Here is a 117,916-nt window from a genome sequence, read left to right on the forward strand (position 1 = left end):
TTAAATGCTGAGATCCCCCATATTGACAAAATGTGAGCGTGAGGCAGATTGACACCCAGATTTGACTTGCAAGGCAGTTAAGAACAATCCTATTAAACAAATGAACAAAGCAGTACAGCTATCTGGATCGACTTGCCAAAATTAGACCTAGCAAATGGGTGTTTATTCAGTGGAAGAGAGTAACACATAAAAGATCTGTGCCTAAAATTTCCCAAAGCAGCTGATGATTTTGTCTAATTCTGATGGGATTCTTAATGTGACACATTTCAGAGAGACTGACTGTCAGGGAACTGACCCCTGGAAAAATCAGGATAACGGCACATGGTCTCGCTCACGTATTTTAAGATTTTCCTATGTAAGTGTTAAATTATGCATACAGTTCAGGGCTACATTAGTGCCAAAACAGAATCTGTCCTAATACATTTATGTATCAAACAGGGCTGCCCAGTAAATAAATGCTGATTTTCAAAGCCAGAGCTTGTAAGGCTTGGACCCAGAGATTGCTATGGGATTTGGCATTTAGGGGGGAACGTCATCTCAGTAGAAGGCAACTGAGGCTCCTAAAAAGTTCCTGATGTTGGGCAAATGGATGCCACATTTCTTGGCAGGATTATTGTAATTTTGTCTGTTCATTGACTGGGGAAGGCAATATCATTTCTTGCCCCTTCTGCCTCCTTGGCTTTGCTGGAGGAGGCTCTTCCGTTCCTGTTTTCTGAATTTCATTGATAAGATCAAACTGGATGTGATTAGCAGGGGAAAGGCACAAGAACCTCAGTCTTGCATGGATAACTGAGCCATGTTTAATCATTATTATGAAAATACAACACATTATACTACAGTGGAGCCATGAAGGTACCAAACATACCCAATGTAGTGCATGTACCAAAAATCTATCGAGGTCAGTATTTCATCTCCAGCAGTGATCTATGGCTGTCACCCAGGGAAGAATAAAAGCATGAGGCAAATACACTTGCCCAGGATATTCTCTGAAATTCCAGCCATTTGTGTCTCAAAGATCCCTAAGGCTGGGGGATGCTGCAGTGTTTCTCAGACTTTGGTGACTTTTTTCCCTTCTATTTCTATCATATTTCCCTGGCGTGATGGCAGAAGGGCGGGACCTAGTGAAATGGTGGAGATGTTGCATGACTTCTTTTTCCGTTGGCCTGACCTTCCCAACCCTTGCTATATCCCTTTACCTGGTACGTTTATGTAGAAGGGAACAATGGCCCAAGGATTTGTGACTCTTCTGGCCACAGATCAGTCTCAAAACTGACCACAGTACTAGTACAGAAATGTTCTGAATTTGGGAAGATGAGAAGAAAGGTGCAATGTGTCTTTAAAAACCTCACTGCCCAGGAAGACCTGGGTCCAGCACATCACCCAATAGTCCAAGAAATTTGATAGATGAGTCTCTGACATTCTTGTCATGTCTCCCCTTCTCTTTTTCACCACTTCCACAGCCTCAAAATGCTGAGAGGCGTGCTGTGAGGTCTGGCTTGTGTAAGGGAGTCTGTCAGAGCTGGGACATGCAGCCCCATGGCCTGCAGCTGGACTAAGTGAGGAGTCTCCATCAAGCATTCATCTAAATGTCTTGCCTCTGCGGCATGCCCTCAGGTTCGGCACTCCTTTGTTTTTAAAGCCACAGTTATTAGTATCAAGAAAGCATGCAAAGAGCTGGGGGATACTTTGTGAGCCCAAAAAAGGGAGGGAGGGAGGGAGAGAGGAGGGGGAAAGAGAGTTTCTGTGCCTTGATGGGATCATGCTTAGAGAAATAGGGAGGGACACATTATTAGAGTCTGGTTTTAAATAAAGAATAAGGGTTTTCTTTTTCAGAGAGAGAACAAAGTCCTGTAGCTGTGAGGGGAAAATGGGCTGGTGCAGGCAGAACAAAGGAGACCCTACAAGGATCCAGCCTTCCCTTTGGTGCTGCAAGGCTTTAAACTACAAGCCAGAGGAGAGTAATGGGGAATGCACCAATGGGGGTTTGAACATCGCTGTTGAATGCACATGATGTCTGTAGATTGTTTGATAGAGAAAATCCCCACAGTTGGCTTAGGGTTTCTAAGAGAGCAGCGAATATGAAATTCTTTTTCTCCAGTAGGTGCTACACAGGAATGACCTGGGGACACATTAGACAGTGATAAGTGACTCTCTCCATCCCCTTTTATCCTGTTTACAATACAGAGGCTTTCCTTGAACAAAACCCTTTTTTTACTCTCCATGCTCCTGGCTGTTGTGTCTAAATGAGCCAATTTGCTGAAGGACTCCTCCTGGAAGGACCTGAAGTCTAACAAGAACAGACGTTTGGTTGCAGTATGTTGTTTCTGGCAAAAATCAATTTCTTCACAAAAGAAAAGAAATTCATTCCTGCATTTCAGTGCTGGCCACTTCATCAAAACTCTTGTGATACTTCTTAAAGCCTGGCCAGGAGGGAAATCGCAGCCTCTATTTTCCTTCAACCTCTCTATTTCCAGAAAGAGTTTGAAAACAGAGTATAATGACTCAGATAAGGGAGAGAAAAGAACAAGGACTGAATGTATTTGTTACTATTGCAGTTAGTGTTTTTTATTGATACGCTGTTTATTCTTAGCCCGATGCAGTTTCTGTGGCTTGAGTTACTATTAGACATCCAGGAGAAAATATTTTTGCTGCATGGCAGGGCGGACAAAGAAGGCTTCATGCACCATCTGAGATGCAAGGGATGGATCCACAGGAACAAGAATCTCTCATTAATTCCAGATGTATAGTTATTTCACTCATTTATCTCATTATGATGCTCAGTGACTTGTTCTCATGTCACTAGACTGTATTCTTCAGGGGCACACCCTCAACTATAGATGAGCAGCAGCAAATAAAAACACTTTGGAGACTGTTCTAGTCTCAAGGTTTCATATTTTGCCCAGTGTCACATAAGAAGTTGTCCGCCTTAAGCTTCCCCACCTCTTAAAATAATTTCTGGTCTTTCTTCCAATGTTCATCACCCTTCAGCATCTTGAATTTTTCCTATTATTTAGGCTTTGCCTATGTGAAGAAAAGTGCAGAAGAGGGCTGAGGTTGCTGAAGACTGCTTACGATTTAAAACACCTTATTTAACTGTATTAGAGCATTTTATTTGGATGGATCCAGTTTACTACATTATTCTGTGTGACAGAGCAGGCTTCTTTCCATGCTACAAGTGGGATAGGTAGCATGAATCCAGCAAAGGGTAGTGTCAGGCCAACATCAGGGATAATTCAAAGCCTAAGGAACATATGTAAAAAGACAACGTTTAAGAGAGGGAAGAAATAGTGGAGAAGGAAAGAGCCAAGTAGACTGCTTGCCTGGTCCTACTAATTTTTAAATGACTGATCTTGCAGTATTAAGTTGAATGCTTTACAGAACAAATGTCTTTCCCAATTTTCCCCAGACAAGCTCAGTATCTTGTTAGCACGAAGTCATGTTTCTTGACAAGAACTATTTTCCATTAAAGTGTACTGACCACAATGAATTATAGTCCTAATTTTGGCTTTTTAATAAATCAGGTTTTTTATTGGTATTTCTAATGTCCTGATGACCTGACTAATTAGCCTATATCGACCCTTCTTTTGATAATCCACCTTCTCTCTGATTCTCCCATAAAGTTAAAAGGTTGCAGGAGCTTAGGTGACTCGGCAGACTACGACCATAAAGCACGTCAGGTTTTGTAGTCCAGCACTTAACAAGAAAGGGTTGTGGCTTCAACCGCAGTTGATTATCTGGTCAAAATAATTAAGAAACTATGTACAGATGAGCTAACTAGAGAGGATAAAAGAAAGCAGTCTTTCATGCAACCCCAGAGCATGGCCTAAACTGCCAGCCCTGTGAAAAACATCAGAGAAACCTGCTGTTACACGATGAATGGGCAATAACCTTATGTACAGTATTTAGTGTATCTCAGTGTGAGAGGGAAAACCAAGATTATTAAGAAAACACTGTTTGCACGATGGATAGTCTGAGCTGACCATGACCACTCGTGAACAAATTTTTGGCATTAGAGTGAGTAGTTTTATGAAAATGAAGACAGAATGGGACAGCTAGGCAAGGTTCAGAGAAGATGGTAATGACACCCAAAGAGCTGGAACAGCTATTGTAGAATGGATGGCTAGACGCAGGAGTCATCTTATTTCCTGCTCATTAGCTGCATCTCCATGGGTGCTAGTCATAGAATCATAGAATAATTAAGGCTGGAAAAGACCTCTGGGATCATCAAGTCCAACTGTCAACCCAACACTACCGTGTCTGCTAAACCATGCCCTGAAGTGCCACTTCTTTTAAATACCCCCAGGTATGTGACCCTTGGATGATCCCCCTCTCCTGGCAGCCTTGAGATGATGATGAGGGGACGTGGAGGCAAACGAGGACTGGCGTGGGGAACACAACCAGGGCACAACTGCCCGCTTCATCTGGTCACCGAGGGAGCCCGGCCAGTGCCAGGCTGGGAGCAGAGCCCCCTTAGCATATTAAGGATATAAGGCTACTAGAGAGTGTCCCGAGGGGGCCACGGAGCTGGGGAAGGGTTTAGAGGGGAAACCGTACGAGGGGCGGCTGAAGCCCCTGGGTTTGTTCAGCTGGAGCAGAGGAGGCCGAGGGCAGCCTCATGGCCTCTGCAGCTCCCTCCCGAGGGCAGGAGAAGGGGCAGGGCTGGTCTCTGCTCTCTGGTGACCAACGCCAGGCCCCGAGGGAACGGCAGGGAGATGTGCCAGGGGAGGGTGAGGCTGGGCATTAGGAGAAGGTCCTTCCCCCCGAGGGTGGTGGGGCCCTGGCACAGGCTCCCCAGGGAGGCATCGCGGCACCAGCCTGGCGATGTTCCAGAAGCACTTGGACACGGCCCTCAGAGACACGGAGTGAATGTGGGGTGTCCTGTGCGGGGACAGGCGCCGGCCGCGATGGCCCGCGCTGGCGACCCCCTCAGCACGCTCCACGGCTGCCAGTCCCTTCCCTCCCGCCCGCGATCCGGCAGCGCCCCCTGGCGGCGCCGCCGCTCGCAGCGCCCAGCGCAGGCGCCTCAACGGGGGGCGGAGGAAATGTCCGCGGCCGGCGGAAGCGGAAGTCGGCGGGGCCGGAAGTGGAAGGTGGCGACGTGTGCGGCGGAGCGGAGCGGGGTCGGGCCGGTCCGGTCCGGGCCGCTGTTATGGAGGGTCTCTACCACCAAACCAACAAGTGCGTGAGGCGGCGGCGGGGTGCGGTAACCGCCGAGCCCGCGGGGCGTCCAGGGTCCGGCCGGGGTGGCGGGGAAGGCCCTTGGGCGGGCGGCCCGCTTGCGGCCCGGCGCGCTCCCGCCGCCCTTCGGGAGCTTTTCTGTCACACAAGTTCTCGCTTCCGCCCGGGTCTCGCCGTGGGGGCTGTGCTTCAGCCGCGGAAGGCGGGAAGGAAAAGCGTGTCCGACCCGGCTGGCCGTGTGTCTGTCCGAGTCCCGGCCTGCTGCGAGCCACGTCGGCCCGAGAGCAAGCGAGGCCTGCTCGCCTCGGGACTTTGAGCACAGGATTGCAGCTATTCACTGCAAACAAGGGATTCTGTTTGAGCAGGTGTATGTACATTTAAGGCACACCAATTTAGTAGTCCCTGTCCAGCGGGCTACTTAGTACAGTGCCCCTCTGCTCGGCCCTGGGGAGGCCCCACCTCGAATGCTGGGCTCAGGTTTGGGCCCCTCGGGACAAGAAGGGCCTGGAGGGGCTGGAGCGTGTCCAGAGAAGGGCAGCGGGGCTGGGGCAGGGTCTGGAGCACAAGTGTGCTGGGGGGTGGCTGAGGGGGCTGGGGGGGTTTAGCCTGGAGAAGAGGGGGCTGAGGGGAGCCCTTCTCGCTCTCTGCAGCTGCCTGAGAGGGGCTGGAGTGAGGGGGGGGCTGGTCTCTGCTCCCAAGTCACCAGTGACAGGATGGGAGGAAACTGCCTCAAGCTGAATCAGGGGAGGTTTAGATTGGAGATCAGAGGAAATTTATTTTCCTGACAGAGTGGTCAGACACTGGCACAGACTGCCCAGAGAGGTGGTTGAGCCACCATCCCTGGGGGTGTTCAAAAACGTGCAGATGTGGCACTTGGGGCCATGGTTTAGGAGACATGGTAGTGTTGGGTTGACAGTTGGACTTGATCCTAGATATCTTTTCCAACTTTAATGATTCTATGACTGTGATTTTATGGCAGCGGGGTTTCATGGTCACTAGCAGACAGCATTTAAACCACCTTGGGAAATGTGTGACTCCTTGATGACGTCAAACATGGTTTCACAGATAGAGCTAATCTGGTGAGATAGAAGTGGTATAAAAATTGCAAAATAAAGCAGAAAAATCTTGCAGATCTGTGTGGTATGGGATAGCTTGTGGGAAACAGCCAAAGGAGGCAGGTAATCCAAATATTTCAACTTTCAGCGGGAATGGGTTTCTTTCTTGAGCTCTGGTGAAGGAGGTGGTATGGTAAGGAAGAGTTTCATTAAATTGTCATGCAGAGTGACCCTGTAGGGAGCTTCTGCTGTTGATCTAGAAATGCATGCCCGTAATAATAACTGTTGTTGATATTAATCTGTTCTTATTCCCATTTCCACGTTGCCTCATTCTGTGATCTCAGGATGGTTCAGGTTGGAAGGGACCTGGAAAGATCATCCAGCCCAACACCCTGCCATGAGCAGGACATCTCTCACCAGATCAGGTTGCCCAAAGCCCTGTCCAACCTGACCCCGAACACACCCAGGGATGGGGCATCCGCAGCTTCACTGTACTTCGTAGTCACTGAGCTGTGTTTATGTTGTAGTTTGTTGTCAGTCTGGGGATACTCTGAATTTTTAAACTCTCTTCTCACCTTTTCCCCAGACGTACTGTGTTTTCTGTCATGGGAAGAGCCCTGGTGAGTGTGAAGTAGTTTTTCTGATCCAGTTGCATGTGATCTGATACAGCTGCTAAACCTGAACTTCTAAACAGGCATTTTAGGAGCAATGCGAGTCTCAAGCTGTCTGAGGCATCCTAGAGAAACTGATTGAAAACAAAACTGTAGAACGAGTATGGGCTGCAAGATACTGGATATTGAATTGGTTCTCTAGTTAATTCCAAGCACTATGGTACTTGTGGCATACTCGGTTATATCTTTAGCAGCACGGTGTCATGATTTGGAAGGAAGCCCTGATAGTTATTTAAAAATCTTATACAATAACTGAAGAGTAAATATTTTATTACTCTGTAAGGTAAGCTGGCTTCAGACATCTGGCTTCATAAACATTTGTGCTGTAGTTATCAAATGGTACATATACCAGAAAAAGAATTACTAACGTGACCAAAATTGTGATCTCTCAAATATTTTTTTGAAAAAGATCCTGGTATCTTTGTAACTTTTTAAGAACGTTTCTTAAAGTCTGAATCCCAGCTGCTGTTGTTCACACCAAGTGTGGCCAAAGGTCTGTCTGTCCCAGTGTACGCTCAGCATTGTCTTACTGCAGATCTCTGGGACAGGCAGTTAAGAAATGGGCAAGCATATGTGATACTTTTGTTGAGTATTGTCCCAATCTACCAGAAATTTGAGGCTTGGGGATTTCTTGAAACAGGAATTTAACAACCCCATCAGTGTTTGCGTGGGTTTTTTTGTTTGTTTGGCACTGCTTGTCCAGCATCAGGAGTTCCTTCTCTTCAGTTTTAAGCTGTCTTTTAATTTCATTTCATGCTTTTATGATTCATATATTGTAAGAGACAGTGAAAGTCATTCTTTATTCACCTTCTTTATGCCCTAAGATATCTCCCTAGGTTATCATCTCCAGGCCAGACTGAACAACTGTTTCTTGTATAAAAGCTGCTCTGTGTTTTTCATAACCTTTATTGTCCTTCTGTGAACCTTTGCCAGTGCTTCTGTTTTCTTTTTGAGAAGGGAGGGAAAAACCCTGTGTTTAGCGTTGAAGATGTGTACTACCCGTTTACACAGTGACATACAGATATGGTGTCTCATCAGCACTCTTCAGGGGCGTGCGTAGGTAGTATTTCACTGCAGACTCTTCTCCCAGTCAGATCTTTCCTCTGCTGTGCTCATCCCATGTGAGTTCCTACTGAGAATCTGAAATCTTGTCTCTATGGCTGTCTTCGAGTAGGTAGATCTTAACGACTTTCAGCATTGCAGGTGTGTGGCACGGGAGAGAGCCCCAGTTCAGGTTATAAATACAAATAGGGAGCTAGAACTGGACTGGAAATCTTTAAAGAAGAGAAAGGCCCTTTCACCATCATTTTTATTTTTAAACTGAAAGCTATTTTGTAGATCCATATTAAGTAAAAGCACAGCTTTCTTTGTACTGAAGAATTGGGTTGGTTTTTTGTGTTCGGTGGTAGGCTGGCTGCACTGAATGCCGTGTAGCTGTTCATATTCTGTTCTAAAAAGTACATTTAAGTAAAAGAAGCTGAAAATTGAGGTATTGAAAAATGATTTGATTTTATAGCTGTTAAATGACTTCTGCTAATTTACTCTGTCTTTCGATAGGCAAGTCCATGAGGTCCAGTCTTACATGGGGCGCCTGGAGACTTCAGACAAAGAGTCAGTGCACTGTAAGTAGTTAACTAGTGAGGAAAGTCCACTCCAGTACTGATTCGATTTTGCTTGTGTTTCTAACCTTGTATGCTTTATCATTGTATTTACAATTGTTACTGGAACAAATTTGGTTCTTCAGGCATTGTGATCAGCTGGTGAGACACATCACCAATTTGGAATTGTCGTGGTTTAGCCCCATCTGGCAGCTAAGCCCTGCCCAGCCGCTCGCTCACCGCCCCCCGGCAGGATGGGGGAGTGAATCGGAAGGGTGAAAGTGAGAAAACTCCTGGGTTGAGAAAAAGACAGTTTTAATAGGTAAAGCAAAACAGTAATAGTAGTAATAATAATAATAACAGTAATATAGAATGAAAAGGAAGAGCAAAAGCTGTGCGCACAAGCAAAACAAGACAAGGAATTCATTCACTCCTTCCCATGGGCAGGCAGGCGTTCAGCCATCTCCAGGAAAGCAGGGCTCCATCACACGTAACCGTGACCATCACTTGGGAAGACAAATGCCATCGCTTCAAACATCTCCTCCCACTTCCTCCTTCTTCTCCCAGCTTTATATACTGAGCATGACGTCATATTGTGTGGAATGTTCCTTTGGTCAGTTTGGATCAGCTGTCCCAGCTGTGCCCCTGCCCCTCTCTTGTGCCCCTGGCAGAGTATGGGAAGCTGAAAAGGTCCTTGACTACTTAGGGACACTTAGCTGCTACTTAACAACAACTAAAACATCAGTGTGCCATCAGCACTATTCTTCTACCAAAGCCAAAACACACTGTACCAGCTACAGTGAAGAAAATTAACTCTATCCCAGCCAAAACAGGAATGCATTTAATGCACAGGAACGCATTAAAATTATTCTACTCTTTGACTTTGATAAGGTGATGTTTTATAGGAAGGACAGAGCGGAAAAGGCAGAGGTACAATTTACTTCAAATCATCTTCCAATAGTAATTCTTTAACTGACAAATAGTGCTTACAGTGGATGCTTCTACAGTGTTGATATGGGAATGCCAGATATTTTTTGGTGCTGTTAGATTTCAGGACTCATTGTCAGGGTATGCTGTGCAGGTCTTCAACATAAACAAGGTAAAACCCCCCACACTGATGCACTCATGGAGGTATAATGCACACTCATGTGGGCCGAACTGCAAATTCAGGACATCACCAGCCTAGTTTGTTAGAAGCTCAAAAGCTGAGAAGTGTCATTGTATACCTGCCCTGTTACTTTGCTGTTCCTTAAGCATCCACTAATTGGCAGTATTCCCCAAAAGATGCTTAGCCCAGTTTCTGGGGAAAATGCCGTGATTTGGTGTGCAGGAATTTGAGCAGGATGATTCTGATAGTTCCTGCTTGCATCAGAGTCAGGACCTGTAATTCCATCTGCTTATGAGAAACAGGTAGAACAGCCAGGTCTGAAATTGCTCTGGTAAATTTGGACTATAACCCCGTGGTAATAAATTTACTGTAATAAGGTACTATGACATACTGTGGCAGGACTTTTTACCCCAGTGCAGAACTGGCAAATGTATTTTGGACCTGTGTTTGAAGCCTTAATTCCTGTATGAGTAATTGCTAATGGGCCTCATAAGAAAGTTCTGAAGTGAAAGCACACTGCACTGGCTGGAGACATTTATGCACATGTTGACTGACTTGTCTTACCCTAAATATATTTGTGAAGCATGGCTTTGCTGTAGAAAGGACTATGATAACTTTTCCTATCAAAAAGTAACGACCTATCTCCTGGTTCCATTTTTTGTGGTGGCTGTACTACTCCTAGCGCAATGCCAGACTTCCTGGGCTGGTGTTCACTAGATGGGATTTTGGACCCCCTTGAAAACTGGCATAGTTTGCCATCTTGCCGCTACTTGAGACCATTCCAAGAGATAGGATTATGCACCATCTTACATGGTCAATAAATTAACATACTGGTTTTGTATATTTTTTAATATATATAAAGATATAGATACGTGTGCTAGACATTAGCGCATATTTCAGAATTTATGGGGAGAAGGATTATCTTTTGGCTGAAGAGCAGGAATAAGATCCAGGAAATGAAACTTTCTGTTGCAGCTTTCCTCTTCCAACTTTGGGCAATAATCCCTTCTTGTTCAGAAAAGCATAAGATGACCACGGTAATAACACTATTGTTTGGACTAGCAAAAGCTGATGTAGTTGTCTGTCTGCTCTCCTGGTTGCTTTTCTGTTAAGTTGAGCTGTACTAAATGGTGGAGAGATGAATTAGGACAATTTGAGTGATTTGTGTCTATGTACGTGGGTTAGTTACTCTTTGATTGTGTGAGATCAAAGGGCAGAGGAAAGGGGCTGTATGTGTGTATGTGCTGTTTGCTTTTCTGGGTTCTGCTGAATGTGATTTTCTGGACAGTCCTGAGATACTGTGGGGTAGTTAGCAGTTGGCTGACAACACTTTTCTGTATACCTCTGTAGTCTGAATGCGAAATAACAACAAATGGTGTCTGTGGGATTTGGTGATTGTCTATATCAGGTCTGACCAGGGCAGCCTGAGACTTCAGGACTGTCCTCGTGGCTGCAGGGACGTGGTGGTGCTTCTGTCCTCTAATAATCAGTCTGTGGCCATGCTCTGTAGGGTGCGTACGCTTCAGCCTGACAGCTCACCTCCTTTAAACACAAGGATGTCTATGATTAGTGTCTTTCACCCTTCTGTGCAATTCTTTAAGTTGTGAAATGCTGGATTGTGACATGGTTAGAAAATGTGGTTGTCAAATAAGGGGGTTGTGGCTTGTACCGAGTTTTGCTGTACAATGACTACAGTAACTGAAAGCATATGACTCTCTTTCCCCAATTTTATCAGTTTCCCTCCTCATTACAGTACGTGAGTTTGTGGTGTGTACTATTGCCCCTCTGCTGTTTCTGCACAGATTATCAGAAGCATTTGCAAGATAGATGATTACAGAGGCAGTTATTTTGTGGCCTTGCTTTCCCACTTGCAAGGGAGGGCTTCAGCCCTCTTTTGGCCATGTCTTTCTGAGCTGTTCAGCCTGCCAATCCCTGTCAGCTCTGAATCCTTCCTGTGATCTGTCCATCTCCCCTGCTATAGGTATGGTTGATGTGTATTAATTCTGTGTTAACAGTTTTCAGAGGTTTAAATTGCTGGTGTTGTAAGAACCGCCTTGGCTATTGGCTTGTGTGAGCAAACCCTGCTGAGGGAACAGGGAGGGGCTGCAGAGGGAATGTGGGAGCTTTAAATCTTGATACATGGAGCTGATAGGGAAAGGGGCTCAGATATCTTGAAAGAGCAGGGGTTTTCCTAGCTCCCTCCTCAGAGCAGGAGGGAAAGGCAATAGTCTTGAATTACTGAGTTAAAGAAGTAGCTTTTCATGAGGTGTATAGTTCTCAGTTATCTGATTTTTTTTCATGCAGTGGGGAGTTGCATCTGTCAAGTTTTAAATACAGGTTTGAATACTTTTGAGCTTTTACCCTCACTCATATTGCAGTTCTTTAATTAAAATCAAATCACTTTTTTATTTCCTTGCAGTAGTAGAAAATGAGATTCAGGCAAGAATAGACAATATATTCAGCAGCTTGGAGCGTCTGGAAATCCTGTCCAGCAAAGAACCTCCCAATAAGCGGCAGAATGCTAAACTGTAAGTTCACCTTCTTGGTATGATAGCGTATTGTGGTCTTTGTAATTATTTTCATGCAATTTATTGAAGCCCTTTGCCTTTTGATTTGAGCGAAACCTTTACAGTTTGCATGCCTTATGTCTGTGCTCTACAGTATCAAAACTGAGGCACAGAGGCAAAATCACTTTCCTGCATTTAACCACGGACTGGTGATGGAGCTGGATTCATGCCTCTGTTCTGAGATGGGCAGAACATGGCACTTCGATACTTAGAAAAATTTCTGCTCTATATGGCATTTGGTTTTAATGGCATTTGTGGAGGTAAGGAGTAAAATTACTTCAGTTGCTGTCATTTCCTCTGGACCATTTTCCTAGCTGTTGGTGACTAAAATAAGGAGGTTTCTAAAGTTAGCACTGGTTTAAGCAGGAGGTTGGACCAGAGGCCTCAAAACTTTCTGTTCTAATTTATTCTGTGACTCTACTATTAATGTTTAGTCCCAAAATGCCTTTGTAGACACAAGGGGTGGACTTCATGTCACCTGTGTTATAGAGGTCACTATCTGAAATAGTCTTTCTTTACAGTCATCAAACATTTAATCAGCGACAGTGGAGTTCTGGACATTATTTGTTTTAGCCCAGTGGAGATGTCTCCTGTATTGCCCACTGACTTTTAAACTCCTTGTAATAAAAACTCACACTTAAGATCATTGTGCTAATTAATGAAACTTGAAAGCTTAACCTTTTATGTGCATGAGGGACATAAAATAGAAACTGTTCAAATCCTACTGTCTTTCCAAATCTGTGTTAGATGAGGAATATAGGTATATAACTCCTGAAGAGACTGGTCATGGGATAGGATGCCCAAAGACAGCACGAGAATTCTGCTTCAAATTCTGTCATTATCCTCCAGTTAAATAATCACCTGTTTAGTAGAAAAAAGAGGCACAGAAGATCTAAGGCTGGAATATAAGCCTAACATGGAATGTCCTTTTTCTTCTAGATAAGTAGAACCCATCGTTCTTTATTATTCGTCACTGTTAATTTGTAATGCTCCATTGTTCATTTAAAAAACAGCAGAAAGGAATGTTATTTTTATCCCTGGGAATGTGTTCCTGTTGTTGATCCTTTCTAGCCGAGTTGACCAGCTGAAGTATGATGTTCAGCATCTGCAGACAGCTCTGAGGAACTTTCAACATCGCCGTTACATCCGGGAGCAGCAGGAGCGACAGCGAGAAGAGCTGCTTGCACGTACATTCACTACTAATGTAAATATTCTTTATTTTAGATCTCTGTGTTCTAGAAGCTGTAGTCTTTTCAGAGAAGTTTCAGGCAAGACATAGGCATGACTCTATCAGATTGCTGCTGTGAGATGTAACCAGAGTAAAGATAGGAAAGAATAACAGTATGTGTTGAAAGAGCACAGCTCTCCTCTGAGAAGTTGGTCTACTGAGAGGCAGTCATAAAAGACTCCAGAAACTGCTGCTCCTATTTTACCCAGTGCAGTTCTACCTGACTTTATACAGCAGTTTCAAAAGGCGAATGAGGTAGGTACCAAAGGATACATTTTACTTGGATTTGTGTCCAGCGTCTTTGTCAAATCCAGATATTTGTAGAATGTCTGGCATTTATATGCCCTGCTGTCAAGTCAATGTCAGCAAGCTTTAATTTGGCCAAATACAAATCTCACAGCTGGGGAAAAAACCCCTTGCTTTTTACCCATAAATTATTCAGAATTTGTTAATGACAAGAATGTGTTTCCACCTGTTCTTGTTCATTTTTAGTTCCTCCACTGGGCAGTCCCTCCAGTGCAAATTCCTAGAGGAATTTTGCGCTGAATACTGTAGGGGTGCGTTCAAATTTAGCTTTTCTGTAACTCAAAAGGTAGTCTTTTGTTTTGTTTTGGGTTTGTGTTGGTTTGGGTTGTTTTGTTTGTTTGTGTTTTGTTTTGTTTTTTCTGTTAAAGGCATAAACCTACCATTCATTTTCTGTGCTGTCATTCACTGTTAGAGCAAGGAAGGATGAATGTGCACAGTCCTGTTTTCTTGAGGTTTGGGGAGTTGGATGCACGTCTCAGAGCCTGACATAAAGATGACGTCTAGCATTTTGCTGGCTATTTCAAAATTATAAGACTTGAAAGGAACACTGACATTTGAAACCTGACTTGTTTTCAAAACACTCTGGTGTCCCTCTGCAAATATGCAGAAATTTTTCTGTAGGAAAGCTTGTCTGAAAATAAAACACGTGTAAGTGGAACAGGTTTGAAGAGCAGTAGCAGGCTTGCAAATGCAAGATAAATGGTGAGTTGTTTTTTCTTATTTAGATGCTGACAGGTGTCTCAAGATGAAATAAAAAGCATGATTATTTTATATTTCTTTTATCTAGTTACAAAAATGTGACTTTTAAAGGACAATATCCCTCGAATTGGAAAATTTCTTTGTCATTTATTGGCCTAACTGTTTACACAGTTTCTATTTATATACTACCCTATTCTATTAAATAGAGATGTCATCTGAGCACATAAGTGTCCTGAAAAAATCACTGTTAGATACGTAACAGCCTTTGAAAGCTGTAGCAGTTCTGAACATTTTGGTTAATTTGAAGATAAATATGGTCTTTATCTTTAAAGCCTTCCCTTGTACCACTCTGGAGAAAACCACTAACAGCAAATGAAAAATATGATGCCATCTAGTCTTCCTATGAGGAGGGTCAAAAAACGACGTCGATATTTCTCTTGGTGCCTTGTGGTGTGTAAAAAACCCCTGCAAGCTCCTCCTATAGGAAATGGAAAACCTGGTGATTTGGAGTTTTAATAAATATCTGAAATAATAGCCATTCAGATGCAAATCCAAGTGCTTCTGCTCTGCAGACTCACGTACGACAAGACGCTTGTTTCAGCCTTGGTGCTTCAGTAACGTTGATCAAAGAGATGCGCATGCTGTTGAGGCTTCTTTGTCCAGTAACCCTGACCCTGCAGCTGCTAACAGCTCTGTCCTTTACCCTCCATTTTTTTACACGAAGCAGAACACCCACCTCGGCATACAGCACCTGACGCTGCGTCATATGTGTCATTCCCAGATTAACTTTTTTTTACAATAATCACCAGAGTCTACTCAGAGCACGTTTGGTGTTACCGCATGCGTGTAACTGGTGGCTGACAGTCAAATGTAGGTTATTAACCATTTTGTGCCCTAAATATGAATTCTGCATTTTAGTAGTTCTTGCCATTCTGAGGACATGGAAGCGGGTAAGCCAGTGTTTCCACACTGACATCTTACCAATACCATGATTCCTCTTCGTAAACAGTGAGAGTGATGAGCTCTTGACTCTTTCAGTGGAATGGTGTCCAGGGAAGATTAAACTGGAAGCCTTTGACGGACAAAAGTGATCATATCCTCTGACCTCTTGTGCAACCCAGGTTACAGAATTTTATCCAGTTATTTCCATTTCAAGACTCATAGTTTCCAGTTGAGCTAATGCATCTTTTCTGGAAAAAAGTTAACTTTTGTTTTTTAGATGAGGCCTTGGGTGTTGAGTGAGTCAGACCTTCAGCGAGCTAGGCTCTGTCTGTTTGCCCTCACTGTCGGAAATTTGCACCATGTTGTAAATAGGAAATTACAGAATGTGATCTCCCAGACGCTGTTTTGCAGGCCTTCTGTCGCTTAACAACGTGCTACTAAATCTTTCAAAAGTCTTTTAGTTGCAATGAGCAAATGACTCCTTGTTAAACACCTTCTGTTAGTTTTGATGCTCTCACTGGTAATACCCTTTCCTACATATATCATAAACTGAGATTTTAAAAAAACTGCCCTTTTGATCTGCTTTTTTAATTCTTTGAGATCTAATTGCAGTTGAACAGCTGATCAACTTTGCCTTTTGGCTTGCTTCCTGTAGCCTTCTCTAAATGACTTTTTTCACTCAAATATTAATGCTGTATTTAATATCCCTATGAAAAAAAAATATGTTTAAAACATAATACTTCAAGTCCTGTCAAGTTTTTTGCCACATTTGTTTCTGCATGTTCTTTTTCTGGATCTAACTGTGTGTGGGCAGTATGAGTGAGCAGGCAAGGTAACCAACACGCTGCATTTCCCCCACAGGACTCTGACACCACCATACCGATCGACGAAACATTACAGTTTAATGAATCCCTCCAGAATGCCCATCGTGGCATGGATGATCTTATTGGCAGTGGGACCAACATCCTTCAGGGGCTGAGGGACCAGAGAGTGACATTAAAGGTGGGGGCATCATTTTTTACCAAAAAGACCCCACGTTTTTCTGCGTTCGTGATGACCAGGCTCAGTAAAATAAATACAGGAGTTTGTTTCAGTATACTGCTTCGAGCTGAGGGTGCTGTGAAAGGCCCGAAGTCCATTTTAACTAAACCTGAAATCTTTACATTTTATCATCTTATTGGGAACACCTTTAAGCTGGGTTGGACTAGATGACCTCTAGCAACCTAAAACTTCCAACCTAAAGCATTCTATGATTCTATAAGCTCTTTTTGTGGCTGGACGGCCTAGCAGTCTTCACCTGCACAGTAGTTAGTATCTGGAATGCTGAATGTTATCTTTTGTTCCATTATGGTTTTTTTCTTTGTTTGTGGGTTTGGTTTGGTGTTTGGTTTTGTTTTTTTTTTTTTTTTTTTGTTCAAGTGAAGAATGGGAAGTAATGGCTAGCCCACAGATAGGTGTTGATTCAGGTGAACATCACTCAGAGCAACCACAGAGCTGGCGTAAAGTCCTTGTGTTTAAGATTAGCAATAAAGATAATACTCTCCCAGGTCTAACGCACCTCAACAATATTCTCTTTCTCTGTTAATTAAAGCTGTTAATGACAGCTTTAATTCTTCATGTCTCTTACGAACAAATATTTGTATTTTATTTTAAAGACAGTTCAGAGTGGTGTTAAATTTGAGCAAATAGCTCAAGGATACAAAACCCTTTTTAATAAGAAGCGTGTGCTGGGGGAAGGCTGTATTTCTGAAAGACGTGGGAAAATACTCTCTATTGTATTAATCTTCTGTTGAGGATAACTATTGTTGTCTGTTTTGTGAAACTGCTTTGTTTTGGAATGTATTTGCTAGAGGATTTAGGCATTTTTAATTGCTCACGTAAATCCCTGTGTTTTGTCAGATGAATTTCACCTCAAGCTCTGTTCGTGGTATAGGCCAGGTTTCACTGGCCACAGGGCCAGTCTAGCCAGGTGGCGTACAGAGAGCTGATGTGTGCACACGTACGGGTCTCGCCCTGACAGTGCGTAGGTGTTTTCCTGGAGCAACTTTTAGTACCCATGGTACCCGATGCCTAGGAGTTACCAGAGCTGGGGGTCTTCACAGGCCAGAGTTGCTAGGTGTTTATTTTAATCCTGATGTATGTTGCAATTTACAAGCCAGGCGCTTCCTATCCCAATCACAGAGGTCCAGGCTAGCTGGTGTTCCCAAAGCACTGGGCAGGACCATGCAGGGTGTAATGGCAGAGGACGTTTGCCCTCTGCGTTTAGCACTGCAAGCTTTGGTGGCTGATCATGTTGGCTTGGGGCATCCAGTCATTAAAGTGTACGAGTGTACCTGTGTTTCACTGAGGGAAGGGAGTTGTGGATTCTGCAAGATGGTAAGTCAGTGATTCAAGGTAATCTCTGATGAGTGACGGAAGCACTCGGTTTCTGGAGGGTTCCTGAGAAGGAAGTGCATGCATCGCAAGTCAGGAGAACACAACCATGGTTCGCCAGTATGGTAAAGGAACACTTGCAGGACCTGCTGCCTCGAAGAGGTTGAGAGGAAATGCTATTTCTGGTTGTACTCAGTAGTCCTGTCTTGTTTCTTTTGCTGGTTAGGTTGCAGTCACGTGCCTGGATTAATCATGATGGGCCTTCTGCAAATATAAGCATGCCTTGCCTCAGCTGCCAGCTTGTGGCAAGCCAAGGATACTTCAGGTCAGAGCTCTAACAGAAAAGTTAAGAGTGTCTCTGCCTACTGCTACTGATAGTTTGTAGTTTTGGGAGTGTCGTGTTTGTATGTTTTCAGGGGGATATTTCTTATTACAGATAAGGAAACCTGTTCATATTCCTTTTCCCCTTAGCTTAGCTTTTGTTACACTATCAAAGACGCTGTTGCATATTTACAAATCTGGCAGAAGCAGCTAGCATAGAGACAGCTTGTCGAGATAAGTGTGTTAATTTGGAAGTATGTTATTCTGTGTAACTTCTTGGGCATTGGATATAAATAAACAGGTACGAACCCAGTACTCCCAAATTGCCACAAGGCTTTAACTGTTCTACTTGTCCTGTTCCACGGAGTGCAAGAACTGATGAGTCTTTGCTCTCCTATTGTTTGCTTTCGTTTTCTGGTTCTCATGTCTGGTTCATTTCTGGTTTCTCTTCTTCAAGCAAGGTTTTCTTTTGTTCTGAAGTAGTGTGAAAAGATTGCTCCGGAGACAGGAAAAGTGCTGAAGTAGTATCCAGGGGTTTAATGGTATTAATTTCATTAATGAAAGGAAGGTTAAAAATGTGGTTATGTTTCATTAGTAGAGATATAACCTGATTTCAGCAAAAGGCCTGAATACCTACATGGCCTTCTACGGAAGGAACTGATTATCTAACTTGGTATTGCAAATCTGTATATTTAATGGGCTGAGAAATTGTTTCTGCATGTATGTCTAATATAGTTGATATAAATTCTGTCCTCAGAGAGCTTTTCTAATCTTAAGTTAGGTTGACATTCAAAACAATTCCCAAATCACTTTTTTATTCTTTTGAGACCAAAGATACAGTGGACTGTGAGAAAAGTCCGTTATACAAAAAGGATGTGGCCGGGCTGGAAGGGGTCCAGCGAAGGGCCACCAGGATGATCAGAGGACTGGGAAGCTGCCATACGAGGATGGGCTGGGAGAGCTGGGTCTGTTCAGCCTTGAGAAAAGGAGGCTCAGAGGGGATCTCATCCCCGTGTACCAGTACTTAAGGTACAAAGTACTTAAGGTACAAAGAAGATGGAGACTCCCTTTTTACAAGGAGTCCCATGGAGAGGACAAGGGGGGATGGACACAAGTTGCTCTTGGGGAGATTCTGATTGGACACGAGAGGGACATTTTTCACACTGAGGACAGTCACCATTGGAATAATCTCCCCAGGGAAGGGGTTGACTCGGCCATGTTGGACACGTTCAAGAGTCGTCTGGACAGGGTGCTGGGCCATCTTGTCTAGGCTGTGCTCTGTTTAGAGTGGTTGGTCTAGATGATCCCTGAGGTCCCTTCCAACCTGGGATTCTGGGATTCTGTGAACAAAAACTAGAGAGTTTTTATTTTAAAGCACAGTAGTAGAGCACTGTGATGGGAATCTGTGCTATTGACGTTGCTCACAGAAGAAATAATTTCAGTCTTAACAGCTTTCTGAAGCAGGGTGTTCTGTGAAGGACTTGGACCCAGAATTCTAGGTCCCTTGTCATCACCATGATGTGACAAGGCTACCCTCTAGCCGTGCCCATCTTTGTGCACACACAGGCACGATGGAGGTTGGTCCTGCCCAGTGTCTCTCTGGCTGTGTGCTGTGAGCTGAGCTCTGGTGCTCAGTGCAGCACCTCTGCCTGCCTGTTGGTGTGCTACCTGTTTGTCTCGCATTTCTAGAAAGGTGCTTCTCACCTTCCTGTACCATTGTGGCTCTGCAGCCACGAGTTCTCTCCCTTCTTCCCAGAGGGGATGACATCCAGCTCTGAACTGCGCCCAGAGTGCATCTACGTGCCTGCATTTCATAGTTTCCTTTGATTATTGCCTGAAATAAAGTAGGAGCATTCCTGCTGCACTGCAGTAGTGACTCCCCCAGGTCATTTCCTGGTACCTCCAGTTCTGCAGCTCACTGCCTGTCTGTTATGTGCTTACTGCTGATGTGGTGCCTGGTGGGCGCCACGTTCTTAATAATATCAACTGCTTTGGCAGTGAAACACAGCTGAGGTGTGGGCCTGGCTGCAGTACAGCTGCTGGCAGTCTTTGTTCAGTGGGGGACAGACTTTTTAGTAGGGCCTGTGGCAACAGGACAAGGGATAATGGTTTAAAAGGAAAAGAGGGTAGATTGAGGTGATATAAGGAAGAAACTTTACACTGAGGGTGGTGAAACCCTGGCCGAGGATGCCCTGAGAGGTGGTTGATGCCCCGGCCCTGGAAACACTCCAGGTCAGGTTAGACGGGGCTCTGAGCAACCTGATCTAGTTGAAGATGTCCCTGCTCATGGCAGGGGGTTGGATGGCCTCTAAGGGTCCCTTCCAACACAACCTATTCTATGATTCAGTGCTTTTCTCCAGAAGGATTTATTGAAATTGCATTAATTACACTTTTGTATGCCCTTTCACTGCACTCAGCCATTAGCCTGACAAGTTTCTGGACTTCCTTTTCCATCTTTTATTGGTATGAACTGTACTGCGCTGCAGGAGGGAAGTTCTGCAAGAAAGGTTGTCTGATCAAGAAGCTTCAAGCTCTTATTAGACTGTGTGTCTGAAGAAGGGCCAGAAAAACTCTTAGTGCCTCCATAGGGAGTGCACTTTTCTCAGCTACTCTTTATGATGTCTCTGTCCGGGCAGACTGTTTTGTATCTTTAACCACATTCCTCTTCATGTGTATGAATGAATTAGTCTCATCATCCCGCTATCCCCAGGGCCCTCTGGCCACCTCCTCTTAAACTGCAGGAGCTGTTGGCTGATAGCAGGTTCTGTCAACCCATCACTTGCCATGATGAAATTCTTGGACTGTGGAATAAGAACTGTTGGACCATGAGGTTAATTGTTTCTTTGCTGTCTTTTTTATTCTTAGGGTACTCACAAGAAGATCCTGGATGTTGCCAACATGTTGGGCTTATCCAATACAGTGATGCGGCTGATTGAGAAGCGAGCCTTTCAAGATAAATACTTCATGATTGGGGGCATGATTTTGACTTGTGTAATTATGTTTCTCGTCGTGCAGTATCTGACATGAGCTACTGAACTGTTGCCAGAGGAGATTGTCTTTTGGAGCGAGACGGACTGTCCTCCAAACTGTACTTTCCTCTGAGTGCTGCTTTGGATGAGCCCCTCCCGTGAACTTCAGAGTTTACAAATCACACTCAGACACGTGTCATGTGGAAAGCACGTAGGGAAACAAATTCCTCTGAGGATGCTCTAGTTGAGAATGGTCCTATAAAAATATCCCTAGCCTTTACTGATCTCACCTTATTGTCTGCAAGTTTAAGAATCTGGATTAATAGGAAGCAGAAGTGAAAATTTTGCCCAGCTGTACTGCAAGGTAGGAGAGTCCTTTTGGGTAGATAGGGATAAGAGGAAGCAAAGGCAGAGCCTAAGATGGAGCGAGCTAGAAGTGACCCCGATCACTGTGTTTTGCAATGAAAATTGCCACCGAGGAGAATTCTGCGTTGTTTGTGGGCACGCTCCTGGGAGTAAGTGTGCAAAGAGGCGGGAAGTGCAGGCTTCCCATCTGCAAACTCACCATTCTGCTTGGAGGAGGAGGATTTGTGGGGAAGGGTCTTAAAGCACGGCTATAACCTCAGCTAACTTTTTTCTTTACGCATACAATATTAACCAGCACAAATCTTCCTGGTTTAGGCTGAAATGCTTCTCATCTTATCTGAGGTATGTTTTGGTACCTTTTTATGCCCCGCTGCTTCCCAGCGGAAGCTGAATGCTGTTCCCCTGCCTGCTTTCAGTCAGGTGCCCATCAGGCCTGTGTCATCTCACTGTGCCGACTCCCAGATCCAGCCTCCGAAAGCTGTAAGCCTGGCGTTTTTAGTGCTAGTGCACACTATGTTTTGGTGAGTTGTATTTATTTTCTGAGGTGGTTGGTTGGGGTTTTGGGCTCTGTGGCTGGTATTTTTCTGAATTGATGAATCAGGCACGTCCTCACTGTGTTCAAATTCAGATTTGTGATTTTTATGTTTTTTTAATTGATTTTTGTTTTATGTGATTTTAATTTGTGATCGTTATGGAGTGGGCTCTCTGCCGTTCTGTACATTTAGAGCAAGAGTGGGATCAGGGCAACAGACTTTTCACTTAAAATCAGTTGTCGTCAGAAGAGTTTTCTGAAGTTACGTGCCTTGGGATGCTGTTATGTGCCTCATCCTTGGGAAGGGTGTTCTTCGCATTGTCCTTTGTACCTGCAAAATTACTGTGAAAGACGTTCTCACACATTCTCATACGTGTCATCTCACTGAGGTGATAGCCACCTTAGACGGATCTCCTTGGCTGTAGATATCTGTCCACATTTAAACATTGACAGTTGTGAAATGCCTCATTGTTTAAATATGGTTCTCCTTTCCCTGTAGACTGTGGGGGCTCTGCTAGAACGGCATCCTGCTGTTTTGGGCATCATCCATTTCAGTCAGCCTTCAGATACATTCCCATTCCGGTTTGTGTACCAGTCCGGAGCATTTCCAGGTGGCTGACGGTGGCACGGAAGTGCCGTATTCAGATGATGTGCCATGATGCTGGAAATGCCTTCATTTATTTCTGTCTGGAATGGTTGTGGGCCTTTTATTTAGTAACAGATTACAAATTCTGCATCCTCTCTTTGCTGCAATGAGCTTTGCTTTTATTATGTAGCCTGTTGCAAACTTGGAGAAATGGTATTAATAACTGTAAAAACAGAATTTCAGTAAATATGGGCAAGTTAAACAGGCCTTAGCCGTGCTTGTTTCAGTTGCATAACTAAAGTACTGGCGGACCCGTGTGCTGCGGCACAGCTTTGGGGCCCAGATGAGAGTACCCAGCCTGATGAGCCGTCACAGGCCAGTCAGCTTCGTACCTGGAACCCAGGGCGGGCGAAGAGCGCGCAGGCGGGGCGCTGGCTGGCTGCGCCGCAGACACAGGAGCGGAGGCCGAGGTGCCGTCGGTGCCTGGGTCATCCTGTGGGACGGTTCGGCAGGAGAGAGCGGGAAAGCCTCAGTGCTTTTTGAATACACGGCGTGCTGCCCCTCGGCGTGCTGCCCCGCGTCGTGCTGCCCCGCGTCGTGCTGCCCCGCGTCGTGCTGCCCCGCGTCGTGCTGCCCCGCGTCGTGCTGCCCCTCGGCGTGGTGCCCCTCGGCGTGCTGCCCCTCGGCGTGCTGCCCCTCGGCGTGCTGCCCCTCGGCGTGCTGCCCCGCGTCGTGCTGCCCCTCGGCGTGCTGCCCCGCGTCGTGCTGCCCCGCGTCGTGCTGCCCCGCGTCGTGCTGCCCCTCGGCGTGCTGCCCCTCGGCGTGCTGCCCCGCGTCGTGCTGCCCCGCGTCGTGCTGCCCCGCGTCGTGCTGCCCCTCGGCGTGCTGCCCCTCGGCGTGGTGCCCCTCGGCGTGCTGCCCCTCGGCGTGCTGCCCCTCGGCGTGCTGCCCCTCGGCGTGCTGCCCCTCGGCGTGCTGCCCCTCGGCGTGCTGCCCCGCGTCGTGCTGCCCCGCGTCGTGCTGCCCCTCGGCGTGCTGCCCCTCGGCGTGCTGCCCCGCGTCGTGCTGCCCCGCGTCGTGCTGCCCCGCGTCGTGCTGCCCCGCGTCGTGCTGCCCCGCGTCGTGCTGCCCCTCGGCGCTCCTCGAGCGATCCGTGCTCTCCGTGCCCCTCGGCGGCTCGGCTTTCCCGAGGAAACGCACTAGCAGGCTGAGTACAGAATCGGATTTCATTTGAGCCTGTGGGACTAGGGAATTGAAAGGAAGAGAGGAAGACTTCCATGACAGATTGTCTGTCTTACTGTGTCTTTCATCTAAATCCTAAATTTAAATTTACCTTAAATTTATTTTAAGTACGAAATCTGATAGATTTAGCGTACTGTGCACTTGCGAGATCATCTTCTGTGAGGTCAGTTGGGATCCCTGGCAAATCTTTTTCTGTTCCAATAAACTGGTCCAATTCCACCTTGATTTTACAACTTCATGGTTTAGTGTTTAAAGGATATAATTTCATGGCGTTGAAAGTTTATATAGGCATGGCCGGATTTGTCTTACGCCAGGGTGGGACTCCAGCCAATATGTTCCCTTTTTTGGCTGATGGTAGGAGCCATAAAATAATTTGAACTGGATTTTTTTTCCTGTTTTTGATACTAGCTTGGCATTTTAATACATGTTCCTCTGTTCATTTATTTTGCCCTTTTAGAGTCTCTTTGTGCAGGCTAATTTCCCTTTTGTAATCACAGAGTTCTTCCTGTTCACCGTGTCTGAAGGTGAGATGTGGGGCTTGAGGGAACCACATCGGTAACTGGAATTGATGACGTGCAGGTCCAGACAAGTCTGTACCACATGTTAAGTCCAAAATGATTTGCAGGAGCGCCTGTGTTATCTCAGACGGTTGGTGTAAGACCCTCAAAGCCCCTGCCGTTACGGTGTGCCACGGGGAGCACAGGTAGGGTGAAGATCCCGGCTAACGTGAAATGAGACAGGGCTGAAACCCTGGTGGCTCCACACGTGTTGCTGCTGCAGCTCTCTGTAAAGCTTCGTTTCTTACGACAGGCCGTATTTCCTTCAGCAGCCCTGTTTTGCTTCTGGACTCCGTGGCACAGCAGGCGTTCCGGCTGTTGGATGAACTGCCCTCTCATGGGAGGACGCTGTGGAAATAAACTTGCCTCTGGAAAAAAAACTTTTTATCAGTATTTTATACATGAAGGGGCAAGGGTGGGACATGCTGTGATTCACGTGATGTGTTATGTGAATAAATATTTTTCAAGCAAAACGAAGTTTTTTTTTTTCCTTCTCTAACATGTAAGGTGCCCAAATACTTAACTAAGCTCAATGACTTCCAGTGTTCTAAATAGTGAGGCAGGTGAGGCAGGAGGCTGGCTTGGCCGAAGAGGGAACCCCTGCCTGAGCTCCGGTGTGACAGGGAAGTTCACAGAAAGTGGAAGCAGGGGTCAGCTGCGCCAGAGGAACGGATGGACGCTACTTAAGGGCGAAAGCCTAGCTCAGCTGGCACTGAACCTAGAGGGGGACAAGGGGGGCTTGTATAAATGCACTGGTAGCAAAAGGAACCAAAGCCACCAGCCGGAGGAAGGGGACCCTGCAGGAGGCATCTGGGTGCCAGTCTTTCCTCCTGCAGTCTCTGCCGCTGCTTGCCCGCACAGGAAGGTGTGTGGAGGCAGATGCCCCACCTGAGGGGCAAAGTGGTGCCAGAGGGGGAGAGCACCGGCTCCTTGGGCTTCCGGGGAGCAAGGGAGTGTGGGGCCAGACGGGAACACAGGGAGGCATAAACCAGGAAAGTGCTGCATACTGAGGGAGAAAGTGTGCAACGAGGAGAAAAGAGATTGGAAACGTAGCGTGAATTTGCTTCCTAGTTCACTGGGGATGGAGGGAGGAGGAGGGTTCTGCAGAGGAGAAGGCACCAGCAAGGAGAGGGTCAGGGATGCTGTGGAGTAGCTCAGTTGGCACCTTTCAGCGGGAGGTGGGTCCCGCTGCACTGTGGGGGTGGAAGGTGTGTGCGCTGGCTCCAGACCAGGCGTTCCCAGTGGTGGCTCACTGGTGAGGCTGGTGGTGACCTGGCAGGCTTGTGTGGCCATGGAAGTGGTGGTGGCTCAGACAGGAGGTGGAAATGGTGGTGGTCTCTGCTGGCTGGGTGGTGGAAGAGGAGTGGGGGACAGCTGGGTGCAGGTGGGAGCTTTGCTGTGGGGAAGACATCCAGGCCCTCGGCGTGCTCTGCCCGCTCCCTTTTTGGCTCTGGAGAGGGCCAGACCTTCCTCTGTCCTGCTAATGATGCCGGTGGTGGGCGCTGGAGTGCTGGTGTCCCGCTCACCTTTCCAGGTTCTCCTGAAGGATGGCAAAGGAAGGACTTGGGGGCAAAACGTGGCTGTTGATAAAGAGATGGTGGATTTAAAATGTGAGCTCAAGGGGCTGGATTAGCTTTCTCTTGCAGTTATGTTTTGTTTTGTAGTAATTGAATTCCCCCACAGCTACAAAACACTTACAAAATCAGAAAATATCCAGCAAAAAGAATGCAAAAAGTTAAAAATACCTCCAGTGATGTAGGTATAAACTAGATACATAGCTCAGATCAGCCTTTGACAGGCTGCTGAGACAAGTCTTCACAGTTTATCTTCTAGGGTGGTCCCCTGGGGTGGCCTGCAATAAGATAAGCAGCCGCTCCAGCCTAGAAATAATACTGTTGCTTCAGCAATGTGCTTTAAGGTGTGACTGTACGTGTAGAAGAAATCTAGGAGGGTGTAAAACAGAGAGGTAAAATTTTTTTGAAACAAACTAAGTGCAGTCAGTATTTTAGCAGTTAAAAGCAGGTGAATTGTTTAACGTATATGCAGATTGCAGGGGAGATGATGACTAAGCCATTATGATTGGATGGGATAGAATTAATTTAGAAGGCAGATAGTACAGATAAATACTGGAGGATGTTTGTACTTGTCTAGTAACCAAAGCTTAATATGTATGCCTATATATGTGTGCTGTTTCCAAATGTTAACCCTATAACACATGGTTAGAGCTGATACTGGTTAAAAATCAACACCTTTAGAGTAAAACAAACCCAGCGTAACACTACCCGTGACTGCAGTAACAATAGTGAATGCCTCAACTGTAGGAGGAAAAATTTGTGTGCTATAACACAAGCCAAAGGTGATGAGATCAAGTTTTCGCCGTCACAGTGCAAATACACCGATGTTGATAGTTGCTCTGCAGAGGGTGCTCCTGCCTCGCTCTGCTTTGTCTTGCCCAGGGCGTTCAGGTGCTGACCTCTCCCCACATGCCGCCCCCGCCGCCCCCCAGCCCAGCTCCAGCTCTCCCTGTGCCCAGCAAGCACCAGCTGCTGCAGGCCTGGGTGGAGTCTTCGCAGCAATCCACCCTCGTCCTCCCCAGGCAATCATTTGGCTCTTGTTCTACCACTCTTGGGTACCTTTTCTGCTTGATTTACAGAAGTGAAAAGCTGAGAGCAAGGTGTGGGGTCAGAGTAAAACAGTGACTGGGTACCAGAGAGGAACAGCATGTGATAGCGATGTTCTGGAAGCGGGCAGTAGAAATGACAACCTGGCTAGGCTTCAGATGATACCGATCAGACTCACAAAGTATAGGGCAGGCATGTTGTCAGACATCAGTTGTGCGAGACATAGTGAAGGAGTGCTGCTGCCCTTGGCTGTCATGGCATCTCCTGAGTAACTCAGATGCTGCTGTGGTGCACCCCCTCCTAAGGGCAGGGAAGGGGGCACAGACAGGCTGGCCAGTGGCAGATGGGAAGAGCCCTGTGGAAATCCTCAAGGGCTTTGTCTGCAGAGCCTGTGTTCCCGCCTGGTTTGGTGACAGGGCTCTGGGGTGAGTGTGCGAGTGCCCGTCTGCCTCTGGGGCCCGAGCGGCAGGGGCAGCTGGGCGCGACAGGCACAGCTGCCCGTGGGTGCCCGCGATCCTGGCGGCTCACGGCAGCATTCACAGGCCAGGGGCATCGCAGCACCAAGGGTGGGATGTGACGCCATGGTCCTTCCCGCGCTGACCTGTGCACTCCAAGGAGGACAAACAGCTGCCGTGAGTCACCCAGACACTGGCAGGGCTGGGAGCTCCGGGTAGGAAGGTCCTTCCTGGACCCGGGACAGGAGGTGAACAGGCTGCTTCAGTCTACTTGCTCTGGAATGTGGATGTCAGACCTGCATAAGAAGACACCTTGCCTGCACAGTTTGGCTAATGGTTCAAGAGAAATAGGCTCAGCTCTGCAGCTGTGTGGGCAGCCCAGGCAGCCACTGCTTTGATTTCCAGCCAACTGCTGAGCAAGCACTTGTAAATGATCTCCAGGCTGAAACTATGCTTTTGGTTTTATGAGTTATAACCTGGACGAAAAGCCAGGAAAGGGGAAATGACTTCTTAAATGTGGTTTGGCTGTAAAATTGAGATCTGGGGCCAGAGCCTGATCTGCCAGGAAAAGGAGACTTTGTGCCGCCTTCAGTAACCCCCAGGTGATCTTTCCTGCTGGAACCTGAAGCTGAGAAGCAGGAGGTGGTTCCCTGGGGAGTTAAAGGAAATAACGCACAAAATCAGTGTCACACAGGCTGAACTGCTGCTGCAAAGTGAGGGGTATAGCTAGAACATAAAGGCTGTAGCCTCTGGAGAGAGACCGTGGACAGCCTCGCCTCCCCCCCCCCCCCCCCCCCCCCCCCAGCTTTTCTCCCCCAGCCATCCTGACCACAGCACAAAGGAGCTGGACGCTGAACTCCAAAGGCAAAACAATACCAGGAGCTTGTTCCCCTTCCAGGATAAGTGTGAAGGTGCACTTTTGCAGCTGGCATTTCCTTGCCCTGCCAGGTAGATCTGTTCCCTTCTCTCTCTCCCACCTCCAGCACTTTGCTTGCAAACACCCCCATAATGAAAAGTCTTCCTCACTCCCTTTCTCTCACCCTCTTCCCTTTTGCACTGGGTAGGAGCCAATATAGTTCAGGACCCTGCATTTATGTGTGATGATTAGGTTACAAGAGTGACTAAGCAGGATTTATCTCACCAGATGCAAAGCTGCTTATTTGCAGTTAGGAGGATCCCTGCCCCCTTTGATGGGGGGGACACCAGACAGTGCTGGTCTCCTGGATATCAGCTGGGAACAAATACAACTACCCCAAATCCCAATTAGCTGAAGACAGCAGTGAGGAAAGGGCAGTCTGAACTGCTGGGGGAGAGGGAGACAGGCAAGTGTGTTTCTCCAGGGCAATGCTACTGGATGCGAACCATGCGTATGGACACACTGCAGCCACGAGTGCATCTCTGTGGGACTGCAGGCACCCTGTGCTCATCTCTAGACCATAGGGAAAGTGGAAGGGAACAGGAGAAAGTGATGCCACTGGCTGTGACCAGGGGATCGCATGGACTTGCAGGGACTTCTAAAGCCAACAGTAAAGGGCCCAGAGCCCTTGGCAGTGCAAACTGCTGAGTGCCAGAAGGGCAGTCTGTAAGAACCGAAGTCATCCATCCAGACTTTGACCCTGAAAATATGTGTGGCTGAAGGCAGAGCACCCCTCTTCCTCCCACAACGCAGGGAAGTGAAAAATAAATGAATCTGTGTGCAGGCCTGGCCTCTGACCCTGCGAGTGGGGAGGAAAGGGACTTACTCCTTCCTTGGTGCTCTGGAATGGTGTGAGGAGAGGGAAGGCTGGAGAAAGGACACTTCTTTCCTGTGCCAGTGGTCTGCAGCTCTGCTGAAGGAAAGCATGTGCTGCATCCCGCAGACGAGATCAGCAGGACAGCGTGGGAAGCGGCAGGAGGCCCTGCTCATGGTACCTCCTGCTCCAGCTGCAGCCAGCAGCCAAGCAGAAAGGGGCTGGGCACCCCAGACCAGGCTGCCGAGGCGTGGGGGAGGGCCTGACTCAGCAAGGGCCCCCACTGGGGGAAGTGCAGGGAGCCAGCTGCGCTGACCAGATCACAGCCCACAGGGAACACGGAGCCCACAAGCGGCAAGCGACCTGGTTCACCACCAGTCCCTGTAGGCCTGAGCACCTCGTTGTGCTCCAGCCCCACTGGTGCCCAGCAAGAGCATGGGGGCTGCAGTGCAGGCTCAGCCCTTCAGTCTTTGCAGAACCATATGGTGAGCCACAGGGACAGGGCAAAGCACTAGAAATCTGTGGGTCCAGGAGCTGCACCAACAGCATGGCTGCACTTCACCACTGAGCAGAGCTGCTGCACCTCTGCAGTCAGCTGCAAATCAGGGGTTGGGAGACCCATCAGACACCCCACAGGGCTGTAGGCACTGGGAGAAACAAGGAACTCCAGTGTGTCCAGGTTCCCCAACACAGAGGAATCTGTGCCTAAAGGTAAACGCTGCCTCGTCTCCTCCCTCCTGAGTCACCAGTGACAACTGCAGACACAACCATTTCTATCCCAAATTTCCGTAAGCATTTCTAGTCAGACCAGTCCCATTGCCACAGAGCTGGTGGCTCAGACAAGGCAGAAATGGCCCAGCAGGCAGGGTGCACCCATAGGAGTGCTCACAGGGTGAGCACAGGCATCACTGAGCTACCACGAAACTCAGGCTGGGAGAGAGTCACCCAGGCATGTGCTCAGAAACCCTCCCTGGCAGGCCAAAAGGGGCAGGTATTTCCCCCCATCGCATCAGCTTCTCCTGGCAAGGGACCATCCAGCCCCTAGGGAAAGGGGTGAAGGCTCCAGCACTGCACAGCATGCCCATAAGAGAGACAGAGGATTTAATGCAGGAATATGTGGCTGTGACTGCAGTGACAGTCACACAGAAGTCCTTGTTCTGCCACCTTGGCCTAGGTGCCATTTTGCATGCTTTACAAAGCATTCCTTGGCTTGTGGTAAATATGAAACAATCACAGGGAGCTTCATCCCAACAGCCCAGTAACAGATGTTACTGCAATTATAAATAGTTGTAATGATGGAGGAGGGTCACCTTCGTGTTCGACATCCTTACGGCCTGTTAATCTTGCATTCCCAAATCACTGAAGGGAACAGTAAAATTATGGGTTTCCTGCTCTTCACAGGCAACGGCATATGTAGGACACGCCTGAGAAAGCTGCTCAGAAGGATATGGGACTTCAGGTCTCAGAGCTCTCATGTGTTGGCTGCACCTACCCTATAAGAAAAATCCACTTCTTGTGGTCCTTGTCCCTCGATTACTGTAGGCAAGGGATGCTTTGAAGTCACAACCACAACCTTCCGAGCCCATCTGGTCCTTTCCAGGAAGGTAGGGCTACTGGAGAACAGTGCTCTCCCAGGATTCACCCTGACAAAAAGCTGGGGCCTGGGATAATGTGCCTCCTGGGAGTAAACGCGCCCAAAGCTCACCTCCTCTGCAGTGCAGACAAGTGGCAAGACCTAACAAAAAGCAGGTAGTTACTGCGCTAAATACTGCCAGTCTTTAACCAACTGGCAATTAAATGAGCTTAGGATAATGGGGCCCAGTTATGGGATCCATCTGTAAAATTATAATGCTCTGGCCCACAAATCCTGCAAATAAGCTACTGTGGTCAAACCAGGAACAATCAAACAGCTGACATTCGTCACCACTTTCATTCAAAGTGACGAAAAAAAAAAAAGAAATAAGGGGTTGAGTGGAGGGCTTCCTGGGTAAGCATTTACTTATCCAGCAGAACAAGAGTGTAAAAATCACCGCAGGTGTCTTTTAGAAATATAAGAGAGGTCCACGAGTATTTATAATCTTTTTATTCTCAATTCCCAACAAGAACCTTGACAGAACCAAACTTCAAAATAATCCTGTATTATTTTACATCGGTAGTGATACAGATGGTGAAAATTCAGTATTTTGAGGAACTTTCTTTTCAAAATGTGAAAGGCATTAATTTCTTTCTAGACAAATACCACGTCTGGTTTCTTAATCTTGTGTTCGTATATTTAGATCCCATTTTGTAGTTTGGATCCATTTTTAGAAATGTACTGCTTAATCCAAACATTTACACAGTCCCAAACATGTATTTTTAGTGATTTAAACCACTCCTGCCTCCTCCCTCCCTGTCCCCCCCAGCAAAAACAGTTACGTTAGAGCTCTCAAACATGTTTTAAGTGTTAGCAAACTACAAAATCCTAGTGGAAACTAGAAAAGTATTTAAGAGTACTCTTTAAACTTCACCTGTTTAGTATTATGCATATTGTGGGGAATTCACAGAAGATTCCCCATTATTGTATGACTGAAGCACCACGCGCCCAGGTGACAAAGTTAAGGCTTAAAGCTTGAAGCCGCAAAGGTGTGATCAGGATGCTCTCTAGGAAGAAGACAGAAGTCTGTAAGTGACATTGTACTTTTCAACCCAAACTGTCCACTTTATATGGCTTATGTGGACAAACTCAGATGCTGACAAGATAAAAAGCAAGAAGTGCATGCACATAAAAATACTGCTAGGTTTAGCTGATCCAGATGAATTTAATTAAACACTATGTGGTAGGAAGTCTCAGCCTCTTTACAGGCTGAAGAAACTCTCAGAACTTACTTCATGCTCTCAAGGATGTAACAGGCCCTCAAATCTGATTCACTAGTTACAGATATTATGACCACAGCTTACTACAGAGAAAGTTTTCTGCACCTCCGCAGCAAACAACCAGATGTTCTCACAAACGTTGAGGAAAAGTTCCACAGAAATCACTCTAGACACCATATAATCCTGAAAACAGTAACATGCAGTCTTGCTCTGCAAATGCAAGACGCATGCTTATGGTGCAAGGTAGACATTCCAGGAAATTACTCTGTTGCGTGGTTCCCAACTTCCACTGAAACGGACTACAATAGTTCCTGCTACACCAAGGCCTGAATTCACACAAATATACCATTTTTGCAGGGTGTTTCCTCTCCCCTCTGCCACCAGCATAACTGCACCCCTTTGTTTACAGTTAGCACAAAACATTGTCCATAAACAACTCTGAAGGGGCCTCTTTTACAAATGCACACACTTGTTTTAAAGCATCGAGCTAAGGGACAAGATTTTAGGGGTATGTCCAAGCCCCCCATGCTGTCCTGTTTCCCACTATCACTTCTCTGATTAGCAACCTAATCAGGCCCTACCTCTTCTACTTACAATCATTCCCCTTCCCCACCACTTAAAGCTGATCACTGCTTCAAGAGAGTTCTGCTGTTTCCAAATCGCTGGAGCAAACAGAACTTTGCAGATCATCTGCACTGCCATTTGACAAGTAAACCAACAGAGGCTTGCCAGTCCCTGCGTTTTTCCTGTTAACTGCTCACTGCTCTCTGAGGAGGGAAGATTTTTGAGTTGGTGCTGTGTAAATTTATCAGTCCATTTACTCAATAAAAGTAACAAAGATCACCAAATGAAGATGAGGTTAACTTATGAAACAAATGCTTGGGAAAAAGACTTGGTAACCAAGGATAGTTTCAAAAACTCAGGTGCTGCAAAAACATGTCATGCAGCAACAGCCAAGTCCATAGAGTCCTGCCATCAGGCCCAGGGAATATCAACCATCAGCAGCTTTATGGTCCTAGAAAGGGAGCCATTTAGTGCTGGGATGGAATGAACTTCCCAGGGGAAGAGACACTAATACTCCAAACTCTGAAAAGGGCAAGACACATTTTTAGCAAGAGATGGAAAGAAATACAAGTATTTTCTCCACTCCCCGAAATGCAAGTGGTCTTTGCTGAAGCAGCACTTGTCACCTTGGCAACAACTCTTACCTACAAGTGACATCAATTTGGTTTGGCAGATTCAACCTGACCCTATGGCAACTGCACAGTCACTGGACTGTGCAGAAGCCATGCCTGCAAAGCCCCGAGCGTACTGGCTTTAGTTGCTCCAAGTGGGAAGCAAGTCATTCCTCAAAGCACCTTTAAGCTTTGGCTTTGCTGCTAATGGCAAATAATGGTCTGTGATTTCAGCATCAGACACTTCAACAGAGGAAGCTCCCTCCATCCCACCTCCAGATGTAGTTCAATAGGTTTTTTGCCCCCAGTAGTGCTGGTTTAAGCAGCCCAAGTTTCCCCCCCCGCTCTGACTCGGCTGTGTCTAGCAGGTGAGCAGAGTTGCACAAAACAAGGAAATGGTGTGGTTTGGGTGGGGTGTGAACGGGGTTAGTGCAGATGGTGTGGAAGGATTTTTTTAGAGAGACATAGCCAAAGTGGCCGGGGAGCAGGGCTGCTTAGATTGGACCCTGTAAAGAAGGGCCTGTCAAGAATATGAAATAAAGAATACAGAGGATGCTTCAAAAAAAGGATACAGAGGATGATTCAAGCATCAGATTCCCCCAGAAGCTGCTCTCAAGGAGGCAGGTGTTACATACCACCCCTCCTGCCCATGCAGTGGTGGCCATAAAGCACTGCTGCAGCCAGAATTTTCAGCAGCTATCACCACGTCAGAACTCACAGTGCCAAAACCCACATGCATGGTACTTACAGCCTTTCCATGACACGGCATATGGGAAGGACTCAGGGGCACGTACTCTTGAAGGCAAACAATTCTTCTGTTCAAAGGTTGTACTGGAACTGAAAGACTTCAGTTACTTCTCCTGACAAATGCACTTGCTCAAATTTATTTATTTTGCTATAGCATGGAGGAAAGCAGGGACATAAGGGGGTGGTACGTTGCCACTCAGAGGTGATAATGCTTAGAAGAGCTATACACACTCTGAACACTAGAAAGTTTTCTAAAAAGTGTAACAAGTGAGACCAGATGTCACTGTTGTTGTGGAAGGAGAGGTATATCATGGTTGAGCTCAAACAGAACTGCAGAGCTGTCAGGGGCAGGGCTGTTGCTGCATATGGGCTTAGACAAACTTTAAAACAGGCTTTGGCAACTCTGGTGGCGTCACCGTATCTCGTAGACAGCCTGCAATCATGATCCACTGTCGGATCAATGAAACCAGTCAAGACAGCTCCATCCAATTCACAGCTGGCCATTAAGCTCCTCGTTCCCCCAAACCCAAACTGTGATTACGCTTTGCAAAGGGCAAGAGAGGGAGGATTTCTGCTGCCATTGGGCCCTAATGCCAGCGCATCCTCCAAGTCTGAGGTGACAGGAGGTCTCAAGTGACTGCTAGCTAACCATTAGCTCAACAGAAGCCCACTAATTGTTTGAAAAGGCTCCAGTGGGAGGCACCTGGTCACATTTCCAAAGTCAGCATAAAGGCTCAGCACCTTTCTCCCCTGCACACTGGCCAGACATCCAGCAGGAACTGAACATAGGCCATGGGCAGGAAGAGTACCCTGCCACGTGCGTACAAGAGCAGAGACAATCTGTGTTCCTAAGAGCTTCCTTCTCTTATGCAAGCCAGTCATATGAGAAAGCAAGTAACACTGAACCAGCACCCTAAGAATGTTCACTGTTAATCAATATCCCTCCTCCCAGAGTTTGTAGAGCAGCAAAACAGCCCATGTCCAGCCATCGAGGCTGGGTTGGGAGTAGGCTGCAATATTCCTCTATACAAAATGTTGCTGTAAGGAATCAAACTCGCATTTGCTACCTGTTAATGCCAGAACTGGTTACACCCCAAACAAAAGGAGAATCTGACTGCTCCGACAACTCTGCAAAAGGAAACACATGTTGTGGCTCAACTAAGAAACTCCAGCAACCACCATCACATCAGGAGTATCTGTCATAGTTTTACATGTTCAAGAGGGAGTAAAAGTTGATGTAATGATGAATGCATCTGCTTCACTGTCATTTAACTGAGGAACATAAAAGTTATATTTCCACCGTCACCACAGAATCACAGAATACAAAAGCTTTAGATGGGAAGGAGCAGACACTTGCAAATAAATCTCCATGCCAGTTATGGCAGGCATTTTGAATAGTTCTCTATACCAAGAAAAGCCTGCTGGGTGGAGAGATGCATGGTTTTAGGAATGAGCACAAGCAAGATGTCCTACAAGTGAGACCTAAGTGAAGAGCATCTCTGGACTTGCTCTGTCCCAAGAGGAGCTGAAGGACAGGACCAGGGAGAAGGCAGTAGTGTGGCAGATGGGGAAGTTCCTCACCTGTTTCCCAGTCTTCATCACATGGAGGTGCCTGCCACGTGCTCACAGCATTCATCTGCTCTCTCTGGAAGCCAGAGGACTGAATCACTTCAGGAAGAGAGAAAAGCCAGTGACTAGCAGCCAATCCTGCTTCAGAGGCATTAAGTGCTTTGGATCAAGCTGTAAAACATCTCTTGGCTTTAGAGGAAACCCTGCACAATGCACACAGGTTAGGAACACCCAGGAGCCAGGTACTGATCTGAAATAAAGCCACTTCAGATTCACCTTTTTCAGTCAACAGGGAAAGACTCTGCCCCTTGAAACTTTGCTGCAGGAATGCTCCAGTGAAGAGGAAGTCTGCTTAATGAATGCAGGCATCACTGCTACCCTCAGTGCAACTCTACAGAAGATAGAGGGCTATCTGCTCTGTAGTGTGGCAACCATTACAGAGCCACTGCAGGGGATGTAAAAGACACTGCATAGCACAGGATGCCTTCCTAAATATTATGGGCTTTCCAGACAGCCCCCCTCCCACCTTGTCTCACTGGGCAGGAGACTGAGATCTTAATTGCATGCCAGATGAAGCAAGTGCTGCAGCAGAGCAGCCTGGAAGACGAGGTGCCCCATCTCTTGGTGGGAGTCAGCTGTTCAGGTTCCCCTGGGGGAGAACAGTGCAGGGGTTTCCACAGTTTAGACACCTATTTGACAGAAGTCAAGTTTTCACATGGCATCAGTGGTCACGTCTCAACAAAGGGAGATCAGCTCTACAGAAAGAAGTGCCTGTCCTTCTGGTCATTACAGCGTCCCAGCTCCTGCTGTAGGTACTTCAATGTGCACAGTCTAGGTACAACCTTTTTATTCAACAAGCCTGGTAACAAAATACGTGCAAGGCCTACTGGAAGCATCTGCAATATTCTCATGAACTTACACAATTAATCAAAGCAAATAAGACCCCAGTTTCCCCAAAGCTGCTGTATGGCACAAAACCACAGGCAATAATTTGACTCCTGCTTTTTGGTTATTCTATGAGCTATCCTTACAAACGGGAGACCTTGGTCCCCAGGGCGAAGAAACATCTTGGAACATGGGTGGTTCTCTTACCTATATCTTCCTCAATGAACACTTTGTCATTGCACTTCGTTATGTGATCACTAAGGTCAGCTTGAGGAACTAGATGGCGAGCGTTGAAGGGGCACGTGGCCAATTCCTTTGCAACTTCAGGGTAGCTCTAGACAAGGGAAAACCAAAATCATGTGCCATATCTCTCAAGTTCACTTATCTCTTGCTAATCCATAGACAAAACCAAGGATATTTGTGATGTTGCTTTAAAGAAACTAAACGAGGAATGGCAATATATTGTTCAGACACTTACTAAAAATGCAAGGGGAAACTAACATGACTATTCTTTAAAACACACTTCAGTGAGAAACTGAGCCACTTGAGTTGACTGAAATGAAGCATACCCTCAGCTAAACTCCCTATAATTGGCTGCAGCACTGGCAACATGGCTGCAGCACTGGCAACATGGCTGCATTGTTTAAAGCACAGACGAAACTATTTTAAAAACAATAGGGGAGAGATGTTAGGCAGATCTAAACCATTCAGATATTTTTTATATAAGCAGGCACAAAGGCAGAGAAATTCTTTAAAGCTCTCAAAACAGCTAGGGAGTTAGCAGCATTCCACCTGCAGACTTTGGTGCTACAGGATTATCATTCAAGTAAAACTTTATCACAGACACAGGTTCTACTGGCAGTGCTCAGCTGTCACTACGGTAAATCAGTCCACCACCTGCAAATGATACAGCCTTTACTAGGAAAAGCACAACTTTGCCACTGTACCAGTGCCTGCCTGGTTCTGGCTGATGCAGCTCTGCTGGTCAGGGATCAGACTTGCACCTGAGGCAGATGCAGAGGCAGAAGTGCCTTGTACAGACACTGCTTGAGGCAGCGTCTCCTCCACTACCACTGATATTGTGACTGCAGCCCGCGCTGCAGTCACATCCAAGGCCCTTGTCATTACTCAGCCTATACAGCCAGGGTTGCTGTGTCCTCATGCATCCATCATTTGCTTCAACTAGCTTGAGCAAGCTATTCTGGCTGCATAGCAGAAGCTTCTCAATGCTAACACAGTTCAAGGTGAGAGGATACAACTTTGCTTGCGGTGTACCCACTTTTGTGGCAGGCAGGGCTGCATTTGGCACAAGGCAATGGGAAGCTGAGGCAGGTGGAAGTGTTTAATTGGATTTTATGCATAGGGTATGCAAAGGAAATCCAACAAACTACCAAGCAAAAAGGACAGCCTCCACCCAGATGCATTCCACTGCAAATAATCACATAGTGGCATCTTCAGATGGATCAGATGATAACCCCCAAGCCCTTCTTCTGCTAATTACTTACAGACACCAACTTTGTCTGATGGGTGATCGTTATCTCACCTCATCCTCCCAGCTAGGCAAGCTTGCCAAAACTGCTTAGTCATCAGGTACGTAACACAAGCACAAAACCAACTTGGTTAAACTTTTACTTGCCAATATTGTTCACCTTGCTCACGTGCACATTCTTACCAATATTTGCAGGGGATCAACAAGGAAAATTTCAGCCCTCTTAAATATTGGAAAGATGGAGGTACTCATCACTTAGCTCTGCCCACCCCGTTCACTAGTTAATATTTTTTAAGGCTCTAGTTCCACCAAAATGAATTGTTTATAAAGTACTGATACCAGGGCACACACCCTACAACTGCATCTTAACCGGAAGGCACAGCACTGTTACATTATCTTAAAAATGCATTGGCAAACTTATTGGTACACTTGAAGAGGAACAATTTTAAAAGGTCTCTGCAAAAACCCAGAGCTCAGTCAGATACTAGCACTTGACATGGTTTAAAGAAAACAAGCAACAGAGAAGAGAGGAAGGAATGCTTCCTATTAAATGGTTTTTATTCAAATTCTGGATAAAAGATAGGGAGGGGAATAAACCGTCTCCTATGTAAGCTGAGCCCAGGATGTGCAGTTTCTGCCAGATGCACAATAAATAGTTCTCAGCAAAACAAAACAAACCCCAAAACCCTGCTATGCAGCTGCATTTGCAGCACTTAAAAATTAATTGCAGCATCACAACACTTCTACTTTGGCTAGCCAGAAGGGCTGCACACAACTCAGTCTGAGTTTTCTCTTGAACTTAAGTGGAAAAATGTATCCGACCTCCATATGAGCTGCTGGAAGAGACCAGAATTTCCTCCCTGACCTAACCATGAAGAATGTCTACCTCCTTTCAACAGAGCCACACTGGTCTTGGGTGAATTAACATGTGCTTGAAGCTATTACTAACCAAATAAAGTTATATGAAATAAATGCTAAACAAGGCTTTGTCAGGAACTTACTCCAGCCAGCACATGCAACAAGAATGAGAACATGTACATCATATTTACATGCACAGAATTGCCCCTATCCAGTGCCTTGTTTGGCAGTCCAGCTTACCTTCCTACACTTTACAAGGTGATAGGGAAACCGACAGGCTCTGATTCGATGATGTTTATTATATGGACATTGTATTAATCTGTCTGGATCCAAAACATCTAATAGAAGAACAGAGGAAAAAAAAACTAGTTAGAAAGACAAGATCTAGCATCACTAACAGTGAAGTGGGGGGAAAAACATCACGAGACATCAGGGCTGTGATCTTAGGGAGTTAAACCAGTTGTTCTCAGCTTGAAACCATTAATTAAGGCAGGCACCTGTTTTGCATAAGGAAACACATTCATTTTGAAGTTTGCAGTGACTGGGACCTTAGTCAAAACAGAGAACCACCAGTAGCACTGAGCGTAACAACTCTTTAGGTTACCATATTAGGTAGGCAACCACACTTACTCAAAGCGAATGAGGACAGCAGTGCTCTTCCAGCTATCTTAGAGGAGAATCAGTGGGATGATGACACACCCACCAGCGCCTTGAGGAGCACTGTCAGTCTGAACCAAATCTTTTTTGATCAACAACTAGTTTTGCTGGAGGAAGAATGCCAGACAATTTAGTTTCATATCTGAGGAAGCAGCATGCCTCACATGGTGCATGTGAGCTCTAAGAGAATGTTTTCATTAAGTCATGCAATTATTTAGGAGCTGAGGGGTTACTAAACCAGCTAAAACACCTAAGAATCTAGGCACTGAACAGTAAAGCAGTATGGATGCATGCACACATCATATACATTTTTACCTATCTATAGATAAAAATATATTAAATATTAACAAATCTATTAAAAAAACACATTTCCACATTCTCAGTGAGGAAGAGAGGCAGTCAGAAAGAGGCACAGGTCACCTCTACTGCCGGTGGGTCTGTGTGTGGGGTACGCCCATGGGAGCCAGACCAGGCTTCTTTCATCCTTTCTGCTCTGCCACTCCTTTTGCACAGGCTTTTAGCACACTTAGGATTTGATTACACAGTAGCTTAAACAGATCTAAGTATGGGCAACTGCTTTTTAGCCTTTTCCCTGCCATCAAATCCCCTTTTCTTATACATGCATTGGTGCTCAGCTGTCTCAACAGCCAGGGCAGGGAGCTCTATCAACCCACGGGCTGGCAGCTAGTTAGCACGTTGTTCCACAAGTCACACTGAGCAGACTTCATGCAGGCAGGAAGGACCTACCCCTTCTTTCCATCTCAGCTGTACAGTGCTGCTGCTATCAGCTCTGCCACCTGTGAGCACCTCTCACCTCCCTTGGCCAGTTTAGGTTATTAGAATAGCTGAAAACTAAAGACTTCATCATTAAGAAGGATTGACAAGCTTTGTACTAGTTCAACTGCCCCTGGAAGAGCAATCAGAAGTGGTTTCTCTCTGTGAACTGGCTCAATACAAGATCAGACCAAGCACATTCCTAGTAAAAAGGAGACAGGTGACTACCAGAGGAAGAAGAACATAAGTACATCAGACAACAAACACAAAAACCACAGGAGCTGGCTCAATCAGGTAAACAGATGTAGGTAACAGAAGGCTGCAATGAGCAAAGCTGCTGGGGCACCACAGCAATGTCCTGTGCAAAGGAGATCCCCGTCCCTCAGCCGTACTGCATGCAAACACAACTCCACACCAGTCCTAAGACGGCAGGTCTGGAGCCAGCTGAGACAACAGCTACAGGCGGAGCAACGCTTTAACCAAACTCAGTCACTTTATTCAGATGCTTCCTAAAGGCCAGACCCCATCCACACCAGAAGCAGACCTCGTGTGGCAACCACATATAACATTGGCCTAGTTAAAATAATAAGCAACCCACTGGAGCCTTCTTGGCTCCAACACAGAACGCAGAGACAGACTCAGACCTACTGCCGCAGGGCCGGGCCTGGACCTGCCTGCAGCAGAAGGCAGCCGCCTTCCCCTTCCCTCCGAGACTCCACCCCGAGCCTCACCGAAGTCATCCTCCAACTCCATGGCGGAGAAGGGCTCCGCGGGGCCGGCCTGAGGCGCTCCTCCGGCACTGGTGGCCGCGTGCCGCTCGGTGCGTTTGCGCCTGCGCGCCCGTTTCCTAGCGACTGCCCCCGTACCCGCGCCAGGCCCCTCCCGCCGTGGAGCCGTTGCCGGGGCAACGCCGCAGCTTGGTTCTCTGCCGGGCGCCGCTTTCCGGCCCCGGCCCCGGCCCCGGCCCCGGCCCCGGCCCCGGCCGCGCGTCGAGTAGCGCCTGCCTGGCGCCCGGGCCCTCCTCGCCACGGCTCCAGGGCCCTCCTCGCCACGGCTCCAGGGCCCTCCTCGCCACGGCTCCAGGGCCCTCCTCGCCACGGCTCCAGGGCCCTCCTCGCCACCGGCGCCCGGGCCCTCCTCGCCACGGCTCCAGGGCCCTCCTCGCCACGGCTCCAGGGCCCTCCTCGCCACCGGCGCCCGGGCCCTCCTCGCCACGGCTCCAGGGCCCTCCTCGCCACCGGCGCCCGGGCCCTCCTCATTTCTGACATGACCATTAGGCCACGGAGGCTCTTTTGAAGGAACGGGATGAGAGGCCCAAGGATTTCTTGCACAGAGCACCGCCGTGGGATCCTCCACCTCCGCTGCCGTTGGCAGCATCCTCAGCTCTCAGGGAGTGCCCATCTCCTCCGGGGGCTTTGGCCTCTCCGGCTTGGGCAGCCGCTACTGTGGGAGAACGTGCCTCCCCTGCTAAAGCTGCTGGCGATGGCCCTGGGGAAGGCCCCCAGGGACCCACAAGATGGGACCGGACTGGCGACGGAGCACCCGCTTCTTGCTTTCAGAGGGGCTGAGCCACGCCAACACCCCTTGCAGAAGTACAGGGTCAGCATGGGCTCTCGGAAAGCTTAGTGCATGCCTGCCTTTCCCCTCTTCCACTCTCTCCTTTCCCTCCCGGGTCCTTGATCTCCCGTGCTCCCCGTGGCTCTGAGCCCCACAAAGCCAGCCTAGGGAATTCCTGCTGGCTCTGCTCCCTCCGTGGGGCAGGCAGATGGACACCTGGCAGGATCTCTGCTGCAGCTGTGGGGCGCAGGCTGCCATCTGCCCCTGGTGCTCCCTGCACCAGGACCAGCACTCAGAACGACCTCAATTCCCTCTCCTGCCTCATTAAAGTTCTGCTGCATCCCCGCCTTTGTCTCTGTGTCATTCTTCCCCCTGCAGATGCTCTCCCAAGATGCCCAAGGGCAGATATGTTGCTCGGGGCTGGTTCTGGGAGGGGGTTGTTGGGGATGGTAATGCAGTGATTGCTAACACAGGCTTGCTTTGAGTATTGTTTGGCACAGGTAGGGTGACCCTCTGCTTTCTGAACTTCTCCGCCTATCTGGGGCGGGAAGAGTTACCTGACACACTTTAATGACCGTAGCTGCTTCAGGGACGATCTTAGGTCTCTCACCAAAGCATTCTCTTCTCCACGCTCAGCAAACCCCACACCCTCTGCCTCTCATCCCCAAGCAAGGGCTCCAACCCTCTCACTCTCCTGCCCACCCTCCGCTGAACCCATTCCGTTTGGTCACGTCCTTCTTATCTTGCAGCCCAAAACTTGAACTAATGTTCTAGATACTGTCGGGCTGGTGCTGAGCCGAGTGGGGTCATCACTCCTAACGATCTCCTGGCTACACGCCTACTCACGCAGTCCAGGATGTTGATGTCAGCCGCCCTTCATGTCTGGGAACAGTCCTGAGAGTTGAGTTTCACCTGTTTTAATGGGGTTACCAAAAAAGCACCTCTTCCTGGCCCTGCTCTTGGGCTGTTGCTTGTCAGAGGGCAAAGGAGATGTGAGGTGACATGGCTGGTTACTACCAAGACAGATGCTGATCGCGGCTCTACCCACAGTGCTATTGTTGGCCATGATGTCATACAGCATGCCACAGCTCTTTTGTCAATTCTGGTCAGCCGTTTGGGGGTCATTTCCTGCTTGAGCCTCCTCCCCCAGCACAGCAGCAGCCAGGGCACGAGCGATTGCTACCCCTTCCCACCTGACTCCTCCCCTCCCCACCTGGCCACTTCCCAGCAGCTTGTGGGGCTGCTGCCCTCCCAGGGCTTCCCGCAGCCCAGGCTCCTCAAGCGACATCAGCAGTGGCCACGCGTCCCTTCCTCAGCAAGTGCACTGAGGCCCAGAAGGCACGGCTGCGCAGAGGTCCAGCAAAGCAGGGCCTGATGGCCAGGGGCTCTGGAGGACTCATGGATGACTTCCTCTCCATGACAGTGACGGTGGCCCGAAGGGGCCCGCTGCCCTGGGTCCCACCCTCCCCGCCTTTTGCAAAGAGCAAAGGCTCCCCATCTGCCCTACGCACCTCCAGCGCAACGCTCTCCTCACCCTTGGTGCTGCGGTGTCCGTAGACGGGAGGACCACGCTGCGGCAGTTAGCAATCGTTCTTGTGGGGGGTTGACCTTGTCTGGCTGCCAGGTGACGGGGATACAGGTGTTACCTCATTAATCACATCCATAAAGATGTGATGACAGCCACCCTGCCATCGTACTCCCAACAAACACCTCTCCTGGGCAGGTCCGTTGCCCTTGCTTCGTTTCATGGCCAATCCACCTCTAAGAAGAATCAGCATTATTCTTTTGCCCTTCCCTAACCCTTCTTCTGCTTTCTTGCCCCCGGATAATGGGGTAACTGAGCTGCAGCTCAACTGACAGCCTTCTTGCACGGCCCCTTATTAGCAGCGGCCTTCCCCGCTGTGTGCGCACGCAGGTTTCCGGCTCAAAGGTGGGCTCAGCATCCCACTTCCCCTGGTCATGCAGGAAGATCCAGAGAGGGCCACGTGACCCGGCGCGGGGTCTTCCTTTCCCCCCTGACCACAGCAGGAGCAGACTGGCTCTGTGGGGCACCCCTCACAGCTGAGGTGCCGGCCTGTGGGGACAAGGAGGGAGAGAGATTTTCTTCAACATTTCAGAGGCAGCAAGCTGCTCTCTCCACAGTTGGTGTATCCAAACCGGGGCAGTGCAGTGTTGCCAAGCTGTTAGAATATGCCACTGGTGCATTGCGGACCACCTTTTTCACATGGCCCGTATACACGGGGCATTCTCCAGACCTTTGGAGACCTCCTTGTCATCCAGGTCACCGTAGACGATGACCAGCACCGCCTCTTTTCCAATTCCGCTGTCAACCCCCCACTCCCTAGCGAGGCGCTCAGCCTGTTGGGCTTCCTTACCTTCCAGTTCCTGACTGTTGGCCCTGCTCTTCCAGCATCGGAGTTGCCAGGCAGTGATCCGCTTTCCTGGCTGCTGCCTGTAATCTTTCCACATCTCCCAAAGTTCCCTTGAGGTCAGGGACCGGGTACTTCCCGTCTCTTGAGTGATTTCTCTCACTTCTCCCTCCCACTTCTTTGCTGAAGGACCAGCTTACCCATCAGACTCTTTGTCCCCCTCACTCCCTTCCTAATGGACGATATGGTCCGGTTCACCTCCCTGCCCACTATTTCTTTTCCACTACTGGAGCAATTACTCGAGGTGGTGTTTGGGTCCCGATCTCAACCATGGATGTCTCAGATGTGCTTTGGGTCTCTGCCTCAACTACCACGTTCTTAGATGTAGTTTGGATGCCCGGCTGAACCGTGACATTCTCAGAGAGGTTTGGGTCCCTCTCTTAAACCCTGTCCTCTGATAGTACTGAATCGTGGCTCGATAGGCACAGGTCAAGCTCCAACACAGTGCTAAAAGCAGCTGGTTTTCAGGCAGCTGCCGCCCACGGACCGGCCACCTCAGGGCATCTTTCACTGTCACCGCACCCAGAAATTGTCTCCTCGTACGCCAGCATGACACCACATTCCGCAAACCCCACGTTAAGGCAACAGTGTTAGTTAGTAGTTTTAAACACCTCGCGTCAAGGAGAGGGAGGACCTCGGGAGCCTGTGTAACCAAACAACCCACATCAGTCCCGCATGGGAAGAGGGAGGTGTGTTCCCGCACCCTCTCCACAAGGCAGCTCTGCCCAGCACAGGAAGGGCATCCATGCCAGGGCAAAGCACATAGCCTTTGGTTCTAGGAACATGTGCCCAAGCTCAGGCAAGGAAAGAGATAAGCGGTGCACCAAGCGAACACCCTCCCTCCCCTGCGCAAACGCCTGCTAATTAGGAACTACTACAGCTAGAGCATGCTCAGATCAAAACTGCCAATGTCTTGAGACCCGTGTTGAACGCCAGAAAGGCTGCGGGGAGTTGGCCTCGTCTGGCGGCCAGCTGCCCACCAAGACACTCTATCCTTCCGTGTCCTCAGCGAGACACGGGGCAGAAAATAAGGAGAAAACTTTGTGGCTTGGCATAAAGGCAGTGTAATGAATAAAGGCAAGTCCCACGTGCATAAGCAAAGAAAAGCACTGCTCAGCAGAAGGCAAAACATTTCTGTGTTCCCAGGACCCTTCTAGCTACACCTACAAAGCACAGCACTATGAAGGCTCTTATGGGGACAGTTAATTCCATCCCCGTCAGACGCAACACAATTGTGATAACAACCGTTGCACAACCATCCCAAAGACCACGCTGCCAGAATGAGCAGGGAGCAACATCTCTCTCCCTGGGCATCATGGGAGAGATTCTACAGAGGAAAGGATGACACAGAGGCATGGACTGGGATGCAGCAGAACTTTAATGAGGCAGAAGAGGGAACTGAGGTCGTTCTGAGTGCTGGTCCCAGCGCAGGGAGCACCAGGCTCAGATCGGAGTCTTCGCCCCATGGCTGTGGCCGAGACCCTGCCAGGTGTCCATCTGCCTGACGGGCTGCCGGTGTGGCTCAGCCCTTCTGAAAGCAACCAGCCGACCCTCCATCCGCACTCCAGTGCCATCTTGTGGGTCCCTGGGGGCCTTCCCCAGGGCCATCGCCAGCAGCTTTAGCAGGGGAGGCAGCTCCTGCCGCAGTAGCCGCTGCCCAAGCCGGAGAGGCCAAAGCCCCCGGAGGAGATGGGCACTCCCTGAGAGCTGAGGATGCTGCCAACGGCAGCGGAGGTGGAGGATCCCACGGCGGTGCTCTGTGGGAAGGAGCTGAGGATGGGGCCGGGCAGGGTCACCACCACGGGGGAGGGCTGGATGACGACGGTGGAGTCCTGGCACTGCCTGACACAGGGCTCATTGCAGCTGTTGGCCAGCGGGGTCGGGCCGCAGGGCGAGCAGGGCAGGCACGGGTTGTAGCAGGACATGTCTCGGGGCGGGAGGTGCACCTGTGAGAGTGGGCAGGGGGAAGCAGAGCATGAGGGGTGGGTGGGTGGGTGAGGAAACAGCCTGTCGCCCCAGGACGATGAGGAATACCATTTCCCTCAGCCCAAAAGAGCTCCAAGAAGAACGACTAAACCCACATAGCACCAGCCCAGCAGACACCTCAGCCCAGCCTCTCTCGAAGCCACACCATCCGTCTACGGTGGCATGGGGACTGAAGACACAGCAGGGGAAAAAGAGACAAGTGTGGGCTGAGAAATCCCACAGTAGGAAAAGGAGGAGGCAGCTGAGAAAGACAGGAAAGGGCTTCAGCTCACCTTGTTCCCAAGGAAATCGAGGCGAGAGGAGTGGGTGAGAGAGCGACGGGAAGGGCCTGCTTTTATACTGCTCCTGCACTGCCCCGGGCCCTCAGTCACTGCACGCGGGCAGTAATTTTCCAACAGACTCACCTCCAGAGAAAAATATCCTACCTGATGGCACAGGCTGTGTTTTGGTTTACGTCAAGCCTGCCATTTTATTTCCTCATTTCTGACATGACCATTAGGCCACGGAGGCTCTTTTGAAGGAAGGGGATGAGAGGCCCAAGGATTTCTTGCACAGAATCATGTCAACACAGGCAAAAGGTGTGTCCCCAAGAGCTGGAGAGGTCTGTGGAGAGGGAGGACATGGGTCTGGGGAAATCTGGTGAGATGTTTTCCACAGCCTGTGCAGGAAGATGGGCATATCTTCCCACCAATGCTGTCTTCTCCCTGGTGCCCGAAGGATTCTGAGAATGGGGACACGCCGCCTCCTTCCTCCTCCTTGACTGCCCCCATGCTCGCTCCCGCAATCACTGACCGTTGCCTCTGTGGGCAGGTGGGCTGTGCTGTGGTTACAAATGTCTTCTCCCAAGGAAAGCTTCCCATTCCTGCAAACTTTGGCCAGGGTCTATGGTAAAGTCATCCCCTCTTGTGGCAGTCTCTGGGGGTCTCCTAACAATGACATCTGCAGGCTTGTGGAATGAGAACGTTGCCCTCCCAAAGCCCCAAAATAAGTTGGGCCCCTCCCTCCTCCCTACAAGGCGGGGGTGTTGTGGCTCTGGACAGAACCTTGTTCCTCCCACTCTCCTCACACCACCATGCAGCTTGGCTGCATGCTTAGGACCCTGACCAGCGGGACACACAATGGCCTGCCCTGGAGCTGTGTACTCGGGTGCAGCCAGTGCTCAAAGACGATTTTCCTGGGGCGGGGATGGAGCGGCCCTGTCCTCAGGGGAATTCAGCCCTGCGTGGGATACAAGCCTGCAGACAGCACGCACTCCTGGCTTGGCCTCACACATAAGGGCTGGCACACGGCCAATCCAACGTTAGAGTGTGACTCACCATGGGTAGGGAGAGTCTATCCCGGGAAGCTTGGCTTCTGAAGGCATTCCCTTGCCCTCCTGAGACACATCCCAGCTGCCTCCATGCCTGCAGGGCAGGGAAGTGCATCACCTCCTCAGTGCAGCCTCAGAGCTGCTTCTGTACCCAGGGCCCTGCTGAGCACGTCCCCTCGTCCCCTCAGCATCCCCAGGCACGTGGCACTGCAGGGTCCTGACAGACACCGCTCGCTGGGGAGGTGGGGGAAGTTTCCTTGCTTCCCCAACAGCGCTGGGTTATACTCCAAACTGAGGAGGCCTTTGGGGCATGGGAAAGGAGGCATGGTGAGGCACTACTGCCAGGAAAAGATGTAACGCTTGAGACCCAAGCAAGAGTCCCAACCTGTGGGGAGATATTTTCTGTGACCTTTTCTTTTCCTCCACGGAGCATTCAGGAGTGCCCCCTCCCACAGCCGGGTGTCTTGGGCCAGGAAGACGAGGCCTGTATGTCCATTGCCTTCCACCCTTCAAGCGCCTCTCCAAGGGTGACCCTGCCCCACGGCTCACGTCTACCCAGAGGAGGTTTCAGGTCTCTAAGAGCGTAGCCTGGTCCATTCCCCAGGCCATACTGATGTAAGAGGTTCTTCCTTTCCAGATGCAGCACTTGCCACGTGTCCTTCTTAACACCGTGAGGTTCCTTTGGCCCAGCGCTCCCGCTGGTCTAGGTCTTCCTTTACAGCAGCCCTGCCCTGTAGCACATCAGCTGGCTTGTACAGCTCAACTTTACTCAGGCTGGGAGGGATACCCCTCCTTCCTTCAACTCTTTCAAAGGGCAGAGCAGCCTGGGAGAACTTACAGGTGACCGCTGGGAGAGAGAAGGCCCTGACTCCCCACAGGCAGCCTGCTCTCTGTCCACTGTCAGGAAACGAGGCGCCCCAGTCAGCAGAGGGCCCACATTTTTCTCCCATCACTCTTTGGCTACCCCTGTAGGGGTTGGATGTTGCTCTTGATGCTTGTTGCCTGTTGCTCTTGAGGCCCCTTGCAAGACTCAAGGCAGGCTGAGCTTTGGCTTTCCTAACAGCATCCCAACGTGCCCAGGGATTATTCCCACATTCCTTCTCTGCAGCTCATTCCTCCTTCCAACTCCAGGATGCTGCCTTTTGACGTTGGTGCTCCGCCGTGGCTACGCCGCTCAGCCAAAGCCAGGCTGCTGAGATTTCTGATTGTTTTCCTCAGTATTGGCTGGACCCTTCTTGCTCTTGGACCATGAGGTGCCTACCCGCTGCCTGACTAGGCCAGAGTTGGCCTGCCTGAAGTCCAGGGGCTGTACCCTGCTACTCACTTCCCTCCCTGACAACAGCTCTTCAAACCTAGTGTTCCTGTGCTGTGGTAGCCAAGGCTGCCCTTGATTCCAATGTTCCCAACCACTTCTTCCTTCTTCGCAGCGGCCGTGCGTCACCTGCCTTTTGCCCATGACAGGATCGCAGGAGCCTTGAGGTTGGAAAGGTCTTTGTGGTGCTCACAGCCCAGGGGAGTGCAGGAGAACAAGGACCCAGGAGGGAAAGGAGGTGTGGAAAGGAGGGGAAGGAGGTGTGGCAAGCCCACACCAGGTGGGCTTCAGCTTTCCTAACCCAAGCGCTGGGTATCTGGAGGTATCTGCTGCCTGTGCAGACATGACCTTATTCGGGATATCCTTGGGCCTTTCATCCCAGCACATGAAAGGAGACTGCATGGCAAATCAAGCATGATGGAAACGAGGAAATGAAGCGGCAGCGTTGAGGGAAACCAAAACACAACCTGTGCCAGTAGGGAGGATAGTTTGCTCTGGAGGTGAGTCTGTTGGAAAATTACTGCCCGCGTGCAGTGACTGAGGGCCTGGGGCAGTGCAGGAGCACTATAAAAGCGGGCCCTTCTCCTCACTCTCTCAACCACTCCTCTCGCCTCCGTCTCCTTGAGAACAAGGTAACTCTGAAGCCCTTTCTCCTCTGCCTGCTCGTCCTCCTTTGCCTCATCCTCCTCTAGGATTTCTCAGCACAAAATTGTCTTTTTCTGCTTTTGTTGGGTCTTGGAACTGCTTGTCATGGGAGATGGAGGGGACGGAAGGTGTGTCGTGGGCAGAAGCTGGGCTTGGCTGAGGTGTCTGCTGAGCTATGGGCCAGGAAGGGACCTCCCTGGGTCTGGGTGCTCTTTTCAGGGCTCTTTTGGGCAGAGGGGAAGGAGAACCACTAGGTCTGCCTACAGTGCCTCCACCTCTTGGCTCCAGCTCGTGGCCCTTTCCATCGTCCTGGGGTGACAGGCTGCACCTCACCCACCCACCCCTCATGCTCTGCTTCCCCCTGCCCACTCTCACAGGTGCACCTCCCGCCCCGAGACATGTCCTGCTACAACCCGTGCCTGCCCTGCTCGCCCTGCGGCCCGACCCCGCTGGCCAACAGCTGCAACGAGCCCTGTGTCAGGCAGTGCCAGGACTCCACCGTCATCATCGAGCCGTCCCCCGTGGTGGTGACCCTGCCCGGCCCCATCCTCAGCTCCTTCCCACAGAGCACCGCCGTGGGATCCTCCACCTCCGCTGCCGTTGGCAGCATCCTCAGCTCTCAGGGAGTGCCCATCTCCTCCGGGGGCTTTGGCCTCTCCGGCTTGGGCAGCCGCTACTGTGGGAGAACGTGCCTCCCCTGCTAAAGCTGCTGGCGATGGCCCTGGGGAAGGCCCCCAGGGACCCACAAGATGGGACCGGACTGGCGACGGAGCACCCGCTTCTTGCTTTCAGAGGGGCTGAGCCATGCCAACACCCCTTGCAGAAGTACAGGGTCAGCATGGGCTCTCGGAAAGCATAGTGCATGCCTGCCTTTCCCCTCTTCCACTCTCTCCTTTCCCTCCCGGGTCCTTGATCTCCCGTGCTCCCCGTGGCTCTGAGCCCCACAAAGCCAGCCTAGGGAATTCCTGCTGGCTCTGCTCCCTCCGTGGGGCAGGCAGATGGACACCTGGCAGGATCTCTGCTGCAGCTGTGGGGCGCAGGCTGCCATCTGCCCCTGGTGCTCCCTGCACCAGGACCAGCACTCAGAACGACCTCAGTTCCCTCTCCTGCCTCATTAAAGTTCTGCTGCATCCCCGCCTTTGTCTCTGTGTCATTCTTCCCCCTGCAGATGCTCTCCCAAGATGCCCAAGGGCAGATATGTTGCTCGGGGCTGGTTCTGGGAGGGGGTTGTTGGGGATGGTAATGCAGTGATTGCTAACACAGGCTTGCTTTGAGTATTGTTTGGCACACGTAGGGTGACCCTCTGCTTTCTAAACTTCTCCGCCTATCTGGGGCGGGAAGAGTTACCTGACACACTTTAATGACCGTAGCTGCTTCAGAGACGATCTTAGGTCTCTCACCAAAGCATTCTCTTCTCCACGCTCAGCAAACCCCACACCCTCTGCCTCTCATCCCCAAGCAAGGGCTCCAACCCTCTCACTCTCCTGCCCACCCTCCGCTGAACCCATTCCGTTTGGTCACGTCCTTCTTATCTTGCAGCCCAAAACTTGAACTAATGTTCTAGATACTGTCGGGCTGGTGCTGAGCCGAGTGGGGTCATCACTCCTAACGATCTCCTGGCTACACGCCTACTCACGCAGTCCAGGATGTTGATGTCAGCCGCCCTTCATGTCTGGGAACAGTCCTGAGAGTTGAGTTTCACCTGTTTTAATGGGGTTACCAAAAAAGCACCTCTTCCTGGCCCTGCTCTTGGGCTGTTGCTTGTCAGAGGGCGAAGGAGATGTGAGGTGACATGGCTGGTTACTACCAAGAGAGATGCTGATCGCGGCTCTACCCACAGTGCTATTGTTGGCCATGATGTCATACAGCATGCCACAGCTCTTTTGTCAATTCTGGTCAGCCGTTTGGGGGTCATTTCCTGCTTGAGCCTCCTCCCCCAGCACAGCAGCAGCCAGGGCACGAGCGATTGCTACCCCTTCCCACCTGACTCCTCCCCTCCCCACCTGGCCACTTCCCAGCAGCTTGTGGGGCTGCTGCCCTCCCAGGGCTTCCCGCAGCCCAGGCTCCTCAAGCGACATCAGCAGTGGCCACGCGTCCCTTCCTCAGCAAGTGCACTGAGGCCCAGAAGGCACGGCTGCGCAGAGGTCCAGCAAAGCAGGGCCTGATGGCCAGGGGCTCTGGAGGACTCATGGATGACTTCCTCTCCATGACAGTGACGGTGGCCCGAAGGGGCCCGCTGCCCTGGGTCCCACCCTCCCCGCCTTTTGCAAAGAGCAAAGGCTCCCCATCTGCCCTACGCACCTCCAGCGCAACGCTCTCCTCACCCTTGGTGCTGCGGTGTCCGTAGACGGGAGGACCACGCTGCGGCAGTTAGCAATCGTTCTTGTGGCGGGTTGACCTTGTCTGGCTGCCAGGTGACGGGGATACAGGTGTTACCTCATTAATCACATCCATAAAGATGTGATGACAGCCACCCTGCCATCGTACTCCCAACAAACACCTCTCCTGGGCAGGTCCGTTGCCCTTGCTTCGTTTCATGGCCAATCCACCTCTAAGAAGAATCAGCATTATTCTTTTGCCCTTCCCTAACCCTTCTTCTGCTTTCTTGCCCCCAGATAATGGGGTAACTGAGCTGCAGCTCAACTGACAGCCTTCTTGCACGGCCCCTTATTAGCAGCGGCCTTCCCCGCTGTGTGCGCACGCAGGTTTCCGGCTCAAAGGTGGGCTCAGCATCCCACTTCCCCTGGTCATGCAGGAAGATCCAGAGAGGGCCACGTGACCCGGTGCGGGGTCTTCCTTTCCCCCCTGACCACAGCAGGAGCAGACTGGCTCTGTGGGGCACCCCTCACAGCTGAGGTGCCGGCCTGTGGGGACAAGGAGGGAGAGAGATTTTCTTCAACATTTCAGAGGCAGCAAGCTGCTCTCTCCACAGTTGGTGTATCCAAACCGGGGCAGTGCAGTGTTGCCAAGCTGTTAGAATATGCCACTGGTGCATTGCGGACCACCTTTTTCACATGGCCTGTATACACGGGGCATTCTCCAGACCTTTGGAGACCTCCTTGTCATCCAGGTCACCGTAGACGATGACCAGCACCGCCTCTTTTCCAATTCCGCTGTCAACCCCCCACTCCCTAGCGAGGCGCTCAGCCTGTTGGGCTTCCTTACCTTCCAGTTCCTGACTGTTGGCCCTGCTCTTCCAGCATCGGAGTTGCCAGGCAGTGATCCGCTTTCCTGGCTGCTGCCTGTAATCTTTCCACATCTCCCAAAGTTCCCTTGAGGTCAGGGACCGGGTACTTCCCGTCTCTTGAGTGATTTCTCTCACTTCTCCCTCCCACTTCTTTGCTGAAGGACCAGCTTACCCATCAGACTCTTTGTCCCCCTCACTCCCTTACTAATGGACGATATGGTCCGGTTCACCTCCCTGCCCACTATTTCTTTTCCACTACTGGAGCAATTACTCGAGGTGGTGTTTGGGTCCCGATCTCAACCATGGATGTCTCAGATGTGCTTTGGGTCTCTGCCTCAACTACCGCGTTCTTAGATGTAGTTTGGATGCCCGGCTGAACCGTGACATTCTCAGAGAGGTTTGGGTCCCTCTCTTAAACCCTGTCCTCTGATAGTACTGAATCGTGGCTCGATAGGCACAGGTCAAGCTCCAACACAGTGCTAAAAGCAGCTGGTTTTCAGGCAGCTGCCGCCCACGGACCGGCCACCTCAGGGCATCTTTCACTGTCACCGCACCCAGAAATTGTCTCCTCGTACGCCAGCATGACACCACATTCCACAAACCCCACGTTAAGGCAACAGTGTTAGTTAGTAGTTTTAAACACCTCGCGTCAAGGAGAGGGAGGACCTCGGGAGCCTGTGTAACCAAACAACCCACATCAGTCCCGCATGGGAAGAGGGAGGTGTGTTCCCGCACCCTCTCCACAAGGCAGCTCTGCCCAGCACAGGAAGGGCATCCATGCCAGGGCAAAGCACATAGCCTTTGGTTCTAGGAACATGTGCCCAAGCTCAGGCAAGGAAAGAGATAAGCGGTGCACCAAGCGAACACCCTCCCTCCCCTGCGCAAACGCCTGCTAATTAGGAACTACTACAGCTAGAGCATGCTCAGATCAAAACTGCCAATGTCTTGAGACCCGTGTTGAACGCCAGAAAGGCTGCGGGGAGTTGGCCTCGTCTGGCCGCCAGCTGCCCACCAAGACACTCTATCCTTCCGTGTCCTCAGCGAGACACGGGGCAGAAAATAAGGAGAAAACTTTGTGGCTTGGCATAAAGGCAGTGTAATGAATAAAGGCAAGTCCCACGTGCATAAGCAAAGAAAAGCACTGCTCAGCAGAAGGCAAAACATTTCTGTGTTCCCAGGACCCTTCTAGCTACACCTACAAAGCACAGCACTATGAAGGCTCTTATGGGGACAGTTAATTCCATCCCCGTCAGACGCAACACAATTGTGATAACAACCGTTGCACAAGCATCCCAAAGACCACCCTGCGAGAATGAGCAGGGAGCGACATCTCTCTCCCTGGGCATCATGGGAGAGATTCTACAGAGGAAAGGATGACACAGAGGCATGGACTGGGATGCAGCAGAACTTTAATGAGGCAGAAGAGGGAACTGAGGTCGTTCTGAGTGCTGGTCCCAGCGCAGGGAGCACCAGGCTCAGATCGGAGTCTTCGCCCCACGGCTGTGGCCGAGACCCTGCCAGGTGTCCATCTGCCTGACGGGCTGCCGGTGTGGCTCAGCCCTTCTGAAAGCAACCAGCCGACCCTCCATCCGCACTCCAGTGCCATCTTGTGGGTCCCTGGGGGCCTTCCCCAGGGCCATCGCCAGCAGCTTTAGCAGGGGAGGCACGTTCTCCCACAGTAGCGGCTGCCAAAGCCGGAGAGGCCAAAGCCCCCGGAGGAGATGGGCACTCCCTGAGAGCTGAGGATGCTGCCAACGGCAGCGGAGGTGGAGGATCCCACGGCGGTGCTCTGTGGGAAGGAGCTGAGGATGGGGCCGGGCAGGGTCACCACCACGGGGGAGGGCTGGATGACGACGGTGGAGTCCTGGCACTGCCTGACACAGGGCTCATTGCAGCTGTTGGCCAGCGGGGTCGGGCCGCAGGGCGAGCAGGGCAGGCACGGGTTGTAGCAGGACATGTCTCGGGGCGGGAGGTGCACCTGTGAGAGTGGGCAGGGGGAAGCAGAGCATGAGGGGTGGGTGGGTGGGTGAGGAAACAGCCTGTCGCCCCAGGACGATGAGGAATACCATTTCCCTCAGCCCAAAAGAGCTCCAAGAAGAACGACTAAACCCACATAGCACCAGCCCAGCAGACACCTCAGCCCAGCCTCTCTCGAAGCCACACCATCCCTCTACGGTGGCATGGGGACTGAAGACACAGCAGGGGAAAAAGAGACAAGTGTGGGCTGAGAAATCCCACAGTAGGAAAAGGAGGAGGCAGCTGAGAAAGACAGGAAAGGGCTTCAGCTCACCTTGTTCCCAAGGAAATCGAGGCGAGAGGAGTGGGTGAGAGAGCGACGGGAAGGGCCTGCTTTTATACTGCTCCTGCACTGCCCCGGGCCCTCAGTCACTGCACGCGGGCAGTAATTTTCCAACAGACTCACCTCCAGAGAAAAATATCCTACCTGATGGCACAGGCTGTGTTTTGGTTTACGTCAAGCCTGCCATTTTATTTCCTCATTTCTGACATGACCATTAGGCCACGGAGGCTCTTTTGAAGGAAGGGGATGAGAGGCCCAAGGATTTCTTGCACAGAATCATGTCAACACAGGCAAAAGGTGTGTCCCCAAGAGCTGGAGAGGTCTGTGGAGAGGGAGGACATGGGTCTGGGGAAATCTGGTGAGATGTTTTCCACAGCCTGTGCAGGAAGATGGGCATATCTTCCCACCAATGCTGTCTTCTCCCTGGTGCCCGAAGGCTTCTGAGAATGGGGACACGCCGCCTCCTTCCTCCTCCTTGACTGCCCCCATGCTCGCTCCCGCAATCACTGACCATTGCCTCTGTGGGCAGGTGGGCTGTGCTGTGGTTACAAATGTCTTCTCCCAAGGAAAGCTTCCCATTCCTGCAAACTTTGGCCAGGGTCTATGGTAAAGTCATCCCCTCTTGTGGCAGTCTCTGGGGGTCTCCTAACAATGACATCTGCAGGCTTGTGGAATGAGAACGTTGCCCTCCCAAAGCCCCAAAATAAGTTGGGCCCCTCCCTCCTCCCTACAAGGCGGGGGTGTTGTGGCTCTGGACAGAACCTTGTTCCTCCCACTCTCCTCACACCACCATGCAGTTTGGCTGCATGCTTAGGACCCTGACCAGCGGGACACACAATGGCCTGCCCTGGAGCTGTGTACTCGGGTGCAGCCAGTGCTCAAAGACGATTTTCCTGGGGCAGGGATGGAGCGGCCCTGTCCTCAGGGGAATTCAGCCCTGCGTGGGACACAAGCCTGCAGACAGCACGCACTCCTGGCTTGGCCTCACACATAAGGGCTGGCACACGGCCAATCCAACGTTAGAGTGTGACTCACCATGGGTAGGGAGAGTCTATCCCGGGAAGCTTGGCTTCTGAAGGCATTCCCTTGCCCTCCTGAGACACATCCCAGCTGCCTCCATGCCGGCAGGGCAGGGAAGTGCATCACCTCCTCAGTGCAGTCTCAGAGCTGCTTCTGTACCCAGGGCCCTGCTGAGCACGTCCCCTCGTCCCCTCAGCATCCCCAGGCACGTGGCACTGCAGGGTCCTGACAGACACCGCTCGCTGGGGAGGTGGGGGAAGTTTCCTTGCTTCCCCAACAGCGCTGGGTTATACTCCAAACTGAGGAGGCCTTTGGGGCATGGGAAAGGAGGCATGGTGAGGCACTACTGCCAGGAAAAGATGTAACGCTTGAGACCCAAGCAAGAGTCCCAACCTGTGGGGAGATATTTTCTGTGACCTTTTCTTTTCCTCCACGGAGCATTCAGGAGTGCCCCCTTCCACAGCCGGGTGTCTTGGGCCAGGAAGACGAGGCCTGTATGTCCATTGCCTTCCACCCTTCAAGCGCCTCTCCAAGGGTGACCCTGCCCCACGGCTCACGTCTACCCCGAGGAGGTTTCAGGTCTCTAAGAGCGTAGCCTGGTCCATTCCCCAGGCCATACTGATGTAAGAGGTTCTTCCTTTCCAGATGCAGCACTTGCCACGTGTCCTTCTTAACACCGTGAGGTTCCTTTGGCCCAGCGCTCCCGCTGGTCTAGGTCTTCCTTTACAGCAGCCCTGCCCTGTAGCACATCAGCTGGCTTGTACAGCTCAACTTTACTCAGGCTGGGAGGGATACCCCTCCTTCCTTCAACTCTTTCAAAGGGCAGAGCAGCCTGGGAGAACTTACAGGTGACCGCTGGGAGAGAGAAGGCCCTGACTCCCCACAGGCAGCCTGCTCTCTGTCCACTGTCAGGAAACGAGGCGCCCCAGTCAGCAGAGGGCCCACATTTTTCTCCCATCACTCTTTGGCTACCCCTGTAGGGGTTGGATGTTGCTCTTGATGCTTGTTGCCTGTTGCTCTTGAGGCCCCTTGCAAGACTCAAGGCAGGCTGAGCTTTGGCTTTCCTAACAGCATCCCAACGTGCCCAGGGATTATTCCCACATTCCTTCTCTGCAGCTCATTCCTCCTTCCAACTCCAGGATGCTGCCTTTTGACGTTGGTGCTCCGCCGTGGCTACGCCGCTCAGCCAAAGCCAGGCTGCTGAGATTTCTGATTGTTTTCCTCAGTATTGGCTGGACCCTTCTTGCTCTTGGACCATGAGGTGCCTACCCGCTGCCTGACTAGGCCAGAGTTGGCCTGCCTGAAGTCCAGGGGCTGTACCCTGCTACTCACTTCCCTCCCTGACAACAGCTCTTCAAACCTAGTGTTCCTGTGCTGTGGTGGCCAAGGCTGCCCTTGATTCCAATGTTCCCAACCACTTCTTCCTTCTTCGCAGCAGCCGTGCGTCACCTGCCTTTTGCCCATGACAGAATCGCAGGAGCCTTGAGGTTGGAAAGGTCTTTGTGGTGCTCACAGCCCAGGGGAGTGCAGGAGAACAAGGACCCAGGAGGGAAAGGAGGTGTGGAAAGGAGGGGAAGGAGGTGTGGCAAGCCCACACCAGGTGGGCTTCAGCTTTCCTAACCCAAGCGCTGGGTATCTGGAGGTATCTGCTGCCTGTGCAGACATGACCTTATTCGGGATATCCTTGGGCCTTTCATCCCAGCACATGAAAGGAGACTGCATGGCAAATCAAGCATGATGGAAACGAGGAAATGAAGCGGCAGCGTTGAGGGAAACCAAAACACAACCTGTGCCAGTAGGGAGGATAGTTTGCTCTGGAGGTGAGTCTGTTGGAAAATTACTGCCCGCGTGCAGTGACTGAGGGCCTGGGGCAGTGCAGGAGCACTATAAAAGCGGGCCCTTCTCCTCACTCTCTCAACCACTCCTCTCGCCTCTGTCTCCTTGAGAACAAGGTAACTCTGAAGCCCTTTCTCTTCTGCCTGCTCGTCCTCCTTTGCCTCATCCTCCTCTAGGATTTCTCAGCACAAAATTGTCTTTTTCTGCTTTTGTTGGGTCTTGGAACTGCTTGTCATGGGAGATGGAGGGGACGGAAGGTGTGTCGTGGGCAGAAGCTGGGCTTGGCTGAGGTGTCTGCTGAGCTATGGGCCAGGAAGGGACCTCCCTGGGTCTGGGTGCTCTTTTCAGGGCTCTTTTGGGCAGAGGGGAAGGAGAACCACTAGGTCTGCCTACAGTGCCTCCACCTCTTGGCTCCAGCTTGTGGCTCTTTCCCTCGTGCTGGGGTGACAGGCTGCACCTCACCCACCCACCCCTCATGCTCTGCTTCCCCCTGCCCACTCTCACAGGTGCACCTCCCGCCCCAAGACATGTCCTGCTACAACCCGTGCCTGCCCTGCTCGCCCTGCGGCCCGACCCCGCTGGCCAACAGCTGCAATGAGCCCTGTGTCAGGCAGTGCCAGGACTCCACCGTCGTCATCCAGCCCTCCCCCGTGGTGGTGACCCTGCCCGGCCCCATCCTCAGCTCCTTCCCACAGAGCACCGCCGTGGGATCCTCCACCTCCGCTGCCGTTGGCAGCATCCTCAGCTCTCAGGGAGTGCCCATCTCCTCCGGGGGCTTTGGCCTCTCCGGCTTTGGCAGCCGCTACTGTGGGAGAACGTGCCTCCCCTGCTAAAGCTGCTGGCAATGGCCCTGGGGAAGGCCCCCAGGGACCCACAAGATGGGACCGGACTGGCGACGGAGCACCCGCTTCTTGCTTTCAGAGGGGCTGAGCCATGCCAACACCCCTTGCAGAAGTACAGGGTCAGCATGGGCTCTCGGAAAGCATAGTGCATGCCTGCCTTTCCCCTCTTCCACTCTCTCCTTTCCCTCCCGGGTCCTTGATCTCCCGTGCTCCCCGTGGCTCTGAGCCCCACAAAGCCAGCCTAGGGAATTCCTGCTGGCTCTGCTCCCTCCGTGGGGCAGGCAGATGGACACCTGGCAGGATCTCTGCTGCAGCTGTGGGGCGCAGGCTGCCATCTGCCCCTGGTGCTCCCTGCACCAGGACCAGCACTCAGAACGACCTCAATTCCCTCTCCTGCCTCATTAAAGTTCTGCTGCATCCCCGCCTTTGTCTCTGTGTCATTCTTCCCCCTGCAGATGCTCTCCAAGATGCCCAAGGGCAGATATGTTGCTCGGGGCTGGTTCTGGGAGGGGGTTGTTGGGGATGGTAATGCAGTGATTGTTAACACAGGCTTGCTTTGAGTATTGTTTGGCACACGTAGGGTGACCCTCTGCTTTCTGAACTTCTCCGCCTATCTGGGGCGGGAAGAGTTACCTGACACACTTTAATGACCGTAGCTGCTTCAGAGACGATCTTAGGTCTCTCACCAAAGCATTCTCTTCTCCACGCTCAGCAAACCCCACACCCTCTGCCTCTCATCCCCAAGCAAGGGCTCCAACCCTCTCACTCTCCTGCCCACCCTCCGCTGAACCCATTCCGTTTGGTCACGTCCTTCTTATCTTGCAGCCCAAAACTTGAACTAATGTTCTAGATACTGTCGGGCTGGTGCTGAGCCGAGTGGGGTCATCACTCCTAACGATCTCCTGGCTACACGCCTACTCACGCAGTCCAGGATGTTGATGTCAGCCGCCCTTCATGTCTGGGAACAGTCCTGAGAGTTGAGTTTCACCTGTTTTAATGGGGTTACCAAAAAAGCACCTCTTCCTGGCCCTGCTCTTGGGCTGTTGCTTGTCAGAGGGCGAAGGAGATGTGAGGTGACATGGCTGGTTACTACCAAGACAGATGCTGATCATGGCTCTACCCACAGTGCTATTGTTGGCCATGATGTCATACAGCATGCCACAGCTCTTTTGTCAATTCTGGTCAGCCGTTTGGGGGTCATTTCCTGCTTGAGCCTCCTCCCCCAGCACAGCAGCAGCCAGGGCACGAGCGATTGCTACCCCTTCCCACCTGACTCCTCCCCTCCCCACCTGGCCACTTCCCAGCAGCTTGTGGGGTGCTGCCCTCCCAGGGCTTCCCGCAGCCCAGGCTCCTCAAGCGACATCAGCAGTGGCCACGCGTCCCTTCCTCAGCAAGTGCACTGAGGCCCAGAAGGCACGGCTGCGCAGAGGTCCAGCAAAGCAGGGCCTGATGGCCAGGGGCTCTGGAGGACTCATGGATGACTTCCTCTCCATGACAGTGACGGTGGCCCGAAGGGGCCCGCTGCCCTGGGTCCCACCCTCCCCGCCTTTTGCAAAGAGCAAAGGCTCCCCATCTGCCCTACGCACCTCCAGCGCAACGCTCTCCTCACCCTTGGTGCTGCGGTGTCCGTAGACGGGAGGACCACGCTGCGGCAGTTAGCAATCGTTCTTGTGGCGGGTTGACCTTGTCTGGCTGCCAGGTGACGGGGATACAGGTGTTACCTCATTAATCACATCCATAAAGATGTGATGACAGCCACCCTGCCATCGTACTCCCAACAAACACCTCTCCTGGGCAGGTCCGTTGCCCTTGCTTCGTTTCATGGCCAATCCACCTCTAAGAAGAATCAGCATTATTCTTTTGCCCTTCCCTAACCCTTCTTCTGCTTTCTTGCCCCCAGATAATGGGGTAACTGAGCTGCAGCTCAACTGACAGCCTTCTTGCACGGCCCCTTATTAGCAGCGGCCTTCCCCGCTGTGTGCGCACGCAGGTTTCCGGCTCAAAGGTGGGCTCAGCATCCCACTTCCCCTGGTCATGCAGGAAGATCCAGAGAGGGCCACGTGACCCGGCGCGGGGTCTTCCTTTCCCCCCTGACCACAGCAGGAGCAGACTGGCTCTGTGGGGCACCCCTCACAGCTGAGGTGCCGGCCTGTGGGGACAAGGAGGGAGAGAGATTTTCTTCAACATTTCAGAGGCAGCAAGCTGCTCTCTCCACAGTTGGTGTATCCAAACCGGGGCAGTGCAGTGTTGCCAAGCTGTTAGAATATGCCACTGGTGCATTGCGGACCACCTTCTTCACATGGCCCGTATACACGGGGCATTCTCCAGACCTTTGGAGACCTCCTTGTCATCCAGGTCACCGTAGACGATGACCAGCACCGCTAATTCTCTCGGGTATTGGATGCCATCCAAAGTGGTAGTCCACCTTCCTGGCCAAAGCACAAGATCTTCCCTCAGCGGAAATCCTGTCCTCGTACTTGACAGGAGACGCCCCCGGGCACTGCAATTCACCGCCTCTTTTCCAATTCTGCTGTCAACCCCCCACTCCCTAGCGAGGCGCTCAGCCTGTTGGGCTTCCTTACCTTCCAGTTCCTGACTGTTGGCCCTGCTCTTCCAGCATCAGAGTTGCCAGGCAGTGATCCGCTTTCCTGGCTGCTGCCTGTAATCTTTCCACATCTCCCAAAGTTCCCTTGAGGTCAGGGACCGGGTACTTCCCGTCTCTTGAGTGATTTCTCTCACTTCTCCCTCCCACTTCTTTGCTGAAGGACCAGCTTACCCATCAGACTCTTTGTCCCCCTCACTCCCTTCCTAATGGACGATATGGTCCGGTTCACCTCCCTGCCCACTATTTCTTTTCCACTACTGGAGCAATTACTCGAGGTGGTGTTTGGGTCCCGATCTCAACCATGGATGTCTCAGATGTGCTTTGGGTCTCTGCCTCAACTACCGCGTTCTTAGATGTAGTTTGGATGCCCGGCTGAACCGTGACATTCTCAGAGAGGTTTGGGTCCCTCTCTTAAACCCTGTCCTCTGATAGTACTGAATCGTGGCTCGATAGGCACAGGTCAAGCTCCAACACAGTGCTAAAAGCAGCTGGTTTTCAGGCAGCTGCCGCCCACGGACCGGCCACCTCAGGGCATCTTTCACTGTCACCGCACCCAGAAATTGTCTCCTCGTACGCCAGCATGACACCACATTCCACAAACCCCACGTTAAGGCAACAGTGTTAGTTAGTAGTTTTAAACACCTCGCGTCAAGGAGAGGGAGGACCTCGGGAGCCTGTGTAATCAAACAACCCACATCAGTCCCGCATGGGAAGAGGGAGGTGTGTTCCCGCACCCTCTCCACAAGGCAGCTCTGCCCAGCACAGGAAGGGCATCCATGCCAGGGCAAAGCACATAGCCTTTGGTTCTAGGAACATGTGCCCAAGCTCAGGCAAGGAAAGAGATAAGCGGTGCACCAAGCGAACACCCTCCCTCCCCTGCGCAAACGCCTGCTAATTAGGAACTACTACAGCTAGAGCATGCTCAGATCAAAACTGCCAATGTCTTGAGACCCGTGTTGAACGCCAGAAAGGCTGCGGGGAGTTGGCCTCGTCTGGCCGCCAGCTGCCCACCAAGACACTCTATCCTTCCGTGTCCTCAGCGAGACACGGGGCAGAAAATAAGGAGAAAACTTTGTGGCTTGGCATAAAGGCAGTGTAATGAATAAAGGCAAGTCCCACGTGCATAAGCAAAGAAAAGCACTGCTCAGCAGAAGGCAAAACATTTCTGTGTTCCCAGGACCCTTCTAGCTACACCTACAAAGCACAGCGCTATGAAGGCTCTTATGGGGACAGTTAATTCCATCCCCGTCAGACGCAACACAATTGTGATAACAACCGTTGCACAAGCATCCCAAAGACCACCCTGCGAGAATGAGCAGGGAGCAACATCTCTCTCCCTGGGCATCATGGGAGAGATTCTACAGAGGAAAGGATGACACAGAGGCATGGACTGGGATGCAGCAGAACTTTAATGAGGCAGAAGAGGGAACTGAGGTCGTTCTGAGTGCTGGTCCCAGCGCAGGGAGCACCAGGCTCAGATCGGAGTCTTCGCCCCACGGCTGTGGCCGAGACCCTGCCAGGTGTCCATCTGCCTGACGGGCTGCCGGTGTGGCTCAGCCCTTCTGAAAGCAACCAGCCGACCCTCCATCCGCACTCCAGTGCCATCTTGTGGGTCCCTGGGGGCCTTCCCCAGGGCCATCGCCAGCAGCTTTAGCAGGGGAGGCAGCTCCTGCCGCAGTAGCCGCTGCCCAAGCCGGAGAGGCCAAAGCCCCCGGAGGAGATGGGCACTCCCTGAGAGCTGAGGATGCTGCCAACGGCAGCGGAGGTGGAGGATCCCACGGCGGTGCTCTGTGGGAAGGAGCTGAGGATGGGGCCGGGCAGGGTCACCACCACGGGGGAGGGCTGGATGACGACGGTGGAGTCCTGGCACTGCCTGACACAGGGCTCATTGCAGCTGTTGGCCAGCGGGGTCGGGCCGCAGGGCGAGCAGGGCAGGCACGGGTTGTAGCAGGACATGTCTCGGGGCGGGAGGTGCACCTGTGAGAGTGGGCAGGGGGAAGCAGAGCATGAGGGGTGGGTGGGTGGGTGAGGAAACAGCCTGTCGCCCCAGGACGATGAGGAATACCATTTCCCTCAGCCCAAAAGAGCTCCAAGAAGAACGACTAAACCCACATAGCACCAGCCCAGCAGACACCTCAGCCCAGCCTCTCTCGAAGCCACACCATCCCTCTACGGTGGCATGGGGACTGAAGACACAGCAGGGGAAAAAGAGACAAGTGTGGGCTGAGAAATCCCACAGTAGGAAAAGGAGGAGGCAGCTGAGAAAGACAGGAAAGGGCTTCAGCTCACCTTGTTCCCAAGGAAATCGAGGCGAGAGGAGTGGGTGAGAGAGCGACGGGAAGGGCCTGCTTTTATACTGCTCCTGCACTGCCCCGGGCCCTCAGTCACTGCACGCGGGCAGTAATTTTCCAACAGACTCACCTCCAGAGAAAAATATCCTACCTGATGGCACAGGCTGTGTTTTGGTTTACGTCAAGCCTGCCATTTTATTTCCTCATTTCTGACATGACCATTAGGCCACGGAGGCTCTTTTGAAGGAAGGGGATGAGAGGCCCAAGGATTTCTTGCACAGAATCATGTCAACACAGGCAAAAGGTGTGTCCCCAAGAGCTGGAGAGGTCTGTGGAGAGGGAGGACATGGGTCTGGGGAAATCTGGTGAGATGTTTTCCACAGCCTGTGCAGGAAGATGGGCATATCTTCCCACCAATGCTGTCTTCTCCCTGGTGCCCGAAGGCTTCTGAGAATGGGGACACGCCGCCTCCTTCCTCCTCCTTGACTGCCCCCATGCTCGCTCCCGCAATCACTGACCGTTTCCTCTGTGGGCAGGTGGGCTGTGCTGTGGTTACAAATGTCTTCTCCCAAGGAAAGCTTCCCATTCCTGCAAACTTTGGCCAGGGTCTATGGTAAAGTCATCCCCTCTTGTGGCAGTCTCTGGGGGTCTCCTAACAATGACATCTGCAGGCTTGTGGAATGAGAACGTTGCCCTCCCAAAGCCCCAAAATAAGTTGGGCCCCTCCCTCCTCCCTACAAGGCGGGGGTGTTGTGGCTCTGGACAGAACCTTGTTCCTCCCACTCTCCTCACACCACCATGCAGTTTGGCTGCATGCTTAGGACCCTGACCAGCGGGACACACAATGGCCTGCCCTGGAGCTGTGTACTCGGGTGCAGCCAGTGCTCAAAGACGATTTTCCTGGGGCGGGGATGGAGCGGCCCTGTCCTCAGGGGAATTCAGCCCTGCGTGGGATACAAGCCTGCAGACAGCACGCACTCCTGGCTTGGCCTCACACATAAGGGCTGGCACACGGCCAATCCAACGTTAGAGTGTGACTCACCATGGGTAGGGAGAGTCTATCCCGGGAAGCTTGGCTTCTGAAGGCATTCCCTTGCCCTCCTGAGACACATCCCAGCTGCCTCCATGCCGGCAGGGCAGGGAAGTGCATCACCTCCTCAGTGCAGCCTCAGAGCTGCTTCTGTACCCAGGGCCCTGCTGAGCACGTCCCCTCGTCCCCTCAGCATCCCCAGGCACGTGGCACTGCAGGGTCCTGACAGACACCGCTCGCTGGGGAGGTGGGGGAAGTTTCCTTGCTTCCCCAACAGCGCTGGGTTATACTCCAAACTGAGGAGGCCTTTGGGGCATGGGAAAGGAGGCATGGTGAGGCACTACTGCCAGGAAAAGATGTAACGCTTGAGACCCAAGCAAGAGTCCCAACCTGTGGGGAGATATTTTCTGTGACCTTTTCTTTTCCTCCACGGAGCATTCAGGAGTGCCCCCTCCCACAGCCGGGTGTCTTGGGCCAGGAAGACGAGGCCTGTATGTCCATTGCCTTCCACCCTTCAAGCGCCTCTCCAAGGGTGACCCTGCCCCACGGCTCACGTCTACCCAGAGGAGGTTTCAGGTCTCTAAGAGCGTAGCCTGGTCCATTCCCCAGGCCATACTGATGTATGAGGTTCTTCCTTTCCAGATGCAGCACTTGCCACGTGTCCTTCTTAACACCGTGAGGTTCCTTTGGCCCAGCGCTCCCGCTGGTCTAGGTCTTCCTTTACAGCAGCCCTGCCCTGTAGCACATCAGCTGGCTTGTACAGCTCAACTTTACTCAGGCTGGGAGGGATACCCCTCCTTCCTTCAACTCTTTCAAAGGGCAGAGCAGCCTGGGAGAACTTACAGGTGACCGCTGGGAGAGAGAAGGCCCTGACTCCCCACAGGCAGCCTGCTCTCTGTCCACTGTCAGGAAACGAGGCGCCCCAGTCAGCAGAGGGCCCACATTTTTCTCCCATCACTCTTTGGCTACCCCTGTAGGGGTTGGATGTTGCTCTTGATGCTTGTTGCCTGTTGCTCTTGAGGCCCCTTGCAAGACTCAAGGCAGGCTGAGCTTTGGCTTTCCTAACAGCATCCCAACGTGCCCAGGGATTATTCCCACATTCCTTCTCTGCAGCTCATTCCTCCTTCCAACTCCAGGATGCTGCCTTTTGACGTTGGTGCTCCGCCGTGGCTACGCCGCTCAGCCAAAGCCAGGCTGCTGAGATTTCTGATTGTTTTCCTCAGTATTGGCTGGACCCTTCTTGCTCTTGGACCATGAGGTGCCTACCCGCTGCCTGACTAGGCCAGAGTTGGCCTGCCTGAAGTCCAGGGGCTGTACCCTGCTACTCACTTCCCTCCCTGACAACAGCTCTTCAAACCTAGTGTTCCTGTGCTGTGGTAGCCAAGGCTGCCCTTGATTCCAATGTTCCCAACCACTTCTTCCTTCTTCGCAGCGGCCGTGCGTCACCTGCCTTTTGCCCATGACAGGATCGCAGGAGCCTTGAGGTTGGAAAGGTCTTTGTGGTGCTCACAGCCCAGGGGAGTGCAGGAGAACAAGGACCCAGGAGGGAAAGGAGGTGTGGAAAGGAGGGGAAGGAGGTGTGGCAAGCCCACACCAGGTGGGCTTCAGCTTTCCTAACCCAAGCGCTGGGTATCTGGAGGTATCTGCTGCCTGTGCAGACATGACCTTATTCGGGATATCCTTGGGCCTTTCATCCCAGCACATGAAAGGAGACTGCATGGCAAATCAAGCATGATGGAAACGAGGAAATGAAGCGGCAGCGTTGAGGGAAACCAAAACACAACCTGTGCCAGTAGGGAGGATAGTTTGCTCTGGAGGTGAGTCTGTTGGAAAATTACTGCCCGCGTGCAGTGACTGAGGGCCTGGGGCAGTGCAGGAGCACTATAAAAGCGGGCCCTTCTCCTCACTCTCTCAACCACTCCTCTCGCCTCCATCTCCTTGAGAACAAGGTAACTCTGAAGCCCTTTCTCCTCTGCCTGCTCGTCCTCCTTTGCCTCATCCTCCTCTAGGATTTCTCAGCACAAAATTGTCTTTTTCTGCTTTTGTTGGGTCTTGGAACTGCTTGTCATGGGAGATGGAGGGGACGGAAGGTGTGTCGTGGGCAGAAGCTGGGCTTGGCTGAGGTGTCTGCTGAGCTATGGGCCAGGAAGGGACCTCCCTGGGTCTGGGTGCTCTTTTCAGGGCTCTTTTGGGCAGAGGGGAAGGAGAACCACTAGGTCTGCCTACAGTGCCTCCACCTCTTGGGTGCAGCTCGTGGCTCTTTCCCTCGTGCTGGGGTGACAGGCTGCACCTCACCCACCCACCCCTCATGCTCTGCTTCCCCCTGCCCACTCTCACAGGTGCACCTCCCGCCCCGAGACATGTCCTGCTACAACCCGTGCCTGCCCTGCTCGCCCTGCGGCCCGACCCCGCTGGCCAACAGCTGCAATGAGCCCTGTGTCAGGCAGTGCCAGGACTCCACCGTCGTCATCCAGCCCTCCCCCGTGGTGGTGACCCTGCCCGGCCCCATCCTCAGCTCCTTCCCACAGAGCACCGCCGTGGGATCCTCCACCTCCGCTGCCGTTGGCAGCATCCTCAGCTCTCAGGGAGTGCCCATCTCCTCCGGGGGCTTTGGCCTCTCCGGCTTTGGCAGCCGCTACTGTGGGAGAACGTGCCTCCCCTGCTAAAGCTGCTGGCGATGGCCCTGGGGAAGGTCCCCAGGGACCCACAAGATGGGACCGGACTGGCGACGGAGCACCCGCTTCTTGCTTTCAGAGGGGCTGAGCCATGCCAACACCCCTTGCAGAAGTACAGGGTCAGCATGGGCTCTCGGAAAGCATAGTGCATGCCTGCCTTTCCTCTCTTCCACTCTCTCCTTTCCCTCCCGGGTCCTTGATCTCCCGTGCTCCCCGTGGCTCTGAGCCCCACAAAGCCAGCCTAGGGAATTCCTGCTGGCTCTGCTCCCTCCGTGGGGCAGGCAGATGGACACCTGGCAGGATCTCTGCTGCAGCTGTGGGGCGCAGGCTGCCATCTGCCCCTGGTGCTCCCTGCACCAGGACCAGCACTCAGAACGACCTCAATTCCCTCTCCTGCCTCATTAAAGTTCTGCTGCATCCCCGCCTTTGTCTCTGTGTCATTCTTCCCCCTGCAGATGCTCTCCCAAGATGCCCAAGGGCAGATATGTTGCTCGGGGCTGGTTCTGGGAGGGGGTTGTTGGGGATGGTAATGCAGTGATTGCTAACACAGGCTTGCTTTGAGTATTGTTTGGCACAGGTAGGGTGACCCTCTGCTTTCTGAACTTCTCCGCCTATCTGGGGCGGGAAGAGTTACCTGACACACTTTAATGACCGTAGCTGCTTCAGGGACGATCTTAGGTCTCTCACCAAAGCATTCTCTTCTCCACGCTCAGCAAACCCCACACCCTCTGCCTCTCATCCCCAAGCAAGGGCTCCAACCCTCTCACTCTCCTGCCCACCCTCCGCTGAACCCATTCCGTTTGGTCACGTCCTTCTTATCTTGCAGCCCAAAACTTGAACTAATGTTCTAGATACTGTCGGGCTGGTGCTGAGCCGAGTGGGGTCATCACTCCTAACGATCTCCTGGCTACACGCCTACTCACGCAGTCCAGGATGTTGATGTCAGCCGCCCTTCATGTCTGGGAACAGTCCTGAGAGTTGAGTTTCACCTGTTTTAATGGGGTTACCAAAAAAGCACCTCTTCCTGGCCCTGCTCTTGGGCTGTTGCTTGTCAGAGGGCGAAGGAGATGTGAGGTGACATGGCTGGTTACTACCAAGACAGATGCTGATCGCGGCTCTACCCACAGTGCTATTGTTGGCCATGATGTCATACAGCATGCCACAGCTCTTTTGTCAATTCTGGTCAGCCGTTTGGGGGTCATTTCCTGCTTGAGCCTCCTCCCCCAGCACAGCAGCAGCCAGGGCACGAGCGATTGCTACCCCTTCCCACCTGACTCCTCCCCTCCCCACCTGGCCACTTCCCAGCAGCTTGTGGGGCTGCTGCCCTCCCAGGGCTTCCCGCAGCCCAGGCTCCTCAAGCGACATCAGCAGTGGCCACGCGTCCCTTCCTCAGCAAGTGCACTGAGGCCCAGAAGGCACGGCTGCGCAGAGGTCCAGCAAAGCAGGGCCTGATGGCCAGGGGCTCTGGAGGACTCATGGATGACTTCCTCTCCATGACAGTGACGGTGGCCCGAAGGGGCCCGCTGCCCTGGGTCCCACCCTCCCCGCCTTTTGCAAAGAGCTAAGGCTCCCCATCTGCCCTACGCACCTCCAGCGCAACGCTCTCCTCACCCTTGGTGCTGTGGTGTCCGTAGACGGGAGGACCACGCTGCGGCAGTTAGCAATCGTTCTTGTGGCGGGTTGACCTTGTCTGGCTGCCAGGTGACGGGGATACAGGTGTTACCTCATTAATCACATCCATAAAGATGTGATGACAGCCACCCTGCCATCGTACTCCCAACAAACACCTCTCCTGGGCAGGTCCGTTGCCCTTGCTTCGTTTCATGGCCAATCCACCTCTAAGAAGAATCAGCATTATTCTTTTGCCCTTCCCTAACCCTTCTTCTGCTTTCTTGCCCCCAGATAATGGGGTAACTGAGCTGCAGCTCAACTGACAGCCTTCTTGCACGGCCCCTTATTAGCAGCGGCCTTCCCCGCTGTGTGCGCACGCAGGTTTCCGGCTCAAAGGTGGGCTCAGCATCCCACTTCCCCTGGTCATGCAGGAAGATCCAGAGAGGGCCACGTGACCCGGTGCGGGGTCTTCCTTTCCCCCCTGACCACAGCAGGAGCAGACTGGCTCTGTGGGGCACCCCTCACAGCTGAGGTGCCGGCCTGTGGGGACAAGGAGGGAGCGAGATTTTCTTCAACATTTCAGAGGCAGCAAGCTGCTCTCTCCACAGTTGGTGTATCCAAACCGGGGCAGTGCAGTGTTGCCAAGCTGTTAGAATATGCCACTGGTGCATTGCGGACCACCTTCTTCACATGGCCCGTATACACGGGGCATTCTCCAGACCTTTGGAGACCTCCTTGTCATCCAGGTCACCGTAGACGATGACCAGCACCGCCTCTTTTCCAATTCCACTGTCAACCCCCCACTCCCTAGCGAGGCGCTCAGCCTGTTGGGCTTCCTTACCTTCCAGTTCCTGACTGTTGGCCCTGCTCTTCCAGCATCGGAGTTGCCAGGCAGTGATCCGCTTTCCTGGCTGCTGCCTGTAATCTTTCCACATCTCCCAAAGTTCCCTTGAGGTCAGGGACCGGGTACTTCCCGTCTCTTGAGTGATTTCTCTCACTTCTCCCTCCCACTTCTTTGCTGAAGGACCAGCTTACCCATCAGACTCTTTGTCCCCCTCACTCCCTTCCTAATGGACGATATGGTCCGGTTCACCTCCCTGCCCACTATTTCTTTTCCACTACTGGAGCAATTACTCGAGGTGGTGTTTGGGTCCCGATCTCAACCATGGATGTCTCAGACGTGCTTTGGGTCTCTGCCTCAACTACCGCGTTCTTAGATGTAGTTTGGATGCCCGGCTGAACCGTGACATTCTCAGAGAGGTTTGGGTCCCTCTCTTAAACCCTGTCCTCTGATAGTACTGAATCGTGGCTCGATAGGCACAGGTCAAGCTCCAACACAGTGCTAAAAGCAGCTGGTTTTCAGGCAGCTGCCGCCCACGGACCGGCCACCTCAGGGCATCTTTCACTGTCACCGCACCCAGAAATTGTCTCCTCGTACGCCAGCATGACACCACATTCCACAAACCCCACGTTAAGGCAACAGTGTTAGTTAGTAGTTTTAAACACCTCGCGTCAAGGAGAGGGAGGACCTCGGGAGCCTGTGTAACCAAACAACCCACATCAGTCCCGCATGGGAAGAGGGAGGTGTGTTCCCGCACCCTCTCCACAAGGCAGCTCTGCCCAGCACAGGAAGGGCATCCATGCCAGGGCAAAGCACATAGCCTTTGGTTCTAGGAACATGTGCCCAAGCTCAGGCAAGGAAAGAGATAAGCGGTGCACCAAGCGAACACCCTCCCTCCCCTGCGCAAACGCCTGCTAATTAGGAACTACTACAGCTAGAGCATGCTCAGATCAAAACTGCCAATGTCTTGAGACCCGTGTTGAACGCCAGAAAGGCTGCGGGGAGTTGGCCTCGTCTGGCCGCCAGCTGCCCACCAAGACACTCTATCCTTCCGTGTCCTCAGCGAGGCACGGGGCAGAAAATAAGGAGAAAACTTTGTGGCTTGGCATAAAGGCAGTGTAATGAATAAAGGCAAGTCCCACGTGCATAAGCAAAGAAAAGCACTGCTCAGCAGAAGGCAAAACATTTCTGTGTTCCCAGGACCCTTCTAGCTACACCTACAAAGCACAGCACTATGAAGGCTCTTATGGGGACAGTTAATTCCATCCCCGTCAGACGCAACACAATTGTGATAACAACCGTTGCACAACCATCCCAAAGACCACGCTGCCAGAATGAGCAGGGAGCAACATCTCTCTCCCTGGGCATAATGGGAGAGATTCTACAGAGGAAAGGATGACACAGAGGCATGGACTGGGATGCAGCAGAACTTTAATGAGGCAGAAGAGGGAACTGAGGTCGTTCTGAGTGCTGGTCCCAGCGCAGGGAGCACCAGGCTCAGATCGGAGTCTTCGCCCCACGGCTGTGGCCGAGACCCTGCCAGGTGTCCATCTGCCTGACGGGCTGCCGGTGTGGCTCAGCCCTTCTGAAAGCAACCAGCCGACCCTCCATCCGCACTCCAGTGCCATCTTGTGGGTCCCTGGGGGCCTTCCCCAGGGCCATCGCCAGCAGCTTTAGCAGGGGAGGCACGTTCTCCCACAGTAGCGGCTGCCCAAGCCGGAGAGGCCAAAGCCCCCGGAGGAGATGGGCACTCCCTGAGAGCTGAGGATGCTGCCAACGGCAGCGGAGGTGGAGGATCCCACGGCGGTGCTCTGTGGGAAGGAGCTGAGGATGGGGCCGGGCAGGGTCACCACCACGGGGGAGGGCTGGATGACGACAGTGGAGTTCTGGCACTGCCTGACACAGGGCTCATTGCAGCTGTTGGCCAGCGGGGTCGGGCCGCAGGGCGAGCAGGGCAGGCACGGGTTGTAGCAGGACATGTCTCGGGGCGGGAGGTGCACCTGTGAGAGTGGGCAGGGGGAAGCAGAGCATGAGGGGTGGGTGGGTGGGTGAGGAAACAGCCTGTCGCCCCAGGACGATGAGGAATACCATTTCCCTCAGCCCAAAAGAGCTCCAAGAAGAACGACTAAACCCACATAGCACCAGCCCAGCAGACACCTCAGCCCAGCCTCTCTCGAAGCCACACCATCCCTCTACGGTGGCATGGGGACTGAAGACACAGCAGGGGAAAAAGAGACAAGTGTGGGCTGAGAAATCCCACAGTAGGAAAAGGAGGAGGCAGCTGAGAAAGACAGGAAAGGGCTTCAGCTCACCTTGTTCCCAAGGAAATCGAGGCGAGAGGAGTGGGTGAGAGAGCGACGGGAAGGGCCTGCTTTTATACTGCTCCTGCACTGCCCCGGGCCCTCAGTCACTGCACGCGGGCAGTAATTTTCCAACAGACTCACCTCCAGAGAAAAATATCCTACCTGATGGCACAGGCTGTGTTTTGGTTTACGTCAAGCCTGCCATTTTATTTCCTCATTTCTGACATGACCATTAGGCCACGGAGGCTCTTTTGAAGGAAGGGGATGAGAGGCCCAAGGATTTCTTGCACAGAATCATGTCAACACAGGCAAAAGGTGTGTCCCCAAGAGCTGGAGAGGTCTGTGGAGAGGGAGGACATGGGTCTGGGGAAATCTGGTGAGATGTTTTCCACAGCCTGTGCAGGAAGACGGGCATATCTTCCCACCAATGCTGTCTTCTCCCTGGTGCCCGAAGGCTTCTGAGAATGGGGACACGCCGCCTCCTTCCTCCTCCTTGACTGCCCCCATGCTCGCTCCCGCAATCACTGACCGTTGCCTCTGTGGGCAGGTGGGCTGTGCTGTGGTTACAAATGTCTTCTCCCAAGGAAAGCTTCCCATTCCTGCAAACTTTGGCCAGGGTCTATGGTAAAGTCATCCCCTCTTGTGGCAGTCTCTGGGGGTCTCCTAACAATGACATCTGCAGGCTTGTGGAATGAGAACGTTGCCCTCCCAAAGCCCCAAAATAAGTTGGGCCCCTCCCTCCTCCCTACAAGGCGGGGGTGTTGTGGCTCTGGACAGAACCTTGTTCCTCCCACTCTCCTCACACCACCATGCAGTTTGGCTGCATGCTTAGGACCCTGACCAGCGGGACACACAATGGCCTGCCCTGGAGCTGTGTACTCGGGTGCAGCCAGTGCTCAAAGACGATTTTCCTGGGGCGGGGATGGAGCGGCCCTGTCCTCAGGGGAATTCAGCCCTGCGTGGGACACAAGCCTGCAGACAGCACGCACTCCTGGCTTGGCCTCACACATAAGGGCTGGCACACGGCCAATCCAACGTTAGAGTGTGACTCACCATGGGTAGGGAGAGTCTATCCCGGGAAGCTTGGCTTCTGAAGGCATTCCCTTGCCCTCCTGAGACACATCCCAGCTGCCTCCATGCCGGCAGGGCAGGGAAGTGCATCACCTCCTCAGTGCAGCCTCAGAGCTGCTTCTGTACCCAGGGCCCTGCTGAGCACGTCCCCTCGTCCCCTCAGCATCCCCAGGCACGTGGCACTGCAGGGTCCTGACAGACACCGCTCGCTGGGGAGGTGGGGGAAGTTTCCTTGCTTCCCCAACAGCGCTGGGTTATACTCCAAACTGAGGAGGCCTTTGGGGCATGGGAAAGGAGGCATGGTGAGGCACTACTGCCAGGAAAAGATGTAACGCTTGAGACCCAAGCAAGAGTCCCAACCTGTGGGGAGATATCTTCTGTGACCTTTTCTTTTCCTCCACGGAGCATTCAGGAGTGCCCCCTCCCACAGCCGGGTGTCTTGGGCCAGGAAGACGAGGCCTGTATGTCCATTGCCTTCCACCCTTCAAGCGCCTCTCCAAGGGTGACCCTGCCCCACGGCTCACGTCTACCCAGAGGAGGTTTCAGGTCTCTAAGAGCGTAGCCTGGTCCATTCCCCAGGCCATACTGATGTAAGAGGTTCTTCCTTTCCAGATGCAGCACTTGCCACGTGTCCTTCTTAACACCGTGAGGTTCCTTTGGCCCAGCGCTCCCGCTGGTCTAGGTCTTCCTTTACAGCAGCCCTGCCCTGTAGCACATCAGCTGGCTTGTACAGCTCAACTTTACTCAGGCTGGGAGGGATACCCCTCCTTCCTTCAACTCTTTCAAAGGGCAGAGCAGCCTGGGAGAACTTACAGGTGACCGCTGGGAGAGAGAAGGCCCTGACTCCCCACAGGCAGCCTGCTCTCTGTCCACTGTCAGGAAACGAGGCGCCCCAGTCAGCAGAGGGCCCACATTTTTCTCCCATCACTCTTTGGCTACCCCTGTAGGGGTTGGATGTTGCTCTTGATGCTTGTTGCCTGTTGCTCTTGAGGCCCCTTGCAAGACTCAAGGCAGGCTGAGCTTTGGCTTTCCTAACAGCATCCCAACATGCCCAGGGATTATTCCCACATTCCTTCTCTGCAGCTCATTCCTCCTTCCAACTCCAGGATGCTGCCTTTTGACGTTGGTGCTCCGCCGTGGCTACGCCGCTCAGCCAAAGCCAGGCTGCTGAGATTTCTGATTGTTTTCCTCAGTATTGGCTGGACCCTTCTTGCTCTTGGACCATGAGGTGCCTACCCGCTGCCTGACTAGGCCAGAGTTGGCCTGCCTGAAGTCCAGGGGCTGTACCCTGCTACTCACTTCCCTCCCTGTCAACAGCTCTTCAAACCTAGTGTTCCTGTGCTGTGGTAGCCAAGGCTGCCCTTGATTCCAATGTTCCCAACCACTTCTTCCTTCTTCGCAGCAGCCGTGCGTCACCTGCCTTTTGCCCATGACAGAATCGCAGGAGCCTTGAGGTTGGAAAGGTCTTTGTGGTGCTCACAGCCCAGGGGAGTGCAGGAGAACAAGGACCCAGGAGGGAAAGGAGGTGTGGAAAGGAGGGGAAGGAGGTGTGGCAAGCCCACACCAGGTGGGCTTCAGCTTTCCTAACCCAAGCGCTGGGTATCTGGAGGTATCTGCTGCCTGTGCAGACATGACCTTATTCGGGATATCCTTGGGCCTTTCATCCCCGCACATGAAAGGAGACTGCATGGCAAATCAAGCATGATGGAAACGAGGAAATGAAGCGGCAGCGTTGAGGGAAACCAAAACACAGCCTGTGCCATCAGGTAGGGAGGATAGTTTGCTCTGGAGGTGAGTCTGTTGGAAAATTACTGCCCGCGTGCAGTGACTGAGGGCCTGGGGCAGTGCAGGAGCACTATAAAAGCGGGCCCTTCTCCTCACTCTCTCAACCACTCCTCTCGCCTCCATCTCCTTGAGAACAAGGTAACTCTGAAGCCCTTTCTCCTCTGCCTGCTCGTCCTCCTTTGCCTCATCCTCCTCTAGGATTTCTCAGCACAAAATTGTCTTTTTCTGCTTTTGTTGGGTCTTGGAACTGCTTGTCATGGGAGATGGAGGGGACGGAAGGTGTGTCGTGGGCAGAAGCTGGGCTTGGCTGAGGTGTCTGCTGAGCTATGGGCCAGGAAGGGACCTCCCTGGGTCTGGGTGCTCTTTTCAGGGCTCTTTTGGGCAGAGGGGAAGGAGAACCACTAGGTCTGCCTACAGTGCCTCCACCTCTTGGCTCCAGCTCGTGGCTCTTTCCCTCGTGCTGGGGTGACAGGCTGCACCTCACCCACCCACCCCTCATGCTCTGCTTCCCCCTGCCCACTCTCACAGGTGCACCTCCCGCCCCGAGACATGTCCTGCTACAACCCGTGCCTGCCCTGCTCGCCCTGCGGCCCGACCCCGCTGGCCAACAGCTGCAATGAGCCCTGTGTCAGGCAGTGCCAGGACTCCACCGTCGTCATCCAGCCCTCCCCCGTGGTGGTGACCCTGCCCGGCCCCATCCTCAGCTCCTTCCCACAGAGCACCGCCGTGGGATCCTCCACCTCCGCTGCCGTTGGCAGCATCCTCAGCTCTCAGGGAGTGCCCATCTCCTCCGGGGGCTTTGGCCTCTCCGGCTTGGGCAGCCGCTACTGTGGGAGAACGTGCCTCCCCTGCTAAAGCTGCTGGCGATGGCCCTGGGGAAGGCCCCCAGGGACCCACAAGATGGGACCGGACTGGCGACGGAGCACCCGCTTCTTGCTTTCAGAGGGGCTGAGCCATGCCAACACCCCTTGCAGAAGTACAGGGTCAGCATGGGCTCTCGGAAAGCTTAGTGCATGCCTGCCTTTCCCCTCTTCCACTCTCTCCTTTCCCTCCCGGGTCCTTGATCTCCCGTGCTCCCCGTGGCTCTGAGCCCCACAAAGCCAGCCTAGGGAATTCCTGCTGGCTCTGCTCCCTCCGTGGGGCAGGCAGATGAACTCCTGGCAGGATCTCTGCTGCAGCTGTGGGGCGCAGGCTGCCATCTGCCCCTGGTGCTCCCTGCACCAGGACCAGCACTCAGAACGACCTCAGTTCCCTCTCCTGCCTCATTAAAGTTCTGCTGCATCCCCGCCTTTGTCTCTGTGTCATTCTTCCCCCTGCAGATGCTCTCCCAAGATGCCCAAGGGCAGATATGTTGCTCGGGGCTGGTTCTGGGAGGGGGTTGTTGGGGATGGTAATGCAGTGATTGTTAACACAGGCTTGCTTTGAGTATTGTTTGGCACACGTAGGGTGACCCTCTGCTTTCTGAACTTCTCCGCCTATCTGGGGCGGGAAGAGTTACCTGACACACTTTAATGACCGTAGCTGCTTCAGAGACGATCTTAGGTCTCTCACCAAAGCATTCTCTTCTCCACGCTCAGCAAACCCCACACCCTCTGCCTCTCATCCCCAAGCAAGGGCTCCAACCCTCTCACTCTCCTGCCCACCCTCCGCTGAACCCATTCCGTTTGGTCACGTCCTTCTTATCTTGCAGCCCAAAACTTGAACTAATGTTCTAGATACTGTCGGGCTGGTGCTGAGCCGAGTGGGGTCATCACTCCTAACGATCTCCTGGCTACACGCCTACTCACGCAGTCCAGGATGTTGATGTCAGCCGCCCTTCATGTCTGGGAACAGTCCTGAGAGTTGAGTTTCACCTGTTTTAATGGGGTTACCAAAAAAGCACCTCTTCCTGGCCCTGCTCTTGGGCTGTTGCTTGTCAGAGGGCGAAGGAGATGTGAGGTGACATGGCTGGTTACTACCAAGAGAGATGCTGATCGCGGCTCTACCCACAGTGCTATTGTTGGCCATGATGTCATACAGCATGCCACAGCTCTTTTGTCAATTCTGGTCAGCCGTTTGGGGGTCATTTCCTGCTTGAGCCTCCTCCCCCAGCACAGCAGCAGCCAGGGCACGAGCGATTGCTACCCCTTCCCACCTGACTCCTCCCCTCCCCACCTGGCCACTTCCCAGCAGCTTGTGGGGCTGCTGCCCTCCCAGGGCTTCCCGCAGCCCAGGCTCCTCAAGCGACATCAGCAGTGGCCACGCGTCCCTTCCTCAGCAAGTGCACTGAGGCCCAGAAGGCACGGCTGCGCAGAGGTCCAGCAAAGCAGGGCCTGATGGCCAGGGGCTCTGGAGGACTCATGGATGACTTCCTCTCCATGACAGTGACGGTGGCCCGAAGGGGCCCGCTGCCCTGGGTCCCACCCTCCCCGCCTTTTGCAAAGAGCAAAGGCTCCCCATCTGCCCTACGCACCTCCAGCGCAACGCTCTCCTCACCCTTGGTGCTGCGGTGTCCGTAGACGGGAGGACCACGCTGCGGCAGTTAGCAATCGTTCTTGTGGCGGGTTGACCTTGTCTGGCTGCCAGGTGACGGGGATACAGGTGTTACCTCATTAATCACATCCATAAAGATGTGATGACAGCCACCCTGCCATCGTACTCCCAACAAACACCTCTCCTGGGCAGGTCCGTTGCCCTTGCTTCGTTTCATGGCCAATCCACCTCTAAGAAGAATCAGCATTATTCTTTTGCCCTTCCCTAACCCTTCTTCTGCTTTCTTGCCCCCAGATAATGGGGTAACTGAGCTGCAGCTCAACTGACAGCCTTCTTGCACGGCCCCTTATTAGCAGCGGCCTTCCCCGCTGTGTGCGCACGCAGGTTTCCGGCTCAAAGGTGGGCTCAGCATCCCACTTCCCCTGGTCATGCAGGAAGATCCAGAGAGGGCCACGTGACCCGGTGCGGGGTCTTCCTTTCCCCCCTGACCACAGCAGGAGCAGACTGGCTCTGTGGGGCACCCCTCACAGCTGAGGTGCCGGCCTGTGGGGACAAGGAGGGAGAGAGATTTTCTTCAACATTTCAGAGGCAGCAAGCTGCTCTCTCCACAGTTGGTGTATCCAAACCGGGGCAGTGCAGTGTTGCCAAGCTGTTAGAATATGCCACTGGTGCATTGCGGACCACCTTTTTCACATGGCCCGTATACACGGGGCATTCTCCAGACCTTTGGAGACCTCCTTGTCATCCAGGTCACCGTAGACGATGACCAGCACCGCCTCTTTTCCAATTCCACTGTCAACCCCCCACTCCCTAGCGAGGCGCTCAGCCTGTTGGGCTTCCTTACCTTCCAGTTCCTGACTGTTGGCCCTGCTCTTCCAGCATCGGAGTTGCCAGGCAGTGATCCGCTTTCCTGGCTGCTGCCTGTAATCTTTCCACATCTCCCAAAGTTCCCTTGAGGTCAGGGACCGGGTACTTCCCGTCTCTTGAGTGATTTCTCTCACTTCTCCCTCCCACTTCTTTGCTGAAGGACCAGCTTACCCATCAGACTCTTTGTCCCCCTCACTCCCTTCCTAATGGACGATATGGTCCGGTTCACCTCCCTGCCCACTATTTCTTTTCCACTACTGGAGCAATTACTCGAGGTGGTGTTTGGGTCCCGATCTCAACCATGGATGTCTCAGATGTGCTTTGGGTCTCTGCCTCAACTACCGCGTTCTTAGATGTAGTTTGGATGCCCGGCTGAACCGTGACATTCTCAGAGAGGTTTGGGTCCCTCTCTTAAACCCTGTCCTCTGATAGTACTGAATCGTGGCTCGATAGGCACAGGTCAAGCTCCAACACAGTGCTAAAAGCAGCTGGTTTTCAGGCAGCTGCCGCCCACGGACCGGCCACCTCAGGGCATCTTTCACTGTCACCGCACCCAGAAATTGTCTCCTCGTACGCCAGCATGACACCACATTCCACAAACCCCACGTTAAGGCAACAGTGTTAGTTAGTAGTTTTAAACACCTCGCGTCAAGGAGAGGGAGGACCTCGGGAGCCTGTGTAACCAAACAACCCACATCAGTCCCGCATGGGAAGAGGGAGGTGTGTTCCCGCACCCTCTCCACAAGGCAGCTCTGCCCAGCACAGGAAGGGCATCCATGCCAGGGCAAAGCACATAGCCTTTGGTTCTAGGAACATGTGCCCAAGCTCAGGCAAGGAAAGAGATAAGCGGTGCACCAAGCGAACACCCTCCCTCCCCTGCGCAAACGCCTGCTAATTAGGAACTACTACAGCTAGAGCATGCTCAGATCAAAACTGCCAATGTCTTGAGACCCGTGTTGAACGCCAGAAAGGCTGCGGGGAGTTGGCCTCGTCTGGCTGCCAGCTGCCCACCAAGACACTCTATCCTTCCGTGTCCTCAGCGAGACACGGGGCAGAAAATAAGGAGAAAACTTTGTGGCTTGGCATAAAGGCAGTGTAATGAATAAAGGCGAGTCCCACGTGCATAAGCAAAGAAAAGCACTGCTCAGCAGAAGGCAAAACATTTCTGTGTTCCCAGGACCCTTCTAGCTACACCTACAAAGCACAGCACTATGAAGGCTCTTATGGGGAAAGTTAATTCCATCCCCGTCAGACGCAACACAATTGTGATAACAACCGTTGCACAAGCATCCCAAAGACCACCCTGCCAGAATGAGCAGGGAGCAACATCTCTCTCCCTGGGCATCATGGGAGAGATTCTACAGAGGAAAGGATGACACAGAGGCATGGACTGGGATGCAGCAGAACTTTAATGAGGCAGAAGAGGGAACTGAGGTCGTTCTGAGTGCTGGTCCCAGCGCAGGGAGCACCAGGCTCAGATCGGAGTCTTCGCCCCACGGCTGTGGCCGAGACCCTGCCAGGTGTCCATCTGCCTGACGGGCTGCCGGTGTGGCTCAGCCCTTCTGAAAGCAACCAGCCGACCCTCCATCCGCACTCCAGTGCCATCTTGTGGGTCCCTGGGGGCCTTCCCCAGGGCCATCGCCAGCAGCTTTAGCAGGGGAGGCACGTTCTCCCACAGTAGCGGCTGCCAAAGCCGGAGAGGCCAAAGCCCCCGGAGGAGATGGGCACTCCCTGAGAGCTGAGGATGCTGCCAACGGCAGCGGAGGTGGAGGATCCCACGGCGGTGCTCTGTGGGAAGGAGCTGAGGATGGGGCCGGGCAGGGTCACCACCACGGGGGAGGGCTGGATGACGACGGTGGAGTCCTGGCACTGCCTGACACAGGGCTCATTGCAGCTGTTGGCCAGCGGGGTCGGGCCGCAGGGCGAGCAGGGCAGGCACGGGTTGTAGCAGGACATGTCTCGGGGCGGGAGGTGCACCTGTGAGAGTGGGCAGGGGGAAGCAGAGCATGAGGGGTGGGTGGGTGGGTGAGGAAACAGCCTGTCACCCCAGGACGATGAGGAATACCATTTCCCTCAGCCCAAAAGAGCTCCAAGAAGAACGACTAAACCCACATAGCACCAGCCCAGCAGACACCTCAGCCCAGCCTCTCTCGAAGCCACACCATCCCTCTACGGTGGCATGGGGACTGAAGACACAGCAGGGGAAAAAGAGACAAGCGTGGGCTGAGAAATCCCACAGTAGGAAAAGGAGGAGGCAGCTGAGAAAGACAGGAAAGGGCTTCAGCTCACCTTGTTCCCAAGGAAATCGAGGCGAGAGGAGTGGGTGAGAGAGCGACGGGAAGGGCCTGCTTTTATACTGCTCCTGCACTGCCCCGGGCCCTCAGTCACTGCACGCGGGCAGTAATTTTCCAACAGACTCACCTCCAGAGAAAAATATCCTACCTGATGGCACAGGCTGTGTTTTGGTTTACGTCAAGCCTGCCATTTTATTTCCTCATTTCTGACATGACCATTAGGCCACGGAGGCTCTTTTGAAGGAAGGGGATGAGAGGCCCAAGGATTTCTTGCACAGAATCATGTCAACACAGGCAAAAGGTGTGTCCCCAAGAGCTGGAGAGGTCTGTGGAGAGGGAGGACATGGGTCTGGGGAAATCTGGTGAGATGTTTTCCACAGCCTGTGCAGGAAGATGGGCATATCTTCCCACCAATGCTGTCTTCTCCCTGGTGCCCGAAGGCTTCTGAGAATGGGGACACGCCGCCTCCTTCCTCCTCCTTGACTGCCCCCATGCTCGCTCCCGCAATCACTGACCGTTGCCTCTGTGGGCAGGTGGGCTGTGCTGTGGTTACAAATGTCTTCTCCCAAGGAAAGCTTCCCATTCCTGCAAACTTTGGCCAGGGTCTATGGTAAAGTCATCCCCTCTTGTGGCAGTCTCTGGGGGTCTCCTAACAATGACATCTGCAGGCTTGTGGAATGAGAACGTTGCCCTCCCAAAGCCCCAAAATAAGTTGGGCCCCTCCCTCCTCCCTACAAGGCGGGGGTGTTGTGGCTCTGGACAGAACCTTGTTCCTCCCACTCTCCTCACACCACCATGCAGTTTGGCTGCATGCTTAGGACCCTGACCAGCGGGACACACAATGGCCTGCCCTGGAGCTGTGTACTCGGGTGCAGCCAGTGCTCAAAGACGATTTTCCTGGGGCGGGGATGGAGCGGCCCTGTCCTCAGGGGAATTCAGCCCTGCGTGGGATACAAGCCTGCAGACAGCACGCACTCCTGGCTTGGCCTCACACATAAGGGCTGGCACACGGCCAATCCAACGTTAGAGTGTGATTCACCATGGGTAGGGAGAGTCTATCCCGGGAAGCTTGGCTTCTGAAGGCATTCCCTTGCCCTCCTGAGACACATCCCAGCTGCCTCCATGCCTGCAGGGCAGGGAAGTGCATCACCTCCTCAGTGCAGCCTCAGAGCTGCTTCTGTACCCAGGGCCCTGCTGAGCACGTCCCCTCGTCCCCTCAGCATCCCCAGGCACGTGGCACTGCAGGGTCCTGACAGACACCGCTCGCTGGGGAGGTGGGGGAAGTTTCCTTGCTTCCCCAACAGCGCTGGGTTATACTCCAAACTGAGGAGGCCTTTGGGGCATGGGAAAGGAGGCATGGTGAGGCACTACTGCCAGGAAAAGATGTAACGCTTGAGACCCAAGCAAGAGTCCCAACCTGTGGGGAGATATCTTCTGTGACCTTTTCTTTTCCTCCACGGAGCATTCAGGAGTGCCCCCTCCCACAGCCGGGTGTCTTGGGCCAGGAAGACGAGGCCTGTATGTCCATTGCCTTCCACCCTTCAAGCGCCTCTCCAAGGGTGACCCTGCCCCACGGCTCACGTCTACCCCGAGGAGGTTTCAGGTCTCTAAGAGCGTAGCCTGGTCCATTCCCCAGGCCATACTGATGTAAGAGGTTCTTCCTTTCCAGATGCAGCACTTGCCACGTGTCCTTCTTAACACCGTGAGGTTCCTTTGGCCCAGCGCTCCCGCTGGTCTAGGTCTTCCTTTACAGCAGCCCTGCCCTGTAGCACATCAGCTGGCTTGTACAGCTCAACTTTACTCAGGCTGGGAGGGATACCCCTCCTTCCTTCAACTCTTTCAAAGGGCAGAGCAGCCTGGGAGAACTTACAGGTGACCGCTGGGAGAGAGAAGGCCCTGACTCCCCACAGGCAGCCTGCTCTCTGTCCACTGTCAGGAAACGAGGCGCCCCAGTCAGCAGAGGGCCCACATTTTTCTCCCATCACTCTTTGGCTACCCCTGTAGGGGTTGGATGTTGCTCTTGATGCTTGTTGCCTGTTGCTCTTGAGGCCCCTTGCAAGACTCAAGGCAGGCTGAGCTTTGGCTTTCCTAACAGCATCCCAACATGCCCAGGGATTATTCCCACATTCCTTCTCTGCAGCTCATTCCTCCTTCCAACTCCAGGATGCTGCCTTTTGACGTTGGTGCTCCGCCGTGGCTACGCCGCTCAGCCAAAGCCAGGCTGCTGAGATTTCTGATTGTTTTCCTCAGTATTGGCTGGACCCTTCTTGCTCTTGGACCATGAGGTGCCTACCCGCTGCCTGACTAGGCCAGAGTTGGCCTGCCTGAAGTCCAGGGGCTGTACCCTGCTACTCACTTCCCTCCCTGTCAACAGCTCTTCAAACCTAGTGTTCCTGTGCTGTGGTAGCCAAGGCTGCCCTTGATTCCAATGTTCCCAACCACTTCTTCCTTCTTCGCAGCGGCCGTGCGTCACCTGCCTTTTGCCCATGACAGAATCTCAGGAGCCTTGAGGTTGGAAAGGTCTTTGTGGTGCTCACAGCCCAGGGGAGTGCAGGAGAACAAGGACCCAGGAGGGAAAGGAGGTGTGGAAAGGAGGGGAAGGAGGTGTGGAAAGCCCACACCAGGTGGGCTTCAGCTTTCCTAACCCAAGCGCTGGGTATCTGGAGGTATCTGCTGCCTGTGCAGACATGACCTTATTCGGGATATCCTTGGGCCTTTCATCCCAGCACATGAAAGGAGACTGCATGGCAAATCAAGCATGATGGAAACGAGGAAATGAAGCGGCAGCGTTGAGGGAAACCAAAACACAACCTGTGCCAGTAGGGAGGATAGTTTGCTCTGGAGGTGAGTCTGTTGGAAAATTACTGCCCGCGTGCAGTGACTGAGGGCCTGGGGCAGTGCAGGAGCACTATAAAAGCGGGCCCTTCTCCTCACTCTCTCAACCACTCCTCTCGCCTCCGTCTCCTTGAGAACAAGGTAACTCTGAAGCCCTTTCTCCTCTGCCTGCTCGTCCTCCTTTGCCTCATCCTCCTCTAGGATTTCTCAGCACAAAATTGTCTTTTTCTGCTTTTGTTGGGTCTTGGAACTGCTTGTCATGGGAGATGGAGGGGACGGGAGGTGTGTCGTGGGCAGAAGCTGGGCTTGGCTGAGGTGTCTGCTGAGCTATGGGCCAGGAAGGGACCTCCCTGGGTCTGGGTGCTCTTTTCAGGGCTCTTTTGGGCAGAGGGGAAGGAGAACCACTAGGTCTGCCTACAGTGCCTCCACCTCTTGGCTCCAGCTCGTGGCTCTTTCCCTCGTCCTGGGGTGACAGGCTGCACCTCACCCACCCACCCCTCATGCTCTGCTTCCCCCTGCCCACTCTCACAGGTGCACCTCCCGCCCCGAGACATGTCCTGCTACAACCCGTGCCTGCCCTGCTCGCCCTGCGGCCCGACCCCGCTGGCCAACAGCTGCAATGAGCCCTGTGTCAGGCAGTGCCAGGACTCCACCGTCGTCATCCAGCCCTCCCCCGTGGTGGTGACCCTGCCCGGCCCCATCCTCAGCTCCTTCCCACAGAGCACCGCCGTGGGATCCTCCACCTCCGCTGCCGTTGGCAGCATCCTCAGCTCTCAGGGAGTGCCCATCTCCTCCGGGGGCTTTGGCCTCTCCGGCTTTGGCAGCCGCTACTGTGGGAGAACGTGCCTCCCCTGCTAAAGCTGCTGGCGATGGCCCTGGGGAAGGCCCCCAGGGACCCACAAGATGGGACCGGACTGGTGATGGAGCACCCGCTTCTTGCTTTCAGAGGGGCTGAGCCACGCCAACACCCCTTGCAGAAGTACAGGGTCAGCATGGGCTCTCGGAAAGCATAGTGCATGCCTGCCTTTCCCCTCTTCCACTCTCTCCTTTCCCTCCCGGGTCCTTGATCTCCCGTGCTCCCCGTGGCTCTGAGCCCCACAAAGCCAGCCTAGGGAATTCCTGCTGGCTCTGCTCCCTCCGTGGGGCAGGCAGATGAACTCCTGGCAGGATCTCTGCTGCAGCTGTGGGGCGCAGGCTGCCATCTGCCCCTGGTGCTCCCTGCACCAGGACCAGCACTCAGAACGACCTCAGTTCCCTCTCCTGCCTCATTAAAGTTCTGCTGCATCCCCGCCTTTGTCTCTGTGTCATTCTTCCCCCTGCAGATGCTCTCCCAAGATGCCCAAGGGCAGATATGTTGCTCGGGGCTGGTTCTGGGAGGGGGTTGTTGGGGATGGTAATGCAGTGATTGCTAACACAGGCTTGCTTTGAGTATTGTTTGGCACAGGTAGGGTGACCCTCTGCTTTCTGAACTTCTCCGCCTATCTGGGGCGGGAAGAGTTACCTGACACACTTTAATGACCGTAGCTGCTTCAGAGACGATCTTAGGTCTCTCACCAAAGCATTCTCTTCCCCACGCTCAGCAAACCCCACACCCTCTGCCTCTCATCCCCAAGCAAGGGCTCCAACCCTCTCACTCTCCTGCCCACCCTCCGCTGAACCCATTCCGTTTGGTCACGTCCTTCTTATCTTGCAGCCCAAAACTTGAACTAATGTTCTAGATACTGTCGGGCTGGTGCTGAGCCGAGTGGGGTCATCACTCCTAACGATCTCCTGGCTACACGCCTACTCACGCAGTCCAGGATGTTGATGTCAGCCGCCCTTCATGTCTGGGAACAGTCCTGAGAGTTGAGTTTCACCTGTTTTAATGGGGTTACCAAAAAAGCACCTCTTCCTGGCCCTGCTCTTGGGCTGTTGCTTGTCAGAGGGCGAAGGAGATGTGAGGTGACATGGCTGGTTACTACCAAGACAGATGCTGATCGTGGCTCTACCCACAGTGCTATTGTTGGCCATGATGTCATACAGCATGCCACAGCTCTTTTGTCAATTCTGGTCAGCCGTTTGGGGGTCATTTCCTGCTTGAGCCTCCTCCCCCAGCACAGCAGCAGCCAGGGCACGAGCGATTGCTACCCCTTCCCACCTGACTCCTCCCCTCCCCACCTGGCCACTTCCCAGCAGCTTGTGGGGTGCTGCCCTCCCAGGGCTTCCCGCAGCCCAGGCTCCTCAAGCGACATCAGCAGTGGCCACGCGTCCCTTCCTCAGCAAGTGCACTGAGGCCCAGAAGGCACGGCTGCGCAGAGGTCCAGCAAAGCAGGGCCTGATGGCCAGGGGCTCTGGAGGACTCATGGATGACTTCCTCTCCATGACAGTGACGGTGGCCCGAAGGGGCCCGCTGCCCTGGGTCCCACCCTCCCCGCCTTTTGCAAAGAGCAAAGGCTCCCCATCTGCCCTACGCACCTCCAGCGCAACGCTCTCCTCACCCTTGGTGCTGCGGTGTCCGTAGACGGGAGGACCACGCTGCGGCAGTTAGCAATCGTTCTTGTGGCGGGTTGACCTTGTCTGGCTGCCAGGTGACGGGGATACAGGTGTTACCTCATTAATCACATCCATAAAGATGTGATGACAGCCACCCTGCCATCGTACTCCCAACAAACACCTCTCCTGGGCAGGTCCGTTGCCCTTGCTTCGTTTCATGGCCAATCCACCTCTAAGAAGAATCAGCATTATTCTTTTGCCCTTCCCTAACCCTTCTTCTGCTTTCTTGCCCCCGGATAATGGGGTAACTGAGCTGCAGCTCAACTGACAGCCTTCTTGCACGGCCCCTTATTAGCAGCGGCCTTCCCCGCTGTGTGCGCACGCAGGTTTCCGGCTCAAAGGTGGGCTCAGCATCCCACTTCCCCTGGTCATGCAGGAAGATCCAGAGAGGGCCACGTGACCCGGCGCGGGGTCTTCCTTTCCCCCCTGACCACAGCAGGAGCAGACTGGCTCTGTGGGGCACCCCTCACAGCTGAGGTGCCGGCCTGTGGGGACAAGGAGGGAGAGAGATTTTCTTCAACATTTCAGAGGCAGCAAGCTGCTCTCTCCACAGTTGGTGTATCCAAACCGGGGCAGTGCAGTGTTGCCAAGCTGTTAGAATATGCCACTGGTGCATTGCGGACCACCTTTTTCACATGGCCTGTATACACGGGGCATTCTCCAGACCTTTGGAGACCTCCTTGTCATCCAGGTCACCGTAGACGATGACCAGCACCGCCTCTTTTCCAATTCCACTGTCAACCCCCCACTCCCTAGCGAGGCGCTCAGCCTGTTGGGCTTCCTTACCTTCCAGTTCCTGACTGTTGGCCCTGCTCTTCCAGCATCGGAGTTGCCAGGCAGTGATCCGCTTTCCTGGCTGCTGCCTGTAATCTTTCCACATCTCCCAAAGTTCCCTTGAGGTCAGGGACCGGGTACTTCCCGTCTCTTGAGTGATTTCTCTCACTTCTCCCTCCCACTTCTTTGCTGAAGGACCAGCTTACCCATCAGACTCTTTGTCCCCCTCACTCCCTTCCTAATGGACGATATGGTCCGGTTCACCTCCCTGCCCACTATTTCTTTTCCACTACTGGAGCAATTACTCGAGGTGGTGTTTGGGTCCCGATCTCAACCATGGATGTCTCAGACGTGCTTTGGGTCTCTGCCTCAACTACCGCGTTCTTAGATGTAGTTTGGATGCCCGGCTGAACCGTGACATTCTCAGAGAGGTTTGGGTCCCTCTCTTACACACTGTCCTCTGATAGTACTGAATCGTGGCTCGATAGGCACAGGTCAAGCTCCAACACAGTGCTAAAAGCAGCTGGTTTTCAGGCAGCTGCCGCCCACGGACCGGCCACCTCAGGGCATCTTTCACTGTCACCGCACCCAGAAATTGTCTCCTCGTACGCCAGCATGACACCACATTCCACAAACCCCACGTTAAGGCAACAGTGTTAGTTAGTAGTTTTAAACACCTCGCGTCAAGGAGAGGGAGGACCTCGGGAGCCTGTGTAACCAAACAACCCACATCAGTCCCGCATGGGAAGAGGGAGGTGTGTTCCCGCACCCTCTCCACAAGGCAGCTCTGCCCAGCACAGGAAGGGCATCCATGCCAGGGCAAAGCACATAGCCTTTGGTTCTAGGAACATGTGCCCAAGCTCAGGCAAGGAAAGAGATAAGCGGTGCACCAAGCGAACACCCTCCCTCCCCTGCGCAAACGCCTGCTAATTAGGAACTACTACAGCTAGAGCATGCTCAGATCAAAACTGCCAATGTCTTGAGACCCGTGTTGAACGCCAGAAAGGCTGCGGGGAGTTGGCCTCGTCTGGCCGCCAGCTGCCCACCAAGACACTCTATCCTTCCGTGTCCTCAGCGAGACACGGGGCAGAAAATAAGGAGAAAACTTTGTGGCTTGGCATAAAGGCAGTGTAATGAATAAAGGCAAGTCCCACGTGCATAAGCAAAGAAAAGCACTGCTCAGCAGAAGGCAAAACATTTCTGTGTTCCCAGGACCCTTCTAGCTACACCTACAAAGCACAGCACTATGAAGGCTCTTATGGGGAAAGTTAATTCCATCCCCGTCAGACGCAACACAATTGTGATAACAACCGTTGCACAAGCATCCCAAAGACCACCCTGCGAGAATGAGCAGGGAGCAACATCTCTCTCCCTGGGCATCATGGGAGAGATTCTACAGAGGAAAGGATGACACAGAGGCATGGACTGGGATGCAGCAGAACTTTAATGAGGCAGAAGAGGGAACTGAGGTCGTTCTGAGTGCTGGTCCCAGCGCAGGGAGCACCAGGCTCAGATCGGAGTCTTCGCCCCATGGCTGTGGCCGAGACCCTGCCAGGTGTCCATCTGCCTGACGGGCTGCCGGTGTGGCTCAGCCCTTCTGAAAGCAACCAGCCGACCCTCCATCCGCACTCCAGTGCCATCTTGTGGGTCCCTGGGGGCCTTCCCCAGGGCCATCGCCAGCAGCTTTAGCAGGGGAGGCACGTTCTCCCACAGTAGCGGCTGCCAAAGCCGGAGAGGCCAAAGCCCCCGGAGGAGATGGGCACTCCCTGAGAGCTGAGGATGCTGCCAACGGCAGCGGAGGTGGAGGATCCCACGGCGGTGCTCTGTGGGAAGGAGCTGAGGATGGGGCCGGGCAGGGTCACCACCACGGGGGAGGGCTGGATGACGACGGTGGAGTCCTGGCACTGCCTGACACAGGGCTCATTGCAGCTGTTGGCCAGCGGGGTCGGGCCGCAGGGCGAGCAGGGCAGGCACGGGTTGTAGCAGGACATGTCTCGGGGCGGGAGGTGCACCTGTGAGAGTGGGCAGGGGGAAGCAGAGCATGAGGGGTGGGTGGGTGGGTGAGGAAACAGCCTGTCGCCCCAGGACGATGAGGAATACCATTTCCCTCAGCCCAAAAGAGCTCCAAGAAGAACGACTAAACCCACATAGCACCAGCCCAGCAGACACCTCAGCCCAGCCTCTCTCGAAGCCACACCATCCCTCTACGGTGGCATGGGGACTGAAGACACAGCAGGGGAAAAAGAGACAAGCGTGGGCTGAGAAATCCCACAGTAGGAAAAGGAGGAGGCAGCTGAGAAAGACAGGAAAGGGCTTCAGCTCACCTTGTTCCCAAGGAAATCGAGGCGAGAGGAGTGGGTGAGAGAGCGACGGGAAGGGCCTGCTTTTATACTGCTCCTGCACTGCCCCGGGCCCTCAGTCACTGCACGCGGGCAGTAATTTTCCAACAGACTCACCTCCAGAGAAAAATATCCTACCTGATGGCACAGGCTGTGTTTTGGTTTACGTCAAGCCTGCCATTTTATTTCCTCATTTCTGACATGACCATTAGGCCACGGAGGCTCTTTTGAAGGAAGGGGATGAGAGGCCCAAGGATTTCTTGCACAGAATCATGTCAACACAGGCAAAAGGTGTGTCCCCAAGAGCTGGAGAGGTCTGTGGAGAGGGAGGACATGGGTCTGGGGAAATCTGGTGAGATGTTTTCCACAGCCTGTGCAGGAAGATGGGCATATCTTCCCACCAATGCTGTCTTCTCCCTGGTGCCCGAAGGATTCTGAGAATGGGGACACGCCGCCTCCTTCCTCCTCCTTGACTGCCCCCATGCTCGCTCCCGCAATCACTGACCATTGCCTCTGTGGGCAGGTGGGCTGTGCTGTGGTTACAAATGTCTTCTCCCAAGGAAAGCTTCCCATTCCTGCAAACTTTGGCCAGGGTCTATGGTAAAGTCATCCCCTCTTGTGGCAGTCTCTGGGGGTCTCCTAACAATGACATCTGCAGGCTTGTGGAATGAGAACGTTGCCCTCCCAAAGCCCCAAAATAAGTTGGGCCCCTCCCTCCTCCCTACAAGGCGGGGGTGTTGTGGCTCTGGACAGAACCTTGTTCCTCCCACTCTCCTCACACCACCATGCAGTTTGGCTGCATGCTTAGGACCCTGACCAGCAGGACACACAATGGCCTGCCCTGGAGCTGTGTACTCGGGTGCAGCCAGTGCTCAAAGACGATTTTCCTGGGGCGGGGATGGAGCGGCCCTGTCCTCAGGGGAATTCAGCCCTGCGTGGGATACAAGCCTGCAGACAGCACGCACTCCTGGCTTGGCCTCACACATAAGGGCTGGCACACGGCCAATCCAACGTTAGAGTGTGACTCACCATGGGTAGGGAGAGTCTATCCCGGGAAGCTTGGCTTCTGAAGGCATTCCCTTGCCCTCCTGAGACACATCCCAGCTGCCTCCATGCCTGCAGGGCAGGGAAGTGCATCACCTCCTCAGTGCAGCCTCAGAGCTGCTTCTGTACCCAGGGCCCTGCTGAGCACGTCCCCTCGTCCCCTCAGCATCCCCAGGCACGTGGCACTGCAGGGTCCTGACAGACACCGCTCGCTGGGGAGGTGGGGGAAGTTTCCTTGCTTCCCCAACAGCGCTGGGTTATACTCCAAACTGAGGAGGCCTTTGGGGCATGGGAAAGGAGGCATGGTGAGGCACTACTGCCAGGAAAAGATGTAACGCTTGAGACCCAAGCAAGAGTCCCAACCTGTGGGGAGATATTTTCTGTGACCTTTTCTTTTCCTCCACGGAGCATTCAGGAGTGCCCCCTCCCACAGCCGGGTGTCTTGGGCCAGGAAGACGAGGCCTGTATGTCCATTGCCTTCCACCCTTCAAGCGCCTCTCCAAGGGTGACCCTGCCCCACGGCTCACGTCTACCCAGAGGAGGTTTCAGGTCTCTAAGAGCGTAGCCTGGTCCATTCCCCAGGCCATACTGATGTAAGAGGTTCTTCCTTTCCAGATGCAGCACTTGCCACGTGTCCTTCTTAACACCGTGAGGTTCCTTTGGCCCAGCGCTCCCGCTGGTCTAGGTCTTCCTTTACAGCAGCCCTGCCCTGTAGCACATCAGCTGGCTTGTACAGCTCAACTTTACTCAGGCTGGGAGGGATACCCCTCCTTCCTTCAACTCTTTCAAAGGGCAGAGCAGCCTGGGAGAACTTACAGGTGACCGCTGGGAGAGAGAAGGCCCTGACTCCCCACAGGCAGCCTGCTCTCTGTCCACTGTCAGGAAACGAGGCGCCCCAGTCAGCAGAGGGCCCACATTTTTCTCCCATCACTCTTTGGCTACCCCTGTAGGGGTTGGATGTTGCTCTTGATGCTTGTTGCCTGTTGCTCTTGAGGCCCCTTGCAAGACTCAAGGCAGGCTGAGCTTTGGCTTTCCTAACAGCATCCCAACGTGCCCAGGGATTATTCCCACATTCCTTCTCTGCAGCTCATTCCTCCTTCCAACTCCAGGATGCTGCCTTTTGACGTTGGTGCTCCGCCGTGGCTACGCCGCTCAGCCAAAGCCAGGCTGCTGAGATTTCTGATTGTTTTCCTCAGTATTGGCTGGACCCTTCTTGCTCTTGGACCATGAGGTGCCTACCCGCTGCCTGACTAGGCCAGAGTTGGCCTGCCTGAAGTCCAGGGGCTGTACCCTGCTACTCACTTCCCTCCCTGACAACAGCTCTTCAAACCTAGTGTTCCTGTGCTGTGGTAGCCAAGGCTGCCCTTGATTCCAATGTTCCCAACCACTTCTTCCTTCTTCGCAGCGGCCGTGCGTCACCTGCCTTTTGCCCATGACAGAATCGCAGGAGCCTTGAGGTTGGAAAGGTCTTTGTGGTGCTCACAGCCCAGGGGAGTGCAGGAGAACAAGGACCCAGGAGGGAAAGGAGGTGTGGAAAGGAGGGGAAGGAGGTGTGGCAAGCCCACACCAGGTGGGCTTCAGCTTTCCTAACCCAAGCGCTGGGTATCTGGAGGTATCTGCTGCCTGTGCAGACATGACCTTATTCGGGATATCCTTGGGCCTTTCATCCCCGCACATGAAAGGAGACTGCATGGCAAATCAAGCATGATGGAAACGAGGAAATGAAGCGGCAGCGTTGAGGGAAACCAAAACACAACCTGTGCCAGTAGGGAGGATAGTTTGCTCTGGAGGTGAGTCTGTTGGAAAATTACTGCCCGCGTGCAGTGACTGAGGGCCTGGGGCAGTGCAGGAGCACTATAAAAGCGGGCCCTTCTCCTCACTCTCTCAACCACTCCTCTCGCCTCCATCTCCTTGAGAACAAGGTAACTCTGAAGCCCTTTCTCCTCTGCCTGCTCGTCCTCCTTTGCCTCATCCTCCTCTAGGATTTCTCAGCACAAAATTGTCTTTTTCTGCTTTTGTTGGGTCTTGGAACTGCTTGTCATGGGAGATGGAGGGGACGGAAGGTGTGTCGTGGGCAGAAGCTGGGCTTGGCTGAGGTGTCTGCTGAGCTATGGGCCAGGAAGGGACCTCCCTGGGTCTGGGTGCTCTTTTCAGGGCTCTTTTGGGCAGAGGGGAAGGAGAACCACTAGGTCTGCCTACAGTGCCTCCACCTCTTGGCTCCAGCTCGTGGCTCTTTCCCTCGTCCTGGGGTGACAGGCTGCACCTCACCCACCCACCCCTCATGCTCTGCTTCCCCCTGCCCACTCTCACAGGTGCACCTCCCGCCCCGAGACATGTCCTGCTACAACCCGTGCCTGCCCTGCTCGCCCTGCGGCCCGACCCCGCTGGCCAACAGCTGCAATGAGCCCTGTGTCAGGCAGTGCCAGGACTCCACCGTCGTCATCCAGCCCTCCCCCGTGGTGGTGACCCTGCCCGGCCCCATCCTCAGCTCCTTCCCACAGAGCACCGCCGTGGGATCCTCCACCTCCGCTGCCGTTGGCAGCATCCTCAGCTCTCAGGGAGTGCCCATCTCCTCCGGGGGCTTTGGCCTCTCCGGCTTGGGCAGCCGCTACTGTGGGAGAACGTGCCTCCCCTGCTAAAGCTGCTGGCGATGGCCCTGGGGAAGGCCCCCAGGGACCCACAAGATGGGACCGGACTGGTGATGGAGCACCCGCTTCTTGCTTTCAGAGGGGCTGAGCCATGCCAACACCCCTTGCAGAAGTACAGGGTCAGCATGGGCTCTCGGAAAGCATAGTGCATGCCTGCCTTTCCTCTCTTCCACTCTCTCCTTTCCCTCCCGGGTCCTTGATCTCCCGTGCTCCCCGTGGCTCTGAGCCCCACAAAGCCAGCCTAGGGAATTCCTGCTGGCTCTGCTCCCTCCGTGGGGCAGGCAGATGGACACCTGGCAGGATCTCTGCTGCAGCTGTGGGGCGCAGGCTGCCATCTGCCCCTGGTGCTCCCTGCACCAGGACCAGCACTCAGAACGACCTCAGTTCCCTCTCCTGCCTCATTAAAGTTCTGCTGCATCCCCGCCTTTGTCTCTGTGTCATTCTTCCCCCTGCAGATGCTCTCCCAAGATGCCCAAGGGCAGATATGTTGCTCGGGGCTGGTTCTGGGAGGGGGTTGTTGGGGATGGTAATGCAGTGATTGCTAACACAGGCTTGCTTTGAGTATTGTTTGGCACAGGTAGGGTGACCCTCTGCTTTCTGAACTTCTCCGCCTATCTGGGGCGGGAAGAGTTACCTGACACACTTTAATGACCGTAGCTGCTTCAGAGACGATCTTAGGTCTCTCACCAAAGCATTCTCTTCTCCACGCTCAGCAAACCCCACACCCTCTGCCTCTCATCCCCAAGCAAGGGCTCCAACCCTCTCACTCTCCTGCCCACCCTCCGCTGAACCCATTCCGTTTGGTCACGTCCTTCTTATCTTGCAGCCCAAAACTTGAACTAATGTTCTAGATACTGTCGGGCTGGTGCTGAGCCGAGTGGGGTCATCACTCCTAACGATCTCCTGGCTACACGCCTACTCACGCAGTCCAGGATGTTGATGTCAGCCGCCCTTCATGTCTGGGAACAGTCCTGAGAGTTGAGTTTCACCTGTTTTAATGGGGTTACCAAAAAAGCACCTCTTCCTGGCCCTGCTCTTGGGCTGTTGCTTGTCAGAGGGCGAAGGAGATGTGAGGTGACATGGCTGGTTACTACCAAGACAGATGCTGATCGCGGCTCTACCCACAGTGCTATTGTTGGCCATGATGTCATACAGCATGCCACAGCTCTTTTGTCAATTCTGGTCAGCCGTTTGGGGGTCATTTCCTGCTTGAGCCTCCTCCCCCAGCACAGCAGCAGCCAGGGCACGAGCGATTGCTACCCCTTCCCACCTGACTCCTCCCCTCCCCACCTGGCCACTTCCCAGCAGCTTGTGGGGCTGCTGCCCTCCCAGGGCTTCCCGCAGCCCAGGCTCCTCAAGCGACATCAGCAGTGGCCACGCGTCCCTTCCTCAGCAAGTGCACTGAGGCCCAGAAGGCACGGCTGCGCAGAGGTCCAGCAAAGCAGGGCCTGATGGCCAGGGGCTCTGGAGGACTCATGGATGACTTCCTCTCCATGACAGTGACGGTGGCCCGAAGGGGCCCGCTGCCCTGGGTCCCACCCTCCCCGCCTTTTGCAAAGAGCAAAGGCTCCCCATCTGCCCTACGCACCTCCAGCGCAACGCTCTCCTCACCCTTGGTGCTGCGGTGTCCGTAGACGGGAGGACCACGCTGCGGCAGTTAGCAATCGTTCTTGTGGCGGGTTGACCTTGTCTGGCTGCCAGGTGACGGGGATACAGGTGTTACCTCATTAATCACATCCATAAAGATGTGATGACAGCCACCCTGCCATCGTACTCCCAACAAACACCTCTCCTGGGCAGGTCCGTTGCCCTTGCTTCGTTTCATGGCCAATCCACCTCTAAGAAGAATCAGCATTATTCTTTTGCCCTTCCCTAACCCTTCTTCTGCTTTCTTGCCCCCGGATAATGGGGTAACTGAGCTGCAGCTCAACTGACAGCCTTCTTGCACGGCCCCTTATTAGCAGCGGCCTTCCCCGCTGTGTGCGCACGCAGGTTTCCGGCTCAAAGGTGGGCTCAGCATCCCACTTCCCCTGGTCATGCAGGAAGATCCAGAGAGGGCCACGTGACCCGGCGCGGGGTCTTCCTTTCCCCCCTGACCACAGCAGGAGCAGACTGGCTCTGTGGGGCACCCCTCACAGCTGAGGTGCTGGCCTGTGGGGACAAGGAGGGAGCGAGATTTTCTTCAACATTTCAGAGGCAGCAAGCTGCTCTCTCCACAGTTGGTGTATCCAAACCGGGGCAGTGCAGTGTTGCCAAGCTGTTAGAATATGCCACTGGTGCATTGCGGACCACCTTTTTCACATGGCCCGTATACACGGGGCATTCTCCAGACCTTTGGAGACCTCCTTGTCATCCAGGTCACCGTAGACGATGACCAGCACCGCTAATTCTCTCGGGTATTGGATGCCATCCAAAGTGGTAGTCCACCTTCCTGGCCAAAGCACAAGATCTTCCCTCAGCGGAAATCCTGTCCTCGTACTTGACAGGAGACGCCCCCGGGCACTGCAATTCACCGCCTCTTTTCCAATTCCGCTGTCAACCCCCCACTCCCTAGCGAGGCGCTCAGCCTGTTGGGCTTCCTTACCTTCCAGTTCCTGACTGTTGGCCCTGCTCTTCCAGCATCGGAGTTGCCAGGCAGTGATCCGCTTTCCTGGCTGCTGCCTGTAATCTTTCCACATCTCCCAAAGTTCCCTTGAGGTCAGGGACCGGGTACTTCCCGTCTCTTGAGTGATTTCTCTCACTTCTCCCTCCCACTTCTTTGCTGAAGGACCAGCTTACCCATCAGACTCTTTGTCCCCCTCACTCCCTTCCTAATGGACGATATGGTCCGGTTCACCTCCCTGCCCACTATTTCTTTTCCACTACTGGAGCAATTACTCGAGGTGGTGTTTGGGTCCCGATCTCAACCATGGATGTCTCAGACGTGCTTTGGGTCTCTGCCTCAACTACCGCGTTCTTAGATGTAGTTTGGATGCCCGGCTGAACCGTGACATTCTCAGAGAGGTTTGGGTCCCTCTCTTAAACCCTGTCCTCTGATAGTACTGAATCGTGGCTCGATAGGCACAGGTCAAGCTCCAACACAGTGCTAAAAGCAGCTGGTTTTCAGGCAGCTGCCGCCCACGGACCGGCCACCTCAGGGCATCTTTCACTGTCACCGCACCCAGAAATTGTCTCCTCGTACGCCAGCATGACACCACATTCCACAAACCCCACGTTAAGGCAACAGTGTTAGTTAGTAGTTTTAAACACCTCGCGTCAAGGAGAGGGAGGACCTCGGGAGCCTGTGTAACCAAACAACCCACATCAGTCCCGCATGGGAAGAGGGAGGTGTGTTCCCGCACCCTCTCCACAAGGCAGCTCTGCCCAGCACAGGAAGGGCATCCATGCCAGGGCAAAGCACATAGCCTTTGGTTCTAGGAACATGTGCCCAAGCTCAGGCAAGGAAAGAGAGAAGCGGTGCACCAAGCGAACACCCTCCCTCCCCTGCGCAAACGCCTGCTAATTAGGAACTACTACAGCTAGAGCATGCTCAGATCAAAACTGCCAATGTCTTGAGACCCGTGTTGAACGCCAGAAAGGCTGCGGGGAGTTGGCCTCGTCTGGCCGCCAGCTGCCCACCAAGACACTCTATCCTTCCGTGTCCTCAGCGAGACACGGGGCAGAAAATAAGGAGAAAACTTTGTGGCTTGGCATAAAGGCGGTGTAATGAATAAAGGCAAGTCCCACGTGCATAAGCAAAGAAAAGCACTGCTCAGCAGAAGGCAAAACATTTCTGTGTTCCCAGGACCCTTCTAGCTACACCTACAAAGCACAGCGCTATGAAGGCTCTTATGGGGACAGTTAATTCCATCCCCGTCAGACGCAACACAATTGTGATAACAACCGTTGCACAAGCATCCCAAAGACCACCCTGCGAGAATGAGCAGGGAGCAACATCTCTCTCCCTGGGCATCATGGGAGAGATTCTACAGAGGAAAGGATGACACAGAGGCATGGACTGGGATGCAGCAGAACTTTAATGAGGCAGAAGAGGGAACTGAGGTCGTTCTGAGTGCTGGTCCCAGCGCAGGGAGCACCAGGCTCAGATCGGAGTCTTCGCCCCACGGCTGTGGCCGAGACCCTGCCAGGTGTCCATCTGCCTGACGGGCTGCCGGTGTGGCTCAGCCCTTCTGAAAGCAACCAGCCGACCCTTCATCCGCACTCCAGTGCCATCTTGTGGGTCCCTGGGGGCCTTCCCCAGGGCCATCGCCAGCAGCTTTAGCAGGGGAGGCAGCTCCTGCCGCAGTAGCCGCTGCCCAAGCCGGAGAGGCCAAAGCCCCCGGAGGAGATGGGCACTCCCTGAGAGCTGAGGATGCTGCCAACGGCAGCGGAGGTGGAGGATCCCACGGCGGTGCTCTGTGGGAAGGAGCTGAGGATGGGGCCGGGCAGGGTCACCACCACGGGGGAGGGCTGGATGACGACGGTGGAGTCCTGGCACTGCCTGACACAGGGCTCATTGCAGCTGTTGGCCAGCGGGGTCGGGCCGCAGGGCGAGCAGGGCAGGCACGGGTTGTAGCAGGACATGTCTCGGGGCGGGAGGTGCACCTGTGAGAGTGGGCAGGGGGAAGCAGAGCATGAGGGGTGGGTGAGGAAACAGCCTGTCGCCCCAGGACGATGAGGAATACCATTTCCCTCAGCCCAAAAGAGCTCCAAGAAGAACGACTAAACCCACATAGCACCAGCCCAGCAGACACCTCAGCCCAGCCTCTCTCGAAGCCACACCATCCCTCTACGGTGGCATGGGGACTGAAGACACAGCAGGGGAAAAAGAGACAAGCGTGGGCTGAGAAATCCCACAGTAGGAAAAGGAGGAGGCAGCTGAGAAAGACAGGAAAGGGCTTCAGCTCACCTTGTTCCCAAGGAAATCGAGGCGAGAGGAGTGGGTGAGAGAGCGACGGGAAGGGCCTGCTTTTATACTGCTCCTGCACTGCCCCGGGCCCTCAGTCACTGCACGCGGGCAGTAATTTTCCAACAGACTCACCTCCAGAGAAAAATATCCTCCCTACTGGCACAGGCTGTGTTTTGGTTTACGTCAAGCCTGCCATTTTATTTCCTCATTTCTGACATGACCATTAGGCCACGGAGGCTCTTTTGAAGGAAGGGGATGAGAGGCCCAAGGATTTCTTGCACAGAATCATGTCAACACAGGCAAAAGGTGTGTCCCCAAGAGCTGGAGAGGTCTGTGGAGAGGGAGGACATGGGTCTGGGGAAATCTGGTGAGATGTTTTCCACAGCCTGTGCAGGAAGATGGGCATATCTTCCCACCAATGCTGTCTTCTCCCTGGTGCCCGAAGGCTTCTGAGAATGGGGACACGCCGCCTCCTTCCTCCTCCTTGACTGCCCCCATGCTCGCTCCCGCAATCACTGACCGTTGCCTCTGTGGGCAGGTGGGCTGTGCTGTGGTTACAAATGTCTTCTCCCAAGGAAAGCTTCCCATTCCTGCAAACTTTGGCCAGGGTCTATGGTAAAGTCATCCCCTCTTGTGGCAGTCTCTGGGGGTCTCCTAACAATGACATCTGCAGGCTTGTGGAATGAGAACGTTGCCCTCCCAAAGCCCCAAAATAAGTTGGGCCCCTCCCTCCTCCCTACAAGGCGGGGGTGTTGTGGCTCTGGACAGAACCTTGTTCCTCCCACTCTCCTCACACCACCATGCAGTTTGGCTGCATGCTTAGGACCCTGACCAGCGGGACACACAATGGCCTGCCCTGGAGCTGTGTACTCGGGTGCAGCCAGTGCTCAAAGACGATTTTCCTGGGGCGGGGATGGAGCGGCCCTGTCCTCAGGGGAATTCAGCCCTGCGTGGGATACAAGCCTGCAGACAGCACGCACTCCTGGCTTGGCCTCACACATAAAGGCTGGCACACGGCCAATCCAACGTTAGAGTGTGATTCACCATGGGTAGGGAGAGTCTATCCCGGGAAGCTTGGCTTCTGAAGGCATTCCCTTGCCCTCCTGAGACACATCCCAGCTGCCTCCATGCCTGCAGGGCAGGGAAGTGCATCACCTCCTCAGTGCAGCCTCAGAGCTGCTTCTGTACCCAGGGCCCTGCTGAGCACGTCCCCTCGTCCCCTCAGCATCCCCAGGCACGTGGCACTGCAGGGTCCTGACAGACACCGCTCGCTGGGGAGGTGGGGGAAGTTTCCTTGCTTCCCCAACAGCGCTGGGTTATACTCCAAACTGAGGAGGCCTTTGGGGCATGGGAAAGGAGGCATGGTGAGGCACTACTGCCAGGAAAAGATGTAACGCTTGAGACCCAAGCAAGAGTCCCAACCTGTGGGGAGATATTTTCTGTGACCTTTTCTTTTCCTCCACGGAGCATTCAGGAGTGCCCCCTCCTACAGCCGGGTGTCTTGGGCCAGGAAGACGAGGCCTGTATGTCCATTGCCTTCCACCCTTCAAGCGCCTCTCCAAGGGTGACCCTGCCCCACGGCTCACGTCTACCCCGAGGAGGTTTCAGGTCTCTAAGAGCGTAGCCTGGTCCATTCCCCAGGCCATACTGATGTAAGAGGTTCTTCCTTTCCAGATGCAGCACTTGCCACGTGTCCTTCTTAACACCGTGAGGTTCCTTTGGCCCAGCGCTCCCGCTGGTCTAGGTCTTCCTTTACAGCAGCCCTGCCCTGTAGCACATCAGCTGGCTTGTACAGCTCAACTTTACTCAGGCTGGGAGGGATACCCCTCCTTCCTTCAACTCTTTCAAAGGGCAGAGCAGCCTGGGAGAACTTACAGGTGACCGCTGGGAGAGAGAAGGCCCTGACTCCCCACAGGCAGCCTGCTCTCTGTCCACTGTCAGGAAACGAGGCGCCCCAGTCAGCAGAGGGCCCACATTTTTCTCCCATCACTCTTTGGCTACCCCTGTAGGGGTTGGATGTTGCTCTTGATGCTTGTTGCCTGTTGCTCTTGAGGCCCCTTGCAAGACTCAAGGCAGGCTGAGCTTTGGCTTTCCTAACAGCATCCCAACATGCCCAGGGATTATTCCCACATTCCTTCTCTGCAGCTCATTCCTCCTTCCAACTCCAGGATGCTGCCTTTTGACGTTGGTGCTCCGCCGTGGCTACGCCGCTCAGCCAAAGCCAGGCTGCTGAGATTTCTGATTGTTTTCCTCAGTATTGGCTGGACCCTTCTTGCTCTTGGACCATGAGGTGCCTACCCGCTGCCTGACTAGGCCAGAGTTGGCCTGCCTGAAGTCCAGGGGCTGTACCCTGCTACTCACTTCCCTCCCTGACAACAGCTCTTCAAACCTAGTGTTCCTGTGCTGTGGTAGCCAAGGCTGCCCTTGATTCCAATGTTCCCAACCACTTCTTCCTTCTTCGCAGCGGCCGTGCGTCACCTGCCTTTTGCCCATGACAGAATCTCAGGAGCCTTGAGGTTGGAAAGGTCTTTGTGGTGCTCACAGCCCAGGGGAGTGCAGGAGAACAAGGACCCAGGAGGGAAAGGAGGTGTGGAAAGGAGGGGAAGGAGGTGTGGCAAGCCCACACCAGGTGGGCTTCAGCTTTCCTAACCCAAGCGCTGGGTATCTGGAGGTATCTGCTGCCTGTGCAGACATGACCTTATTCGGGATATCCTTGGGCCTTTCATCCCAGCACATGAAAGGAGACTGCATGGCAAATCAAGCATGATGGAAACGAGGAAATGAAGCGGCAGCGTTGAGGGAAACCAAAACACAACCTGTGCCAGTAGGGAGGATAGTTTGCTCTGGAGGTGAGTCTGTTGGAAAATTACTGCCCGCGTGCAGTGACTGAGGGCCTGGGGCAGTGCAGGAGCACTATAAAAGCGGGCCCTTCTCCTCACTCTCTCAACCACTCCTCTCGCCTCCGTCTCCTTGAGAACAAGGTAACTCTGAAGCCCTTTCTCCTCTGCCTGCTCGTCCTCCTTTGCCTCATCCTCCTCTAGGATTTCTCAGCACAAAATTGTCTTTTTCTGCTTTTGTTGGGTCTTGGAACTGCTTGTCATGGGAGATGGAGGGGACGGGAGGTGTGTCGTGGGCAGAAGCTGGGCTTGGCTGAGGTGTCTGCTGAGCTATGGGCCAGGAAGGGACCTCCCTGGGTCTGGGTGCTCTTTTCAGGGCTCTTTTGGGCAGAGGGGAAGGAGAACCACTAGGTCTGCCTACAGTGCCTCCACCTCTTGGCTCCAGCTCGTGGCTCTTTCCCTCGTCCTGGGGTGACAGGCTGCACCTCACCCACCCACCCCTCATGCTCTGCTTCCCCCTGCCCACTCTCACAGGTGCACCTCCCGCCCCGAGACATGTCCTGCTACAACCCGTGCCTGCCCTGCTCGCCCTGCGGCCCGACCCCGCTGGCCAACAGCTGCAATGAGCCCTGTGTCAGGCAGTGCCAGGACTCCACCGTCGTCATCCAGCCCTCCCCCGTGGTGGTGACCCTGCCCGGCCCCATCCTCAGCTCCTTCCCACAGAGCACCGCCGTGGGATCCTCCACCTCCGCTGCCGTTGGCAGCATCCTCAGCTCTCAGGGAGTGCCCATCTCCTCCGGGGGCTTTGGCCTCTCCGGCTTTGGCAGCCGCTACTGTGGGAGAACGTGCCTCCCCTGCTAAAGCTGCTGGCGATGGCCCTGGGGAAGGCCCCCAGGGACCCACAAGATGGGACCGGACTGGTGATGGAGCACCCGCTTCTTGCTTTCAGAGGGGCTGAGCCACGCCAACACCCCTTGCAGAAGTACAGGGTCAGCATGGGCTCTCGGAAAGCATAGTGCATGCCTGCCTTTCCCCTCTTCCACTCTCTCCTTTCCCTCCCGGGTCCTTGATCTCCCGTGCTCCCCGTGGCTCTGAGCCCCACAAAGCCAGCCTAGGGAATTCCTGCTGGCTCTGCTCCCTCCGTGGGGCAGGCAGATGAACTCCTGGCAGGATCTCTGCTGCAGCTGTGGGGCGCAGGCTGCCATCTGCCCCTGGTGCTCCCTGCACCAGGACCAGCACTCAGAACGACCTCAGTTCCCTCTCCTGCCTCATTAAAGTTCTGCTGCATCCCCGCCTTTGTCTCTGTGTCATTCTTCCCCCTGCAGATGCTCTCCCAAGATGCCCAAGGGCAGATATGTTGCTCGGGGCTGGTTCTGGGAGGGGGTTGTTGGGGATGGTAATGCAGTGATTGCTAACACAGGCTTGCTTTGAGTATTGTTTGGCACAGGTAGGGTGACCCTCTGCTTTCTGAACTTCTCCGCCTATCTGGGGCGGGAAGAGTTACCTGACACACTTTAATGACCGTAGCTGCTTCAGAGACGATCTTAGGTCTCTCACCAAAGCATTCTCTTCCCCACGCTCAGCAAACCCCACACCCTCTGCCTCTCATCCCCAAGCAAGGGCTCCAACCCTCTCACTCTCCTGCCCACCCTCCGCTGAACCCATTCCGTTTGGTCACGTCCTTCTTATCTTGCAGCCCAAAACTTGAACTAATGTTCTAGATACTGTCGGGCTGGTGCTGAGCCGAGTGGGGTCATCACTCCTAACGATCTCCTGGCTACACGCCTACTCACGCAGTCCAGGATGTTGATGTCAGCCGCCCTTCATGTCTGGGAACAGTCCTGAGAGTTGAGTTTCACCTGTTTTAATGGGGTTACCAAAAAAGCACCTCTTCCTGGCCCTGCTCTTGGGCTGTTGCTTGTCAGAGGGCGAAGGAGATGTGAGGTGACATGGCTGGTTACTACCAAGACAGATGCTGATCGTGGCTCTACCCACAGTGCTATTGTTGGCCATGATGTCATACAGCATGCCACAGCTCTTTTGTCAATTCTGGTCAGCCGTTTGGGGGTCATTTCCTGCTTGAGCCTCCTCCCCCAGCACAGCAGCAGCCAGGGCACGAGCGATTGCTACCCCTTCCCACCTGACTCCTCCCCTCCCCACCTGGCCACTTCCCAGCAGCTTGTGGGGTGCTGCCCTCCCAGGGCTTCCCGCAGCCCAGGCTCCTCAAGCGACATCAGCAGTGGCCACGCGTCCCTTCCTCAGCAAGTGCACTGAGGCCCAGAAGGCACGGCTGCGCAGAGGTCCAGCAAAGCAGGGCCTGATGGCCAGGGGCTCTGGAGGACTCATGGATGACTTCCTCTCCATGACAGTGACGGTGGCCCGAAGGGGCCCGCTGCCCTGGGTCCCACCCTCCCCGCCTTTTGCAAAGAGCAAAGGCTCCCCATCTGCCCTACGCACCTCCAGCGCAACGCTCTCCTCACCCTTGGTGCTGCGGTGTCCGTAGACGGGAGGACCACGCTGCGGCAGTTAGCAATCGTTCTTGTGGCGGGTTGACCTTGTCTGGCTGCCAGGTGACGGGGATACAGGTGTTACCTCATTAATCACATCCATAAAGATGTGATGACAGCCACCCTGCCATCGTACTCCCAACAAACACCTCTCCTGGGCAGGTCCGTTGCCCTTGCTTCGTTTCATGGCCAATCCACCTCTAAGAAGAATCAGCATTATTCTTTTGCCCTTCCCTAACCCTTCTTCTGCTTTCTTGCCCCCAGATAATGGGGTAACTGAGCTGCAGCTCAACTGACAGCCTTCTTGCACGGCCCCTTATTAGCAGCGGCCTTCCCCGCTGTGTGCGCACGCAGGTTTCCGGCTCAAAGGTGGGCTCAGCATCCCACTTCCCCTGGTCATGCAGGAAGATCCAGAGAGGGCCACGTGACCCGGCGCGGGGTCTTCCTTTCCCCCCTGACCACAGCAGGAGCAGACTGGCTCTGTGGGGCACCCCTCACAGCTGAGGTGCTGGCCTGTGGGGACAAGGAGGGAGAGAGATTTTCTTCAACATTTCAGAGGCAGCAAGCTGCTCTCTCCACAGTTGGTGTATCCAAACCGGGGCAGTGCAGTGTTGCCAAGCTGTTAGAATATGCCACTGGTGCATTGCGGACCACCTTTTTCACATGGCCTGTATACACGGGGCATTCTCCAGACCTTTGGAGACCTCCTTGTCATCCAGGTCACCGTAGACGATGACCAGCACCGCCTCTTTTCCAATTCCACTGTCAACCCCCCACTCCCTAGCGAGGCGCTCAGCCTGTTGGGCTTCCTTACCTTCCAGTTCCTGACTGTTGGCCCTGCTCTTCCAGCATCGGAGTTGCCAGGCAGTGATCCGCTTTCCTGGCTGCTGCCTGTAATCTTTCCACATCTCCCAAAGTTCCCTTGAGGTCAGGGACCGGGTACTTCCCGTCTCTTGAGTGATTTCTCTCACTTCTCCCTCCCACTTCTTTGCTGAAGGACCAGCTTACCCATCAGACTCTTTGTCCCCCTCACTCCCTTCCTAATGGACGATATGGTCCGGTTCACCTCCCTGCCCACTATTTCTTTTCCACTACTGGAGCAATTACTCGAGGTGGTGTTTGGGTCCCGATCTCAACCATGGATGTCTCAGACGTGCTTTGGGTCTCTGCCTCAACTACCGCGTTCTTAGATGTAGTTTGGATGCCCGGCTGAACCGTGACATTCTCAGAGAGGTTTGGGTCCCTCTCTTACACACTGTCCTCTGATAGTACTGAATCGTGGCTCGATAGGCACAGGTCAAGCTCCAACACAGTGCTAAAAGCAGCTGGTTTTCAGGCAGCTGCCGCCCACGGACCGGCCACCTCAGGGCATCTTTCACTGTCACCGCACCCAGAAATTGTCTCCTCGTACGCCAGCATGACACCACATTCCACAAACCCCACGTTAAGGCAACAGTGTTAGTTAGTAGTTTTAAACACCTCGCGTCAAGGAGAGGGAGGACCTCGGGAGCCTGTGTAACCAAACAACCCACATCAGTCCCGCATGGGAAGAGGGAGGTGTGTTCCCGCACCCTCTCCACAAGGCAGCTCTGCCCAGCACAGGAAGGGCATCCATGCCAGGGCAAAGCACATAGCCTTTGGTTCTAGGAACATGTGCCCAAGCTCAGGCAAGGAAAGAGAGAAGCGGTGCACCAAGCGAACACCCTCCCTCCCCTGCGCAAACGCCTGCTAATTAGGAACTACTACAGCTAGAGCATGCTCAGATCAAAACTGCCAATGTCTTGAGACCCGTGTTGAACGCCAGAAAGGCTGCGGGGAGTTGGCCTCGTCTGGCCGCCAGCTGCCCACCAAGACACTCTATCCTTCCGTGTCCTCAGCGAGACACGGGGCAGAAAATAAGGAGAAAACTTTGTGGCTTGGCATAAAGGCGGTGTAATGAATAAAGGCAAGTCCCACGTGCATAAGCAAAGAAAAGCACTGCTCAGCAGAAGGCAAAACATTTCTGTGTTCCCAGGACCCTTCTAGCTACACCTACAAAGCACAGCGCTATGAAGGCTCTTATGGGGACAGTTAATTCCATCCCCGTCAGACGCAACACAATTGTGATAACAACCGTTGCACAAGCATCCCAAAGACCACCCTGCGAGAATGAGCAGGGAGCAACATCTCTCTCCCTGGGCATCATGGGAGAGATTCTACAGAGGAAAGGATGACACAGAGGCATGGACTGGGATGCAGCAGAACTTTAATGAGGCAGAAGAGGGAACTGAGGTCGTTCTGAGTGCTGGTCCCAGCGCAGGGAGCACCAGGCTCAGATCGGAGTCTTCGCCCCACGGCTGTGGCCGAGACCCTGCCAGGTGTCCATCTGCCTGACGGGCTGCCGGTGTGGCTCAGCCCTTCTGAAAGCAACCAGCCGACCCTCCATCCGCACTCCAGTGCCATCTTGTGGGTCCCTGGGGGCCTTCCCCAGGGCCATCGCCAGCAGCTTTAGCAGGGGAGGCACGTTCTCCCGCAGTAGCGGCTGCCAAAGCCGGAGAGGCCAAAGCCCCCGGAGGAGATGGGCACTCCCTGAGAGCTGAGGATGCTGCCAACGGCAGCGGAGGTGGAGGATCCCACGGCGGTGCTCTGTGGGAAGGAGCTGAGGATGGGGCCGGGCAGGGTCACCACCACGGGGGAGGGCTGGATGACGACGGTGGAGTCCTGGCACTGCCTGACACAGGGCTCATTGCAGCTGTTGGCCAGCGGGGTCGGGCCGCAGGGCGAGCAGGGCAGGCACGGGTTGTAGCAGGACATGTCTCGGGGCGGGAGGTGCACCTGTGAGAGTGGGCAGGGGGAAGCAGAGCATGGAGGGGGAGGGGTGGGTGAGGAAACAGCCTGTCGCCCCAGGACGATGAGGAATACCATTTCCCTCAGCCCAAAAGAGCTCCAAGAAGAACGACTAAACCCACATAGCACCAGCCCAGCAGACACCTCAGCCCAGCCTCTCTCGAAGCCACACCATCCCTCTACGGTGGCATGGGGACTGAAGACACAGCAGGGGAAAAAGAGACAAGTGTGGGCTGAGAAATCCCACAGTAGGAAAAGGAGGAGGCAGCTGAGAAAGACAGGAAAGGGCTTCAGCTCACCTTGTTCCCAAGGAAATCGAGGCGAGAGGAGTGGGTGAGAGAGCGACGGGAAGGGCCTGCTTTTATACTGCTCCTGCACTGCCCCAGGCCCTCAGTCACTGCACGCGGGCAGTAATTTTCCAACAGACTCACCTCCAGAGAAAAATATCCTACCTGATGGCACAGGCTGTGTTTTGGTTTACGTCAAGCCTGCCATTTTATTTCCTCATTTCTGACATGACCATTAGGCCACGGAGGCTCTTTTGAAGGAAGGGGATGAGAGGCCCAAGGATTTCTTGCACAGAATCATGTCAACACAGGCAAAAGGTGTGTCCCCAAGAGCTGGAGAGGTCTGTGGAGAGGGAGGACATGGGTCTGGGGAAATCTGGTGAGATGTTTTCCACAGCCTGTGCAGGAAGACGGGCATATCTTCCCACCAATGCTGTCTTCTCCCTGGTGCCCGAAGGCTTCTGAGAATGGGGACACGCCGCCTCCTTCCTCCTCCTTGACTGCCCCCATGCTCGCTCCCGCAATCACTGACCGTTGCCTCTGTGGGCAGGTGGGCTGTGCTGTGGTTACAAATGTCTTCTCCCAAGGAAAGCTTCCCATTCCTGCAAACTTTGGCCAGGGTCTATGGTAAAGTCATCCCCTCTTGTGGCAGTCTCTGGGGGTCTCCTAACAATGACATCTGCAGGCTTGTGGAATGAGAACGTTGCCCTCCCAAAGCCCCAAAATAAGTTGGGCCCCTCCCTCCTCCCTACAAGGCGGGGGTGTTGTGGCTCTGGACAGAACCTTGTTCCTCCCACTCTCCTCACACCACCATGCAGTTTGGCTGCATGCTTAGGACCCTGACCAGCGGGACACACAATGGCCTGCCCTGGAGCTGTGTACTCGGGTGCAGCCAGTGCTCAAAGACGATTTTCCTGGGGCGGGGATGGAGCGGCCCTGTCCTCAGGGGAATTCAGCCCTGCGTGGGACACAAGCCTGCAGACAGCACGCACTCCTGGCTTGGCCTCACACATAAGGGCTGGCACACGGCCAATCCAACGTTAGAGTGTGACTCACCATGGGTAGGGAGAGTCTATCCCGGGAAGCTTGGCTTCTGAAGGCATTCCCTTGCCCTCCTGAGACACATCCCAGCTGCCTCCATGCCGGCAGGGCAGGGAAGTGCATCACCTCCTCAGTGCAGCCTCAGAGCTGCTTCTGTACCCAGGGCCCTGCTGAGCACGTCCCCTCGTCCCCTCAGCATCCCCAGGCACGTGGCACTGCAGGGTCCTGACAGACACCGCTCGCTGGGGAGGTGGGGGAAGTTTCCTTGCTTCCCCAACAGCGCTGGGTTATACTCCAAACTGAGGAGGCCTTTGGGGCATGGGAAAGGAGGCATGGTGAGGCACTACTGCCAGGAAAAGATGTAACGCTTGAGACCCAAGCAAGAGTCCCAACCTGTGGGGAGATATTTTCTGTGACCTTTTCTTTTCCTCCACGGAGCATTCAGGAGTGCCCCCTCCCACAGCCGGGTGTCTTGGGCCAGGAAGACGAGGCCTGTATGTCCATTGCCTTCCACCCTTCAAGCGCCTCTCCAAGGGTGACCCTGCCCCACGGCTCACGTCTACCCAGAGGAGGTTTCAGGTCTCTAAGAGCGTAGCCTGGTCCATTCCCCAGGCCATACTGATGTAAGAGGTTCTTCCTTTCCAGATGCAGCACTTGCCACGTGTCCTTCTTAACACCGTGAGGTTCCTTTGGCCCAGCGCTCCCGCTGGTCTAGGTCTTCCTTTACAGCAGCCCTGCCCTGTAGCACATCAGCTGGCTTGTACAGCTCAACTTTACTCAGGCTGGGAGGGATACCCCTCCTTCCTTCAACTCTTTCAAAGGGCAGAGCAGCCTGGGAGAACTTACAGGTGACCGCTGGGAGAGAGAAGGCCCTGACTCCCCACAGGCAGCCTGCTCTCTGTCCACTGTCAGGAAACGAGGCGCCCCAGTCAGCAGAGGGCCCACATTTTTCTCCCATCACTCTTTGGCTACCCCTGTAGGGGTTGGATGTTGCTCTTGATGCTTGTTGCCTGTTGCTCTTGAGGCCCCTTGCAAGACTCAAGGCAGGCTGAGCTTTGGCTTTCCTAACAGCATCCCAACGTGCCCAGGGATTATTCCCACATTCCTTCTCTGCAGCTCATTCCTCCTTCCAACTCCAGGATGCTGCCTTTTGACGTTGGTGCTCCGCCGTGGCTACGCCGCTCAGCCAAAGCCAGGCTGCTGAGATTTCTGATTGTTTTCCTCACTATTGGCTGGACCCTTCTTGCTCTTGGACCATGAGGTGCCTACCCGCTGCCTGACTAGGCCAGAGTTGGCCTGCCTGAAGTCCAGGGGCTGTACCCTGCTACTCACTTCCCTCCCTGACAACAGCTCTTCAAACCTAGTGTTCCTGTGCTGTGGTAGCCAAGGCTGCCCTTGATTCCAATGTTCCCAACCACTTCTTCCTTCTTCGCAGCGGCCGTGCGTCACCTGCCTTTTGCCCATGACAGAATCGCAGGAGCCTTGAGGTTGGAAAGGTCTTTGTGGTGCTCACAGCCCAGGGGAGTGCAGGAGAACAAGGACCCAGGAGGGAAAGGAGGTGTGGAAAGGAGGGGAAGGAGGTGTGGCAAGCCCACACCAGGTGGGCTTCAGCTTTCCTAACCCAAGCGCTGGGTATCTGGAGGTATCTGCTGCCTGTGCAGACATGACCTTATTCGGGATATCCTTGGGCCTTTCATCCCAGCACATGAAAGGAGACTGCATGGCAAATCAAGCATGATGGAAACGAGGAAATGAAGCGGCAGCGTTGAGGGAAACCAAAACACAACCTGTGCCAGTAGGGAGGATAGTTTGCTCTGGAGGTGAGTCTGTTGGAAAATTACTGCCCGCGTGCAGTGACTGAGGGCCTGGGGCAGTGCAGGAGCACTATAAAAGCGGGCCCTTCTCCTCACTCTCTCAACCACTCCTCTCGCCTCCATCTCCTTGAGAACAAGGTAACTCTGAAGCCCTTTCTCCTCTGCCTGCTCGTCCTCCTTTGCCTCATCCTCCTCTAGGATTTCTCAGCACAAAATTGTCTTTTTCTGCTTTTGTTGGGTCTTGGAACTGCTTGTCATGGGAGATGGAGGGGACGGAAGGTGTGTCGTGGGCAGAAGCTGGGCTTGGCTGAGGTGTCTGCTGAGCTATGGGCCAGGAAGGGACCTCCCTGGGTCTGGGTGCTCTTTTCAGGGCTCTTTTGGGCAGAGGGGAAGGAGAACCACTAGGTCTGCCTACAGTGCCTCCACCTCTTGGCTCCAGCTCGTGGCTCTTTCCCTCATCCTGGGGTGACAGGCTGCACCTCACCCACCCACCCCTCATGCTCTGCTTCCCCCTGCCCACTCTCACAGGTGCACCTCCCGCCCTGAGACATGTCCTGCTACAACCCGTGCCTGCCCTGCTCGCCCTGCGGCCCGACCCCGCTGGCCAACAGCTGCAATGAGCCCTGTGTCAGGCAGTGCCAGGACTCCACCGTCATCATTGAGCCGTCCCCCGTGGTGGTGACCCTGCCCGGCCCCATCCTCAGCTCCTTCCCACAGAGCACCGCCGTGGGATCCTCCACCTCCGCTGCCGTTGGCAGCATCCTCAGCTCTCAGGGAGTGCCCATCTCCTCCGGGGGCTTTGGCCTCTCCGGCTTGGGCAGCCGCTACTGTGGGAGAACGTGCCTCCCCTGCTAAAGCTGCTGGCGATGGTCCAGGGGAAGGCCCCCAGGGACCCACAAGTTGGAACCGGACTGGCGACGGAGCACCCGCTTCTTGCTTTCAGAGGGGCTGAGCCATGCCAACACCCCTTGCAGAAGTTCAGGGTCAGCATGGGCTCTCGGAAAGCATAGTGCATGCCTGCCTTTCCCCTCTTCCACTCTCTCCTTTCCCTCCCGGGTCCTTGATCTCCCGTGCTCCCCGTGGCTCTGAGCCCCACAAAGCCAGCCTAGGGAATTCCTGCTGGCTCTGCTCCCTCCGTGGGGCAGGCAGATGGACTCCTGGCAGGATCTCTGCTGCAGCTGTGGGGCGCAGGCTGCCATCTGCCCCTGGTGCTCCCTGCACCAGGACCAGCACTCAGAACGACCTCAGTTCCCTCTCCTGCCTCATTAAAGTTCTGCTGCATCCCCGCCTTTGTCTCTGTGTCATTCTTCCCCCTGCAGATGCTCTCCCAAGATGCCCAAGGGCAGATATGTTGCTCGGGGCTGGTTCTGGGAGGGGGTTGTTGGGGATGGTAATGCAGTGATTGCTAACACAGGCTTGCTTTGAGTATTGTTTGGCACACGTAGGGTGACCCTCTGCTTTCTGAACTTCTCCGCCTATCTGGGGCGGGAAGAGTTACCTGACACACTTTAATGACCGTAGCTGCTTCAGAGACGATCTTAGGTCTCTCACCAAAGCATTCTCTTCTCCACGCTCAGCAAACCCCACACCCTCTGCCTCTCATCCCCAAGCAAGGGCTCCAACCCTCTCACTCTCCTGCCCACCCTCCGCTGAACCCATTCCGTTTGGTCACGTCCTTCTTATCTTGCAGCCCAAAACTTGAACTAATGTTCTAGATACTGTCGGGCTGGTGCTGAGCCGAGTGGGGTCATCACTCCTAACGATCTCCTGGCTACACGCCTACTCACGCAGTCCAGGATGTTGATGTCAGCCGCCCTTCATGTCTGGGAACAGTCCTGAGAGTTGAGTTTCACCTGTTTTAATGGGGTTACCAAAAAAGCACCTCTTCCTGGCCCTGCTCTTGGGCTGTTGCTTGTCAGAGGGCGAAGGAGATGTGAGGTGACATGGCTGGTTACTACCAAGACAGATGCTGATCGCGGCTCTACCCACAGTGCTATTGTTGGCCATGATGTCATACAGCATGCCACAGCTCTTTTGTCAATTCTGGTCAGCCGTTTGGGGGTCATTTCCTGCTTGAGCCTCCTCCCCCAGCACAGCAGCAGCCAGGGCACGAGCGATTGCTACCCCTTCCCACCTGACTCCTCCCCTCCCCACCTGGCCACTTCCCAGCAGCTTGTGGGGCTGCTGCCCTCCCAGGGCTTCCCGCAGCCCAGGCTCCTCAAGCGACATCAGCAGTGGCCACGCGTCCCTTCCTCAGCAAGTGCACTGAGGCCCAGAAGGCACGGCTGCGCAGAGGTCCAGCAAAGCAGGGCCTGATGGCCAGGGGCTCTGGAGGACTCATGGATGACTTCCTCTCCATGACAGTGACGGTGGCCCGAAGGGGCCCGCTGCCCTGGGTCCCACCCTCCCCGCCTTTTGCAAAGAGCAAAGGCTCCCCATCTGCCCTACGCACCTCCAGCGCAACGCTCTCCTCACCCTTGGTGCTGCGGTGTCCGTAGACGGGAGGACCACGCTGCGGCAGTTAGCAATCGTTCTTGTGGCGGGTTGACCTTGTCTGGCTGCCAGGTGACGGGGATACAGGTGTTACCTCATTAATCACATCCATAAAGATGTGATGACAGCCACCCTGCCATCGTACTCCCAACAAACACCTCTCCTGGGCAGGTCCGTTGCCCTTGCTTCGTTTCAAGGCCAATCCACCTCTAAGAAGAATCAGCATTATTCTTTTGCCCTTCCCTAACCCTTCTTCTGCTTTCTTGCCCCCAGATAATGGGGTAACTGAGCTGCAGCTCAACTGACAGCCTTCTTGCACGGCCCGTTATTAGCAGCAGCCTTCCCCGCTGTGTGCGCACGCAGGTTTCCGGCTCAAAGGTGGGCTCAGCATCCCACTTCCCCTGGTCATGCAGGAAGATCCAGAGAGGGCCACGTGACCCGGTGCGGGGTCTTCCTTTCCCCCCTGACCACAGCAGGAGCAGACTGGCTCTGTGGGGCACCCCTCACAGCTGAGGTGCCGGCCTGTGGGGACAAGGAGGGAGAGAGATTTTCTTCAACATTTCAGAGGCAGCAAGCTGCTCTCTCCACAGTTGGTGTATCCAAACCGGGGCAGTGCAGTGTTGCCAAGCTGTTAGAATATGCCACTGGTGCATTGCGGACCACCTTTTTCACATGGCCCGTATACACGGGGCATTCTCCAGACCTTTGGAGACCTCCTTGTCATCCAGGTCACCGTAGACGATGACCAGCACCGCCTCTTTTCCAATTCCACTGTCAACCCCCCACTCCCTAGCGAGGCGCTCAGCCTGTTGGGCTTCCTTACCTTCCAGTTCCTGACTGTTGGCCCTGCTCTTCCAGCATCGGAGTTGCCAGGCAGTGATCCGCTTTCCTGGCTGCTGCCTGTAATCTTTCCACATCTCCCAAAGTTCCCTTGAGGTCAGGGACCGGGTACTTCCCGTCTCTTGAGTGATTTCTCTCACTTCTCCCTCCCACTTCTTTGCTGAAGGACCAGCTTACCCATCAGACTCTTTGTCCCCCTCACTCCCTTCCTAATGGACGATATGGTCCGGTTCACCTCCCTGCCCACTATTTCTTTTCCACTACTGGAGCAATTACTCGAGGTGGTGTTTGGGTCCCGATCTCAACCATGGATGTCTCAGACGTGCTTTGGGTCTCTGCCTCAACTACCGCGTTCTTAGATGTAGTTTGGATGCCCGGCTGAACCGTGACATTCTCAGAGAGGTTTGGGTCCCTCTCTTACACACTGTCCTCTGATAGTACTGAATCGTGGCTCGATAGGCACAGGTCAAGCTCCAACACAGTGCTAAAAGCAGCTGGTTTTCAGGCAGCTGCCGCCCACGGACCGGCCACCTCAGGGCATCTTTCACTGTCACCGCACCCAGAAATTGTCTCCTCGTACGCCAGCATGACACCACATTCCACAAACCCCACGTTAAGGCAACAGTGTTAGTTAGTAGTTTTAAACACCTCGCGTCAAGGAGAGGGAGGACCTCGGGAGCCTGTGTAACCAAACAACCCACATCAGTCCCGCATGGGAAGAGGGAGGTGTGTTCCCGCACCCTCTCCACAAGGCAGCTCTGCCCAGCACAGGAAGGGCATCCATGCCAGGGCAAAGCACATAGCCTTTGGTTCTAGGAACATGTGCCCAAGCTCAGGCAAGGAAAGAGAGAAGCGGTGCACCAAGCGAACACCCTCCCTCCCCTGCGCAAACGCCTGCTAATTAGGAACTACTACAGCTAGAGCATGCTCAGATCAAAACTGCCAATGTCTTGAGACCCGTGTTGAACGCCAGAAAGGCTGCGGGGAGTTGGCCTCGTCTGGCCGCCAGCTGCCCACCAAGACACTCTATCCTTCCGTGTCCTCAGCGAGACACGGGGCAGAAAATAAGGAGAAAACTTTGTGGCTTGGCATAAAGGCGGTGTAATGAATAAAGGCAAGTCCCACGTGCATAAGCAAAGAAAAGCACTGCTCAGCAGAAGGCAAAACATTTCTGTGTTCCCAGGACCCTTCTAGCTACACCTACAAAGCACAGCGCTATGAAGGCTCTTATGGGGACAGTTAATTCCATCCCCGTCAGACGCAACACAATTGTGATAACAACCGTTGCACAAGCATCCCAAAGACCACCCTGCGAGAATGAGCAGGGAGCAACATCTCTCTCCCTGGGCATCATGGGAGAGATTCTACAGAGGAAAGGATGACACAGAGGCATGGACTGGGATGCAGCAGAACTTTAATGAGGCAGAAGAGGGAACTGAGGTCGTTCTGAGTGCTGGTCCCAGCGCAGGGAGCACCAGGCTCAGATCGGAGTCTTCGCCCCACGGCTGTGGCCGAGACCCTGCCAGGTGTCCATCTGCCTGACGGGCTGCCGGTGTGGCTCAGCCCTTCTGAAAGCAACCAGCCGACCCTCCATCCGCACTCCAGTGCCATCTTGTGGGTCCCTGGGGGCCTTCCCCAGGGCCATCGCCAGCAGCTTTAGCAGGGGAGGCAGCTCCTGCCGCAGTAGCCGCTGCCCAAGCCGGAGAGGCCAAAGCCCCCGGAGGAGATGGGCACTCCCTGAGAGCTGAGGATGCTGCCAACGGCAGCGGAGGTGGAGGATCCCACGGCGGTGCTCTGTGGGAAGGAGCTGAGGATGGGGCCGGGCAGGGTCACCACCACGGGGGACGGCTCAATGATGACGGTGGAGTCCTGGCACTGCCTGACACAGGGCTCATTGCAGCTGTTGGCCAGCGGGGTCGGGCCGCAGGGCGAGCAGGGCAGGCACGGGTTGTAGCAGGACATGTCTCGGGGCGGGAGGTGCACCTGTGAGAGTGGGCAGGGGGAAGCAGAGCATGAGGGGTGGGTGGGTGGGTGAGGAAACAGCCTGTTGCCCCAGGACGATGAGGAATACCATTTCCCTCAGCCCAAAAGAGCTCCAAGAAGAACGACTAAACCCACATAGCACCAGCCCAGCAGACACCTCAGCCCAGCCTCTCTCGAAGCCACACCATCCCTCTACGGTGGCATGGGGACTGAAGACACAGCAGGGGAAAAAGAGACAAGCGTGGGCTGAGAAATCCCACAGTAGGAAAAGGAGGAGGCAGCTGAGAAAGACAGGAAAGGGCTTCAGCTCACCTTGTTCCCAAGGAAATCGAGGCGAGAGGAGTGGGTGAGAGAGCGACGGGAAGGGCCTGCTTTTATACTGCTCCTGCACTGCCCCGGGCCCTCAGTCACTGCATGCGGGCAGTAATTTTCCAACAGACTCACCTCCAGAGAAAAATATCCTACCTGATGGCACAGGCTGTGTTTTGGTTTACGTCAAGCCTGCCATTTTATTTCCTCATTTCTGACATGACCATTAGGCCACGGAGGCTCTTTTGAAGGAAGGGGATGAGAGGCCCAAGGATTTCTTGCACAGAATCATGTCAACACAGGCAAAAGGTGTGTCCCCAAGAGCTGGAGAGGTCTGTGGAGAGGGAGGACATGGGTCTGGGGAAATCTGGTGAGATGTTTTCCACAGCCTGTGCAGGAAGATGGGCATATCTTCCCACCAATGCTGTCTTCTCCCTGGTGCCCGAAGGCTTCTGAGAATGGGGACACGCCGCCTCCTTCCTCCTCCTTGACTGCCCCCATGCTCGCTCCCGCAATCACTGACCATTGCCTCTGTGGGCAGGTGGGCTGTGCTGTGGTTACAAATGTCTTCTCCCAAGGAAAGCTTCCCATTCCTGCAAACTTTGGCCAGGGTCTATGGTAAAGTCATCCCCTCTTGTGGCAGTCTCTGGGGGTCTCCTAACAATGACATCTGCAGGCTTGTGGAATGAGAACGTTGCCCTCCCAAAGCCCCAAAATAAGTTGGGCCCCTCCCTCCTCCCTACAAGGCGGGGGTGTTGTGGCTCTGGACAGAACCTTGTTCCTCCCACTCTCCTCACACCACCATGCAGTTTGGCTGCATGCTTAGGACCCTGACCAGCGGGACACACAATGGCCTGCCCTGGAGCTGTGTACTCGGGTGCAGCCAGTGCTCAAAGACGATTTTCCTGGGGCGGGGATGGAGCGGCCCTGTCCTCAGGGGAATTCAGCCCTGCGTGGGACACAAGCCTGCAGACAGCACGCACTCCTGGCTTGGCCTCACACATAAAGGCTGGCACACGGCCAATCCAACGTTAGAGTGTGACTCACCATGGGTAGGGAGAGTCTATCCCGGGAAGCTTGGCTTCTGAAGGCATTCCCTTGCCCTCCTGAGACACATCCCAGCTGCCTCCATGCCGGCAGGGCAGGGAAGTGCATCACCTCCTCAGTGCAGCCTCAGAGCTGCTTCTGTACCCAGGGCCCTGCTGAGCACGTCCCCTCGTCCCCTCAGCATCCCCAGGCACGTGGCACTGCAGGGTCCTGACAGACACCGCTCGCTGGGGAGGTGGGGGAAGTTTCCTTGCTTCCCCAACAGCGCTGGGTTATACTCCAAACTGAGGAGGCCTTTGGGGCATGGGAAAGGAGGCATGGTGAGGCACTACTGCCAGGAAAAGATGTAACGCTTGAGACCCAAGCAAGAGTCCCAACCTGTGGGGAGATATTTTCTGTGACCTTTTCTTTTCCTCCACGGAGCATTCAGGAGTGCCCCCTCCCACAGCCGGGTGTCTTGGGCCAGGAAGACGAGGCCTGTATGTCCATTGCCTTCCACCCTTCAAGCGCCTCTCCAAGGGTGACCCTGCCCCACGGCTCACGTCTACCCAGAGGAGGTTTCAGGTCTCTAAGAGCGTAGCCTGGTCCATTCCCCAGGCCATACTGATGTAAGAGGTTCTTCCTTTCCAGATGCAGCACTTGCCACGTGTCCTTCTTAACACCGTGAGGTTCCTTTGGCCCAGCGCTCCCGCTGGTCTAGGTCTTCCTTTACAGCAGCCCTGCCCTGTAGCACATCAGCTGGCTTGTACAGCTCAACTTTACTCAGGCTGGGAGGGATACCCCTCCTTCCTTCAACTCTTTCAAAGGGCAGAGCAGCCTGGGAGAACTTACAGGTGACCGCTGGGAGAGAGAAGGCCCTGACTCCCCACAGGCAGCCTGCTCTCTGTCCACTGTCAGGAAACGAGGCGCCCCAGTCAGCAGAGGGCCCACATTTTTCTCCCATCACTCTTTGGCTACCCCTGTAGGGGTTGGATGTTGCTCTTGATGCTTGTTGCCTGTTGCTCTTGAGGCCCCTTGCAAGACTCAAGGCAGGCTGAGCTTTGGCTTTCCTAACAGCATCCCAACGTGCCCAGGGATTATTCCCACATTCCTTCTCTGCAGCTCATTCCTCCTTCCAACTCCAGGATGCTGCCTTTTGACGTTGGTGCTCCGCCGTGGCTACGCCGCTCAGCCAAAGCCAGGCTGCTGAGATTTCTGATTGTTTTCCTCACTATTGGCTGGACCCTTCTTGCTCTTGGACCATGAGGTGCCTACCCGCTGCCTGACTAGGCCAGAGTTGGCCTGCCTGAAGTCCAGGGGCTGTACCCTGCTACTCACTTCCCTCCCTGACAACAGCTCTTCAAACCTAGTGTTCCTGTGCTGTGGTAGCCAAGGCTGCCCTTGATTCCAATGTTCCCAACCACTTCTTCCTTCTTCGCAGCGGCCGTGCGTCACCTGCCTTTTGCCCATGACAGAATCGCAGGAGCCTTGAGGTTGGAAAGGTCTTTGTGGTGCTCACAGCCCAGGGGAGTGCAGGAGAACAAGGACCCAGGAGGGAAAGGAGGTGTGGAAAGGAGGGGAAGGAGGTGTGGCAAGCCCACACCAGGTGGGCTTCAGCTTTCCTAACCCAAGCGCTGGGTATCTGGAGGTATCTGCTGCCTGTGCAGACATGACCTTATTCGGGATATCCTTGGGCCTTTCATCCCAGCACATGAAAGGAGACTGCATGGCAAATCAAGCATGATGGAAACGAGGAAATGAAGCGGCAGCGTTGAGGGAAACCAAAACACAACCTGTGCCAGTAGGGAGGATAGTTTGCTCTGGAGGTGAGTCTGTTGGAAAATTACTGCCCGCGTGCAGTGACTGAGGGCCTGGGGCAGTGCAGGAGCACTATAAAAGCGGGCCCTTCTCCTCACTCTCTCAACCACTCCTCTCGCCTCCGTCTCCTTGAGAACAAGGTAACTCTGAAGCCCTTTCTCCTCTGCCTGCTCGTCCTCCTTTGCCTCATCCTCCTCTAGGATTTCTCAGCACAAAATTGTCTTTTTCTGCTTTTGTTGGGTCTTGGAACTGCTTGTCATGGGAGATGGAGGGGACGGAAGGTGTGTCGTGGGCAGAAGCTGGGCTTGGCTGAGGTGTCTGCTGAGCTATGGGCCAGGAAGGGACCTCCCTGGGTCTGGGTGCTCTTTTCAGGGCTCTTTTGGGCAGAGGGGAAGGAGAACCACTAGGTCTGCCTACAGTGCCTCCACCTCTTGGCTCCAGCTCGTGGCTCTTTCCCTCGTCCTGGGGTGACAGGCTGCACCTCACCCACCCACCCCTCATGCTCTGCTTCCCCCTGCCCACTCTCACAGGTGCACCTCCCGCCCCGAGACATGTCCTGCTACAACCCGTGCCTGCCCTGCTCGCCCTGCGGCCCGACCCCGCTGGCCAACAGCTGCAATGAGCCCTGTGTCAGGCAGTGCCAGGACTCCACCGTCGTCATCCAGCCCTCCCCCGTGGTGGTGACCCTGCCCGGCCC

The 117,916-nt window shown here is 53.7% G+C and overlaps 21 protein-coding genes across 23 annotated transcripts in view; 11 read left to right on the forward strand and 10 right to left on the reverse strand.

Moving 5' to 3' along the window:
• Positions 1-5,067: 5,067 nt before the first annotated feature.
• On the forward strand, positions 5,068-22,766 carry GOSR2 (golgi SNAP receptor complex member 2). 2 transcript variants are annotated; one of them, XM_064473689.1, is made up of 6 exons: positions 5,068-5,178; positions 8,462-8,526; positions 12,030-12,138; positions 13,249-13,381; positions 16,214-16,354; positions 20,912-22,766. In XM_064473689.1, exons 1-6 carry the CDS (start codon positions 5,150-5,152, stop codon positions 21,071-21,073), a joined length of 639 nt encoding a protein of 212 aa, XP_064329759.1. In that variant the 5' UTR covers positions 5,068-5,149; the 3' UTR covers positions 21,074-22,766. The 2 variants fall into 2 exon arrangements, with proteins under 2 accessions (XP_064329759.1, XP_064329760.1); XM_064473690.1 differs by lacking the exon at positions 16,214-16,354.
• A 76-nt stretch (positions 22,767-22,842) lies between these two features.
• LOC135317390 (keratin-associated protein 4-3-like) lies at positions 22,843-24,775 on the forward strand. Of its 2 annotated transcripts, none has more exons than XM_064473687.1 (2): positions 22,843-24,449; positions 24,571-24,775. In XM_064473687.1, exon 1 carries the CDS (start codon positions 22,843-22,845, stop codon positions 23,731-23,733), a length of 891 nt encoding a protein of 296 aa, XP_064329757.1. In that variant the 3' UTR covers positions 23,734-24,449; positions 24,571-24,775. The 2 variants fall into 2 exon arrangements, with proteins under 2 accessions (XP_064329757.1, XP_064329758.1); XM_064473688.1 differs by having other exon boundaries at positions 22,843-24,265; positions 24,367-24,775.
• A 6,410-nt stretch (positions 24,776-31,185) lies between these two features.
• Positions 31,186-40,885, reverse strand: LOC104049695 (gametocyte-specific factor 1). The gene is made up of 6 exons (XM_064473145.1): positions 40,843-40,885; positions 36,541-36,667; positions 35,461-35,547; positions 34,947-35,007; positions 33,881-33,969; positions 31,186-31,744 (listed from the first exon to the last, which is right to left on the reverse strand). Coding segments are annotated over exons 1-6 (375 nt in total). The 5' UTR covers positions 40,852-40,885; the 3' UTR covers positions 31,186-31,742.
• Positions 40,886-45,716: 4,831 nt separating this feature from the next.
• On the reverse strand, positions 45,717-46,022 carry LOC135317383 (feather keratin 1-like). The gene has a single exon (XM_064473679.1). It carries the CDS (start codon positions 46,020-46,022, stop codon positions 45,717-45,719), a length of 306 nt encoding a protein of 101 aa, XP_064329749.1.
• Positions 46,023-49,747: 3,725 nt separating this feature from the next.
• LOC135317287 (feather beta keratin-like) lies at positions 49,748-50,053 on the forward strand. The gene has a single exon (XM_064473261.1). The coding sequence runs from the start codon at positions 49,748-49,750 to the stop codon at positions 50,051-50,053; it is 306 nt and encodes a 101-aa protein (XP_064329331.1).
• A 4,134-nt stretch (positions 50,054-54,187) lies between these two features.
• On the reverse strand, positions 54,188-54,899 carry LOC135317264 (feather keratin 1-like). Its single transcript, XM_064473208.1, has 2 exons — positions 54,827-54,899; positions 54,188-54,495 (listed from the first exon to the last, which is right to left on the reverse strand). Exon 2 carries the CDS (start codon positions 54,491-54,493, stop codon positions 54,188-54,190), a length of 306 nt encoding a protein of 101 aa, XP_064329278.1. The 5' UTR covers positions 54,494-54,495; positions 54,827-54,899.
• A 3,319-nt stretch (positions 54,900-58,218) lies between these two features.
• Positions 58,219-58,524, forward strand: LOC135317254 (feather keratin 1-like). Its single transcript, XM_064473195.1, has one exon. It carries the CDS (start codon positions 58,219-58,221, stop codon positions 58,522-58,524), a length of 306 nt encoding a protein of 101 aa, XP_064329265.1.
• A 4,264-nt stretch (positions 58,525-62,788) lies between these two features.
• LOC135317384 (feather keratin 1-like) lies at positions 62,789-63,094 on the reverse strand. The gene has a single exon (XM_064473680.1). It carries the CDS (start codon positions 63,092-63,094, stop codon positions 62,789-62,791), a length of 306 nt encoding a protein of 101 aa, XP_064329750.1.
• Positions 63,095-66,819: 3,725 nt separating this feature from the next.
• Positions 66,820-67,125, forward strand: LOC135317262 (feather keratin 1-like). Its single transcript, XM_064473206.1, has one exon. The coding sequence runs from the start codon at positions 66,820-66,822 to the stop codon at positions 67,123-67,125; it is 306 nt and encodes a 101-aa protein (XP_064329276.1).
• A 4,134-nt stretch (positions 67,126-71,259) lies between these two features.
• Positions 71,260-71,971, reverse strand: LOC135317285 (feather keratin Cos1-1/Cos1-3/Cos2-1-like). The gene is made up of 2 exons (XM_064473257.1): positions 71,899-71,971; positions 71,260-71,567 (listed from the first exon to the last, which is right to left on the reverse strand). The coding sequence occupies exon 2, from the start codon at positions 71,563-71,565 to the stop codon at positions 71,260-71,262; it is 306 nt and encodes a 101-aa protein (XP_064329327.1). The 5' UTR covers positions 71,566-71,567; positions 71,899-71,971.
• Positions 71,972-75,294: 3,323 nt separating this feature from the next.
• Positions 75,295-75,600, forward strand: LOC135317385 (feather keratin 1-like). The gene has a single exon (XM_064473681.1). The coding sequence runs from the start codon at positions 75,295-75,297 to the stop codon at positions 75,598-75,600; it is 306 nt and encodes a 101-aa protein (XP_064329751.1).
• A 4,134-nt stretch (positions 75,601-79,734) lies between these two features.
• On the reverse strand, positions 79,735-80,446 carry LOC135317256 (feather keratin 1-like). Its single transcript, XM_064473196.1, has 2 exons — positions 80,374-80,446; positions 79,735-80,042 (listed from the first exon to the last, which is right to left on the reverse strand). Exon 2 carries the CDS (start codon positions 80,038-80,040, stop codon positions 79,735-79,737), a length of 306 nt encoding a protein of 101 aa, XP_064329266.1. The 5' UTR covers positions 80,041-80,042; positions 80,374-80,446.
• A 3,319-nt stretch (positions 80,447-83,765) lies between these two features.
• On the forward strand, positions 83,766-84,071 carry LOC135317263 (feather keratin 1-like). The gene has a single exon (XM_064473207.1). It carries the CDS (start codon positions 83,766-83,768, stop codon positions 84,069-84,071), a length of 306 nt encoding a protein of 101 aa, XP_064329277.1.
• Positions 84,072-88,204: 4,133 nt separating this feature from the next.
• On the reverse strand, positions 88,205-88,916 carry LOC135317274 (feather keratin 1-like). Its single transcript, XM_064473227.1, has 2 exons — positions 88,844-88,916; positions 88,205-88,512 (listed from the first exon to the last, which is right to left on the reverse strand). Exon 2 carries the CDS (start codon positions 88,508-88,510, stop codon positions 88,205-88,207), a length of 306 nt encoding a protein of 101 aa, XP_064329297.1. The 5' UTR covers positions 88,511-88,512; positions 88,844-88,916.
• A 3,319-nt stretch (positions 88,917-92,235) lies between these two features.
• On the forward strand, positions 92,236-92,541 carry LOC135317386 (feather keratin 1-like). The gene has a single exon (XM_064473682.1). It carries the CDS (start codon positions 92,236-92,238, stop codon positions 92,539-92,541), a length of 306 nt encoding a protein of 101 aa, XP_064329752.1.
• Positions 92,542-96,807: 4,266 nt separating this feature from the next.
• On the reverse strand, positions 96,808-97,113 carry LOC135317387 (feather keratin 1-like). The gene has a single exon (XM_064473684.1). The coding sequence runs from the start codon at positions 97,111-97,113 to the stop codon at positions 96,808-96,810; it is 306 nt and encodes a 101-aa protein (XP_064329754.1).
• A 3,717-nt stretch (positions 97,114-100,830) lies between these two features.
• On the forward strand, positions 100,831-101,136 carry LOC135317202 (feather keratin 1-like). Its single transcript, XM_064473052.1, has one exon. It carries the CDS (start codon positions 100,831-100,833, stop codon positions 101,134-101,136), a length of 306 nt encoding a protein of 101 aa, XP_064329122.1.
• A 4,133-nt stretch (positions 101,137-105,269) lies between these two features.
• Positions 105,270-105,980, reverse strand: LOC135317265 (feather keratin 1-like). Its single transcript, XM_064473209.1, has 2 exons — positions 105,908-105,980; positions 105,270-105,577 (listed from the first exon to the last, which is right to left on the reverse strand). The coding sequence occupies exon 2, from the start codon at positions 105,573-105,575 to the stop codon at positions 105,270-105,272; it is 306 nt and encodes a 101-aa protein (XP_064329279.1). The 5' UTR covers positions 105,576-105,577; positions 105,908-105,980.
• A 3,319-nt stretch (positions 105,981-109,299) lies between these two features.
• LOC135317388 (feather beta keratin-like) lies at positions 109,300-109,605 on the forward strand. The gene has a single exon (XM_064473685.1). It carries the CDS (start codon positions 109,300-109,302, stop codon positions 109,603-109,605), a length of 306 nt encoding a protein of 101 aa, XP_064329755.1.
• Positions 109,606-113,739: 4,134 nt separating this feature from the next.
• On the reverse strand, positions 113,740-114,045 carry LOC135317389 (feather beta keratin-like). Its single transcript, XM_064473686.1, has one exon. It carries the CDS (start codon positions 114,043-114,045, stop codon positions 113,740-113,742), a length of 306 nt encoding a protein of 101 aa, XP_064329756.1.
• Positions 114,046-117,770: 3,725 nt separating this feature from the next.
• The window catches only part of LOC135317201 (feather keratin 1-like), a 506-nt gene continuing 360 nt past the window's right edge, over positions 117,771-117,916 (forward strand). The window contains exon 1 of the mRNA XM_064473051.1: positions 117,771-117,916. Coding sequence (XP_064329121.1) covers positions 117,771-117,916 — 146 coding nt within the window.

Source organism: Phalacrocorax carbo, chromosome 25, assembly GCF_963921805.1.
Source record: "Phalacrocorax carbo chromosome 25, bPhaCar2.1, whole genome shotgun sequence".
Lineage (NCBI taxonomy): Eukaryota > Metazoa > Chordata > Aves > Suliformes > Phalacrocoracidae > Phalacrocorax > Phalacrocorax carbo.

Excerpts from the sequence above, each read along its gene's own strand:
- GOSR2 (XM_064473689.1), top strand. The coding sequence starts at position 5,150 with ATGGAGGGTCTCTACCACCAAACCAACAA. Across the intron at positions 5,179-8,461 it reads CTCTACCACCAAACCAACAA|GCAAGTCCATGAGGTCCAGT; the intron begins GTGCGTGAGGCG and ends GTCTTTCGATAG. Across the intron at positions 12,139-13,248 it reads AAGCGGCAGAATGCTAAACT|CCGAGTTGACCAGCTGAAGT; the intron begins GTAAGTTCACCT and ends GATCCTTTCTAG.
- LOC135317390 (XM_064473687.1), top strand. The coding sequence starts at position 22,843 with ATGAGAGTACCCAGCCTGATGAGCCGTCACAGGCCAGTCAGCTTCGTA.
- LOC104049695 (XM_064473145.1), bottom strand. Across the intron at positions 35,008-35,460 it reads TGATGAAGACTGGGAAACAG|AGTTGTCGGAGCAGTCAGAT; the intron begins GTGAGGAACTTC and ends TTCCTTTTGCAG. Across the intron at positions 33,970-34,946 it reads ACCAGTTCTGGCATTAACAG|TTCCAGTACAACCTTTGAAC; the intron begins GTAGCAAATGCG and ends GAAGTCTTTCAG.
- LOC135317383 (XM_064473679.1), bottom strand. The coding sequence starts at position 46,022 with ATGTCCTGCTACAACCCGTGCCTGCCCTGCTCGCCCTGCGGCCCGACC.
- LOC135317287 (XM_064473261.1), top strand. The coding sequence starts at position 49,748 with ATGTCCTGCTACAACCCGTGCCTGCCCTGCTCGCCCTGCGGCCCGACC.
- LOC135317264 (XM_064473208.1), bottom strand. The coding sequence starts at position 54,493 with ATGTCCTGCTACAACCCGTGCCTGCCCTGCTCGCCCTGCGGCCCGACC.
- LOC135317254 (XM_064473195.1), top strand. The coding sequence starts at position 58,219 with ATGTCCTGCTACAACCCGTGCCTGCCCTGCTCGCCCTGCGGCCCGACC.
- LOC135317384 (XM_064473680.1), bottom strand. The coding sequence starts at position 63,094 with ATGTCCTGCTACAACCCGTGCCTGCCCTGCTCGCCCTGCGGCCCGACC.
- LOC135317262 (XM_064473206.1), top strand. The coding sequence starts at position 66,820 with ATGTCCTGCTACAACCCGTGCCTGCCCTGCTCGCCCTGCGGCCCGACC.
- LOC135317285 (XM_064473257.1), bottom strand. The coding sequence starts at position 71,565 with ATGTCCTGCTACAACCCGTGCCTGCCCTGCTCGCCCTGCGGCCCGACC.
- LOC135317385 (XM_064473681.1), top strand. The coding sequence starts at position 75,295 with ATGTCCTGCTACAACCCGTGCCTGCCCTGCTCGCCCTGCGGCCCGACC.
- LOC135317256 (XM_064473196.1), bottom strand. The coding sequence starts at position 80,040 with ATGTCCTGCTACAACCCGTGCCTGCCCTGCTCGCCCTGCGGCCCGACC.
- LOC135317263 (XM_064473207.1), top strand. The coding sequence starts at position 83,766 with ATGTCCTGCTACAACCCGTGCCTGCCCTGCTCGCCCTGCGGCCCGACC.
- LOC135317274 (XM_064473227.1), bottom strand. The coding sequence starts at position 88,510 with ATGTCCTGCTACAACCCGTGCCTGCCCTGCTCGCCCTGCGGCCCGACC.
- LOC135317386 (XM_064473682.1), top strand. The coding sequence starts at position 92,236 with ATGTCCTGCTACAACCCGTGCCTGCCCTGCTCGCCCTGCGGCCCGACC.
- LOC135317387 (XM_064473684.1), bottom strand. The coding sequence starts at position 97,113 with ATGTCCTGCTACAACCCGTGCCTGCCCTGCTCGCCCTGCGGCCCGACC.
- LOC135317202 (XM_064473052.1), top strand. The coding sequence starts at position 100,831 with ATGTCCTGCTACAACCCGTGCCTGCCCTGCTCGCCCTGCGGCCCGACC.
- LOC135317265 (XM_064473209.1), bottom strand. The coding sequence starts at position 105,575 with ATGTCCTGCTACAACCCGTGCCTGCCCTGCTCGCCCTGCGGCCCGACC.
- LOC135317388 (XM_064473685.1), top strand. The coding sequence starts at position 109,300 with ATGTCCTGCTACAACCCGTGCCTGCCCTGCTCGCCCTGCGGCCCGACC.
- LOC135317389 (XM_064473686.1), bottom strand. The coding sequence starts at position 114,045 with ATGTCCTGCTACAACCCGTGCCTGCCCTGCTCGCCCTGCGGCCCGACC.